This window comes from Carettochelys insculpta, chromosome 29 (genome assembly GCF_033958435.1).
Source record: "Carettochelys insculpta isolate YL-2023 chromosome 29, ASM3395843v1, whole genome shotgun sequence".
Classification (NCBI taxonomy): Eukaryota; Metazoa; Chordata; order Testudines; family Carettochelyidae; genus Carettochelys; species Carettochelys insculpta.
The window spans coordinates 3,876,197-4,017,591 of NC_134165.1; the positions used below are offsets into that span (position 1 = coordinate 3,876,197).

General features: G+C 49.2%; 2 protein-coding genes across 2 annotated transcripts; both read right to left on the reverse strand.

The window, feature by feature from the left end:
* Positions 1-1,100: 1,100 nt before the first annotated feature.
* LOC142003402 (A.superbus venom factor 1-like) lies at positions 1,101-71,579 on the reverse strand. Its single transcript, XM_074980325.1, has 40 exons — positions 71,509-71,579; positions 67,811-68,000; positions 64,183-64,345; positions 63,530-63,600; positions 61,558-61,652; positions 58,596-58,678; positions 58,359-58,449; positions 57,771-57,873; positions 57,564-57,684; positions 54,571-54,686; positions 52,761-52,907; positions 51,844-52,056; positions 50,691-50,885; positions 49,073-49,234; positions 47,749-47,878; positions 45,741-45,812; positions 44,716-44,916; positions 43,156-43,267; positions 40,694-40,779; positions 40,373-40,512; positions 39,177-39,389; positions 38,320-38,386; positions 37,249-37,335; positions 35,862-36,065; positions 33,190-33,265; positions 26,613-26,772; positions 25,988-26,083; positions 23,275-23,425; positions 21,765-21,928; positions 18,159-18,317; positions 17,154-17,304; positions 15,704-15,755; positions 15,518-15,605; positions 11,373-11,462; positions 10,946-11,051; positions 8,515-8,604; positions 5,927-6,013; positions 4,759-4,842; positions 2,381-2,516; positions 1,101-1,460 (listed from the first exon to the last, which is right to left on the reverse strand). Exons 1-40 carry the CDS (start codon positions 71,577-71,579, stop codon positions 1,319-1,321), a joined length of 4,965 nt encoding a protein of 1,654 aa, XP_074836426.1. The 3' UTR covers positions 1,101-1,318.
* A 22,944-nt stretch (positions 71,580-94,523) lies between these two features.
* Positions 94,524-141,052, reverse strand: LOC142003432 (uncharacterized). Its single transcript, XM_074980391.1, has 31 exons — positions 140,882-141,052; positions 139,525-139,633; positions 137,138-137,281; positions 136,775-136,918; positions 134,751-134,894; positions 134,388-134,531; positions 132,364-132,507; positions 132,001-132,144; positions 129,977-130,120; positions 129,614-129,757; positions 127,590-127,733; positions 127,227-127,370; positions 125,203-125,346; positions 124,840-124,983; positions 122,816-122,959; positions 122,453-122,596; positions 120,349-120,492; positions 118,154-118,309; positions 116,344-116,405; positions 114,136-114,294; positions 112,373-112,532; positions 111,776-111,889; positions 110,582-110,772; positions 108,185-108,349; positions 107,458-107,655; positions 105,200-105,435; positions 103,615-103,681; positions 101,737-101,828; positions 99,735-99,897; positions 97,233-97,337; positions 94,524-95,423 (listed from the first exon to the last, which is right to left on the reverse strand). Exons 1-31 carry the CDS (start codon positions 141,050-141,052, stop codon positions 95,403-95,405), a joined length of 4,329 nt encoding a protein of 1,442 aa, XP_074836492.1. The 3' UTR covers positions 94,524-95,402.
* Positions 141,053-141,395: the final 343 nt, after the last annotated feature.

Genomic DNA, 141,395 nt, shown 5'->3' on the forward strand with positions numbered 1-141,395 from the left:
ACTGCTTCCTCTAATCCTAACTTAAAGCAAGGTCAGGGTTTGGCTGCGCTAGGAACATGATATGTGCCTGGAATATGGTTGTTTCTTATAACACAGAAAGGGAGAACTTTGCAAGCTGGGACAGTTATAATGCATAGTGACCACAGGGGGCAACAATGGGCCAAAGATGGGGACCAGAACAGCAATAAACCCACTGGGACAGCCGGGGGCAGGGGAGGGGAAAGGTACAGCTATCTACGACATATTTTAGAGAGTTTCTGTTTATGTGTCTGTTTCCCTGGGTGGCTGTTTATCCCCATGTACCCCTCCCTCATCTGTGTCCACTGCAGCTGCAGCATTTATGGAGAGAAGCTTTTCAGAGGGATTGATTATACTCTCTGCCCAGAGCAGCCTGTATAATGAACCCCTCATCCCAGAACCACCACACAGCAATGATTTAAATGAAAAAACAAACAAACAAAACTTATTCAAATATGCAATGTCTGGTAAATCTTCCAGTCTCTCTCTACATTTTAGAGTCCAACTGTCTGTCTGTGAGTCCATTTGTTTAAAAGCTCCTCCTAAACCACAAGAGCTAGGACCACCAAATCTGGTATACTGCTTCCTCTAATCCTAACTTAAAGCAAGGTCAGGGTTTGATTGTGCTGGGAAAATGGGACATGCTGGAAATGGGACTATTTTCCATAACATGGGAAGGGAGGGGCACAGAGAGGAGGGGCGCGATACTGACTGTGGCCACTGGAGGCAGCCACACCATCAAGACAGTGGCCAGCAGGGTTGGGGCTCCACCATCTTGCCTGGTACCTGACCAGGTAAGTAGCCGCTCTGACCCAAACCCTTCCCCCCAGATCCTGGTGGCTGAGGGAGTAGCGGCAGCTGAGGGGAGAGAGAAGGCCCCTGATGGCTGGGGGGAGAGAGAAGGGCCTCACCAGCCAGGAGGGCAGAGAAATCCCCACCAGCTGGGACTCTCCTGCCCTGAGTCCCTGAGCTTCCTTCCCTGCCCCTCGACATCTCCAAGACCCTGCCCTGACTCCTGCACCCTGCACACCACCAGCCTTGTAGTAAAGCTGTATTGCAGACATCGTAAGGATTGGTAAAAAGCCACACAGTGGCCAGGGTAAGAAATCAGCCTTTTATATATATATATATATATATATATATAGAAACAGTAAGAAGAGAGGGACCCCCCCGCAGAGGACAGGGCGAGAGACATGTCAGCAGCACTGGGACTCTGACTGGAGCTAAGTCGATCTAACTGTTGTGCTCTATCTCAGCTCAGACTGTCCTGTTGGGGCAGCGAGGAAAGCTGGACCCAGACTTAGGTTGGGCAGCCAAACATGGTCATGGCCTCAGAGAACTCAAGGAACTCCTGGCAGAGGTTCTGGAAATCCGGCTCCTGGCATTCATCCTCATTGGGCCACTTCTCAATCCAGGTGTCCTTGCCAATGATGTAGGATAGCCTGGGACAGACAGACAGAAGGGTGAGGAATGCAGTACAAAGTGTGTCCAATCAACTTGCCCAGCTTCTCAAGGGTGTCTGGGTTCACATAAGGGCATGAGCCAGGCATGAACCTGCCCCAAGCCCCTGCCTGCTTCCCACCTCTTCCCCTTGGCCACGGCCTCTGCAGGCTGTCTCTGGGGTTGGCACTAGGCATTTGGGCAGGCCAGCCAGTTTGGACTGGAGGTGGCGCAGCAGGGCTGGCAGCCACAGTGGCAGGCTTGTGGCTCCAGTGGGTGGGAGACTGGAAGGAGAAGAGATCTTAGGCAGAAGGGAAGGGCTGCAGACTTCCTCTCCCATACAGGTGGCTCATGTGCAATGCACGCCTAAGGGTCACACTGACTTATGTGGGAACATGGGTGGCCTCCCCTGTCAGGGGGCCAGCCTATACACAGACACTACAGATCCCAGCTTGTGATGCTCCATACATAGCATGAGGATGGAACTTTTGACCTCCATGAGCTACACCTTTGCCAGTGAAGCTCATTTTACCCTAATTAATTATAATTCCAGCCAGTTTAAACCCAAGTGGTTTAGGAACTCTGGCTGGGTCAGGGAGCTTGAAATTGCATTGGAAATGTGATGTGTGTTGGTAAAATAGTTGGGGAGTCCACGATTAAATGACTAGAAACTTCCACCCACTCCAGCAGTGTCCTTTTGCTACTTTGGAGAGGTCACCTAAGGCCAGTCAATGGGAGGACCTGGACAGTAGGCTGTCTGTGCCTGTTTTATCCATCAATTACATGACAGTCATAACCTCCCATAATGAAAATAAATGCATTAAAGTGTAGTAACAGGGGCCTGACAGGTACATAAAATTGCAACAGTAATTAAGTGAAGGGAGTGAAACTGACAAATGAACAACCACCACAGGTTACTTACTCGGCCTTCCTGGGCCACAAGTCTGTGCTGAGTCCCCAGATCAAGTAGTTTTTGTTAACTTCCAGCCTCAGAGACTCCCTGCATTTCACATGGCTGATGAACGTGCGGGTTTTTCCTAGAGGGTTTTCATCAGTCCCTGGGGTGAAGGGGTAAAAAATGTTACAGATAAGAGCAGTGCGAAGAGGAGACAGCATGAGGTGGAGAAGGACGAAGATGAAAGGAACAGAGGAAAAGAGAGTCCTAGGTGTTCTCTTGAGATTTCAGTAGAAATTCAGTTCCAGGGCAGCTCCTGGAGTAACCAATCACTGATGCGCCAGCTTCATTACAAAGAGGAAGTCCAGTCTTGTGACTGTGACACTGGGGTGGGACTCAAGTTTTCACAGGTAAGCTCATTTCTGCCACAGACTCATAGTGTGAGCTTGAGCAAGACACTCGATCTCTTTGTGACTCAGTTCTCCACCTGCGAAACGGGGCGAATAAATCTAGAGTGTAATCTCTTCAGGACAGAGGGTGTGTGTCTAACTCTCCAGTGCTTAGCACAAGAGGGCCCAAATCTCTTAGAACAGTCATATCAGGTCCCAGGGCATGAAGCTGCTTTGGGCTTCATTCGATCGCTGCTTACTTGGAGTTTATTACAGAAGTCAGCACTGAAGAAGCAAGATTCAGCCACACCGTTTGCAGCCTGAGCCAAAGGGCCATCAAGTCTGGTGTCTTCACCAGTCTTCCCTGGAAGCTGTGTGCTTGTGCGGCTGCTCAGGAGAGAGTCAAATGCTGCTCAGCTGATTAGCACAGCACTCACAGCCGGGGGGTAGGTATTGTTGTGGGTGGTGCATACTTGCCGTGTCTCAGTGCACATAACATGTTCTGCACATGGATGGAATAAATCCAGGGATGGAAAAGGTTAGAGGGAACATTGGTCTTGACCCCCACAATGACCAATACCGGCTGCTTCAGAGGAAGGTTGAAGAAGCCCACAAGCCTGGCCAATCAAACAATGCTGTAAGCAAAGAGAGGTCTCCCCTGCTGTTGTTTTGCCTGCCTCTCCATGGCACAGCTGCCTAGGTGGATTGAGCAAATTCCTTCTTGACCCCTTGTGGCACTAGGACAGATTGCTGGAGTGTGAGATGGCATTATCCTTGCTCTAGGAGAGCAGTCACTGTTGGGATCTATTGATAGATCCTGGACCCTCTGACAGGTGACTTAGGACAGAAGATCCCCAAGCACAGTTACAGGCTGGCTAAGTAGCAGACAAGGACCTGTGGATTACAGTGGCTGAGAGGATGGATAGGAATCAACAGTGTACCCTTGTAGCTAGCAAGGCTAATGGCATATTGGGTGCATTAGGAGGAGTATTTCCAGCAGATCTAGAGACGTTATTGTTCCCCTTTATTCAGCACTGGTGAGGCCACATCTGGAGTATTACATCCAGTTCTGGGACCCCCAGCATAGAAAGGATGTGGATGCATTGGACAGGGTCCAGCAGAGGGCAGAAAAAATGATTAGGGGGCTGGAGCTCATGACCTATGAGGAGAGACTGAGGGATTTGGGTTTATTTAGTTTGCAGAAGAGAAGTAAGGGGTGATTTGGTAGCAGCCTTCAACTTCCTGATGCAGGATTCCCAAGGGGATGGAGAGAGGCTGTTCTCCATAATGAACAAGGAGCAATGGTCTCAACTCACAGAGTGGTGGGTATAGGTTGGATATTAGGAAAAACTATTTCTCCAGGAGGGTGATGAAGCACTGAAATGTGTTACCTAGAGAGGTGGTGGAATCGCCAGCCCGAGAGGTTTTTAAGTCCCGGCTTGACAAAGCCCAGGCAGGGATGATTTAGTTAGGGTTGGTTCTGCTTTGGGCAAGGGCTGAGATTCAGTGACCTCCTGAGGTTTCTTCCAGCCCTGGGATTCTATGGTTTTATATCTGGTTTGGCCAGTGGGCTATCAAGTGCAGGCACTTCAACTGCCTCACCCCCTACACTGCAGTGCTGCTCCAGACCTCTGCCTTAGAGTGCCTCCTGAGAGCCTCCTACTTGCTGTGCAGAGTGGGGGTGGCAGAAGGTGGGGGGTGCTGATGTCAGGGTGACTCCCTCCCTGCTACCCTGTCCTCCGTCTTCACAGAGCAAGCAGGCTGGTGCCTTGGAGCAGGGGCAGGGAAGGAGGCGGGGCAAGGATACTTGGCTTTGAGGTAGATCCTGGACTGACTTACACTCAAAAAGTGATCTTGTGCTTAAGGAAGGTTAGAGGCCACTGCTCCAGCACCTCCTCTGTCTGAGAGACATTGCTCTTGTGCAGGCCTTTATACCAAAGGTCATGCCAAGAAACGGCACCCTGATTTTGCTGCTGGTGCTGCTTGTTTCTCAGGGACCAGAAGGGGAGCCCTTACCAGCTTTAATGATTTGCAAAATTTCCATGATGTAGTTGTCATAACCGTCCTCTTCAGTAACTCTAACCAGCCGGGTTTTATACACTTAAACAGAAAAGGAAGGCATACAGGTTACTTGCTGAAGGTCTGCAGTACTTCTCCCTAGAGAATTCAGTGTGTGGTTGACTTATAAAACTGGCTGTGAGGAAGAGGGCCCTGTGGCATGTGAAGGTGGCAGCTGGACACCTGGGTTCATTTCTCTGTCCCTTCACAGACTGGCTGTATGACCTTGGCCAAACCATTAGTTGCTTGGTGCCTCAGTTTCCCTTTTGTGCAATGGGGATAACAGCATGTCTCACATAAAGTTGTGAGGCTAACCGCGTTAAAGATAGTGAGGTGCGAGGTGCTCACATACATGGGAAACGTTGGGCAAGGGAGATAAATACTTATGGTTAAAACAATAAGGAATCCAGTGGTACCTTAAGGACTTGCCAGTCTTATTATGCCAGAAGCTTTCATGAGTTGCTACTCTGCCATCAGCCTCCCTTTCTCTTTGCAATATTGAGGAGTAGAGGGTTGACTGCTAACCCCAGAGAAATAGACTTTGTGCATCACTACCAGGCTCACAAAATCAAAGCTGGGAAGAGCGACCCTGACTGGGTCGATCTTCTGCATAGAATAGACGTATTCTGAAACGGTTCTTGTAATGAGAGAGCCGTTCCTAATCCATATTCTCCTCTATAGATATTCTCACCTTCTTATCCACATCCACCCTGATTGAATTAACTCTGATGTGCCACTCCCATCTCTGTAACCCTCCTGCCTGTTTCGTTTTCTTTCCCTTCATGCATCTGATGAAGTGAGTCGCAACTCAGAACTGTTTATGCCATAATAAAATTGTTCCTCTTTACGGTGCCACTGGACTCCTTGTTGTTTCTGCTGAAACAGATGAACACAGCTACCTCTGAAAGCTACTTAAGGGTAGATTGTATCTCAAACCATCATCTGCTCTTGTTAGTTTCCAGGACTTTGGGGCCCCAAATCTCATCAGGTTTCTTCCCCAGCAAATCCAGACCTGACCCCTGATTCAGCCTCAGACACAATCTGTACAATCTGGAGCGAATTCTGAACCCCGTCTCTGTGCTCTCCTCATGGAAAACCATTTGGCAGATCCAAATCACAGATTTACCATAGTCCACTCCAGGTTCGCAGGCTTCCTCTATTCGCTTGTTCAGGGTGATTGCACCTTCTATCTTCTGCTGCATGAAGCAGTTTTCTACAGGGAAGGAAGATGGTGTAGAGCATCATTAAGGGGGCCAGTCATCAGACTACAGATTCATCTCCATTATTACTAACCCACAGGTGCCCACCTATGCGATTCCTGGGCATGGTGAGCAGTGCTAACCTGAACTTCCTCACGTGAGGGAGCGTTCATGAAGCCCACCCCCTCCACACTGACGGACACAGTAAAAGAAGAACAAGCGATGGAGGTGTAGGTCACAGGGTCTAAATGAGGTGTTACCGAGCAGACAGAATCAGACAGCTCCGCAAAGGAATCAGTGGATGTTGCCCAGAGGAACTCTGCCTGGATACAGGCAGGACCGCCGACAAGTGGGGCAAGAGGGGCAGCTGCACCAGGTCCGGCAATTTAAAAGGACCCAGGGTTCCTTCCTGGCTGCCATTACCTCAGCAGCGGCTGATGCGCCCGGCCCTCTCACTCACCACCAGAGCTCCCGACGGCACACGCTCTGCAGCCCCAGTGGTGTAGAAGGGCTGGTGGGGAAGGCTCCAGCCCCACCCATTCTAGGGGCCCAGAGCCAGCTCCCCCCAGGGCTCAGTGACGACTCTTGTCATCCCTGGATACAGGAAATAACCAAGGAGCACAAACAGGGCTGCGAATCACAGGCAACTTCCCTCTCTGCGCTGATAGGTATTGAGTCAGCACCAGGCGCTGGCCGTGGGGCTCAGTGGAGCTGCAGGTGGGGAATTAAAGGTGCTGGCAGGACAGGCCTGGAGACTGACAGTCTCTCTGTATGGCCAGGAGACAGCCAGGCTGCAAAAAATCCCCACAGAACAACGGCCGGGTTGAAAAGGGACCGTGGCAGTTCCAGTCGGTACTGCTGGCTGGGCCATTAAAGGCTGGTCAGTGGCATAGTGGGGTGCCAGGGTAAGGCAGGCTCCTGACTGCTTTAGGGCGGTGCAGCTCCCAGAGGTGGCTGCCAGGTCCCTGAGGCCTCTTGGAACAAGCGCTCCCTCCACATGCTGCCCTCTCGCTCACAGGTGCTGTCCCCACAGCTCCCATTGGTCGTGGTTCTCAGCCAATGGAAGCTGTGAAGCCATCACTTGGAGGCAGGAACAATGTGTGGAGTGCCAGCTCTGCAGCACCCATTGGCTGGGAAGTGCAGCCAATGGGAGCTGCAGGGGCAGCACCTACAGGCATAAGGACAGTGTTCCTAGAGAGCCTCCCTGTACCTAGGAGCCTCAGGAACCTGGCACCTGCTTTCTTGTAGTGATGGTAAATGCCACTGGGCCTTGCACCCCTAACTCCCTCCCATACCCCAATCCCTTGCCCCAGCCGCAAGCCCTCTCCCTGCCCCTGGAACCCCTCATTTTTGGCCCCAGCTGGAGCCCTCAGCCCTTCCTCACACTCCAACTCCCTGTCCCAGCCCAGAGAAAATGGGGGCAATGGGGGAGGGCAGGAGACAGAGTGAGGGAGAATGGAAGAAGTGAGACACAGGGCCTCAGAGAAGGGATGGGGCAAGGTGGAGCTTCTGGACAGGGGGTGGGCCAAGGGTGAGCCATTAGAAAGTTGGCTGCCCTACTCCACCCTCATCTACAGCATCCCTGCCCAGTGGTCAGAGGAGGGGAGCTGCCCTGGCCCATTCCATACTTGCCCTCTGTGATGACACAAGCAGCAAGAGGGCTCCCACGTGCCAGCGGAGGGTGCTCAGGAATGAGAGCACCCAGATATTTTAACTGACATCATATCACCACCCACCCAGGCCAGATTCTGACCCTGGAAACCCCAGGTATGTTTCCATGTTTCATAGGAGCACCCCCACAGCAATGGCTGGAAACCCAAAAACTCCCACTGCATCCCAGACTGCCCTGCTTCAGTGTGTGCAGCCTCACTGCACAGATCAGCTGGCCTGGCCCAGCCCCCAAGACCCTGGTGGGCAGAGACGAGGAACTGACTTTCCACACCTGCTCCATCCTGGTCACCCAGCTGCCAGCTCTCCTGTGATTGGCAGGTGAGGAGGCCATTGGAGAAGGGGGGGCAGGATCACAGGTGAGGGCAGGTGGTGAGGGAGGATGGAAGTGCTCTGGGAATGCAGACACTGCAGGGATGAGGGGCTGGCTTCAGGCTAGGGAGGTGGGTCCCTGGGGTTCCCACTTGCTTCATGGCCCATTCCAGACCCTCTGGATTCTGCTCCCTGCTGGGTCCTCTCTTGCCTCCCTTCCCCAGGAGCGCATGTTTTTATGTGGGGTATCTCCACCCCATATTTCCATGGAGGGCGCCCTCCCTCCAGCTGCGGTTCTGCCACTCCTGTGCTGGAGCTGGAGCAGGGACACAGCCAGCCAAGGGTCAGAGCTCTAGGCTGGGGGACAGACCCAGGGACCTTCCTGCCTGTGGCTGCTCTGAGCCTATATCTGGAATCAGCCAGAGCCCTCAGGAAGGAGGCTGATGCTGGGGGGACCCTGGGACTGCATGTTTGCTGCTAAAGCTGACCGGGGACCCCCCACCAGAGATGTAAGTAGAGACAGGACTTTCCTTACCTTCTGCACACCGGCAGACGTCCCCGTGACAGATCTTACTGAGGAGCCCACTTTTCTTAGACGGGTGGTAGAACTTGGTGCACCGGTCATCTAGGAAAAGTTCAAGGACACACATTATTCCCCGTGTGGCAGAACAACAGCCGCAGTGTACATGGCCAAGGAATCAACGCTGAAGCTGTTACTCAGGCAGAAATCTCACTGGGTGCTCCTGGGGAGGGAGCAGCTGTTCGTGGGACCCGCTTTATTAGCTCTATGAAACCATCAACTTGAAACCATGGACGGGGGTTGAGACACCTTCTTAACCATGCGAGCAGCAATGTCACCTCTGGAGGGAAAAGTGGGGAAGGCGGCATGTACAGTATTTACCGCTAGTAGTCACAGATGCTCCTCATTATTGGTCTACCTTTGCATGGGTGTATTAAGGCAATGAGGGCATTGTTAGATCAGAGGGAAGTGGGAGGTGGACAGGAAGTCAGAGCAGATGATTGTGGTGGTCCTGTCTGGCCTTAAAGTCCATGAAAATGTCTCCTTGACAGCCAGCTCTCTTTCAGTTCATACTGTACAGGCTCCTGCTCTAAGCTCCTGAGGGCCCAGGTTTGAGTCGGGCTGTGGGTGGTTACACCAGCAGCAAGACAGAAGAAAGGGTAGCAATACCATACCATGCCACCCTTCCTTCTGTGCTGCTGCTAGAAGTGGCACTGCCTTGGGAGCCAGGAACCCAGCCAGCCCCCCACCACTCACTGAATGACAAGGCTCACAAATGAAAAACTGGGTCAAATCTCCCACCATTGATATACTTTATAATTATTTTGTAATAATCAGAAAGTTGGCAAATTTTCAGTCTCAGTGTCCTGGGACACATTTGTATTGTTATGTCTGGTTTTGTAAGCAAAGAGTTTTTAAGAGAGGTGAAACTAGGGGTTACACAAGACAAATGCAACTCGTGAAAGGGATGCAGTCATCCGGAAGGGCGGAGAAGGGATTGTGAGCTGGTCAGCAGTGGTTCCCAACCTCTCCACGAGTGCGGACCCCCAAGCCATTCCTGGCCCCCATCAAAGCCAATTCCAGCCGCTATGTACACTTCATTAAACGAAAAGGGAAACCACAACTTGTGTTTTCAGACAGTGATTCATAACATTCACAGAACCACAGAACACTAGAACTGGAAGGGACCTTGAGAGGTCATCCAGTCCAGTCCCCTGCCCTTCCGGCAGGACCCAGCGCTGTCTAGACCAGGGGTCTGCAACTGTAATAGTGAAAGGAGCCAGGTTTGTCAAATTCAGCAACAAAATCAACACTTCAACAGCAGCAGTGAGTGTGAGTGCGAGACCATCCTTCATAAACAACATCAAACTGCACTTCTCGTCACCCCATTTTAAGGGCAGTGCACACGCAAGGATTTGTATCAGTTAGAAAGTTAAGTTACCCCCATCTCCAGGCTTTACCAGCCCCAGGTTTAACCCTTTCAGCCCCAAACTGCCATCCTGACCCAAGTTTAACCCCTTCAGCCCCAAACCCACCGCCTCAGCCAATGAGTTCCATGCGCTGCTTCCATGGCTGCCGCCTCCTCCCCCTCCCGCTGCTCCGCCCTTGCTGCTGCCTCCTCAGTGCAGCTACACAGCAACAAAAGGGGCAGGCTCGGCCGCCCCTCTCCCCAGCTTTCCTGTAGGCTGACTTCCCCCATGTGGCACACAGGGGCAGCTCCCTGCCCTGCCAGCTTCCCTCCCGCCACAGCTGACTGCTCAGTGGCTCTGGAGACTGCTGCTGCTTAAACAAAAAAACCTAAATTCCGTTTAATGGCGGGCACTGATTTAACCGCAGCAGTGCTCAGAGCTGCACGTGGAGTCTGCGGCAGCAGCGCTCGGAGGTGCACGTGGCTCCTTAAAGGGGAACTGCAGGTTGCTGACCCCGGTCTAGACCCTCCCAGATTGATGTCTGTCTAACCTGCTCTTTGATACTTCCATTGATGGAGATTCTACAACCTCCCTAGACGATTTATTCCCATGTTTCCATTACTGGAAGATATTTAATTTAAAATAATAATGGACTGTAACATTGTGATTTATTTAAAACTTATATTTTATGCTCATTTTATTTATCTTTTATTGTTACTGGACCTCCTGCAATACTGGACCCCAGGCTGAGAACCACTCAGCTAGTGCAGAGCAGAAAACTGGGGATCAGGACTCCTGGGTTCTGTTTCCAATGGCAGGGGAGGAACGCACATGGGGAGGCTGTACTTAGAGCTAAGAACTGGCAACTGGTTCCCAGCTGTGCTACTCTCTGTCTCAGTCTGACCAGAGGGCAAGTCTCTGCTACAAGGCAAAAATGATACTTAAGCCCTTCAGCAAAAGACTGCAAGGAGCACTGCTACCAGTGTACCTCAGACCCACGATGCCTTTAATGGTGAGGAGAGCTGAGGTTGCGTTACCTATGGAGTAATAGTCGTAGACAGTGACGGACGCCGGCTGGATAAGGCCAACTTCGAAATACTGGTGAGCTTTAAACTGCAGGCACTCATCCTCTTGATGTGAAACCTGGGTGGGGCAAATAACAGGACTGCTTAGGTTGAAGGGTGGCTGGATGGACGTGAGAGAATGGAAAAGAATAAAACAAAGGACATGGTGGAGAAGTCAATGGACCTACATCCATATACAGCAGCCAAGGATTGGGTCCCTTCCATTGCTTGTAATGGAAAGCCTGAATTTGGGCCAGTGAATCAACCTTGGCTACAGGCTGCAGTTTGACAAGCGGCTGAGGTCTGCAGGGTGCTGGGGTGTATCTGGGAATGCAGTCTGGCTCAGCAGGACCCCTTGAAATGAACACCGGCTCAGAGGAAGCGCTGGTGGAGTTTTTACCTTGTCCAAGTAGATGATGAGGTTGCCTCTGTCGGACGGGGCTTTGTCGATTTCAAACTTGGAGATGTATCTGTCGACCCCGCTGGAAAGCTAAATGTGAACAAGGAAAAGCAAGAAGCATCACAGGTCCTGCAGCATTTCTGTGAAATCCAGCAGCTGCTGCAGGAGGGGCGAAAGAAACCCCCATCTCACTGTGCAACACAGTGGCATCGCGGTTACAATAGCATGTTACTCCACAGCTAGGGTTGTCAGGCCTCTGGTTTTGGAGTGGAACACCTGGAGAAAAAGGACCCTGGGGCTCCAGGCTGCACTGCTGACGAGGCTACTACAAGTTTGATGGGTAGCACACCGGGACTATGGCAGGCCCCCTCCCTGCCCTGGCTCCCCACAGCTCGTGGCAGTAGCTGGCATGTCTGGCTCCTAAGCATGGGGGTAACCACAGCAGGCCCATAGGCAGGAATTTCTAGGAATGGGGGGAGCTTTTTGCAAATATGGACCACCCCCACCCCACAGAGGGCCCTGCCCTTCTCCTCCCCATCTTTCCAGCTGGCTCTACCCCCTCAAGTCCCCAACAACTGGCCCTGCCCCCTGTCTCTCCTCCAGCCACCCCTGGTTTGTTCCCCCTGCCCCCTGAACAGCCCCCCACCCCACCCCTGCTGGACCCAAACAGCCCCCCACTCACCTCTCAGGCCAAACACCCCACCCACTGCTCAGCCCAAGGACTACCCCCACCCCTGCTCAGACTGACCTCTCCCCCACAAGGCCCCATCACCTTTCCCCCAAGCCCCCCACCCACTCAACCTGAACACCCCACCCTACAGCCCCCACTCAGACTGACACTCCCACACAAGGCCCTAACTTCCATCCGCTCCCTGAACACAGTCCCCCCTCAGCTCAACTCCCCCACCGCCTGCTCAGCCCAGACACCCAACCTCCACTCAGCCCAAGGGCCCCGCCAATCTCCCGCTCTGTCTAACAGCCCCCCACCCTACCCCAACTCATCCCACAAATTGCCCCTTGCTCAGCTCAGGAGTGGGAGGATTGCTGGGGCAGGGGGCAGCCGCAGGGGATCATCTTCCTGTGGGGGCAGGTGGGAGAGGAGGGGAAGGGAGGCCATGGGGAGGGGATTTCCTGAAGCCACTGCTGCCACCCGCCCAGCCCCTGTCCCAGGTACTCCCCAGTCAAACTCGGCATGGAGGGGGTCAGACATCAGGGTGTAGGCAGGGCAGGGCAGCCCATGGGGGTGGTACTGCTGCTGAAATGGCTCCGCTTCTCATGCAAAAGGTCTCATGTCCAGTGACCCTGGTGTACATATGTACAGGGCTTCATTTGTAATGGAAATGCTGACAGGGCTTAAGCACTTTTCTCTCACTTTCATAACTGATGCAGGAAGGCCAGAGGTGCCAGAGCTCTGAACTGCCAGGCCAACAGGTGCTGACCACTGAACTACCAAGCCCAGAGGTACCAAGGCGCAGTCTGGCACATATGAACCACTTCCCAAAATCCACAAACCTGGGAACCCTGGATGGCCTATCATGTCAGGTATTGGCACCCTTTCCACCGGACTATCCAGTTATGTGGACTCCCTCCTCAAACCCGATGCCACCAACACTCCAGCTATCTCTGAGATACTACTGATTTCCTGAGGAAAATACAAAACATTGGAAAGGTTCCTGACAACACCATCCTTGCCACCATGGATGTAGAGGCTTTGTACACTAATATTCCACACAAAGAGGGATTACAAGCAATCAGGAATACCATCCCTGATGTCACCACAGCCAATCTGGTGTCTGACCTCTCTAACTTTGTTCTCACCCACAATCATTTCCAATTTGGGGACAATTTATAGCCCCAGATTAGTGGAACTACTATGGGTACCACAATGGCCCTAGAATATGCTAATATATTTGTGGCTGACCTGGAACAACAGTTCCTCAGCTCTTGTCCCCTATTACCCCTCCTCTACTTAAGATACATTGATGACATCTTTATGATTTGGACCCATGGTTTAGAGACTCTGGAAGAATTCCACAGAGACTTTAACAATCTACACCCCCACCATCAACTTATGCCTTGATTACTCCACGCGAGAGATACATTTCTTGGACACTACAGTACAAATCAAGGATGGCCTGATCAGTACCACCCTCTACTGGAAACCCACTGATCGCTATACTTACTTACACCCTTCTAGCTTCCATGCTGCACACATAACTAGATCCATTGTTTACAGTCAAGCCCTTAGGTACAATCGCATTTGCTCTGATCCTACTGACAGAGACCGAAAACTACAAGATCTTTACCAAATATTCATAAATCTGAATTACTCACCAGGAGAAATAAAAAACAAATTGACAAGGCCAGATGAATACCCAGAGACCAGCTACTCCAAGATAAACCCAAAAAAGGTAAGAACAGAACACCACTGGTCATCACCTACAACTCCCAAGTCAAACCACTGCAATGCATTATTTAAGACCTACAACCTAACCTTAATCAGGATGCCACACTCCAGCAGGCCCTAAGTGACAGGCCTGTTCTCTCCTACAGACAACCTTCCAACCTTATGAGGATTCTCACCCACAACCACAGTCTATACTGCAGGAACACCAGTCCTGGAACTTTCCTCACAACAAAGCCCACTGCCAGCTTTGTCCACATATCTGTTCTGGAGATACCATCACTGGAACTAACCAGGTTATTCACAGAATCACGGGCACATTCTCATGTTCCTCAACTAACATCACCTATGCCATCATGTGCCAACAATGCCCAGCTGCTTGTATATTGGACAGAATTCAAACTCTCTTAGACAAAGAGTTAATGGCCACAAAACAGACATAAAAATACTCCTGATCCACAAACCTGTTAGCCGGCATTTTAATGAAGTGGGCCATTCTATTAATGACTAAAAAGTCTGCGTTTTACTGAAGAGGAATTTTCACAACAATCTTGAAAGAGAGGCTGCTAAGCTCTCTTTTATATTCAAATTCGATACATTAGCATGTGGTTTGAACCGCGATGTGAATTTTCTGGATCATTATAGGGGCTCTTCTGCATACTTGGCTGAATCTTATTCTTGACTCCCCACCCCCCTTCTACCCTCTACTCTCTGATTTGCTCACCTTGATAATTTCTTTCTGATTTGTCAACCTTGATTACTATTTTTGGTTCTCTGTGCCTTAAATATTGAGTCTGTTCTGGTATGGCTATGGTCTGAAGAAGTGGGTCTGTCCCACAAAAGCTCACCTAATACATTATTTTGTTAGTCTTTAAAGTGCTACTTGACTGCTTTTTTGTTTTGATAGTATATAGACTAGCTTGGCTTTCTCTCTGTTACTATATGAACCAGTGTGTGCAGCCAGAGATAACCTCTTTTTCTGTATCCATGGCTCTCCAGGCCAAAGTAACTGCACCAGGCAGGTCAGGTGATCTAAAGGGAAGCGAGTTTTGTAAAATTCTGGCCCCACTGAGCAAGAAACTGTAGCAAAGACACTCTTGGGCTAGTCGGCACAATAAAGCAGGATTGACTTGCATGATTTTCAAAGCAGCCTGGGCAACAGTGTTCCCTGTGAGCTGAGTGCTTGGGAGGCTGCCCAGGAGAGACTTAGGTGTTCCCCAGCTGAACAGCAGAGTGCCCACAGTGGGCAGCGTGTGTGTCTATTGGTGGTGCCCATCTGCACATGTCATAGTGCACAGAACAAATTTTATTCCACCCGTGGATGGAAATAATGAGAGGGAGCCCTGCTGGAGAACCTGCGAAATTTGACCAGGCTGCTGTTCGCATGTGAGAACTAGAAAGTGAAGCCCATGATATTTTCTTCCCCTGGTATCTCCTCTCTGAATGCCAGTGAAGGGCTCACATCATGCTAATCATGGTGCTGGTAACAAAGCTGCATCCACACATCCCAAGGGAATGGAGCTGAGACCCAAACACGGCTCGATGGAGATGACATTCCTTCACCGACCTAGGGAGAATTGTCCTGAATTTATTACCAATCTTAGAGCTGTCCAGTCTCCCTCCAGATTTAACTCTGAAGCCTTCCTCTTCACCTGCTGCACTGGGTCTTCCCATGTGAAAGCCCCAGCCGAGCCACTGCACAGTTTATGAGATTTCCTGTGCTCAGATTACACTGACTTACTCTCTTAAGATCGTCCACATCTGGTGAGAAGCCAGTCAGCATGGAGACATCGATGATGGACATTGTGGCATCAACTTGGCCCAGGAACCTAACGAGAAGAGAAAACACCCCTTTGATCAGAATATGTCACTTAAATGTTGATTTTGCTTGAGCTCTGCCAGTTCCTGTTGCTTTATAACTCCATACCTGATGCAGATTTTAATACTGACAGAACGCTTTGCTCCTTCTGGCTTCTTAGCTAGAAACATTGCAGAAGAGAAAAGAAATTAATATCTCCATGTAAATTTCATACAAGATAAGGCCTAATTTGCCCTGCTATTTCAGGTGTACTTTTATGGCTTAGGAATAAAACAGATCCGACAGTAGGTGCGAAAAATTCCTCAACAAGACTCCCCCACAGCCCACAAATAATTCTGCCTATCTCCCCCATGCAAGCTAAGAAATCAGCAGGGTGGTGCAAATGAAATACAGTCTATGGTTATCAGAAAGATAAGACTGAAACAGAGAGACCCATAAGTGTGAACTCCATGAATAGCTGGAAAGGCTACGAACTGGGGCCAAAATTCATGGCTGGCTCCTGTTTCCGTAAGAAGCAGAGCCAAAATCCTGGATCCATATAAGGGTTCCTGCTAACATTTACCATCCATGGGTGTGAAAAATTTTGTTATGTGCACAAGGCATATGGGGATGGGCACCACAAGCAGAAACAGCTCTTGCCAGCTGTGGGTACTGTGAGCACTCTCCTAATCATCTATGTAGCACCTGCATCTCTCCTGGGCAGCTGCTCAAACCCTCAGCTTACAGGGAACACTGATCCTATGCTGGTCCAATGTGTGGTTTTGTGGCCAGCCATAGCTACTGTAACAATCAGCTACTTTACAGCTAAAGGAAAACTCCTTTTCCCAAGCAGCAGAGGCTTGTGCTTCAGGCTCCGAAGATTCTGAAATCAGTCCCAGGCTGAATTCACATCCACACTGTCTGGAAATGTGTTCACTGGAAGTTTGGGTCTGTAACTAGACTTCCTGGCATAGACTCATCTCTACTTCAGAGGGAGAGACTACCCAGAGTAGCTGGCCTGTCTTCCCTTCCACAGCTGATGCTTCAACTCTGCTGTGAATAAGGGCCATAATGAGACAAGGCAGCACCTGCTCCCTCTGATCGGCAATGACCTGCACTAGTTACAACTTAGAACATGTGATGCCTGGACATACCATGTTGTCTCTGCCCTATGGGTATAATTTTGTAGGACTTGGGAACTTGGAGAGTGTGAAGAAACTTCACAAAAGACTTCCCAAAGTTGAAAATGTAGAATCACAGAATCCTAGGCCTGGAAGAGACCTCAGGAGGTCATCGAGTCAAGACCCCTGCTCAAGGCAGGATCAACCCCAACGAACTCATCCCAGCCAGGACTTTGCCAAGTCAGGACTTACAAACCTCTAGGGATGGGGATTCCACCACCTTTCTAGGTAACACATTCCAGCTCTTCACCGCTCCACTCTGATTACAGAGATATTGTTTCATTTACCTGTTGCTGTCAATAGTTACTGTGCATTTTAAAGGGTGTATCTGAGTCCCTGTGACCAACCATGAGCATCGACAGCAAGTTTCAGAAGAGAAAAGACAGGAGGTTACTTACCACCTCGGGCTTCTTCCACAGATACACTCAGGCCAAACTTCTTACACTGAGCTGCATCTTCCCGGAGCTTTGCGTTATAAATCGTCATTACAGTCAAGGTCCCTTGCCCTTTTCCTTGTGCCTTCACAGTGAAGTCTTCATTCCATTTGGTCTGGAAAGTTGGGCCAAGTTTAATTGTCTTTTGTGTTTTTGTTGTTATTGTTATTGTTATTGTTATTGTTATTATTATTATTATTATTATTCAGGGGAAATGAATCTATAGTCATTCACCCAGAGGGGCTGGGGGACTCTGCAGAGACATGAATGAGATAAAGGTTACCTTTCCAGGCAGTAACTCTTTGATCTCCACACACATTGTTTCTCCAGATCCTTCTACTTCTGGATTTAGCTCCAAACCACACAGTCTGGGTCACGGACCCTAGAATAACTAACTCGAGTTGTGAGAGGTAAGCCCACAGCCAGCCCAAGGCTGCTCACTCCGCTGCTGTGACTCTCCCCTCAACAGCCTCTTCCTGGGCAGGGCCTGAGGTATATAGCCCCCAGGCACAGGTTTTTCGCTGTCCTCTAGACTTGACTTCGGTCCTGATTCGACATGTCTATTCTGACCTATGGCCTGTCCCTGGACCCAGATTTCAGCATTGCCCTTGACCCTGTCCTGACTCTATAGGAAGCTCCCACCACCAGGCCTGACTACCTCAAACCCAGAGCCTCACCAGATGCGATGGAGTCTCCATCGCTTTGACTCTTTAAATCAAGACTGAGCATTGAAGAAACATCTCACAGCTCAGCTAGACGTTACCCAAAGCTCATGCCAAAGATCAGAATAGATTATCATAATGGTTCCTTCCTTCTGGTCTTAAAAATCAGAGTAAAAAGTGTGGATGTGTTTGGACCTGATGCCAGGAATATGAATTCCCCTCTTCACCTCCCCACCAAATGGTTTGGAGAGGTGGGTCTAGCCCACTAATCAGTGGTCTGTATTAATTACACAGAGAAGCACGATACCTCTGCTGATCTGGACACCAGAGCGTTCTGATTTATGATTCTGTACTTTATCGGACTAGCCCGACGCGGTAGGTGAATAGCAACATCCAAACTCAGGTCTTTCTCCTGTGGCATGTCTATCTGGTACTGAGCAAGCGCCTGGAACACCATGATGGTAGCCTAGGACACAGGGGAGAAGACAAAAGGGTAACAGCTTCTTGCAATGAGCATCTGATGACTTCGAAATAGACTCTTTAATGAAGAGGAATCAAAAATACAATGAAGAAAGCACCATGTTTATGTGGGGTGTCACACAGGCAAGGGTTAAATCATGGGAACTGACTGGCTAATCAGCAGTTCTGCAGAAAAAGCCCTGGATTTGAAAAAGCCATTACAGTGGATGAGAAGCGGGACATGAATCAACAATGTTTCTTTTTGCCAAGGAGGCTAGTGGCATATTGGGCTGCATTTGTAGGAGCACTGACAGTAATTAAGGAAATCATCTGCAAACACTTGGAAGGTGGTAAGGTGTTAGGGAACAGCCAGCATGGATTTGTAAAGAACACATGTCAAACCAATCTGATAGCTTTTTTTTGATCGGATAACGAGCCTTGTGGATAGTGGATGTGGTACACCTAGACTTTGGTAAAGCATTTGATATGGTCTCACATGATATTCTTATCAATAAACTAGGCAAATACAACTTAAGGTGGGTGCAAAACTGGCTGGATAACCATACTCCGAGAGTAGTTATTAAGGGTTCTCAATCCTGCTGGAAAGGTATAACAAGTGGGGTTCCTCAGGGGTCTGTGTTGGGACCGGTTCTGTTCAATATCTTCATCAAAGATTTAGATATTGGCATAGAAAGTACACTTATTAAGTCTGCAGGTGATACGAAGGTGAGAGGGGTTGCAACTGCTTTGGAGGATAGAGTAATAATTCAAAGTCGTCTGGACAAATTGGAGAAATGGTCTGAGGTAAACAGGATGAAGTTTAATAAAGACAAATGCAAAGTGCTCCACTTAGGAAGGAACAATCAGTTTCACACATACAGAATGTGAAGCGACTGTCGAGGAAGGAGTATGGCAGAAAGGGATCTAGGGGTTATAGTGGACCACAAGTTAAATATGAGGCAACAGTGTGATGCTGTTGCAAAAAAAAAGCAAACATGATTCTGGGATGCATTAACAGGTGTGTTGTGAGCAAGACACAAGAAGTTATTCTTCCTCTCTACTCTGCACTGGTTAGGCTTCAGTTGGAGTATTGTGTCCAGTTCTGGGCACCGCATTTCAATAAAGATGTGGAGAAAGTGGAGCGGGTCCAGAAAAGAGCAACAAGAATGATCAAAGGTCTAGAGAACATGATCTATGAAGGAAGGCTGAAAGAATTGGGCTTGTTTAGTTTGGAAAAGAGAAGATTGAGGGGGGAACATGATAGCAGTGTTCAGGTATCTAAAAGGGTGTCGTAAGAATGAGGGAGAAAACTTGTTCTTCTTGGCCTCTGAGGATAGAAAAAGAAGCAATGGGCTTAAACTGCAGCAAGGGAGGTTTAGGCTGGACATTAGGAAAAAGTTCCTAAGTGTCAGGGTGGTCAAACACTGGAATAAATTGCATAGGGAGGTTGTGGAATCTCCATTTCTGGAGATATTTAAGAACAAGTTAGATAAATGTCTATCAGGGATGGTCTAGACAGTACTTAATCCTGCCATGAGGGCAGGGGGCTGGACTCGATGACCTCTCGAGGTCTCTTCGGCTGCGTCTACACGTGCACGCTACTTCGAAGTAGCGGCGCCAACTTCGAAATAGCGCCCGTCACGGCTACACGTGTTGGGCGCTATTTTGAAGTTGAAATTGCCGTTAGGCGGCGAGATGTCGAAGTCGCTAACCCCATGAGGGGATGGGAATAGCGCCCTACTTCGACGTTCAACATCGAAGTAGGGAACGTGTAGACGATCCGCGTCCCGCAACATCGAAATAGCGGGGTCCTCCATGGTGGCCATCAGCTGGGGGGTTGAGAGATACTCTCTCTCCAGCCCTTGCGGGGCTCTGTGGTCACCGTGTGCAGCAGCCCTTAGCCCAGGGCTTCTGGCTGCTGCTGCGGCAGCTGGGGACCCATGCTGCATGCCCAGGGTCTGCAACTAGTTGTCGGCTCTGTGTATCTTGCACTGTTTAATGAAAGTGTGTCTGGGAGGGGCCCTTTAAGGGAGCGACTTGCTGTTGAGTCTGCCCTGTGACCCTGTCTGCAGCTGTGCCTGGCACCCTTATTTCGATGTGTGCTACTTTGGCATGTAGACATTCCCTCGCTGTGCCTATTTCGATGTTGGGCTGCGCAACGTCGAAGTTGAACATCGACGTTGCCGGCCCTGGAGGACGTGTAGACGCTATTCATCGAAATAGCCTATTTCGATGTCGCTACTTCGAAATTAGCTACTTCGATGTAGCGTGCACGTGTAGACGTAGCCTTCTAGTCCTAGCATTCTATGATTCTCTGATTCTATGACCTCCTGAGATCTCTTCCAACCCTGTGGTTCTGATTCTGTACCAGTATTACCTCGCTCCACTATAGTGTGTTTCATCAGTAGATCTCAAAGCATTTTACAAAGCTGTATAATATCTTTAGCCCCATTTTACAGATGGGGAAATGGTGGCATAGCGCAGGGAAGTAACCTTCCCAGGGTCTTTCAGGATGCAAGCGGCTAAGCCAGGAATAGAGCTCATGGTCAATTAGCTTCCAATCTCCCCTAGCCAATAACTGGGGCCAGTTGACAAGTGGACAGAGTGCAACAAGACAGTGAATCCTTCTATGTGTGGATAGATATCTGTGGCACACACAGAATGGTGTTAGAGACTGAAGACATGGCCCATAACACCACAAACAGACCATTCAGACCTGAGCTTGAACCCTTCTTTTAGATAGAGAAAAAAGACAAGACGCGGCAGCAAGGAATGTAAAGGGGATTCTGTGTAGAGATTGCTGGACACAGACCATCCCTGTAGTTGCTAGTGGCCCCTGTAGATCAGGAAGGGAGTGATACCTGAGGACAATCCATAGTAATCTGTAGTTAGCTGTCAGTAGTAGTAGGACTTTTATCTTCTCCAGTGCCTTGTGTAAGCACAATTTAAAATAAAAAATCATAAACTTACAGTTTTACTTAGAGATGTATTAAAGCCAAATGTATTCAGATTAGTCATGATCCACCACGGCTTTGTCATATGGACTCAGACCATTGGTTCAACACGTCTGGCACCCCATCTCCAGACCAATGGACAAAACCGAAACAAACATTAGAAACAGTCCAAATGCACGTGTGTTTCTGCTCACAGGAAGAGAAGGGCCCAGTGACTGCTGGGGGACAACTTAACACCTCAAAGTGAAACATGAGCTTGCACCCATCATCTTGGCGGGATGGAGCCTCTAGTGAGGCAATTCAGATATGCTCTTAGGCTGGCCTCTGCCTTAGGGCAAAGACCTGATGGGTCACTTCGCTCATCTTCCTGACAATGCAGGATTGTTCTCTACCATGCATTCTCCAGGACTTTGTACAATGCCAGACTCCCTTCCAGCGAGAGACCTTCCTACAAAACGTGACCTTAGATGGATGCACTGGATTATAAGGATGAAACTTACTTGGGTAGATCCATATCCCCCTCCGTAATAGTTCTGCTGTCTCAGCCATCTGACTATGCGATTGGTCAACTCATACTTCTCCATCTTCAGCAAGGCCAGCAAGCCATACGATGTGCCCTCAATGTTGAAGGTGCGGGCATTCCGCTCTTCCCAGCTACTTCCACCTAGACAGTAACAAAGAAGGCCAGCTAAAGGAACCATCCCAAGGACATCCACACCTTCTGACTGCACAATACCTTGTCCTGGCTCCTTCCACAGCTTTCTGTGAGGAGGATCAGTAACTCTAACAAACCCATGGCTCCTGATTGCTACCCCTTGCAGGTTGCACAGCTAACCAATATTGGGATCTCAAAGGCTTGTTTCAGTTAGGATAGGAATTGGTGATGGGCCACAGGGATGTTCCTTGGTGTTAACCTCACTACTTACAAAAATGCACATAGCAGCATTATTTCAAAATAAGCCGTTCTGGAATAGCTATTCTGAGATGTCTTATTTTGAAAAAACACAGCTACATACAAGAATGCATTTTGAAACAGCACCTAGCTATTTTGAACCAGCATGTCCAGATATATGGTGCCTATTTCGAAACAGTGCCATTGGACACCATTATGGCTTATTTCAAAATACAGTAGACCCCCTGACTTACACGGAGGTTGTGTTCTCGCAACCCCTGTATAAGGCAAATTTCCCACACAACTTGGGGGAGCCAGGAAACTGCTGAGGGCACCAGCCTTGATCAGTTTCCAGGTCCCGTGAGTGGAGGGGAGTCAGGGACCAGGTGGCAGCCTGACTCCCAGCTCCTCTCCACTTGCACAGCCAGGAAACTGATCAGGGCTGGAGCCTTCACCAGTTTCCCCGCTCCTGTCAGGGGCAGCAGCTGAGGGCCTGATTCTTGGCTGCTGCCACTGACAGGAGCAGCTGCCACCCCTGACAGGAGCAGTTCCCCCACTCCTGTCAGGGGCGGCAGTCATGTTAATCCGAGACATGTGCAACTTGGTTGCACATATCTCAGGGATTTACTGTAGCGGTTTTTCATGTCTTAACAGCACCTATTTTGAAATAGCTATTTTAAAATAGGCATTATTCCTCCTGCAATGAAGTTTGCAAAATTCTAAATAACATGCTTGTTATTTTGAATTTACTTCAAAACAGTGTGTGTGCGGTGTAGATGCTCGCAAAGTTATTTTGAAATAATGGCTGTTATTTTGAAATAACTTTGCTGTGTAGATGTAGCCTCAGATTCCTTATGAGGTCAAGTAATACCATAATCTCTGCTACATCCAGATTGCAGACACAAGGGTGTAAATCTGGAGTAACTCCACTCAAGTCAGGAGAGTTATTGTAGATTTACATACACTCCGATAAAGCTCAAATCTGGGCTAAAGAGACAAACTTATGCCTGTTATGCCTCATAAATTAAATCCCTTTACAGCCACCATTGCTTCTCCTCTCTGAACCCCATTGTGACTTGGCCACATTTTTGCAGTTGTTGATAAGATGCCTGATTTACCTTGCGAAACTTTCATGAGTGCCTTCTCGGTCTTCAATTTCCCGACCATTGCTAAGGCATATGACGCAAGAGCCACTGTGTAAGGTCTTTGGAGATCCTGGTACTTTTGGGCTAAGAATTCAGCAGCTTTGTTGATGCTGCCTTCCAGACTCTTGGAGGCAACACAGAAAGAAAAAGAAAATCAAACTCAGCAGTTAGGCTGGGGTTTTGTGGGGTGTTAAGATGTTATCCATTCCCCTGGCTTCCAGCTTCACCGTGAATGTTATGCTGTTTAAAGACAGAGGAGGCTTAAAGGCCTGGAAATGAGATATTTGAGGCAGAGAAAGGACATATATCTGGACTACATACAGAATGTCACCAGAAGCACATCCAAAATCTGTGTCTGAGCCGACCCAAGCCCAAATAGCACCGTAGACGAGGAACGTTTTTGGTACTCTCTTTCTATTGGTTAAATTTTGAATATCTTATTTTTTTATTGCTTCTGTTGCCCATTTCACAACTTTGATCCTTGATTCCCATGCATGATTCATCCCCATTGTATAAGACAATATGTTTGCATGCTCGGAGCTTTCAACCTACACTTATTCATGCCATACATAAGCACATAAACATGTTTCCTCAAAGCTTATAGAAACAAAGCTTAAAGGTTCAGAATATTCAGGGACATTAGTGAGATGTGAAGACACAAAAAGAATGCTGGAAACATTATTGTAATACTGATGGGTGAAGGGTGACTTTGAGGGAAGGCGGGAGCAGGGACGGGAAGAGGTGGAGCCTCAGGGGAAGAGGTGGAGCAGGGATAGGAAGAGATGGGGTAAGGGCAGGACCTGAGGGAGGTGGGACAGAAAGATAAGAAGCAAGGGCAGGTGTTTGTGGAAGGGGCAGAGCAGAGAGTGGAGTGTCAGTGGGGCATGGAGCAGCCACTGGGCAAAATAAAAGGCAGCACCTGTGAAGGCAATTGTGTTAGGGAGGCATTTGAGAGTAACGTTTACAGGCAGAAAACAGAGGACAGCCAACAAAATAGTGTCCAGACAGTGTCCAGTAGGGTGCAGAGCATAGGGAACAAATGTAGGACTGGCAAGAAAAATGGAGACAATTCTGAAGGAAGATGTCCTCTCTGTAGTCCCAGAAAGGATACAATGGCCAAACAAGCTTCTCCAGGATGAGAGAGGGTTGTGATTGTCTTCAGATCCCACTCAGTCTTTTGTCTCTCTTGCAAGGCTGCCAGGTGCATTAGTAGAAATGGAATAAGACCCCCGTACAAAGCTCATTGCAGGGTGGCTAATGAACACCCACAAAGTGGTCATGTTGTCAGTCTCTACACAGGTTGCAGTGACCAAAGCATGGGATCTAATAACACCCAGTTCTTATATCAGATGTTTCAGCAGCAGATCTCCAGGCACTTTTCCAAGGAGGTTGGTCTTGTTATTTGGCATAATGGATGGTTCAAATAGAAGAGGCAGACCCCACAGAGAATGGATAGATGATGTAGTAGATTGGTGCAGAGCTAGTCTACAGAAACTAAGCCACTCTGCACTGGATAGGAAAAGATGGAAGGAAATAGTGAGAGAGGCATCAGACTCCAACGGGTGCTGAGCCCACGGTTATTGATGATGAATGATGATCGGTCTTGCTAGACCTGTAGTATGAGGCACAGAGCAGAAAAGTTATTTGGCTGAGATCCTCCAGCAAATGTGGGATTAGGAGCAGAGGTTCCTGAAACGTAGTGTAGTTTGCTACACACTAGGCCATGCTGCCTTCACCCTACAGATGATTGCCTCTTTTCTCATGCCATGCAGCTGCCAGTGTTCTCTAAAAGAGCTCCAAGACTCTGGAAGTTGTTCCTCACTCTGGTCAGAAATACCTCGAATGTGGTGACCTGAGTGTATGGCAAAAGGACACCTGTTTTCAACTGTTGTGGGAAAGGGCTGAGGGTTTATTCTGCTCACAAGGAGTGGGTAGAAAGGCAGTTCTGCTGTTATCTAGCTGCCTGAGTTCTTACTGAAATGATCTCTTTAACACTGTGGGGACGTGACTGTATCACATGGTTAATGATGTGGCAGATGCTAGAGAATTTCATAAGCCTCTTTTTCCAAGTATTTTAAATCTCAATCTATCAATTAATCTAGCTACTAATCCCCTGATCCTCCCAGTGTCTCTGAATAGTCTTTGGGCTCAGACTGCAAACTCTCTGGGGTAGGGAGAGTTCTAATTTTGTGTTTGTACTGTGTCTGGCACAATGGGATCCCTGGTTCCTGACTACAGCTCCAAGGAGCTCTCTCAATATAAATAATAATAATAATAACAACTTGAAACTTAAATCAGCTCATCTTGTAATTTTGAAAGCCTTGGATTTTGAAATCCCCCACTCCTGGCAATGGAGAGGCTGTTAAACTATAGCAAAAAAGCCAAGGTCAAATAAGGAATCACTGCTTCTTTCCAATGTGTGAAGGTGGCCTCTGGTTATTTTAATTTTTTTTTTCTGTTTGGCTATTTTTGGAGGACTATGGAAGCTGTCCCCCAGTGGCCAGTGAGACTTGAGCACCTCAACGGGTGTGTAAGGAAGAGACAAATATCTGGCAACACCAGAAGCTCCTTCCCCAGCAAATCCTACGTGTCGCATGCTCACAAGCCACAGGTGTGGTTTGTAAGGATGCATAGATGGAAAACCCTGGGTGTGAATGTAGAAGAGAAGAACAGCAGAGATACTTACGTTGACTTGCTCCTTGCAGATTTCCTTGGCCTCTTGAAGTGCAATCAGAACAAAAGCTGTTAAAGATACTTCAGGCTCAGCGCCTTTGTACCCTCCCTAAAGGGGAAGAAAAAGATTTGGGATTAGAAAGCCCCCTGAGTTCAGTGAGAAGAAAGAATTAATCCCAGGCACACAGCATATGAAATTATATCAGAAAACAAGAAAGCTGCCCAAGAATGGACTCTCAGCCATGGTCCAACCTATCACTGAACCTCGCATTGGCTAATGAGTACCTGTTGTGGATTGAGCCAGGTTCTTCTTTGTCAATGTGGAGGAGCTCTAGCCAAGTCAATGGAGATGCTTCATATTAAATTAACATGAGTGTGGTTCACCAGGCCTGTGCTCAGCTCCCACCATTAGCTCTCCATCAGCTTCTCTTGCAGTTCACTGATCAAACCCCAGCAACATTAAAGACCACATTTTGCCCTGTGAACCACCAACACAGCTGTACTCCTCCAGGACAATGCAAATCACCAAAGCTGGGATGGAGCGCATGAGAGGTAGGGACAAGGCATTCTCAGCCCCAAGGATCTGCCTGGGAAACCAATGTCATGATTGGTGTGTAGAAGACAAAGGAAACACATACAACCATCTCGCCGTGGATCACAGGAGCATCTTCCTGGAAGACCCCATCCGGTTTCTGCTTTTCCAGGATCAGCCACTTCACTGCTCCACAGATAACTTGGTTGTCAATGGGCACCAGTTTCTTAGACATGGCAAAGACCTTCACCACATACGCCGTCAGCCTGAGGGCAGAATCAGGCATATCACGGTCACGGCTGCTTTCCTGATTTTGCTCTCAGGGTGCAAACGGGACTGTCTGTGCTCAGGCACGAGCTGAGAAATTCTGCATCAGCAAATGGAGCGACGCGACTGTGGGCCAGTTTGTGGTAACCAGAGACAGGATGAAGCTCGGGGAGATATCTGGGAAAGTGCCTCCAGAGCACGGCTTCCCATTGCGTGGGGTTTTCTGGTGAGATTCCCATCCGAAGCCTACCACAGCTGACGCTGCTTGAGAGATGCCAAGCTCTCACCACCTGTACTGGTCTGACTGGCACGGTGAGGGGCACTGTCATCTAACTCACTTCACACACACCAATGAACAGCCATCAAGATGGCGACAGTGAGTCTGAGCCAGCTACCAACGAGCCACCTAACACAGTGATTCCTGACATTTTCCCTAGTGCGGGCCCCCAATCACCCCCCAAGCCATTTGCAGACCCCATCAAAGCCATTACGGACGCTTCATTGAATGAAAAAGGAAACCACAGAATAGATTTTTGGAGAGCAATTATTAACATTACTGGGAGATATTTAATTTAAAAACAATAATAGATTGTAACTTGGCAATTTATTTAAAATGTTTTCTATGACCATTTTTATTTATCTTTTATTTTTTTCACAGACCCCATGCAACAGCCTTGTGGACACCAGGTTGGGAACCACTGACCTAACAGGACCTGATGTTCATCACTAAGGCTGCGAGTCTGGCACAGAGGTCATGGAAGTCATGGATTCCATGACATGAGCAGCTGCAGTGGCTGGCCCAGGGGACCGCCAAGAATTAGTCCAGGGAACACCCCCAGGGAGCACCTGAGCAGTATTGCTCCTGGGGGCATGAGCAGCAGCTAGAGCAGCAGGCCTGGATGTCATGAAACAGCTGTCCCAGGAAGCTCAGAACAGTGGGCAGACAGACAAGAGAGCCCTTCACTGCCAGAACAGGAGCCAGCTGTCAGTGCCCCAAGGACCCTGAGAGCTCTGGCACCCTGGGGATCCCCACAGCAGCAGGACCTTAGAAGCAGATAAGAATTAGTGTAGGGTGTTTACAGCAGAATTCTTGGACAGGTCCCAAGCCATGAATGTTTGTTTATTGCGCATGCCCTGTCCAGGAATTTTACTAAAATTGCCCATGACAAAATCTTTGCTTTATTCACTACTAATCACTCAGCCACCAGCTTGCCCACACTGACCAATCACTGAAACAACTGGGAGGCCAGATTGACAAAGTATTTAGACACCTAGCAAAGCAAATACGCACCCAGCAGGATACGCTGAGTTGCCTTAGTGACTTAGGTACCTGACTCTGATGGACTTTTGAAGGGAACTAGGCCTCTACTCTGCTTAGGTGCTTTTGGGGCATCTTCCCATTGCTGGCTGTGGGAGTTGGAGTGGGCACTTTTTTTCCTGCAGTGTGTGTTAAATTTTCCCTTTTGGTCATGGGCTGGAGAGTGAGGATACATCTGTCCGTCCGGCGTCCATCTTCGGGGGTTCGATTTTGTGTGCCTAGTGGGGACACATGAAATTGAACTCTCAGGGGTGAACAGCCGACCTCTGCACTCCTCAATCTGGCCAGGAGTAAGGACGGTCAATGGGAGAAACTCTCCCGTTGACCTCCCTGAGTGAGAAAGGCCAGATAAGTCGATCTTGGATACATAGATTCCAGCTACACATGCGCCTTCGCTGGAACTGCATATCTATGATTGACTTTAAGGTCCAGTGTAGACCTGCCCTGACTTGCTCACATCCTGCACATGCAGGTATAAGTACCTAATAAGGAGAATCTCTTTAAGAGACCCCTGGAGGGGAGTAGGAGTGAGCGTCTGGGTCATTGTTGCTGGACAGATTTAGCACTCCACACCCAAAAGCTTCTGCAGTTGGTTATGGTGGTTGTGGGTCTGCTCAGTAGGCTCTGTGTCTGGTCCTGGAGTCAGACTCCAGGAGGGACAGGAGTCAGAGCCACTGCTTGCTTCAGGCCATGTGTTCTGGGTGAACTGGAAGCAGCTGAGACAGCAGCGGACAGCAGGCTGGTCTTCCTCCTTGTGATTGAAGCACTTTGCAGCAGTTTTTGTATTTTCTCGTAAAAGGGTTTTCTTTACATCTGCATACTTGTACATAAGAGCATAAGAATGGCCATACTGGGTCAGACCAAAGGTCCATCCAGCCCACTATCCTGTGTGCCGACAGTGGCCAGTGCCAGGCCCCAGGGAGTGGTGGGGAGACCAAAGACAATGATCAAGCGATTTGTCTCCTGCCATCCATCTACAGCCTCTGACAATCAGAGGCCAAAGACACCTTTCCCACCCTTGGCTAATAGCCTTTTGTGGACCTAACCTCCATGAATTATCTAGCTCTTTCTTAAATTCTGTTACAGTCCTAGCCCTCACAGTCTCCTCTGGCAAGGTGTTCCACAGGTTAACTATGCGCTGAGTGAAGAAGAACTTTCTTTTATTAATTTTAAACCTGCTACCCATTAATTTCATTTGGTGTCCTCTAGTTCTTGTAGTATGGGAACAAGTAAATCACTTCTCCTTATTCACCCTCTCAACACCTGCCATAATTTTATATACCTCTATCATGTCCCCCCTCAGCCTCCTGTTTTCTAAACTGAAAAGTCCCAATCTTTTTAGCCTCTCCTCATACAGGACCTGTTCCAAGCCCTTAATCATTCTAGTTGCCCTTTTCTGAACCTTTTCCAGTGCCAGGATATCTTTTTTTAGGTGAGGAGACCACATCTGTACACAGTATTCAAGATGTGGGCACACCATAGATTTATATAGGAGCAGTAAGATACTCCTTGTCTTGTTTTCTATCCCTTTTTTAAAAATACCTAACATCCTATTTGCCTTTTTGACTGCCTTTGCACACTGTGTGGATGTTTTCAAAGAACCATCCATGATAACTTCAAGATCTCTTTCCTGATTAGTTATAGCTAAATTAGCCCCCATCATATTGTAAGTATAGTCGGGGTTATTTTTTCCAATGTGCATTACCTTACACTTATCTACATTAAATTTCATTTGCTATTTTGTTGCCCAAACACTCAGTTTGATGAGATCTTTTTGAAGTTCTTCACAGTTTGCCTTGGTCTTGACTATCTTGAACAGTTTCGTGTCATCTGCAGACTTTGCCACCTCACTGCTCATCCCCTTCTCCAAATCATTCATGAATAAATTGAACAGGATTGGTCCTAGGACTGACCCTTGGGGTCACCACTAGTTACCCCTCTCTATTCGGAAAATTTACCATTTATGCCTACCCTCTGTTTCCTCTCTTTTAACCAGTTCTCAATCCATGAAAGGACCTTCCCTCTTATCCCATGATAACTTAATTTACATTAGAGCCTTTGATGAGGTACCTTGTCAAAGGCTTTCTGGAAATCTAAGTATACTATATACACTGGATCTCCCGTCTGAATGTTTGTTAACCCCTTCAAAAAACTCTAACAGATTAGTAAAACATGATTTCCCTCTGCAGAAACCATGTTGACTTTTGCCTATCAAACTATGTTCTTCCACGTGCCTGACAATTTTATTCTTTACTATTGTTTCAACTAGTTTGCCTGGAATGGACATTAAACTTACTGGTTTGTAATTGCCAGGGTCACCTCTAGAGCCTTTTTAAATATTGGTGTCACATTAGCTATCTTCCAGTCATTAGGTACAGAAGCTGTGGGAAGGTTACAAGCTAGTGTTAATAGCTCTGCAATTTCCCATTTGAGTTCTTTCTGACCCCTTGGATGAATGCCATCTGGTCCCGATGATTTGTTAACATTAAGTTTATCTATTTGTTCCAAAACCTCCTCTGATGACACTTCAATCTGGTACAGTTCCTCGGTTTCATTTCCCACAAATTTGACTAACCCATCACTCAGTTCAATCTGATAGAGGTGCTGGCTGTCTAGAAGTGATCCTCAGTGAAAGAAAATTTGTGTGGACTCCCACTGAGGATTCCTACAAGCAAGTGCAGGGAAGATGGTTCAGACTCAGCCAATTTTGCAGGTTTGGTGAGCCAAGACCCTGATTAAGACAGGTGAACTCAACCTAAGCTTTGGGGATCTCTCTGTTTCTTCTTACTGGCCACGTCTCCACTACAGCGATCCTTTGAAAGAAGTTCTTCTGGAAGATCTCTTCCAAAAAACTTCTGAAAGATTGCGTCCGCACAACAAAAGGCAGATCGAAAGATCAATCTGCTGTTTAGATAGCATCCACACAGCCTCCACTCTTTTGAAAGGACAGGCCAGGGATAAAAAAATTCAGTGCCATGAGGACTTCTCTTTCAAAAGAAGGGCCTCTGGAGCATCTACACAAGCTTTTATCCTAAAGACTCTTTTGGAAGAAGGTGCCTTTCCTGATCTGGCGTGGAAGAGGGCCTCCGAAAGGCAATTATAGACCAATAAGTTTAACATCAGTACCAGGCAAATTAGTAGAAACACTAGTAAAGAATAAAATTGCAAGGCACGTAGAAGAGCACGAATTGTTGGGCAAAAGTCAGCATGGTTTCTGCAGAGGGAAGTCGTGTCTAACTAATCTATTAGAATTCTTTGAAGGGGTTAATAAACATGCGGACAAGGGGCACCCAGTGGACATAATATACCTAGATTTCCAGAAAGCCTTTGACACGGTCCCACACCAAAGGCTTTTATGTAAATTAGGTGGTCATGGGATAGGAGGAAAGATCCTTTCATGGATCGGGAATTGGTTAAAAGACAGAAAACAAAGGGTGGGAATAAATGGTAAATTTTCACAATGGAGGAGGGTAACTAGTGGTGTTCCCCAGGGGTCAGTCCTGGGACCGATCCTGTTCAACTTGTTCATCAATGATCTAGAAAATGAGATAAGCAGTGAGGTGGCAAAGTTTGCAGATGACACCAAGTTGTTCAGGACAGTCAAAACCAAAACAGATTGTGAAGAACTACAAAAAGATCTCAGCAAACTGAGTGATTGGGCAGCAAAATGGCAAATGAAATTTAATGTGGGTAAGTGTAAGGTAATGCATGTAGGAAAAAATAACCCAAATTACACGTACTACATGATGGGGTCAAATTTAGCTACGACAGATCAGGAAAGGGATGTTGGAGTTATAGTGGATAGTTCTCTGAAGACATCCACGCAGTGTGCAGCGGCAGTTAGTAAGGCAAATAGGATGTTAGGAATTATTAAAAAAGGGATCGATAATAAGACAAAAGATATCATACTTCCCCTATATAAAACTATGGTACGCCCACATCTTGAGTACTGCGTGCAGATGTGGTCTCCTCACCTCAAAAAAGATATATTGGCATTAGAAAGGTTCAGAAAAGGGTGACTAAGATGATTAGGGGCTTGGAACGGGTCCCATATGGGGAGAGGCTAGAGAGACTGGGACTTTTCAGTTTGGAAAAGAGGCGATTGAAGGGCGATATGATAGAGGTATATAAAATCGTGAATGGTGTGGAGAAAGTGAATATAGAAAAATTATTTACCTTTTCCATTAATACAAGAACTAGGGGACACCAAATGAAATTGATGGGTAGTAGGTTCAAAACTAATAAAAGGAAATTTTTCTTCACACAGCGCACAGTCAACCTGTGGAACTCCTTGCCTGAGGAGGCTGTGAAGGCCAGGACTCTATTAGGGTTTAAAAAAGAGCTTGATAAATTTTTGCAGGTTAGGTCCATAAATGGCTATTAGCCAGGGATAAAGTATGGTGCCCTAGCCTTCAGAACAAGGGCAGGAGATGGATGGCAGGAGATAAATCACTTGATCATTGTCTTCTGTTCCCCTTCTCTGGGGCACCTGGCATTGGCCACCGTCGGCAGATGGGATGCTGGGCTGGATGGACCTTTGGTCTGACCCAGTATGGCCATTCTTATGTTCTTATGAGTGCCCCGTTCTTTCAATTTAATTTCAAAAAACCCACTTTGTGTGTAGATGCTCCCAAGATCTTTCAAAAGAGCCCTGGCCTCCGTAGATGTGGAGGGTAGATGTGGCCTCTGTGTTTTATGTGGCCTGAGTGGTTCAGGGTTTACTTTTGTTTCCCCTTTATGTTTATTGTAACTGTGAAGATAATGTCTGTGGGTTTATAAAATACTTATGCTGTAAAAATGTGATTATTGTTTGTTTCTTCATCTTAAGATTTTATAAAATTATTTGATTAAATTAATATCCTTAGTTCCTTTTAAGACTTGAAGGTGAGCAGTCTGACCCTGTGTAATCCTTGCTGAAAATCCTTAGAGACTGAACTCTGGGTCTCCAGCTACTTTTCTATGGGAATTGGGGATTGGTTTTTTAAGTACTGCAGAAGGGCAATGAAGTGCCCATCCAAAGTAAAATAGGCTCAGGCTAAAGCTGATCAAGAGGGTGCATTAGAAAACCCGCCCCCTCATCTTCTCGCTCCATCCTTACCAAGTGCTTGATGGCCGGCCTGTGAAAGCGGCATATGAGAAGTCGGATTTTTTGTAAGCCAGCTGCTGTGTGTAACCTGAGACAGGGAGAACAGGAAAGAGCTGTGACAAGTCTGATGCGCTTCTAAGGAGGCAAAAAAGACAGAGCTGTGGCACCCTTCCCCTCCCCACCCCCAGCTTCTGTGCGAGTTGTGGGGCTCTCCCTTTTTCTGCAGGTCTCTCTCCAGAGGGACACAGCACAGTTACTCAAGGAAAGCAAAGGCAGAAGGATGTCTGGCAGGATAGCATGAAGGGGACAGGGGAGAATGATCCAGGGGCCGGGGGGGGTGGGGGTTGATTAGAGTTTGGGAATGCCTGGGTTATATGCCAGGATCCGAGAGGGAAGCGTGGGTTAGTGGTTGGAACAAGGGCAGGGATGGGCAATGAGGGGCTGGCTGTGGTTCACCATGGTTAGACACTGTTGGGCTGCCAGACCTTTTATTTACCTTTGCATCTGCAGCTGCAGCTGCTGACTGCTCCCATCAGCCACTGTTTGCCATTCATGGCCAATGGGAGCTTCAGGAAGTGGCGCAGACCGGGACACTGTTTCCCACAGCTTCTATTGGCCAGGAACAGAGATCCATGGCCAATGGGAACTACAAGCAGCTGTACATGTGGATGTGCAGGTAAATAAAGGGTCCAGTGGCCCGCCAGGGGCTAACCCTGGCAAACCCTGTCTGGCCCACAGGCCACCTAGGTTCCACCCTGGAGCCAGGGTCCACAAATCAGGACTCCTGGGTTCTTTTCCCATTTCTGTCACTCACCAAATACTTTTCTGTTGGGCAAGTCACTCCCTGCCTCAGTTTCCCCAACCAGAAAAAATTTTTTCATTTATTCGCTCATTAAAGCGTAACAGGTGGGATGTTTGTAGTTCAGACCCTATGACTAATTAGCTGCTCCACAAGGGGGCACATGGTGTGGTGAGAAGGACACCATCTATTCCTCCTTGAGTGAGGTTGAAACTTACCAAGTTTTCTCTATAGTTATGAGTCTTCCTCCTTCCTCGCTACCAAGTGTGAACCCCTTGCCTCAGGTCACAACCCCCTTCTTCACCTAAACTCCCTCTCGGACTCCACCCCCCCACTCTCCTGCACCCCAGTCCCTACCCCAAGCTCCCTGCTGTACCCAGCCTCCATCCCAGACCCAGCACCCCCTGACCCTGGACTACTTACCAAAATTTTGGGAGTGGCTCCCCATCAAAAATTATTTCCAATCCCTTCTCTAAAAGGAATAGGAGATCTAATATGGGAGGCAGATTCCCTATTTTAGGCGCTTATCTAGCCCCTGTTCTCATAGAATCATACAGTCCTAGGGCTCGGAGGGACGTTAGGAAGTCATCTAGTCCAGCCCCTTGTCTAAAGCAGGATCAACCCCAACTAAATCATCCCAGCCAGGACTTTGTTGAGCCAAGACTTAAAAGTCTCTAGGATGGAGAGTCCACCACCTCTCTAGGTAACACATTCCAGTGCTTCACCACCCTTCTGGTGAGATAGTTTTTCCTAATATCCAAACTACACCTCTCCCTGTGTAATGTGTGACCCTTGCTCCTTGTTCTGCCATCTATCACTATTGAGAACAGCCTCTCTCCATCCCTTTAGAGCCCCCCTTCAGGAAGCTGAAGGCTGCTATTAAATCTCTCCTCGCTCTTCTCTTCTGCAAACTAAATAAGCCCAAGTCCCTCACCCTCTCCTCAGAGATCATGTGCTCCAGCCCCCTAATCATTTTCGTTGCCCTCTGCTGAACCCGCTCCAATGCATCCACATCTTTTCTATACTGGGGGCCCCAGAACTGGACACAATACTCCAGATGAGGCCTCACCAGGGCTGAATAGTACCTGAGTGCCTCACCATTGTCCATGTCTCAACCAGAGGTTCCAAAATAGGGGAGTCAGGGAGGAACCAGGGCCCATCCCATTTTTTTTCCTGCCTTATGGGTGAGTGAGAGGGGGAGGAAGGGGCAGAGAGGAGTGAGCAGTAGTCAGGGCCTCAGGCAGAGCCTTGGAACGGATCCTGGGAAGAACAGAACATGGGGAAAGGTGGAGCGGTTGGCGGGGCCACAGTCTGGGTGCCAGTGGCCCCTCCCACTTCCAGGGAGCTTCTGGCATTCCTGTTATCTAACCTCACAACCTCCCTGTGCAGGTTCCCTCTAATTGTTTTCCATCCATGTGTGGTATAAATTTAATGTGCACCACCCGTTGCAACACGTGCTGCTGGCTGCAGGTGTCCTGCTAATCAGCTGGGCAGCACTTGAGTCTCTCCTGGCTGGCCCCCCAAGCACTCAGTTTACAGGGAACACTGGTCCCGGTGCAGTCGGACACTGCTACTCTCCCAGTCTGCAGAGTGGGAAATGGAGTCCCAGAGAGATTAAGTGACAAGCCCAACATCACCAACATCACACCTAGAGCCTGTGGCAGAGCAGGGAACTGAACTGGCACCCTTGAGGCTAGCAGCCTGATCCCTGGACTCGCTATTAGCCAATCTGCATAATGTGAGATTTCTGAAGATTTGGTTCCATTTGCTCTCCAAGACAGAAGACTGGACTAGATGGGCCTCAGGGCCAGTCCTGTGGGGCTGTTCTCATGTCCATAATGCGAGCCTGATGAGGGATTGGTTGTCTGACATGAGAAGCGCTTACCTTGCATGATGAGTTTAATGGCTTCTGCCCTGCGGTCCAACCCCATCCTGTCCCATTGCTCAGTGCTGTCCAGGAAGTGGGTGGCGATGACTGGGGGGGTCATGCTGATCATGTTCTGTTCGCCGCAGCCAGAAGGTGTCACGATGAGGTGCTTCAGGTTGGCCCCGTCGATGGACTTTTCGATAATCATTGTCATGGGGTTTCCTAGCCGAGGAAACAACGCAGCGTGAATTCAAGGTGCTGGTGGGGGCAGAGAGACAGACAGACCTCTCTGTAGGCAATGGCTGATTGAGAGCTCACACTTGTCTGGTGCTGAGCACCCCCACGCCCCCAAGAAGGATGGATCCTCACCTAGCAACAATTGGTCCGGCCCCGTGTGCTGGCAGAGTCCCCTGCTACGCTCCAAGCATTTCTCTTCCTGGGCTGTTTCACCCCAGCCCTGCCAGCATGATGGGCTAGTGATTTCTTGTGGGGTTCTATATAAGCTGCAATAAATCCATGGCCAACCAGGTGTTCAGAGGTGCTTGAGAGCATGGCCACATGGACCATGAGAGATGTGGTGTGGATAGTCTCTGGTCACGCCCACTCTTAAAGCACCAGGCCCTGTTAGTAGAACTGAACAGGGACAAAGGGGCTATGGCTACACTACTGAGGTATTTCAAAATAAGATATTTTAAAATAGCTGTTTCAGAGTATCTGATTTCAGAACACCACAGCTACACACGAAATGCATTTCAAAATAGCACTTCCGGATGACACACAGCGCCATTTCAAAATAGTGCCATCGGACGCCATTATGGCTTAATAGCGCTATTTTGTGGGTTAATAGCGCCTGTTTTGAAACAGGCATTATTCCTCCTGAAAAGAGGGTTACCGATTTCAAAAAAGTGCACCTTCTAGTTCAAATTTATTTGAACAGACACTGGCAAAGCTCTCTTGAAATAACTGTACCCAGTTAATAATAAATAATAAAATAAATGCACCAGGAAAAGCTACTATTCCTGCTTAACTGCTGGGGCACTAAAGCACCACTGTGCTAAGGCAGCTGCCCCAGGTTACCAGGAGCAGTTGTATCAGAACAAAGTCTTGTGCTCAGGTGTCCCAAATACTAGACTAGGGCTTCAACTCCTAGTGCATCCCATCTAAAGGTCTAATCTGTCCCCTGGGATGCTCGTTATTTTTGTGCACCCATTTCCCCGGGGAGCCCCTTGTTGAGCCGCACACCAACAATGACTTCGCTGTCTGTGGCCATTACTGCTCGATCGCACGCGTCACAATCAGCCACCAATCGTGTCACCTCCAGTGAATGTGGCTACCAGAGCAGAGTCCATTGCTCCCTTCCCTCCGTTTCAAAAGCATAAACCACTTTCCAGTCAGCAGCTCTTGCCTTGGATGTTGACTTTGGTCTCTGATTCTGTGTCTGGAACCATGTCATCTATATCCGCCGCCTTCACCTCCTCCTCCTGGACGCCATCTGAAAGGGAAGGATGAGGAAGAGGTAACGAAATGCCGGCTGTCCAGCTGTCTGAACGCTGTTGAACTCTATCTCAGCCAAACTAAACCAATTCCTTGGAAATCTGCCAAGCACTATCTGATGCCAGGGTAGAGTTTTTCAGGACAGTTTGCTGCAGATTCGATTACGGGTTTGGGTTAGATACAAGGTTTCCAAAAACAGAGATACAGTCACTTAGATATGGGGGCGCCAGGTTTGTACAAACTTTGGTGGTGCCCAGAACGGGGCAGGGGTGCAGGCTCTGGGAGGGAGTTTGGATGTGGGAGATGGTTTGGAGTCAGGACTCTGGGCTGGGGCAGGGGGTTGGGATGCAAGAGGGGGTGCAGAGTGTTGTAGTGGGCCTAGGAGGAGGAGATTGGGGTGGGTGGGCTGATCTGGGGTTGGGGCCCAGAGAGGAGGACTCCCCCCAGCCCTCTCCATTACAGCAGCAGCAAGCTCTGGGGGAGGGGGACTTTCTTCCTTCTCTCCCCAGGTACGGCACTTCCCTCTAAATACCCCTTTCCTTCCCCATAGCACAACACCCCAGCTCCCTTCTCATCTTCCACCAGCATGACACTCACCAAGTGCCCCAGGCTGCTGCTCAAGGCCTAGCCAGGATAAGTCCCACCCCATTGGAAGGGGGCTGCCAGGCGTCTTCTCCCCCGCCTAAGCTTTTCCTCATCCTTGTCCGTTGTAGCTCGCTGCCAGTGAGGGAGCACAGCGTAGGGAGCAGCTCCCCACAGTGTAGGGAGTTGGGGAAGAAGTGTATGGTAGGAGACAGGGCAAGGGAAGAGACTCAGCCCCAAATATTGGTGGAGCTGTGCCCCCGAGCCTGGAATATTCCTGGAGCCCAGGCACTACTGGCAAGTAGGACTCGTTGCCCCTGCTCAGCTATAGTTTGTGGAATTCTTTGAGACCTTCATGAGGAAAGTTGCCATGTAAAGGCAAAGCAGCCTGGCTACTCACTATGTCCCTTTGTAGCTGGATCCAGTACGACAGACTTAACGGTTTTGGTCATCCTCATCCCTTCAGGCTAGAAAAGAAGGACGAGCACATCGTAACCACGGTAACAGTCAGAGATGGTGTGGAGCAGCAGGACAAGGTGAGCCACTCACTCATCTCCTTTTCCCTAGCACCAATCAGGAGTGACTCCACTGGAAGTCAGTGTCAAGTGAACCTGAGATCAGGCAATGCCCCAATGGATCTGGAATTGGACCTCAACCTCAGTTTGTGTCCCTTTTCCTTTTGGATCCCGTTTAGGGGGCTCCCAGGAGACGTCCCAAAGCCAAATTATTTCACACTGCACAATCAAGCCTATGGTGTTTGGCAGGACGAGAAGCTGAGAAGCACAATGTTGGTATTATTCTGTGCCCTCCATGAAGGACTCTTCTACTCCCTGATCCTCCTCTCACCCTGCATTGCAGTGGTCTCCTGGAGGAGACCAATGGGACACCCTTCACCACCCACCAGTTCCGCTCCTTTGCTCTTCTAGCCCTACCAGCTGATATGAGATGCTCCAATAGTTCGCTGCAGTCTGGACTGATTCCAGCACCCACTGGTCCAGGGAGCAAGAACCTGCATTCGATGAACTGAAGCCAGATCTCCCCTATGACAACTCAGAGGATCAAGTGCACAATAACCAGGCCAGCCCCGATCCTGCTGTGGTTGCCAGAGCGGTGGGAGAGGGGAAGTGGAATGAAGCTGAATGGAGATGCAGGGTGTTCATTTAGCAGATTAATGAACAGCACCGAATCCAGAAGCCAGTCTGGCCTCCAGCCTCTCGCCCTACAGTGGACATCATGCTCCCATCACATGATACCTACCACAACCTTCAGTTTCTTCTTCACGCCATCAGACACAAAAGTGTTCCACACAGCGGCTTTGACCTCAATGTCGTGAGCGCCCAGCTGCAATGGGACAATCACAAATGGCACAGCCCAGGACGACTTCGGTTTGATATCAAGAATTTGCCGGTATTTAGCCTTGGAAGTGGATGCGCTGCAGAAGGCTGGGTTGTGGAGCAGCTCCATCCGGACCTGAGAAGAGAACAGAGACTCGTGAGCGGAGAGTCTGCACATCATTATATGACTGGGCATTGTTCCAAAACACACACCCCTCCCTGACTGGAGTTCACCTCTCATCTTAATAAATAACAAACGCAGGATTGTACTTACAATGCACATGACTACACCCTGACCTCCTTCCTTAGAAGCCCTCCGGGACCTGCTCTTGTTCTGATCTGGCTCATAGAGACCCTCAACCTGTGGTATTTCTGAGTGGAATAATGAGACCCACCTGCTCTGGCTACAAGTGTGAGTCAGCAGAAAGCCCTGAACCTGGTACCCACTCACAGATTGGATGCCCAGCCAGAGAAGAATGGCAGCCAGAGGAAGATTTATTTAAATCTAGTGCAGTCTCGCCAGGAGCTGGGAATGGGCGACAGGGTATGGATCACTTGATGGCTGCCTGTTCTGTTCCGTCCCTGTGAAGTGCCTGTTATTGTCCACTGTCAGAAGACAGGATACCAGGCTAGATGGACTGTTGAGCTGACTCAATACAACCATTCATAGAATCATAGAATCTTAGGGTTGGAAGAGACCTCAGGAAGTCATTGAGTCCAGTCCCCTGCCCAAAGCAGGATCAACCCCAACTAAATCATCCCGGACAGGAATTTGTCAAGCCGGGACTTAAAAATCTCTAGGTTTTAAAAACCTCCTCTACCTCTCTAGATAACCAATTCCAACGCCTCACCACCCTCCTAGTGAAACAGTTTTCCCTAATATCCAACCAAATAGCTGACCTTTCTTTTCTTCCTATGTTCTAAACTGGGTAGATTCCATAGCTCTGACCCTGCAAGGTGCTGAGCACCCAGCAAGGACAGCCATAGACAAGGGTGTCCAGCCACAAAGCAAACACGCTCGAGAAGAATAAACCTTTCACCATTTTGGTTTGAGATAGCTCTTAGCCAGAGCACTGACCCTCAGGTGAGCTGCAGAGCCCCAGGAGGAAGGGAGCTTACCTTAATATTTTGGCTCCCGTAGTTGTAGAGGATGGCCCGGATCTCCACCTGTTCATTCCTCACTACAGAGTAGGGCAGCCGGAGGTCGATGAAAAACTCTTTGAATACTGTTATCTCATAGGGGTCAGCCACACAGATCCCTGCAATGGGGAGAGACCCAGGGTCAGAGACAAGAGGGGCTGATATTTTAGTCCTGAAACGTGCCCACTGACTCTTCGATGGCTGCATCTCTGTGATGTGTCCAGGGCCCAAATGCACCCTGCAGTCTCTTCTCCATTAGCATTTTGGCCTGTTGCCTGGTGAGCTTGTGGTGTTCCTTACCTTTGGTTTCAGAGAGGCTCACAGCCAACACTTCCCAGGTCGTGATGGAATCCTTCAGGAAAACAGGCAACGTCTTGGATGAAATTCTACATGTAAAGAGAAAGACAGAATCTTTTACAGAAGAAAGGAGCTAGGATTCATGGATATTCCCCAGCTAAGGGTCTAAATCTGTCATCTTAGGGCTGAGGTCCATTGTAAAGCCCCTATGGTGTCTCACCCACCCATTGAAACATAGAGCCATCTCTGGGGAGGAATTTAGCAACCCCCGGACAAAACGTGTTTTAAAGGTCTTCAGAGTAGTGTTATTAACTCTAGAGTCTGGCTTAATTGCAAGCAGAAGAATTCTATTCCATTTCAGTGATGAGGAGCCTGTATCAGCATCTCATTTTTCATTGGTTTTAAAAGGAAATTTCAGCCATCCAATTACAAAGAACCGTCAATATCATGTGACTCAGTAAGCCAATACCATACCCTGAATAACAAGGAGAAATGAGAAATGGTTCCCAAACTGGATAAGAAGTAGGTGCTAAAAAGCCAGTCACTGGTGCCCATATTCTAGCACAGTGTTTCTCAACCTCTATTTTTAATAAAACACTCCTTTTTTTAAAAAAAAATTGGAAGTACCCTCAGACTTCTCTCATGTATCCCTAAAGCACGTGTACCACAGGTTAAGAAACATGGTCCAGAGGTAATCTGAGGTCATGAAACAAGTGTCAGTCAACCTTTCCAGATTACTGTACCCTTTGCACAAGTCCAATTTGTTTTGCAAAGCACCAAGTTACACCTCACTTAAAAACTACTTACTTATAAAAACAGGCAAAAATATCCTAGAAGATGACTACTGAAAACTTTGCTGACTTTCTACCATCTTATTGGCCATGTCTACACTAGCTCAAAACTTCGAAATGGCCAAATGGCCATTTGGAAGTTTACTAATGAAGCGCTGAAATACATATTCAGCGCTTCATTAGCATGCGGGCCGCCACGGCACTTCGAAATTGACGCGGCTCGTCCAGACGGGGCTTCTTTTCGAAAGGACCCCGCCTACTTCGAAGTCCCCTTATTCCCATCTGCTCATAGGAATAAGGGGACTTCGAAGTAAGTGGGGTCCTTTTGAAAAGGAGCCCCATCAGGACGAGCCGCACGGCGCCGAGCGGCGTCAATTTCGAAGTGCCACGGCCGCCCGCATGCTAATGAAGCGCTGACTATGTATTTCAGTGCTTCATTAGTAAACTTCCAAATGGCCATTTGCATGGCCATTTCGAAGTTTTGGGCTAGTGTAGACATGGCCGTTATCAGACAAATGAACTGGAATAGAAATATTGTACTTACAGTTCTGTATAAGGCATGTGATGCAGTAGAAACAAGTCTGTCTGAATGAATTTTTACAATGTACTGATTTTACTTGTGTTTTTATATAGCTTGTTGTAAAGTCAGACAAATATGTACACAAGTTGATACACCTCCTGGAAGACCCTGGTGTACCCCCAAGGGTACATATACCTCTGGCTGAGAAACACTCTTCTAGCACCTACGTCAGTAGCCTGATGTGTCTCTTGGGCTGAAGCCAAGGGGTAGGCCTAGCTACTCAGCAACTCTGGATGGCGTAGTGGTGAGTGAGCCAGCACCAGGAGTCAGTGTGTTTTGGTTGAAGTTTTTCCCCCACTGACTGTGCGGCTGAAGCTACAGTCATGATTAGCGCCTGGGGCCGGAGCTCACTGGAGAGCAAAGGCCTGGACCCTCCTGCTGGGGAGGAGGTGACCTCCCATTTCCTCCTTCTAACCAGGGAGCCATATGGCCCTGTGGAGTAGGGGCAAGTTTACGGACACTGCATTTACTGACTCTGGCCATTAGACCACACTGCCCTGCAGAGTAAGGTATGTTTATAGATTTCAATCAGCAGGCTGAACAACCACACACCTGTGAGTGTCCTTATATACACAGGTTGTCGGAGAACAGACAAGGAAATTACATGCATGTTTGGTAAGGGAAGTGGGTGCACACACACTACACTGGGAGTGGCCTTCCCCAGCCACGTCAGAGGTACTTAAATATGGGCTCTAAACTGGAGTAACTGATTGAAATTCTCTGGCTTCTCTTCTACAGAAGATCAGACTCAATGATCTCGTGGCTCCTTCTGGCCTTAAATTCTAGGAGTGACACTATGAATATGAGAACAACAAGAAGTCTTGTGGCACCTTATAGACTAACAGATATTTTGGAGCATAAGCTTTTGTTATGCTCCAAAATATCTTCTAGTCTATAAGGTGCCACAAGACTTCTTGTAGTTCTCGAAGCTACAGACTAACATGGCTCCCTCTCTGATACTGCGAATATGGATCAAATGCTTTATTCGCAGGATCTTGCTGGTGGAGAAACATTGATTTCAGTGAGAGCTGCTCCATAGCATGCCTGAATGTGGCCCTATGAGGAATGGGAGTGGCATGACCACCTGCTCTTACCCCAGGGCATTTGGTTGGTTAGTCAGGTGCTCCACTTGCCACAGCCAGCTCTCTGGAAACTGACTCCTGGAGGTGATATCTTCATCTGACAAGAAATCTTCATCCAGGTCACCTGGGAATTCAAATCACAGACCATTTGGTTCTGCTGTGACATTGATTAGGAAGAGGCAAAGCTGAAAGGAGCCATGGATTGGCTTGCTCTAGAACCCACCTGAAAGCCTCAGTGATTTAATCTATACCAGGGGTTGTCAACCAAAATAGCAAGAACCACCATTTTCCCCAATCTGGTAAAAAACTCAGTTCAAGAGGCACAATGTATGTGCATACAAATCAGTCCAACATCAGACCATGCTTTTTGTAACCCCAATTTTAAGAACAGTGCAGACACAATGATTTGTAATGGGAAACATGTTTACTGCAGGATGTTCGGAAACTTTTCACATATTCCATTTCGTCACACTTTACATGTGTGTTTATACTACTGTCTTCCTGACTTTCATTCCCAAACTTTCTCTCTTGCTGGAGGACACTCAGGGGAGTTATCCAGTGTTTTGAGATTACATAACGTTTTCTATTTAGATATGAGTTATTCATTTTGGGGCTTTTAGATGTTCACTGTTTATTGAAAATAACCAGGAGGTTTTTTTTTTTTTTTTTTACTTTGCAATTATAGCATTGGGAGCCACAAAGAAGCTCTTAAAGAGCCGCAAGCGGCACCAGAGCTGCAGGTTGCAGATCCCTGACCAAGGTTGCCAAGCATTGGTGTTGCCAGCCCAGATGATCATGAATTGGAGTGGCTGGAGGGGAAGCCATAGGCATCTTCTCCCCTCCACACCTGCTTCAGTTAACTTTCTGGGCTGCTAGAATAAAGATGTGCAAAGTGGGGCATGTGCTCCCTTAGGGTGCGTGTGAAATTTCATAAGGAGGACACAGCACATTTAGCTACTGGGTCTCAGGCTCATCCATCTCATTAAAAATGTAGAATTATGTTACTGTTTTTATGTCTGTATATTCACATTTATATACCCACTAATGAAGGTTTTACATTCTGCAGACTTACTTACACCTGGCAAAAGGGGTTTTTCTTGTATGAACATAACTGAAATTTGCATCAGTTTGGATTACATTAGACAGGTTGGGGGAGAGTGCTGCTAACTACAGGGGTTAAAAGGGGGCCCAACGTAAAACGTGTGCTCACCTCAGCGCTAGAACACTGGTATGAGTCAATGGCTTTTGCTACTTGTATGCCCCCTAGCAGATTGTCTACAAAAGTGAAAAGCCTACTACTATTCCTAGCTAGTGGCGTTACCCTGTTAGCTCAAACAGCAGAGGACTGTGCTTTAGAAACAAAGCTTAAAAGGTTAACCCTCAGTGGCAACCTATGAAGAGGTTATTGCCTTGAGTCACCATATCATCACTAACAAACTTGCCACCACCGTCTGTGTGCCCATCTCATGGGATCTGTCAACATGAGCCAGGTTGGTTCATGTGGCAGGATCTGATTTCCCTTGTAACTCCCCCATACTTGCTCCGGAGTGATACTGAAACCCAGGTACTTGCTTCTTGCGAGCTGGAGGTGGAGCTCCCTCTGCAGCTTGTCCCTTACGTTCTTGATAAAATTGCAGCAGTCGAGGAAGGCCTTCTTGCACTCATTTGTATCTAAGATGTATCCAGCCCGCTTCTCACAGCTGTGCCCCATGGGGTTCTCATGCATCCCATCCTCACAGCATTTCTTCAGCGTCCGGTCCTGGTAATCTGCAGCTGAAACATACAAACCAGAAGGTCACTCCTAGCAAGCTTCTTCTGTTCCTCACCCTCTCTCATTAAATTATGACTGGATATGGCCAAAGAACATAGGAACCAGTGCTCTTTCTCCCTAGTCAAGTATTTTGTCTTTAACAGTGATTACCAACAGCCGCTTCAGAGGAAGGCACAAGAATCCCCAGAGCAGAATAATCCACTCCCAGAGAAGTTTCTTCCTGACCTCAGTTAGAGGTGAGCTCATGTCCTGAAGCATGAGGATGGCTCTTCTTAAAAAATCCTTTCTTATGGAGTGGTGAACATCCTCATTTTCCATGTAAATATCTCATCCTTTTTGGAATCCCTGTTATGCTCTTGGCCTCAATACAGTGCAGTGCTGAGTACTATGCTTTCTGTATGAAAATAGTTCATTTGATAAATTCTTGTTTAGAAACCATTGAGTTTGGTTGAATGTCTCCTTGTGCTTATGTGGGCAATTTAACAATTTGCCTGTTATTTAAATTGTGGAAAGACTTTGGGTCTCCAGTCACAGACCAGAACCCTGCTGTGCTGTACCAACACAGAACACAGACAAGGCCTGTGTCCCAAAGAACAATTTACTATTAATTATTTTCTATATCTATCACATCCCCTCTGGAAACTGACCAGTTCCAAACTCTCCTTGTGTGTAAGACTATCCATACTCCCATCACCTGCTACAGAGAATACAACTGGCAGGAGGCTGTCAGAGGGTGAAACTGATCACACTAGGGAATCTCATTCCTGCTTTGCACGATTGCTTTGACCAAGGAGAGCAAACCCCTATCCCATTCTGTAGAACCTACTTTTGTTTGCCTTATAGTCAATGAGCTGAACAGAGCGACGCTGGCGTTTTGCTGGTTGGGGACACGCTGGATCTGCAGAAGGAAGTGAGAAACAGGGAATAAAAATCAGACCTCCCTCTTTCGCCCCTCACCACCAAGTGAAGTCCTACATTCAAGCTGATGGCGTATTTCTGTTTGGCTGTAGCAGAATAACTTTTGGCTGCTGTATCTGGTCAGTTCCCCAGATTTCAAAGACTGGTTTCAGACTTACGAGCTTTGATTTAAGGAGAAAATCAGAAATCCAGAAAAGCCACATTTGTATTTCACATATTGCTCTTTGCTGTTCCAGCTAGGAATCATCAGATGTTTGGCTGCGTGTTTGTTCTCCCTGTAGACCTCAAGTGAACTGCCCAGTTTAAGACCACAAGACTAGGTTTAATAGGAAAGACGCCCAGCCAGGTTTACTGTTGTTGAAGCACAGTACTTGTATCCTACAGACTCGATTGAACCATTCATATACATATGTCTGTGACAATGGACACAGCTATTGGTAGTGGGATTTTCCAGTGCCCTCTGGGCGAGATAAAGACACTCCCTTTGGCATGCATCCTTATACACCAATACAAACAAGCTACATTTTGGAGAGAGAGAGCTCAGTGGTTTGAGCATTCGCCTACTAAACCCCTACTTGTGAGCTTATTCCTGTAGGGGGCCATTCAGGGATCTGAGATAAATACATTTTTAAAAAATCTGCCAGGGATGGTAATAAATCCTGCTGTGAGGGCAGGGGACTGACCTCAATAACCTCTCAAGGTCCCTTCCAGCTCTGTAAGATAGCTATATCTCCATAAATTTACGTATCACTCCTGATGTATCTAGCTGCCACCTTCTGCTGTATCAGAGTGTCACACATTGATGTTTCCAGGAGCTGCCAGTCACCTTGTGCACATTTGCTCTATCAAAATATCACTATCTATCATGCTGTCCCTCCTGACCTCACCTCTAGGCTGGGTCAGTGCGTTCCTGCTATCAGTAAGGAATGTGCTGGTATCAGGGTGTTCTGGTGCCACCCCTCTGGAATATGTTGGTGAGAGTGCTCCGGGCCGAGCAGTATCAGTCCTGTGCTGGCCATATTCTGTGAGCAGGGCCTGCCTCTTGCTCACAGCTTCATGTGGCTTTAGATCTGTGTCATCCAACCAGTTCTGAAGCAGTAGCCACTATAGCGAACTAACCACGTTATTCTGTAAATATATTTATTGTTCAAGCCAACTAGCCACACTCAACTCACTCCCTAGTCCAGTATTTTGTCTTTAACAGTGATTAGCAACAGCCGCTTCAGAGGAAGGTGCAAGAAACCCCAGAGCGGAATAACCCAATCCCAGAGAAGTTTCTTCCTGACCTCACTTGGAGGTGAGCTCATGCCCTGAAGCATGAGGATGGCTCGTCTTAAAAAATCCTTTCTAATGGAGTGGTGAACATCATTTGGTTAGCATGTTGGACACCACAACTTTAGATCATCAAAGTTTTGAGCACTTTAGCCCAGGCCTCTGGCCTCACACTAGGCCTCTGGAACATATACTTATGTTTCAGGCCCTCTTCCTGCTACAGGAGCTGCGTAAGAGCTGTCAGGCAGATACTCAGTCAGCCAGCACAAACAGAAAGACATGAGAGTGAAGGAGGCTTCCTCTCTCTGAGCATGCTGCCCCCAGAAGCTAGGGGTCAAGAGAGAATCAGAGAGAAGGCACCAGCCACTTGCACATCTCTTCCAGGCCAGGAGATGCAAAGTGGGAGAAACCAAGTGACAAAGATGAGAAAGCCTCATGAGAACCCTCCCATTCTTTAAATTAATCCCTCTTTCAATAGGTGGGAGGCCAGGGGCTGTATGCTCAGCCCCACTGTAATGCCAGCATTTCCATTCCTTGGCCGTTCCAGTGGGGCTTCTCCTGCCAGACCCCCATGGAGGTACCATCAACTTTTTCTTCCCTTCCCCCATCCTTTGTGGCCACTGTTCAGCTCTATAGAGTGATACCTGTTCTCTGCGGGGTGGAAAACTTATTGCTCATCTGCACGGCCAGACCAGCATCTTTAAATACCCCCATATTGTTCTTTCCACTGCCAGGTGTGCAGCCAATGTCACTCTTCTCCACGGAGTCCCAAATCTGTGAGGTGCAAGCACAGTGGTTGAGCGCTTATTGTTACTATGGATAATGCCCATCTCTGCGGTGTCATCCAGCAGGATCCCAAAGCTCTACACAGGCTGAGAGCCAGATTCTGTCTCTGATAAAGCCGTACACTCTGCAGGGACTCCACTGGCCTTGCTCTGTGCCTGAAGAGGTGTACATGAAAGCAAAATCTGACTCATAAGTAAGGGATTTGTTATAACTTGGTCCCCACTGAAATCTGCCCACCTCTGGGCTGCAGCACAACAGGCTTTCTGTCCCACAACACAGCTGACTATAGGCAGAGAAAGAAAAGTATGCAGACAGTTGACTGCAGAGAGAAGAGGATGTGAGACAAAGGGAAATCAAAGAATCAAGTCAGAATTCAGCCAGAGCACCTGGGCCTTGATCCTTGTGGGAAGGGTGACAGGACAGGCAATTACCAGAACAGCTGTTTGATATGTCAGATGAGAAATGGCACTTTCAGCAGCATTGCATCCCCTAGAGCCCAGCTAGGGCCTGAGGACTCATGCTGACTCGAAAGGAAGTACAGCTGTCACTGAGTCAGTAGCACTTTCCCAAGGAGCACAGCACACCCTGGGGTCGGCACTACCTCTGAGGTGAGAGAGCCCACTAGTGACTCACCCCCTGCCACTCCCTGTAGCACAACGCCCACCTCACGCTGCACTGGGACTGACTGGGAAGGGACAGAGGCCCCTGTGGAGCCCCGCCCATTCCACTTACGGCAGCACAGCGCCTCCTGGTGCCACATTGGGGCACCAGATTCAGCTCTGACTGGAAAGGGAGAGCGCCCCCCACTGAGCACTCCCCCACTCCCTGGCATATAGCACCACTATGGGCACTGGATGAGAACTGCCTCCGAAGGAAGAGCGCCCCCTGCTGGGTCACACACACAGTTCCCTGCAACACCACCTGGGCCAGTGCTGGCCAAAGGGCAGGGGAATGCATCAAGAACAGTGCACCCTGCAAGCCCCTGGGTTTCACTGAGTAGTCTCCCATCTGAGCTCTGATCTGGCTCAGCCCTGCCCAGTTAAATTCCAGGGGAGCTCACACACAAAGCACGCTCGCGGTCTCCAAACAAAACCTCCTGAGAGACAATGCCAGGACAAGAATGGAGCCGGGTTTCTGGCTCTGAAGCACCACAGATGACAGCCAATATCATTCATACCGCACCTTGGATTGTGTAATTTTGTGTTTTTTGTTCAGCACGTAGACTCCTTTGTCCACAGCCACCAGGCCAACATAAGCTTTGTGGTCTCCTTCCAGCTTGAGATTCATCAGAGTTCCAGGCATATGGACTCCTCTGTCTTCCTCAGTGGCTCCTTTCACCACTAGCTGTAGGAAAGTGAAGGGAGAGGTTTTGTTTTAAAGCAGACCGAACAGCTAAGAACTCGTCCTTTGCAAAACACAGGAGAAAAACGGGTTAGACCTCCAACTCCTGGAGCATCTAATGGCCAGATTCTGATCTCAAGAGCAGCTGTGTAAATCTAAAGTAGCTCTACTGACATTGGTGCTGTTACACCCTATTCATGACAGCGTAAACTGAGAGCAGACTCTGTCCCAAGGCCCAGGAAGAGACGTTCTTTCAGACCCTTTGCTCCAGCCATGATGGAAAGAGTTGGGCTTTGTCTCTCAGGCAGCCCTGAGAAATGGACAAAGAAGTTTCAACAGCAATGGACCTGTTCCACAGGCCTGATTCTGATCTCACACTGGTGGAAATCAGACATAGGCTGTGTCTACACGTGCCCCAAACTTCGAAATGGCCATGCAAATGGCCATTTCGAAGTTTACTAATGAAGCGCTGAAATGCATATTCAGCGCTTCATTAGCATGCGGGCGGCAGCGGCGCTTCGAAATTGACGAGCCTTGCCGCCGCGCGGCGCGTCCAGACGGGGCTCCTTTTCGAAAGGACGCCACCTTCTTCGAAGTCCCCTTATTCCCATGAGCTCATGGGAATAAGGGGACTTCGAGGTAGGCGGGGCCCTTTCGAAAAGGAGCCCCGTCTGGACGCGCCGCGTGGCGGCAAGGCTCGTCAATTTCGAAGCGCCGCTGCCGCCCGCATGCTAATGAAGCGCTGAATATGCATTTCAGCGCTTCATTAGTAAACTTCGAAATGGCCATTTGCATGGCCATTTCGAAGTTTGGGGCACGTGTAGACACAGCCATAGTTAGCTGGAGTTACAGTAGCGGAGCATTGGGGTTGCATCACAGTCCGGTGCCCTATAGCTATGTGGAGTCACAACTGCTGAATTCACCAGCCAAAAATAAGCTGTGTACTTGTCAGCCCAGCAGAGCTAGCGCAGCGCTGGAACTGGAATCTCTTCTGATCACCACATCATCAACAAATAGCAAATTATAGTAGAGCCGCAAAGCCAGCGACTCAGTCGGTACAAGTCAGCTCCATCCACTTCAAGCCACGACCCAGTGAGGCTTTGTTGTTGAGCTAGAGGAGACCTCAGCTTGACTCTCAAATCCTAGAGTGGGTTGACAGCATTGGTTTGAGGGGGGCAGGGGGTATCTTTGGAAGTGTGAATTGACAGATCTCCTCCAGAATGTGCTGGACGACCTTGAATGTGAAGCCACACAGTGCCACTTCTCAAGTCCCTTTTGAGAATGTTAATAGGCTCTTTCAAGCTAAGAAAAACTCTCTCATAATGACACCTTCATAGGAATTAACAAAGCCCTGGTTGGGATGATTTAGTTGGGGTTGGTCCTGCTTCAAGTAGGGGGTTGGACTAGATGACCTCCTGAGTTCTCTTCCTACCCAAGGACATCTAGAATATCAACCTACCGTTCCCATGCAAGTGTCCTGGATATCTACCCAGACCGAGTCTGCTACAATCTCTGAATATCCTAGTTGGTAGTAAGCCACGATGCGGAAAGACGGGATGAGGTCTGGAGTGATGGGTAGGGACATGGTCACCAGATTTTGTCCAGGCTTCCTCTCCTGTCTTCCTGCATAAATGATCTTCCCTTTATTCAGGATCTAACAGGGAATCATATGAGATGCATTGTTAATGGCCACAACAGGTAACACAACAGGTGATTCAGAGTCCATGAATCTTCCCAGCCACCTCTTTTCTATTAGGAAGAAATAGTTGCTTGTACCTTTTCAGATGGACATTTATATCTGAGAGGAGAGAGGAAAATAAGCTAAAATCCAGGTGTTGCAGCAATAGGATCGAGACGTGCTGAAACTAATATTCTCCTAAGCTCATTCCTAGATCTGAGTATTATGTTTCACCAATAGAGACGGCATGTCCTTTCCCCCATCCCCCCTCCAAATATACTTCATATCAGTGCACTATGGCAACTTTATATTCTGATTTGTCAAGCTCTAAAAATAGCAGAGATGACCTGCTACTCTGCTTTGAAAAAGTAGCAGTGAAGTCCAGTGTTCCCTCTAATCTCTTCCATTTGTGTGCAGATTTTTCCACCCAGACATGGAATAAATTTTGTTATGTGCACCGAGGTATGTGCGAGTGTGCACCACCAGGAAAAACACAAACCTCACTGTGGGCGCTCTGCTGATCAGCGGGACAGCATTAGAATCTCTCTTGAGCAGCCACACAAGCACACAGATTACTCAGAGCGGAGAACCGAGAGCTAGGACTCCTGAGTGCCATCTGAAGCTTGAAGAGGAAATTTCGGGTTAGTAGTAAGTGTGTAGGGATGGTTGTTAGAACTCCTAGGTCCTGCTTCCAGCTCCTGGAGGAAGTGCGCTCTACTGATTATCCGGGGCCTGGAGCCATAACCAGAAGTAGGTAAGGATGGATCCCCATGACTGATTTGATTTTATTCACACCATCACTATACTGCCTGAGTGGGAAGAAACCTCTGCTGCATGTTCTCCTTACATGCAGTGGGAACATGAAAGGACAGGTGGAAATTCAGAAATTGACAAAGTTTGAGGAAATGCCGGGGCCCAGGAATGCAGCACTTACTATGTAGGTGAAATACTTGATCTGGTCAAGATGACCTGGATTGTTGCTCTTCAGGTGGAAATTCACAGGTAAGTTGCCTCCAGGTTTGAGCTCAGAAGCTGTCACTGCCAGATGCAGAAAATTTTGAGATCCTCCCTGGGTCTGATAGGCTTCAGCAGTCATGGTTTTCTTGGCCTGGCGGTTCTCCGGGAGCTGGGGACTAGCAGTTTTTACCTGCAGGGGAGGTGGAGATAAAATCTTAGCTGAATCTGGGAGTGAAACTAGAGTCTGCAACCTCATCACATGACAAGCAAAAAAAAGGAAGATCCTCTGAGATGCCATTGTCATGAATGCTGCTGCTAAAAGCCTTTCTAGGTATGGCACTTCCGAGAAACACCAAGAGACACTTTTAATTGGCCCATATCTTCAGCAGAGCCCTGGTGGGATTACAGATTTCTGGCCTGTCAGAGAACACATCCCTGAATGGAGGAGACTGTCTTGCAGGTGGAGCAAGAAATGAAGGTAAAGAGAGACTCTCTCCTGCAGCGGCCTGACACAGATGGATCCCATACTCAGTCTCTGACTTTATAGCCTGAGGTTGGTATCACTTAACAGGGTCTTCAGGCTGAGCAGCTATGTGCTATGTTCAGGCCTATTTTGCTGCAGGGTTGGTGGCTTCCATGTGGCATGGGGACTAATCTGGGCCTGCTTATGCCCATGCTGATGTTGTCTGAGAGCAATTCTGGCACCATGATGGAGCATTGGTTACATGGTGAAGGGAGCATCAAAAAAACTAAATGACGTACATGAAACAGACCCCCAGTGCAGACGGAATGCACAGAGTTCAGTTACCCTTCTGCTTAGTGCATGGGAGGGAAGTGAATGCCACTGGATGTATGCAGTACGTAACTCAGCCTCGGCCTTCGAAGGTTACTCACTGTGATGTGAACCTGCTGCTCATTCCCGGGCATGTTTATAATCAGTTTGGCAGTTCCATCTGCCTGGGTTGACCCCGCTGACTGGTATCCTTCAGCCTGTACTGGGACACGGGGGGCTGGAGAACCATCAGGATTTGTGACGTAGACCTGTGGAGAAAGGTTAAAGGGAATGCATCAAAAGAGATGTACAGAACTCCCTGCATCCTAACTTCAATCAAATCACACGTATAGCATCCCTCATCCATATCTCAAATGTATTCAGAGGGCTAGCTTCCATGGATTTCAGTGGGAGTTAAGCACTTAAATAACTTTGAGGAATGGAGCCTTAATGATCGGCTGCATAAACCCACAACATGAAAAACTACAAGCATATTAAAACATAAAATCTCAATGTCAGTCCTTTTCCTAAATTCTGTTTACATGTTTGTAACACCCAACAAAACGATATACAAAAATTAAGAATAAACTGGTTCCATATGCAGGCCACAGAGGAAATTAATTTCATGCCAGTCTTTTTTCGTTCTGGGCCCTGGGCAAATCAAATAGTTGCCCATCTAACTAAAACATGATCACTGCCTCAGAAATATTCTGCTTTGTGCGCTAATGAGGCAGAAGGCTTCTGAGCCAAGACTGGAGATAGTCATTTATCTCTCAAGTGGAAATTAACACAAAAAAGGCAGATGGGAGTAGAGTTGATTGGAGCTAGTCAAGAATCTTGAATCTATGGATGCTGTTTAAATAGGGGAGCCAGAGAGACATTTTGATTGCACTAACAGCCCTCAAATCCAGTTGCTTACAAATATCTTCAACTCTGAACTTAAAGCTTTCACACTCGGACTTGGTGTAGGTCTGGGCTGCAGTTGTAACCTGTAATTCCTGCGTTTGCCACATCATCCCCCTCTCATGGCACAAAGACCATTTAGCAATTAATGGGTCTGCTACAGAAGGGTGACCAAATGGGGGGCAGGCCCCCTGGGGCGTGAAATTTCATAAGGGCTGGAGAGCAACGTGATCAGCTGCTGGGTCTCAGGCTCATCCAGATCATTAAAAATGTTGAACTCTGTTTCTGTTTTAAGGTCTGTATATTCACATGTATATACCAATTAATAACATTTTCACTTTCGCCAAAAGAGTGGGGTGAGTGAAGAGTGAAAAGTGGGGCCTGATACAAAATGTTTGCTCACCCCTGTGCTATAGCCTTAACTCAGTTCTATGGAAGTTTTAGCTCATGCAGTAGAGAACCTTGCATATAGCTGCTGAAGCCTCAGTTCAATCCTGCCTGCCAATGACCCTGGTCTGTTGCATTACACAGTCACAGGGTCAGGGCATTGAAGGAGTGGGGCAGCTACCCTGGGGCCCAAAGTTTTCAGAGGTGGGGCAGGGCCAGAAATGGAGTGTAGTGTGGGGGAGCTGAACACCCTCCCTGAGAAATCAGAAAGTCAGCACCTCTGGACCTTTCCAGCCCCCAATTTCCACACTGTACAATTTGAGTACCACAGCCCCACAAGAGCATCCCACCACCCACAAGTGACTTGGGCCACCACACCTGTAGTGAGGTAGCATTCCGCTCCTCGTATGCACTGGCAGCTTTGGGCCAGCCTCTGCTCCTGTTACACCAGTGAAAATCCAGAGCGATTCCACTGTACTGAGTTGACTCCCACAGGAATTCAGGTGTCTGAGATCAGAACGTGGCCCCGTGTCTCTGGTTTAGGCCAAGTTCTTCCACCACCCACCTCTCCTTCATGGCCATCATTCTCCCCTGTTTATACACCTCAGGCAAAAGCGGGCGTAACCCAGAAGACGGTATTACCATGAGTTCAAAGGGCATCCCCGGTTTGAAGTACTTGGGTGTTTTCGTGAAGTGGATCTGATAGGGGGATGTTACAATGTTAATTCCGGTTCGCTCCGCTTCCACCATGTCGCTGCCTGCAGAGAGAAGCGAGGGGTCAATCCAAACTGAGGGAATAGAGATTTTGCCCCTTAGGTCCAGGGTAAAATATAAGCCAGGAGAGAGGCTCAGATGCTGATTCAGAGCTGCTGGTTCTGGTGCTTTTATTGTGAATCTCCTGTTTTAATCCTTGTATTCAAGCCCCTCCTGCTAGATTCACCATACAGCAGGGGTGGGCTACCTGAGGCCCATGGGCCACAGACAGTCCACTGGGGCTCCCCGGCAGTCTGCAGGCCATCTATCTGTCCCCCTCCACCATGCACCTCTCATGCAGTAGGGCCACCGGAGTTCTGCACTTTCTTCTCCTCCCCTTCCTCCCAGCACTTTTGGAGCATCACAAATCCATGGATTTGCGCTTCTCCCACTTCCTCCCAGCCCTGGAACAGCCACACACAGCTGCTTCACGGCACTCCAAAAGTGCTGGGAGGGTGGGGCAGAAGTAGGAAGTGCAGGGCTCTGGTGCCCCAGTGCACAAGAGGCAAGTGGGAACAGCACCGACAGGGGGTTTGTGGGGCTGCAGGTGGAACCCCAGTGGGCTGTAGGCTGCTTCAGCCAACTGAGGCGAAGCCCCACTTCCTGGTTTTGGTTGCCTGTTGCTTCCATATAACACAAGAATCTCAGCTATCATTTGAAAGAAGTAAGTTTCTAACCCTCCTGGTTGCAGAAAAATCCTTGAAAACATATCCCAGGTATGACCTTGTGCCTCAAAAGCCAGGAGGGAAAGAAAAAATACCCACATTTTCTTAATCTCATGATATTTAATATGATGTAATGATTTTGCAAGAAGGGGGAAGGAATTGTGATTTTTGCATGTTTAGGTTTGGTGTGACTGCAGTTTGTTGAGTCTTATTCCACTCTTATACCAGTACAAATCAGGAAACGCCCTGTCAGCAGTGACAATATAGCAAGGAAAACAGAATCAGACCTTTCCATGATAAAACGCCTATTTTTACTTCGAAAGAAGCAACAAGAAAGAACAAAAACAAAGTCTCTGGGTGAGAGAGAGAGCACAGCATGCATGTTTGGGCCTGGGGGCGGAGGGTGAGGCAAGGGACGTATCTGTATAATAAGAGTCCTGGCTTGTCACTGTGTCTGTGTTCCACACTGAAGCCTAGAATATGTCTGTTACCAACCAAATTTTAAGTTCATAGCTTTTCTAAATTTACCTGGCAAGTGTACCGCTTCAGGAAAGCATGTGCCATACAAAGAGTCATTGTGATAGCAAACACAACTCAACCAGCCAATCACCACTTTTACTCTATAGCTAATTTGCATGCAATAATGTCATTGGTTGCATGGGGAAGATTGCACAGAATTCTTGGCCCAGCTGCTACACTCATGCAATGGCTAGCTTCATGTATATAGGGTCAGCAAACCCTGGCACGAGTGCCAAGAGAGGCACACGAGCTGATTTTCATTGGCACTTGAGGTGGGAGCTCAGCCTCACCCTTCCTCCTCCATGCAGCTGGGAGCTCACTCAAAGTCATGCTGCCCATGAATTAACAAAAGACCAGCTAATGCTATCAACCACCACCTAAATGGTAAAGCTCTGCATCCTTATTTATTAATGAAGCTGTTGTAAGTAGGACTATTAGTGATTTTAAAAAGTGTCATCAGCACTCAGACCCTATATAGAGGACAAAAGGTCAAATTTCAACACACTGCCTTGGAAAGGTTGCTGACCCCTGATCAATAACAAGCTACAGCTGCTGGGAACAGAATGACTGCTCCCTCTACAAGGAGAGTTTAGAAACTGTAGCTATATAGAGCTGGACGGGCCCTCAAAAAGCCATCTAGCTCATCCCCCACCATGAAGCAGCGTTAAGTATGCCTAGACGTCCCTGTGAGCTGACCCACAGTGGGTGACACTACGCTCAGAAAGAGCTATATGCATGGGAGTGTAGGCATAGTGAACCCTAGACAAACTGGAGGTTTGGGCCAAAAAAATCTGTTGAGGTTCGACAAAAACAAGTGCAGAGACTTGTATGGGGGACAGAGGAATCCCAAGCACTGCTACAGGCTGGGGACCAACTGGTTAAGCAGCAGCGCAGCAGAAAAGGACCTGGGAATTACAGTGGATGAGAGGCTGGATATGAGTCAACAGTGTGTCCTTGTTGCCAAAAAGGCTGTAGACTTATTGGGCTGCATTAGTAGGAGCACTGAGGGAAGTGAACAAATTGGAGAGAGACCAGTGGAGGACAATGAAAATGAACTGGAGGCTCAGGGAACTGGGCTTTTTTAGCCTGAAAAAAAGAATGAGCGGGAATTTCACAGTAGCCTTCAACTACCTGAAGCAGGGGCTCCAAAGAGGTGGTAGCAGATGACAGAACAAGGGGCAATGGTCTCAAGTTGCAGTGGGGGAGGTCTAAGTTGGATATGGGGAAAAACCTATTTCTCTAGCAGGGTGGAGAAGCACTGAAATGGGTTGCCCAGGGAAGTGGTGGACTCTCCATCCTCAGAAGGTTTTAAGTCCCTGCTTGAAAAAGCCATGGCTGTGATCATTTAGTTGGGGTTGGTCCTGCTTCAAGTACGGGGCTTGATCTATTTGACCTCCTGACATCTTTTCTAACCCCAATCTCCTGTGCTTCTGTGATGCTTAGAAATGTAAAGGTGCAATGCACAGAAATCAAAAGTGTAACAGCTTCAAGCTACTTATGCTGCTGTAAATCTGGAGTTATTCCAGGTCAGATTGTGGACTGCAGCCTATAAAATCAGCAGAACCCCAAGCACATAGGGTTTTATGGATCTAAATGAATCCTTTGAACTGCTCACGGTGCCAACGTGCCAAATGGAGCACCAGTTTGGAATGCCCTGTGAACAAAGCACTTAGCTTTGCACCCATCACTGATGCTCACCAGATTCTGTCAAAACCGTAACGGAGACATAAAGTGAGTGGCCAATCAGTTCATTCAGGTTGCGGAACCGACCCTGCAGAGTCTTTTTGCTCAGTTTCGCCTCCCCCTCTCCATCACTTATCTAGAAAAGAGAGAGAGAGTTTCATGATCTCATCCACACAGTCCTCCAGGAGGCATGAGTCTTCCCCTCATGAAAACAGGAATTACCGGGATTCTCTGGAGAGACTGTGGGATGCTCCTCTTCTCATCATCTAGCTGCACCCCAAAGAGGGCAAAGGCAGTGCCATCTAGTTTTTTCCCATATAGATACCTGGAGGAGATAAGGAAGGGTAAAAGAAGCCATAAAGAAACCTACTGCTGAATATTGATGGTCTTATGCTACCATTTTCCTTCACAGTTGGAGCCCATTAGTCAGTCTACATCTCCCATGATCCTAAGGAGAAGAGGACCATCCTGGCAGTCACTTGGCTATGGTGCAATATAAAAGTTTAAGCCCAGCTAGCAAGCCCAGCCAATGGAGAAGAATGAGAGAAGGAAACATCCAAGTAACAACTCCCAGGAAGTACCACACCAGCATTTTTGAACCACAAGGTTTTCAGCTCATTTGCATTTACTGGCATTGATTATTGGATGAAAAAATTGAGAATGTTCCACAGGAAAATGGACAGTCTTCAGGGGAAAAAAAGGCAAGGGAAAACATTCCCAAAGTGATGCAAGACTTTGGTGTCTTTCTGCACTAAAAGTTGTAGTCGTCACTTCAGTCAAATGATCCCTTCCAATTGCTCACAGACCCACCTTGCAGTGATAAAAACCGTGAAGTCTTCCTCACCATCGATGTATAAAAACTTCTCAGATGGTTCCAATGTGACTTCGAAACTCGGCAGAACTAGACAAAGAGAAGATTGAGCTGTTAGGACAGAGTGGGTTGCTGGCAAAGCCAAGCAAAATGGAAAATTTGCTCCAATACGATGTCAGGAGAGTAGAGACAGGACCACTCTCCAACTCTTCATTCAGTGAATGCTGAATTCTTACCATACTCCTTAACATCAAACTGTGCACTGAAGTTCTGCTGAGGGGAGTCTTCATACCTGGCTGTGATCTTCCAGGTCCCCAGACTGGAGGAAGGAAATAAGAAGGAACACTGAATGCAACTGACACACACATTTCACAAGGTCCACCTGGCTCACTTGTTTCTCCAGGTAAGATAACTTAAATCTGAGTCACAGATGGAACTCAAGCCTTCTTCAGGGCAGCCAAGGTAACCACAGGGAAATTACTGTGAGTCATTTTTCCCCCACACCTTGTTGTTTTCATAAACCAGAACTGCAGGGGAACGGGGGGACTCAGAACAAACCATTTGATCCACAACAGCCTTAAACTTTGGCCAAAAGTTGGATCTAAACTTTGTGGCTGGTACTAGTGTCTACGTCTGCACAGACCAAAACCCTAATCCAAACATCCTCAAATGTAAGGAAGCTCAGACCCATGCCAAAATTAAGCCCATCACTCACTGGATGTTAACCCCAAGTTTTAATGTTTACTAGAAGCTGGGAATGGGCAATAGGGGATGGATCATTTGTTGATTGCCTGTTCTGTTCATTCTGACATCTGGCATTGACTACTGTCAGAAGGAAAAACAGTGGTCTAGGTGGACCTTTGATCTGACCCAGAAGGGCCCTTCTCATGCTCCTTATTCATGAAATGAAGGAGGGAGGAGCTGAATCTTTTCATATAAACATGATTTTCAGAATAGTTGAGCATTTATAAGTCCCACTGGAAGGATAGGATGCTCAGCACCCTTGAAAAACAGGCTAGCAAGGCCCAATCCTGCCTTTACATACACTGAAATAAATCAGGAGTCACGGCCAGGAAGTAAACAGAGCTTCCCTCTGGAGTCTGTGTAGACTTGGGAAGATTCATGTTTTATCAATAAACATCATTGATCTCACCATGTATCCATAAGCCAACTAAAAATATTTCCCTCAATCCTCTCAAAATTTGCAAACTCAGAAAAATGCTGCTTGAAAACTTATGACGCTTTGATTTAAGGCTTTATACTTTGTATATTGTGTTTTAATGGCAACTGAACACTCGCTTTTTTAAAGCTCAGTCTCTACCATCATGAAATAATTATTGCCAGACCCCATTGCTGTTGTCTGACCCCCATGTTTTCTCCACACCTGCTAAAATGTAAATTGATAACAATCAGAATGGAGCGACACTGAAACCCCATAATTTTTGCAAAAATAAACACTGGAAGTGACAATAAAATTAACAAAAATACTTACAAATGAATCTGATTATCCACTAAAACTATAAAATATAAAAATCAAATCATGCCATGATTGGGTATGTGGCAGGAGAGCTTGTTTTTTCTGTGTCTGTCATGAATGACTGCAAGGACAGGCTTAACCCCTACAGAGACAGCTCAGGGCAGGGGGTGGTCAGGTGACCAATGGGAGGAGGAAACTTTTTTGAACTAAGAACAACTGCAGTGTGAGGGGTCTTTTGTCTGTGTGGCTGCAGCCCAGACAGAAAGACAAATGCTTGGTCCCAAGCATTTGGAATAAATCCAGTAAATGTCCTGACCATCTCAAAATCAGCCATAGATATGTAAGTAGAAGGGAAATGTGTCGTCAGACCGGATTAAGTTATGATTATTTTGAATTTGGTGTGGACTAACCCTTTCTTTTAGTTACTCTGGTGAATGACTTGATTTTTCCCCTGCAACTGTTAAGCTGACTCCCAGGGAAGTAATTCTCTGTGCTGCAACCAGTATGATTGTTATTTTCTCTTGTGTCGTGAATAATTTTTTTTTAAGCAAATGATTTGTTCCCTGTGTCCTGAGAAGAGTCTGTGTATATTCAGGCATTAGGCTGAAAGGCTAGCTACCAGATTACAGTCATTTGTGTCAAAGCTCTCTTCTAAGATTGGGTAAGAGCTAGGGGTACCCCACAGGGAGATGTCCCAAGTTTGTCTTCCTGGGTTAAAAGATTTTTTCCCACTTGGGTGGTGGCAGCACTCCCCAGGGTCAGGGAATCTGTGACCTTGAGGAGTGTTTTTGTTTTTTGTTTTTTTTTTAAAAAGCAGTTTTTTATAGTCACGGTGGTTAAGCTTTTGCAGGATCTCACCTCTGCAGTCAGAGTGTGGAGTGGGGAACAGCCCTGACAGTGTCACTTGGAAATGCCTGAAGAAGATGATCTAGCTGATGTGTGTAGGTCAGGGGTGGGCAATAGTTTTTGATGTGGGGCCACTCCAAGATTTTAGTAAGTGGTCAAGGGCCATACTTGTATGGGTGTGTGTGTGCAGGATCTGGGACAGAGGTTGGGTGCAGAAGGGAGCTTGGGGTAGGGCACTGGGGTGCAGGAGAGATTGGGGGGTCTGAGAAGGAGAGGATTATGATGTGGGGCAGAAGATTGCGGTACAGGGTCCAGAAGGGGATGGGTGCAGGAGAGGATTTTGGCCTGGGGGAGAAGTATAGGAGGGGGTAGGGGAGAAGTGTGTAGCGGGAAACCAGCCAATGGGAGCTGCGAGATTTTGCTGGGGGGTAGGGGCAGTGTGCGAAGCCTCTCTCAGAAACACCACCACCACCCCACCCCGGCACTGCAGAGAGTAAAATTGAGCAGGCAGCCACTTTGAGTAGCACTGATCCATGTGCCAGGGCAGGCCATGGGCCAGATTAAATGGCTTGGTGGGCTGTATCTGGCCCATGGGCCATATCTTGCCACCCCTGGTCTAAGGCGACCACGTGTCCCATTTTGACTGGGACAGCCCACTTTTTTAGCTGGGTCCTGGCCAACCCAACTTTTTGGGTAAAATTGGGCTGCAGAGGAACAAACCAGTGTGAGGGGGAGGTGTTGGACCAGCCATGGTAGCCCCGTGCAGGCAGGAGGCAGGGCTGGAGTGAACAGCAGTGCCAGCCCCACCTTCTTGTGCCCATCTTCTGCAGAGCTCTGTTATAGCCGGGCAGAGAAGTAACAGAAAGGCAATTCACCTGATAATCTCCGGCAGGTCGTGGCTCAGGGAGAAGATGCCTGTTTTTAAGGGGGCCGAGACAGGAAGCTGTTTGACAGTAATCCCCTCAGGGGTCTGGAAAGAAAAAGAGCAATGGGTGTAGGGAGAATGATGCAGACAACTGCCATTAACTCCATCATGTGCCACACTGACATTCCTCGGCCAGGGAAGGGTTCTCTGTTCTTACAATAGTGGGTAACAATCTGAACTCCTTTGATCGGTTTCAATATCTAAACTAACCAGAGGCACTGGAAGAACCTGCACATCTCTCTTGACCTTCTGAGAGGGCTCAGTGAGGCCACCCAAAATCTCTATGGAGCAGCTCAGAAGATTTAAGAGCCTCCGCCACAGAATCTTGCTGACTCAAGGCTAACTCCTGAGCTACCAGCAAATGGTCACTCTTCCAGAACGGCTGTACTATTCTGTCAACTACAGCTGCTCCACATCGCCAGGTCCCTGCTGGTTAGGACTTGCAGATTTTTGGGGAGGATTTGTGGGACAGACAGCCCCAGCCATGGGACCCCCAGCTTCGGGAGTGGGGAGGAACCAGCAGCCCTGAGGCTGGGAGGCTATTGCCATGCTGGGGCACCCCACTTCCCAGCTAGCTCCTAGATGCAGGGCTGCCGGGGTTCCCCTCAGGGCTGGTGTTCCCACTGCTCCGGCTGCTGGCAGGGTCCACCAGCCAGGATTCTGTGGCTGGGAGCTATCTGGGGCGCAGATCCCCACTGGCAGCCCCAGCTGCAGAAAACCTGGCTTGGGTCAGGAATTTCCATGACAAGTCCTGCAGTCCTGCATATATGCAAAAATGCAACCGCGGGACATTTTTTGTGTAAAAACGTGGGATGCTGGACTTTTCATGGAAATTCAGAACTGTCCTGCACATTGCAGGAAATCTGGCAACCCTGCTGCTGGTTATGCAGCTGATCAGGGCAGGTTGCCAAAGGAAGGGGAAACTAAGTCAAAGAGAACAACAAGAAGTCATGTGCCACCTTACAGACTAACAGATATTTTGGAGTATAAGCTTTCATGGGCAGAGACCCACTTCATCAGATGCATCAAAGAGGAACTGTAGGGACAGATGTGCTCTCTCTCCTCGCAGCTGGCTGAGATGAGAAAAAACCCTGGGGATTAGTGTCCAGGATTTTGGAGCAGATTTACTTTCTCTGGCAGATCATAAGGCCCCTTGGAAAGGGTTTTCAGAGGACTATTGCCCTAATCTGCCCTTGCTGGCTGGTAAAACCACTCACAAGTTGACGCATCCTTCAAAGGGCTCCTTGCAGTGGCACCTTGGGTCCAGCCTTCCCAGAGAGCTATGTGGTCTGGCTCTTCCTGAAGCACTAACACCCTGACTAAGCTGTGGGACCTCCCCAAGGAAGCTGCCTGGTTCTTGTCCAGGCAAACTTTGCAACTTCCCTAGTGACTGGAGGATAATTAGCACACAAGAGGTTTGTAAGGATGGCCCTCAGGCAGCCATTTGGTTTTCTCCAAGACATACCATGTTGCTTTTACAGACCAGGGATCCACGCAGCATACTCTGTCATTCTCTGTCACAATAATTGCTACATGTTACCCAGCTAAGTGGCTAAACCCCAGGACCACCGACAGGGGGTGCAAAAGGAGCAGTTGCTCCAGGTCCTGACGTTTCAAAGGGGCCTAGAACTCCAGCCACCACCACTACTACTTTGGCAGCAGTGGTGTCTGGAACTCGGGGCCTCTCTGAAGTGCTGCAGCAGTGCTGCTCCATGGGCGGTGGGGAGGGGGAAGCGCTGTGGTCTGGTTGGTACTAAGGGCTGACTGCCCTTGGCCTGACCTTGCCACCCTTGGCCCTGCCCCTTCTAGGGGCTGCAGACCCAAGCCCCCCTCCCACTTTGCCCCAGGGCCTGCAATGGCTGTTGGATCCAATGTTAAACCCACATATCCCCACCCAGGCACACTCAGAACAGTGACCCCACCTCAAACTCCACAATCACTGTCTTAGACAACGGTTCCAGTTTGTGACCCAGAGTGAAGATCCGGTAGAGGACTGTGAAAATAAAGAGAGAAGAGGGGGACATCATTAGACACCTCGGTCCAGATGGTCAATGTGATTTAGGTGCTTGAGTACAGAGTCTATTTCTCACAGGCCTTGGGATGGCCATCAGAGGGGACATGTATCTCAGCTCAACATGGAGTAGAACCAGGCACAGTGACTTGGAAAGTTCCATCGCCCAGTCTCAATCCCATGTCCCAACTGGTCTTTCTGGGTCTAACACACAATGGGACAGCCCAGCTAGGACAATGGTGAAGGGTGAAATATTGCAAATTACTGATGGGAGAGTTTCAACTCCAACTCTCCTCTGTCTTCAGCCAGACAACAGGCCAAGCACTATGTACAGCTGTGGCATCCAACAGGTCAGAAGTAGTTAAAAAGCAAACTACCCACATTATTCTGAAAATATATTTATTGTTCAAGCCAACTAGCCACATTCAACTAGCCAAATAGCCACTTGTGGCTAGCATGCTGCACACCACAGAACAGAGCCTGAAGCCCTTTTGTAGATGTGGCATGACCTCAGCAGCTCCCAACCCCTTCCCACTCCCTTGAAAGACTAGGGGAAGGCTGTACCTGTGGACCCAGGTGTATAGATGGTTTTATCTGTCTGGATAAAGATATATCCACTGTGGAAATGGACCAGAACCTCTTTTTCCAGGTGTTGCGTACCGAAACTGGCTTGGACCAGCACATACTGGTTTGTTTTGGAGTCCTTCTTTATGTCTTTGGTGGGAACCTGCATGAGAAGAAAAGCGTGAAGGAATTCTTCCTGGGTTTCCTCACCACCACAAGGGATGCTGTACATATAAGACCTTTACAGGGTTCACTACACTTAAGTTATACATGGGGAGAATCCATAAGAAACCACAGCCTTTTACTAAGTAGTTCCTCCATCAGCTTACACAGGTGCTATAAAATCTCTGGGTGGAGACAGATTTCCAGGATGGCACCCTCAGTGACGGTCACTACCAGCGTGTCAGGCCATACCATTTGGACAAAACACTAGACAGCAAAAGTGCATCCGCACTGCACTGATTTGCTCCTGATAACTCCTGCTATGCTCCTTTCAAATTGCCATATCTTGGATACGAGCCCCTGCTCTCCTTTCCAACCCACTCTGCACTCCAGGCCAGGACTTTGGGTTAACCCAACACGGGATTCCTGCTCCAGCAGAAAACCCTGCCCAGGAATGATGCAGTGGCCCAGGCAGATTAGGTACAGGACCTGGAGGGTATAAACTGTTCTGAACAAGTTTCCTGTGCTGAGCAAGTTTCCCCAAGTCATGCGTGTGGGTTTGTACCTGACCATAGACAGTGCATTGGAAGAATCTCCCAAGCCAGTTGAGACACAAACAATTGGCTTTGACATGCAAACAGGATTTAAGACCAAGATCTTATCACAGAATCATAGAATTCGAGGGCTGGAAGGGACCTTAGGAGGTCATCAAGTCCAGCCCTTGGCCTAAAGCAAGATCAACCCTAACTAAATCATCCCAGCCATGACTATGTCAAGCCCAGACATAAAAACCTCGAGGGATGGAACAACAAGAAGTCTTGTGTCACCTTATAGACTAACAGATATTTTGGAGCACAAGCTTTCGTGGGCGAAGACCCACTTCATCAGATGCATCACCACCTCTCTATGTAATGCATTCCAGTGCTTCACCACCCTCCTGGTGAAATAGTTTTTTCCTAGTATCCAACCTAGACCTCCCCCTCTGCAACTTCAGGCCTTGTTCTCTCATCTGTCACCACTGAGAACAGCTTCTCTCCTTCCTCTTTAGAGCCCCCTTTCAGGAAGCTGAAGGCTGCTAACAAATCACCCCCGAGTCTTCTCTTCTGCAAACTAAATAAGCCCAAATCTCTCAGCCTCTCCTCACAGGTCTTGTGCTCCAGTCCTTTCATCATTTTCCTTGCCCTCTGCTGAACTCACTCCAATGCATTCACATCCTTCCTGTACTTGGGGGTGGGTGGTCCAGAACTGGATGCAGTACTCCAGATGTGGCCTCACCAGTGCCAAGTAGAGGGGAATAGTAACTTCTCTAGATCTGCTGGAAATGCTTCTCCTAATGCACCCCAATATGCTGTTAACCTTCTTGGCTACGAGGGCACACTGTTGACTCATATCCAGCCTCTCATCCACTGCAGTCCCCAGGTCCTTTTTAGCTGCACTGTTTCTTCAGCCAGTCGGTTGCCAGCCTGTAACAATGCTTGGGATTCTTCTGTCCCAAGTGCAGGACTCTGCACTTGTCCTTGTTAAATCTCATCAGATTTTCTTTTTTTTTTTGCCCAATCCTTCAATTTGTCTAGGTCACTCTGAACCCTTTCCCTACCCTCCAACATATCTACTTGTCCCCCTAGCATAGTGTCATCTGCAAACTTACTGAAGGTGCAGTCCATCCCCTCATCTTCACTAAAACGCTTGTGATTCTAACCATTTCATTGAGTCATGATTGGTTGGTTTTTAATTTGCAGTAGAATATGACAACAAATGAACAAAATCACATCAGTGGCATGTTCTGATAAGTGCAGATTCTTGTACCACCCTCAATGACTGAGTATCTTCCAGTTGTGCAGGAAGCAATGGAATAACATCTGTCATATGTGGTTTGATGTTACATCTGATAATCACCACTCTGATTCAGTTTATCTATTTAAGTTGCTTATATGGCCCCCGTTACCATGTAAGTATATTATTACCCAATTCCCTGAATCTTTAACACAGTTATCCTCAGAGCACACACATCCCTACCCTGACAAGATGAAGAGGTGCTAGTGCCTATAAATCACAAATGAGGCACTAAGTAACTTGCCAAAGTCCTCTCGGGGAGTCAGTGGCAGAGCTGGAACTCAAACCCAGATTTCCTTAGCCTCAGGCTATTAGTCTAACCACTGGACCAAGGTGGGCAAACTACACCTTCTAAGCTGTATCCATCCCATCAGACATTTTACTCTACCTCAAGCTTGCACCAGGCAGCAGGTTCTGGGGCATGGCCCACTCTGCATGTGCTATGGCTCCATGAAACTGCTGGAAGCAGCAGCAGATCCCCACTCCAGCTGCTTATGCATAGGGGCAGATGGGGGCTCTGCATGCTGTCCCCACCACCAACACTCCAGTTCTGCAGCTCCCATTGGCTGGGGACCTCAACCCCTCTTCCCAGTCCCGATCCCTCTCCTGCACCTCAGCCCCCTACCTCAGCCCTAAACACCCTCCTCCACCCTAACTCTCTCTTCTCTGGCTCCACCCCAGAGCCCACACCCCCCAGCCAGAGCCCTCACCCTTCCTACATCCCAAACCCCTTCCCCAGGCCATAGTCCCCACCCTGCACCCTGAACTCCTCATTTCTGGCCCCATCCCAGAGCCCACACCCCCAGCCAGTGCCTTACCCCTCCTGCATCCCAACACCCAATTTCATGAGCGTTCAAGGCCCACCATATGATTTCCATACCAATAAATGGCCCTCAAGGCCAAAATATTTGCCCACTCTTGCACTAAACCAGCTTTCATCTCAACATTTTCTACCATCTCTTAATTTGGAGCCCCTCCATTTTCTGGTCCCATCTAGTGACCCTTGCTTATCTGTCTAGTTACCTATACTCCCTCCCTCACCCCACACAGATAGCACTGTAGATGTTAAGGCCAGAAGAGACCAACATGGTCGTCTCGTCTGACATCATGTGTAAGACAGAGGCTAGACTTTGACTCCGCTCTTCCAGCTCAGAACTTCATGTTCGGCTAGAGTGTCTCCGAGAAAGACGTCCAAGATTGATAGGATCTGAGCGTCTTGGTGTTGCTGGGGAACCAAAACATGGGAGGCTTCTAAAATTAGTGGGCCTGCTGAAGGGGGGATGTGAAAGGGGACAGTTGGCCCAGTGCCCAAGTGATTTAAAAGGGCGTGGGGCTCCCAGCACTTCCAGTGCAGCTGGAGCCCTGAGCCCTTTAAGTTACAGCTGGAGCGCCACATGCTCCTCTCCAGGCAGCTCTCAGGGCTGGGCGTCAGGCACATACAGTCTGTCCAGTGCTAAGGGCTGGATGCCTCACCTCTTCTGCTCAAGGCCCTGCCCCTTCCAGGAGCATGGAGCCAGCGCCCCCTCCCCCATGCCTTGACCAAGAGCCTGCTGAAGCTGTCCGCTCCCCAGGCCACTGTTGAAAATGTTGCCCTTTGTTTCACCGGCTGACCTGAGGCTGGGGTTTCACTCACCTTAATTACAGCTGTCCCAACCCCATTGTTAGGAGCCAGGTTGACTGCATTCTGGTACAAGATGTGTCTTTTCAGCGGGTAGTCCTGCACGGTGACTGTAACCGGGACTGGGCCAGTGAGGCCATGGGCTTCCACCACAACGTTCTCGTCACTCTCCACCCGCAGGACGTTGGGGGTGATCAGGGTGTAACTGTGAATTGTAAAATGGTTGAGGTGATTCATTGTGTTAGTGCTTAAAACATCCCTGGCTGCAATTCCCAGAGCCCTAAGGAACCTCCTGGTCTGGTTTTCTACCAAGCTTCTTCCCCTGCTTTATAGTGTATTTTTATTTGCCTTACAGATTCCTGTCCAAATCCCAGCAGTGCTGGAGGCACAGTACAAACACAGAGAAAGACACAGTAACAGTTCCCATCTCCCTGGGATACATCTACACAGCCCCCAAATCAAGAAGTGTCTAAACTGAGGCCAAGGCCAGATACTCCTCCTGCTCCCCCTCTGCCTCGATTGGCCCTGGACATAGGACATGTCTACACCATGGGTGTGGCAGTGGCCTAACAGCACAAACAGGGCCATCCTGGGGTCGGGGCAAGGCAATCCCCCTGCACCACAGGCTCCGCCCCCTCATGCCCTACCCCCACCCTGTCCCCTTGCCCCCTCCCTGACCCAGGTTGGGGATTGCCTGGGGTAGCGAATGGCAATGGCAGCAGTATGGGGTCACCTTCCCTCTGACCCCCCTGCAACCCATGAGTATTCCCTGGAAGCTGAGTGCTTGGGCAGCCCTCCAGAAGAGAATCAGCTGCCACCCAGCTGATTAGCAGAGTGCACACAGTGGGCAACGTGTGTTTCTATTGGTGGCGCACATGCACATGATAAAATCTATTCCACTCTCTGCCCTCACCACGCAAGCGGCAGCCTGCTCTGCTCTGCTCCGCCACATCCTCTTGGTGTGCTGACTCCCACTTCTCCATGTGTGGCAGGGAGTGGAGGCTACTTCCCACTGCCGCAGAGAACCATGGCTCATTGGGCCAGGAGGGTGTGGCAGAAGGAAGCAGAGAAGGCTGCTGTTGGGGCGGCTCATGTGGTGAGTCGGGTTGAGCCAGAGGAAGGCGACCCCCTGCTGCTGCCACCTCTGCCACTCCATGCCCAGGTAACCCTTCCCCATCCCATCCACAGGACAGCTGGGGCAGCTGCAGCAGGGCCTCCTGCAGTGTGGGGACTGAGCCAGGCATCCCACTTTGTCCTTTGGACAGGACAGCTCTGAGCACAGCAGCTTCCTACATCAAGGGAAGGGATTTCTCTCAGCACAGGTCACCCAGCATCCAATCCTCTGGCCAGGTCTACAGTAGGCTGAAAAATCTACTGAAGCGATGCAATCCCAGCTATGACAATTGCGTAGCTGGAATCAACATATCATAGATCGACTTATCTGGCTGTCCACACAGCCGGTGGTCAATGGGAGAAGCTCTCCCCTCCAACTCCCTTACTCCTCATGACAATGAAGAGGATCAGGGCCGACTGCCTAGCTGGATGGCTCAATTTAGTGCATCCCTTACTAGGCACGCTAAATCAAACCCCAGAAAATCAACCTTGAACAAGTTGAACTTTTGGCAAGTGTAGCCTTCCCCTCCGTCAAGCTGTGCATGTTAGCTCCAGTAAGTGAAGTGGTGTAACTGCACCCCTGAGCAATGAAACTGGTTTGAGCTACATGGTAGGTGTAGACTAGGCCATGCACATGCTAACTGGAGCCTAAAAACAGCTGCAGAGCTTTGACAGCGCAGGCTGTCTTGGACCGGCCACTTGAGAATAAGCTCAACAGACTGGTTACAGACTCAGGCACCACCTGGCCCACTGCAGCCACTAGCCCCAGATGTGGGGGGGTGCAAGTTTACCAGAGCTGGGCACCACACCTGTCATCAGCTGTGCAGACATAGCGTAGGAGCTTAGAAACAACTGGGGGGCAGGTTTCCAGTGGAGCTGTATTCCATCAAATCAAAGGGTCCTGCAGGGAGATGGCGATTTGGTCAAATTTGCTGACAAATAAAAGTGGTTGGTTTTTGATAAGATGGAAGCACTTTGGTTTGACATGTAAAGCCGATAGACCAGGGTCATTGGAAGGTGGGATCGAACCTGAAACCTTAGGGGCTAAAACCACATGCCTCTATTGCAGGAGCGAAAAGTCAAGGGCTTCACCAGTAAGGCTGTTGGGGCAGTGGGGGCAGTAACCGTGCCACGCAGCCAGTCACTCAGATGGGTAATAGAAGCTTAACCGCTCAAAGCATGCGCCAAACATAGATCCTGTAGCACTTAACAGTGGTTGGTAAGTGTCATGATCAGAGCCGTCTGTCCATATGATGAATCAGGACAGCTGCCCCAGGCACTGTGGTTTTGGGGGTCCCATGGCAGCTGCTCCAACTGGCCTATAGATAGGCGAGACCCAGGACATTGCAGGGACCTGGCATGAGGCAAGAGCAGGCCACCTTGCCTGGAAGAGGGAGTGAGGGGGTGGAGCTTGTGGAAGGGGTGGAGTGGGGTTGCCCCAGGCCCTTCGCCACCCTTAAAACAGCCCTGGTCATAATCCTCTTTTTACAGATGAGGGAGAGGCTGGCAGAGAAAATGGGCGTGGGACAAGCTTCTTGAAGGTCACGCAGCCAGTCAGTGACTCTCCTGGGAATGCAACCTAGTAGTTTTTAGTCAAATCACACCACCCTAGCCAGCTCTAACCACCATACTTCATTCCCTTCCTATAATCTGCACTAGAACTCAGGTGCCTCTTGGCTATCTGCCTTGCGAGAACATCAGATAGAACCAAGGAGCACTGTACTACTTTTTTCACCTTTCTAGCCTTGTAGGCACATTTCCTCTAAGGAGGAAACAGAACCCAGGGGTCCTCACTCCCAGCCCAGTGCCCAAACTATGAACGACTGTACTTTGAAGACCCATCAGGCCCTGATGTGTCTCATGCATCATAAGCAACACCCTTAGCCAATGGAGTTACTCTAGTTTGCTCCAGGATACACTGAGAATGGAATTTAGCCCCACTGGTGTCATGGCGCTGCAGAAACTGAGCAAGAAGCTGTGGAACTGAACCGCATAGGACCTGATTCTGGTCTCTTTTAGGGCCTGATCCAAAGTCCACTGACGCCAAGAAAAAGATCACCCTCTGATTTCAGGGCATTTCAGCCAGGTGAGTAAGCCTGTTGTTGCTGAAGGAGTTCCTCCTGCTTTATGGCTGGTTAGCTTGCATCAAGTGCAGGGTTCCCTCTAATTTTTTCCATCAACCGATGGAATAAATTTTGTTGTGTGCACCAGAATATACACATGTGCACCACCAATAGAAACACATGCTGCCAACTGAGGATAGCTGTGGGTGCTCTGCTAATCAGCTGGGCAGCACCTGAATCTCTGATGGGCATCCACTTACATACTCAGCTTCCAGGGAGCACTGAAAGTGAGTTTCAAAATTCAGTTTGTTCTGTACAAAAAAAAAAAAATCCCATCTCCCAAACCCCAAAAATCGGTCTCTGAACTGAGCAAGGGAGCAGTAAGGTTGGACTGGGTGGGGGAGAGAATTTCTACAGCCTGTCACCATGCAGTATATAGCGGTAGAGAAGAGAGGGTAATTTAGCTTTGCTTCTACTGAGAGACACAAACTCAGTTTCACACCCTCAGCACTGAGACAGAAGCACAGGGGTACTTACAGTTGGCTGTGCGAAACAGTCGTGAAGCAGAAAGCAAACACAGCCACCAGGTAGAGAGCAGAACCCCCCATGGTGATAACAGGAGGGTCAGGAGTGGAAATTGCTCCTCCTGGACTATTTATCCTGAGAGTTGTGTGTAAGGTGAGCCCTTGAGTAAACAGCTGGGCAGGCTAGTCAGGGATGGGGAGGAGCCCAGAAAACTTGGGAAGATCAGAACAAAAGATATTTCTTTCTGTCCTGGTGCCACAAGAGCCTATTGATTTTTTAAAGGGGTGGGACTGGATTTTGGGATATTGTGGTGTTTATGACACACTAAGGTGCTAGCCACAGAACAGAATGATGAGCTGTGATATCCTGCAATGCTGGCCTACAGAGCATATGGGAGGGCTGGAGCAGGGTTCCTTCTAATTTTTTCCATCTATTGGTGGAATAAATTTTGCCATATGCATGGGGGGACGTGCGCCACAAAGAGAAACATGCTGCCGGCTTTGGGCACTCTGCTAATCAGTTGGGCGGCACTGAATCTCTCCTGACCAGCTGCCCAAGCACTCAGTTTAAAGGGAACACCGACTGAGAGCAAGGACTCTTGGATTATATTCCTAACGCCCTGAGGAGAGTGGGATCTAGTAGGTTAGAAAGGGGAGGGGGCTGAGATATCTGGGCTCTGGCCCTGGATCTGTCTTTAACTCAGTGTTCTACTTTGGGCAAGTCCTGAGACAGTTCAGTAGAGAATGTGGTCATAGTCCTGAAGGCAGCTCCATAAAACTCCCTCTGTCTCTGCCACTCGTTTGGACTGTAAAACCTTTGGAGCAGAAACTCATAGGCCAGAAGTATGCTACGCTCTATTAGGGAATCTACTTTGCTAATGGTGGAGTCATGCATCATAGAACACTAGAACTGAAAGGGACATCAAGAAGTCATCAAGTCCAGATGCCATGGCAGTACCTAGCACCGTCTATATCATCCCTGTTAGACATTTATCCAACCTGTTCTTAAATATCTCCAGTGATGGAGATTCTACAACCAACCCAGGCAATTTAGACTTAACCACCCTGACAGTTAGTATATTTTTTTCTAATGTCCAAACTAAAGCTCTGTTGCTGCAGTTTAAGCCCAGTGGTTCTTTTCTTATCATCAGAGGCCAAGGACAATAATTTTTCTCCCTCCTCCTTGTAACACCTTTTTCGGTACTTGTAATCTGCTAACATCTCCCCTCTTAGACTTCACTTTTCCAAACTAGACAAACTCAATTATTTAATCTTCTCTCACAGGTCATATTTCCAGACCTTCAATCATTTTAGTTGCTCTTCTCTGGACCCTCTCCAATTTGTCCACATCTTTCCTTGTCTTGTAGCAGGTGGCTTCTGGGTACACGTCTGGCTCTGTCAATCTGTTTCTTCACCTTTACCAAGCTTTCCTGAAACTACAATACCCACCTAAGAAAGTGAAGAAACAGATTGACAGAGCCAGACGTGTACCCAGAAGCCACCTGCTACAAGACAGGCCCAACAAGGAAAACCAGAGAACACTGGGCATCACATACAGCCCCCAACTAAAGCCTCTCCAGCGCATCATCAGTGATCTGCAACCCATCCGGAGCAATGATCCTTTTGGCCTTGTGAGGCAGGCCTGTCCTTGCCTGCAGACAGCCTGCCAACCTTGAACAAATTCTCACCAGCAACTATAAACCACAACAAAGTAGCTCTAAGCTTGGAACCAATCCCTGCAACAAACCTCACTGCTAACTCTGCTCATGTATCTACACCAGCAATATCACAGGACCTAACATCAACCGCACCATCGGGGCTCTTTCAGCTGCACATCTACTAATATAATATACGCCATCATGTGCCAGCAATGCCCTAGTGCAATTTACATTGGCCAAACAACATTAATCAGACATCAGGAACAGTAACATACAAAAACCTGTAGGAGAACACTTCAATCTCCCTCGACACTCAGTAACAGATTTAAAAGTAGCAGTCCCACAACAAAAAAATTTCAGAAATAAATGCAAAGAGAAATTTCAGAGCTGCAATTCGTTTGCAAATTTGAATTCATCAACCAAGGATTTAACAGAGACTAGGAGTGGTTGTCCCATTACAAAATCAGTTTCTCCACTCTTGATGTTCACATCTCCACATTAGCAACTGACAATAGGCCACATCCTCCAACTGAACTGACTTGATTTCTTCTTTCTTGATGTCACAACTCCACATTAACTGCTGATAATGGCCACATCCACCCTGACTGATAGCCCTTGTCAGCTCTGGTCCTCCCTTTTACTGAGCCTCCCGCTTTAAATCTTCCTCTGAAACTCCCCCGACTTATGCAGCTGACGAAGCGATACTTTGCCCATGAAAGTTTATGCTCCAAAATATCTGTTAGTCTATAAGGTGCCAGAGGACTTCTTGTTGTTCTTGTATCTTGCTCGCAACACTCCTGTTAATACTGCCCAGAATTGTTTGCTTTTTTTGTAACAATGTCACACTGTTGATTCATATTTAGCTTGTGAGAAACAACAAGAAGTCCCATGGCATCTTATAGACTAACATATTTTGCAGCATAAGCTTTTGTGGGCAAAGACCCGCTTTGTCAGATGCAACAGGTCTTTGCCCACGAAAGCTTATGCTCCAAAATATCTGTTAATCTATAAGGTGCCACAGGACTTCTTGTTTTTGAAGATTCAGACTAACTCGGCTACCCCTCTGATATTTAGCCTGTGGTCCACTATGACCCCTCGATCCCTTTCTGTGGTACTCCTTCCTAGACAGTTGCTTCCCATTCTGTAAGTGTGAGGTACTAATATAGACAGGGCACCAGCGTGTTCAATGGCCACATCGTCTATGCCTGCTCTGTAAGTTGGCAGAGCACCCAGTGCACAGCAAGCCTTTGGGTGCTGCTGCCATAAAATAGATCAAAATGAATAATAATATGGGATGAGTCTGTGGAACTGCTTGCCTCATGACATCCCTGCTTCAGGGCACAAGGCAGCAGGTGCTAAGAGGTAATGTCCCCTGTGGACAGGCAATAGTTGTCCAAACCAAGGTTTATTGCACTTGGCTCTAACGCGTCTGGTAAAGACTGTTCTTACAGATGACCAGCATTCCCTAAGCACTTGGGTGGCTGCCCAGGAGAGATCCAGGTGCTGCCCAGTTGGTTGTCAGAGCACCCACAGCTGGCAGCATGTTTCTGTTGGTGGTGCACGTCCACACATGCCTTGATGCACATAAAATTTATTCCACAAATACATGGAAAAAATTAGAGGCAACCCTTTAGCTGACATTCTGATCTGCTCTTTTGCAGCAATTCCTGCGCCCTAAGCAATACCTCCCAGCTGGCCTCCTTGAAGCCATAGAAGATTCAGATACATTTCATGCCAAGCAGACGTCAAAATCCCTGAGGTGGCGTTGAAGCACAACACGGGTCACTAGCGATTTACGGGCATGTCAGTTAATCTATTGCTCTTCAACTGCAGGAATCTTGTAACCCAAAACCTGGCATTTTAGAGGTAACCTCCTTGATAAACCAGACCTTCAGATGTCTGGGCCAGGTCCTCAGCCGCTATGAACCAGTCAAGCCCCACCAGAACCCTCTCTCTGTTTTCACCTTCCTCTGGATAAAAGCAAACCACTCCAAACCAGGGAAGGGTTAATGGCGGAGGGCTGCTTATCAGTGGTTTCCAGTAACAGGTTCCTTTTTCTGCCAGTGGTATTTAAACAGGGCTTCAGTCTGGACCATATCCAAAGACATCCAATTGCAACATATTTACTTATGGCTAAACAGCCCACTGGGCTTTCTGAACAACAAATAACATAAGTCTGAGATGGCTGGTGGGACCAGCTCAGCAGAATGAGGAACTGTGGGGAAAAACACCCCATGTAGTGTTGGAGCTAAGGCAGTGGCCTGGCTCCCCAAAGATCTGAATGCCATTCCAGGCTCTGTCATTGATCTGTGGCATGATCTCCACGCGCCCATTACTTCTGGCAAATGAGCTCTGTGGGACAGGACCTCTGCATCTTATAACCACTGCTGAGCACTTTGAGGTGCCAGTATCAAAAGAATAACAACTCCAGAGTTGTTAGTCAGCTCCACTTAAAACCACCTTAGCTGGTGTAAATGATCCTAGTTCCATTGACTTTTGTCGGGCTATGCTGGTTGGCACCAGCTGAGGGTCTGGCCCCAAATCTGTGTGGCATCAGACTTGACTCTGACTTAATAAGCCCTTTGGTGTACAAGGATGATTGTAAATTTTTCTACCCATCCCCATCCAAGAGGGAGAGGAATAAGTCGTGTTTGTGGCATGGTATTACTGTGACACCTGGGGCAGCTGAGATTGGAGGATCCCAGTCCTAGGCAGTCCCCCATAGCAAGATGCAGTCCTGACCCCAAAGGGCCCTGGAGCTGCATGAAGAATTCAAGGGGGGGATTTCTGTTCATCAGGGTCAGATCACAGGCAGGCCTTGGTGGAGTTACCCTTGATTCATATGGGGGTGCATGAGGAAAGAATGAGATCCCATCACTTGTCTTTATGGAATGGACCCGTTATCCATATGTCCACATGTTGCTCAGTTATCTCCATTCACATCAGTGGAACTATGCCAGTTTACACCAGCAGAAGCCATATCTGGTGCAAAACGCAGCTTTTCAAGAGACCATTCTATCATCTGGTCTGACCTCCTACAAAGCAGTCTGTTGTATTTTGCTTGGTTACTCCTCTGTTGAACCCAATAACTTGGCACCGACTAAAACATGTAATTTTCAGAACAGTCTCCTGTCTTGGTCAGATAGTGAGCATGCAATATATATATATATATAAGCTGAACACCAGCCTTGCAAATTTCTTTTAAGGTAAGATGCCCTTAGTTTTCCCATTATCAACTGGCAAATCAATTTTGTATCAACATCAATGAATGTTGGTTACTTTTTATTTGTATCATAGCAGCACCTAGAAGCCCCAGCTGAGATCAGGGCCCCATTGTGCCAGGCGCTGCATGGAAACAGCAAGAGATAGACCCTACCACAGCTGAAATCATGGCCTCATTGTGCCAGGATGGCCCAGGGATGGCGCAGGTGGAGAGCCCTGTCCTGGGCAACAGCATTGATGGGTGGCCACTCTCCCCTTGTGTCTCCACAGCATCGTCCTCTGAGGGCAAGACCACACCCGTGCCACCCTTGGACAGAGCCAGAGAGCTTTCCTCTCCATTGCCCCGGGTGCTACCTGCCAAGACCCAGATGGCCCGACGCCAGTGGCACTACGAGCCCCGGGCATGTAGCGCTCCTGCTTGCCCTCCATCACAATGTGCAGCACGCAACAGGCTGCAACAACCCTGGGGACTTTGTGCAGGCTGACGTCCAGCCGCGCGTTGAGGCATCAAAAACGCCCCTTGAGGCGTCCGAAGGCCCGCTTGACAGTGTTGCATGCCTGGTTCAAGCGGGCACTAAAAACGTCCTGGCTGGTGATGGTGTGCCCAGTGTAGGGGCACATCAGCCACGGCTTTAATGGGTACGCCCCATCGGCCACTACACAGGGTGGCATTGTTGTGTCCTCCACGGGGAGCTCCCGGGCAGGGATGTAGGTGCCCTCCTCCATGTGCTGCCCCAGCCAGGAGTTGCAGAATACCCGCACATCGTGGGCTCGACCGGACCAGCCAATGCATATGTAACCCTTCTGTTAACGCCAGATGCCTGCCAGAAGGGCCGGGTTCAACTCTTGTGGGGTTTTCCTATCAAGGATACAATCAACCGGCTCGAGCCCCCACCCAGTGGCCTGGGACAATTTCACCCCCGTGCTGGGTGCCTGTAAGGCGGTTCTCCCCCCCCTCGCAAGCACAGAGTCTGAGATAGAAATGGCTTGTTTAATGACCGTAACCTACCCCAAGGTTACAGCGACAGATGCAGTATATCTCAGCACAGAAGAGACAAAACCCCTTTTACCCAGATACCATCCCCATATGCAGTAGAACCCAGTCTCTTGCTGGGGCTCTGGGCCCTTTTCCACACACACACAGTTACAGGGTGTACCCTCTGCGGTGCAGTCCCAAACTCAAAGCCCACAGATACATCACCAGGGCAATACTAGCTGTCCACTTGTCTGTAGCCTCCCCTTGCTGTCACCAGCCGCCCGCCAGTCGCCGTCGTCTACTGCCGCCGCCACCGCCGCTCCTACCGGCCGCCCGCCGGTCGCCGTCGTCTACCGCCGCCGCCACTCCTACCGGCCGCCCGCTGGTCCTGCTGTTGTCCGCCAGTCCTAACCCCACTGCTTGGGACTGCCCTAAGGCAGAACCCAGTGATTTCAGCTCTGTGTGGCCTCAGCTGCCACTCTGTGATTTCAGCTCTTGGTATCTCTAGTGGGGGGTTTCACAAACACCCTAGTACCCAGCTCTATCTTTTAACAGGTGGGGAGGGTTAGTCAAGCCAGGCTTATAGCTATATGGCCAAGGCATAGGCAGGGCCAAGGCACTCAGCAAGCTGGCTCAACCCATACCCTCCCCTTGCTCTCTCACAATGTTTTAAACCAGGGAGCCCTGTGTAATCAATGTCTTATACAGCTAAGGCGACTGCCCTGTCCCCCCACAACAACCCAGAGCATTGGTGAGATCTCACAACTCCCACCTTAAGTGTCAGCTTAAATTGTGATTTTACAATTACATGTTTACAATAGACCAAATCTCATGGCTTACTTGCTACCCATTAGGGTTTGCCTGAAAAGGTATCACACATGCACACCTTTTGCATTCTCATGCAGATGACCTCTGGGAGACTCATTCCTCCCAGCCTTCAGCAGCACTGCATTCCTTCTGCCACATTCCCTACACATATGTCAGTAAACCAGCCCCAGGCATCAACGAGCGCTTGGAGCAGAACCGAATGGTACTCTTTGCGGTTGATATAGCATCCTGTACTATGGTCTGGGGTGCGGATAGCAATGTGCATGCCATTGAGCGCTCCGAAGCAGTTTGGGAATCCGAAGGCTGCGAATCCTACCATGGTGTCGTCCAGGTTGCTGAGATGGATGACCCTCCGCAGGAGGAGGCGGTTGATGGCCTGGACCACCTGTAGAGAGGCACCGACATGTGGGCCTGTGCATCGGGGGGCCCCTCCACCTTTACAGGCCCCTCACCTGGGGGCTCCTGCCCCTTCCTGGGGAGGGTGTGGGGCCCTTGTCTGACATACCTCCAGGAGGATGGCTCCCACAGTGGCCTTGCCCACCCCAAATATTGGTGCCTCACTGACCGATGGCTGTCTGGGGTGGCCAGCTTCCACAGGGCAATCGCCACATGGTTCTCGACTGGGAATGCGGGCCGCATGCAGGTGTCCACATGCTGCAGGGCGGGTGAGAGCCACTGACAGCTCCATAAATGTCTGCCTCATCATTCTAAAGTTTGTGAGCCACCTTTCATCATCCCACTGGCCCAGGACCAGCCTGTCCCACCAGTCCCCACTACTGGGATGGCTCCAGAGGTGCCGTGGGGGACGGAGGATGGGGAGCAGCGGTTGCCCCCTTGGCAGGGCCTGCAGGACACATGTGGGTGGGAAGGTGGGCCCCAGGGTATCTACCACGCCCAGGATGGCGATGACCACCTGGGTCCCGGTGATGGTGCCAACATTGGGCTCTGGCAGCTGCTGCTGCTCTATTCTCTTGGTTCTGGGTACACAGTCCACGGAGTGCTGTGTAATGCTCTGCTGGGCTGTGTGTGTGCAGGGTGGATGTGTTTGGGAGGGGCCTTTTAAGGGCTCTGCTGGCTGTGTGACCCGGAAGGGCTTGTCAGCCATGTGACCCCGTGCATGATGTTTCCCAGCTTCTTATTTCGAAATAGCCCGTTTTCCTGTGTGGACGCTCTCTTTTGAAAAATGGAGGGTGTTCTTTCGAAATAGCAGATCGGTACAGCTATCCGTTTTGTGTGTGTAGCCGTGCTATTTCAAAATCTCTTATTTTGATTTTGTTTTTCGATGTTCCCCCTTTTGAAATTTCTTTGTAGTGTAGACACACCCCAAGTGGTGTAATCTCGCATGAAAGCTTAATCCTCTAATTGTCTTCGTTGCCCTTTTCTGTACGTATTCCATTTCTAACATACCTTTTTTGAGATGGGGTTAACCAAGCTGCCAGCAGAATTCAAGGGGATGGGGAGTCTTTCAATTTATGAAATTAGATGTAGATATAATTGGAGAGACACATCTCCTAGAACCAGAAGGGACCTTGGGAGGTCATCTAGTCCAGACCTTGGCCTTCTTGGCAGGAGCCAAGCACCATCCCTAACATCTATTTGCCCTAATCCCTAAATGGCCTCCTCAAGGATTGAGCTCGCAATGCAGGGTTGAGCAGCCTAATGCTCAAACCACTGAGCTGCCCCTCCCCCATATGAAGAATTTGATTCCCTTTGGCACATATCCCTGAAAGTATAAACAAGGAACTCCTGAAACATTTAATTGGAAGGAAGAGACTAAGGCAGGAGAGGGAGTATAGGCATTTCCCAGAAAGTATTTCAGGGCCCTCTTTCATAAAGCCTAAATTGCTGCTCTGCATTCAAATGCACCCTAAAACACTACTCTGTAACACATCTAAACATGCACTCAGAGCCGTGAAAATTGAAACAAGCCAAAGAGCGCAACTGAGAAATAAATGTAAAAACGTTTAGACTGAGGCGGCCCCCGCCAGCTTCCAGGTTAGAACTCCACTTTATACCATTTGCCACAAGAACGTAAAAGAAATTCAATGTGCCCAAGAAGTGCGATTTGCTGGGTCTGCAAGTCACTATGTAGGAGCCACATGATACATCTCAGGAGTGCATGTTTCTGGGTGTCCATACTGAATTTTGGACACAGGCTTCTGGAAAATTCCGCCTTGTGCATTGAATCATTTAATATTAGATAAACATGTCCCTGACCCTTCAATGCATCCATAATCTGCACGTTACTGAACAAACACGCGCTGGACTGTGACCTTAGCTGGGTAAAGAGCTTGGTTCAATACTTGGCAGAAGAAAGATTTAATGGGCAACAAATCCCCCTTTGCCTCCAGTGTAAGAAGCTGCTATTAATTGTGGTAAAAATTAAAGAAGAGCCCCATTAGCTTTGCTGCAATATGCTGATTTTCCTACTTTTTTTTTTTTGCATCTCTGTTTCTTTGCCTTGCATATCACTGTATTTAATTGCATACTACATTATTTGCAGATCATATTTTTGCATGTCAGTTGTTAGCATCTGGAGTGCTTTACAGCTATTTTGGCTGTGCCAGCCTGGAAACACGTACATTCTTGTGTACGTCATAGAATCATATAATCCTAGATCTGGAAGAGACCTCAGAAGGGCATCAAGTCCAACACTCTGACCAAAGCAGAATCAACCCTCAGTAAATCATCCCAGCCAGGGCTTTGTCAAGACAGGACTTAAATACCTCTTGGGATGGAGATTCCACCACCTCTCTAGGTAACACATTCCAGTGCTTCACCACCTTCTTAGTGAAATAGTTTTTCCTAATATCCAACCTACACCTCCCCCACTGTAACTTGCTCCTTATTCTGCCATGCTCACTACTGAGAACAGCCTCTCTCCATCCTCTTTAAATCCCCACCCCTCCCCCCCACACTTCAGGAAGTTGAAGGCTGCTAACAAAAGTGTGTCTTAAGTCTGCTTTGCTGAGGAAAGGCTGTGAGATTCCCCTCCCCTCGCTGTATTTATCCTTCACCCTTTGGATCCAGTCCTGTCAGGTGCTGAGTGCCATTGCACCTGGTGAGATTCCAACATGGGGCCTGAGAGCCAATCTAACCTTAGCAAGGAGTAATGAGTGAGCTACTTTGGTAGTTGCTGATGTCAGACACTAGAGACTGATATCACCACACCCCCTATCTGTATTACATCCTTGTTTGTGAGCATGTAATGGACTGAGATGAGAACTGACAGCCATGACTTCCCCTGATCCTATCTTCATCTGGTTAGTGTCTTACAGGCTAGAAACAGTCCAGTCAAGATGCAGGAATAGGACCCAGGATTCATGAGTTTATTTCCCTGTTCTACCCACTAGACATCACTGTCTTCCTAAGGGCAGGGATTGAACCCAGGAGTCCTGCTTCCTAGGTTACTCACCAGTCTAACCAGTAAAAATTATATCAGAGGGGTAGCCGAGTTAGTCTGTATCTTCAAGAACAACAAGAAATCCTATGGCACCTTAAGACTAACATATTTTGGAGCATAAGCTTTCATGGGCAAAGACCTGCTTCATCGGCTGTATGAGTCATGCATCTGACAAAGTTGTTCTTTGCCCATGAAAGCTTATGCTCCAAAATATCTGTCAGTAGAACTTACTATCTTCTCACCACTGAGGATGGAACCCAGGAATCCTGAGTTCCAGTGTAAAGACTAATTTGACCATTAAGCCCAACTCCCCTACCAGAGCCAGAGCCTTGCCACTTGCCTCTAACCTATCCTGTTCCCTACCTCTTAACAACCTGAAGAGCCTTTGTTTTGTTGCTCTTTGCCAGGTAACTGCTCAGTTTTCTTTTCCTGGGATTGTCTTAGGAGACCAGCATGTCGTGCACATCCTATCCACAGAGATCACAAGGAAATTCCAACATGTTGCTGCACTAGAAGGTACAAAGCACCTCCCCCACTCCACTCCGCCCACCTCATATCCTCAGGTTGCTGAACCCATGTCAGGTGTATTGCCAGCGCCTGTCAGCCCTGTACAGTCCTGGATTTCTTCACTGTTTACCCAAGATCAAGGGGAAATAGAGGAATTTTAACTATCAAACATATTCAGCAATTTCTTTGCTGATGAGGATTCTGGAAAGCAGGGAACAGAGGGCACGCCCAGCCTGTTTTCCAAAGATACAGTATACAGCCAGTTTCGCACTCTTCCTGGAAACTGGCTTTGTTAGCAAACTAATAACTAGCCTGTTTTCCAAAGATACAGTATACAGCCAGTTTCGCGCTCTTCCTGGAAACTGGCTTTGTTAGCAAACTAATAACTAGATTCCAGGCTAGATTCTTTTCCCCGTGCTGGGATGTCTCAGGTTCTCCCATACGATCTCCGTGTCCTGGGCTGTACTGATAATCAGCTCTGGGGATGCTGAGCCCCTGTGAAACTCAGGCCTTTGTGTCTCACAATGAGCACCAAAGTTCCCTCTGTTTTTTCTGTTTGTGCAGAATAAATGTTATCTGCATTGAGGTATGTGTGGATGTGCACTACCAGTAGAAACACATGCTGCCAGCTGTGGGTACCGTGGACACTCTACTATGGGTACTGTGGGCACTCACCTGGGTGGCTGTCCACACACTCATCTTACAGGGAACACTGCTGGGCACTCCCAACACCAGAGGCTCTACAAGTTAAACACTGCTTATAGAGTTTTGGCTAATATCACACAGCAGGCCACTGAGGAGACCAGAATCAGGTACCTTGCCCTCCCCATTATGTTAGCTCTCCTTTTCTCAGAGTAGAACCCCAGAGCCCTGACCACCAAGTCCTCTTTAATTCATAGATCATCATCCCCTCCTACAACTAGGAATAAACCACAGGCCAATTCTAGCCACGTGATCAGAGCCAGAGATAGAACCCAGGAGTCCTGGCACCTTAGGTTTCTGTCTACACCATAAGGCTGTCTTTCTTCCTGTGACACTCTCCCCCTCCATGCTTCATGGAAAATGGATTAGGAATATAAATATTTACAACTAAGAAATACTTTGGACAAAAGGTGGCTTGTGAACTACAATTTTTAATGTTATAACCTCCTATTTTTGTACATGTATAATTTTTGTCACTGAAGTTAAGAGCAGTGTCTACATATTCGCATTCCCGAATGCTGGTCTCTTTGAAGATCTTAATAGCAGATGTGGTTACCCTATTGTGAGAGAATGGCTTGAGAGGGTATAGCAGTACTTAGAAAACTTAATGGGTGTCAATCCACACCTGAGGAACTTGTTTGAGAACATGCAATCCAGCAGATAGACAACGGCAGATTGCCTAGAAAGGATTTGGGCATGTGACAAGGAGTCCTGTAGCACCTTAAAGACTAACCGTTTTATTTATTAGGTAATGAGCTTTAGTGAATAAGATCCACTTCAGATCTGGAGCAAAAATAAGAATCCAGGATTCATACAGTGGGGTCGAGGGAGGAAGTAAGAGAAGAGAGAAAAAGGGGGAGTCACCTGTCAGTACCTACCCACCTTTAGTGAACAAAAGACCTAGTTCATGACATTTGACACAATGCTGCTAAGTTACCAGCTCTACAGCATAATGTATCGTTCTATGAATTTTACAGCCATAGCAGCAACATTGCCTTACTTCCCCTTATCAGCCTCTCGGATTATATACCTTATGTACCTCTCAGGTACATCCCAAGTATAATTGTAGTATAATCAAAACAACTGATATTTTAGAGTGAAGTGCCATGAATTGCTCACACAGGCTATGTCTACACAGCAGAGCTATTTTGGGATACCTCAGTATCCCAAAATAGCTTCTCCATGTCTTTGAAATGCACCCGTTATTTCAAAATATTTTGGCATCCCGGTATTCCCGGTTGCAGGAGAAGTAAGGGATGCTTCAAACTAGTGCATTTTTTCAACATGTGGTGCTGTTTAGATAGCACCAAATGCTGAAATAGCCTATTTTGAAATAAATTCAAAATAGTGCCAATTTCATACCTTATATCGAGTTTAGGGTGCTGTGTAGATGTCGCTACAGTGCACTACTTTCAAGAGTGAAAATTAAAGTGGGTGATATTAGGTGTATAGGTGATAGGTTTTATATAAAGATGTAAGGAATGTGCCAGCAGGAGCTCAATACTGCTGAAAGAGTTGGGGAATGTGTTCTGCAGAGATTATTTGCATGAAAATACAAAGGTGTGCTGAAGGAGTTGGGGAATATGTCCTGCAGAGATCATGTGCATGAAAATACAAAGGTGTGCATATGTAATGCGTTATGAACAAAGCCCCGTGGGAGCAGGCAAAGCAAGGGGTTTTGTCTATTATAAACAACATGTTGTTGTAAAGTCACAATTTATGCTATCACCCACTGTAAGAATTGTGGAGTCTCAGCAATGCTTGAAGTTGCGGGGGGTACAGGGCAGTCATCACTACTGCGTAAGATATGGATTACAGAGGGCTCCCTCACCCCAACAAAGCATTGCAGGAGTAAAAATGGGGAGGCATAGTGGTTGAACCAGCTGGCTGGAAGCCTTTTAGCTATACAGCTGTAAGATTGGTTTGATTTACCCGACTGTTTTACCCCCACTGTTCACAGGTAGATCTAAAGATGCATCTATAGTTTTTCCTGTGAGAACCCACCTTGGTGGATACTGGGGTGCTGTGGCTAGGCAAAAAGCTGAATGCTACTATGGGTTGAAATCAGTGAGAGCTGGGATGACAGGGTTGTGCCTATTGCAAAACCCACAAGACAGCAGTGGACAGATGGACGTCACGACCGGTGGTCAGTAGGAGGAGCAGCAGACAGATTGGCGGCATGACCAGTGGCCAGCCAGCAGGAGGAGCAGTGGACGGACGGATGGCGAGACCGGCGGACAGCTGGTAGGAGGATCAGCGGGCGGATGGCAGCCATGACCAGTGGACAGACGGTGGGGCGGTTGGCATGGAGCAAGTGGAATTCTGGACCAGCATAAAGGGGACATTGCCTCAGGTTCAGTGAGGGAATGCATCAGGGTGATGTGTCAGGGCCTGCATGGACTAGACCAAGGTGTAGGTGAGGCATTTGAAAGAGGCGGGGTACGAAGAAAGTTTGGGTGTGTGGATTGGCTGCTTATAGTATTGCACTGGTGAGCCTGAGAGGCAAGGGACACTGCTCAATCCATTTGAGCTGGAACAGTTACTTGAGGATTGGTTATGAACTCTGGGTGTGCTATTTTCCCAAGCTTATGCTATAGGACTTTTCTGCCTTTTTTCATTAAAAGTTTCTTTTCTACACTCAGACTCTGTGCTTGTGAGTGGGGAAGCATTGCCTCTCCAAGGTGCCCAGGGGGTGTGTGAATTTCCCAGGCTACCGGGTGGGGCCTCAAGCCAGTTCTAAGTAAGATGGATGAAAAGGAACCCCTAGATATTGAACCCGGCCCTGGTTGCTGCCGACTCCTTCCAGCAGAAGGGTTACAGATATATAGGGGAGAAATGCCCTAATTTAAAGGTCTACAATTATGAGAGTGCCTAGGGCCTAAAAAGACCTTCATCCAGCCCTGGGTGCAGGTGGGAACTCTGGGTTGAGGCAGGGTATTGGGGAGCAGAAGGGGGTTCAGGGGTGGACTACAGGCAATACCCACCTCAGGTGGCTACAGGGAATACAGGCTGGTTCATGAGCTCCTTGACTGGTGTTCCCTGTAAGTTTTTCCATCCACGGGCAGAATAAATTTTGTTGTGTGCACCAAGCTGTGTGCAGATGTACACCATCAATAGAAAAACATGCTGCTGACTGTGACAACTATGGGGACTGTGCTAATCAGCTGGGCAGCATCTGAATCTTTCCTGGGTGGCTGCCATGTAGCTCATCTTACTGGGAACATAACTTCCCAGATCTGTGTTCCTTTTATTGCTAGTCACGCCCTGAGGGGTGGTGCCTCTGCCAGTTCCCCCCTGCAACCAATGGGAGTGAAGACTGCCACTCAGCTATCACTCAACACCTCACAGGCAATGGTCTCTATTCATATGAGGCCATGGGGTCTGCAGCGTTGTACTGGACCTACGTTAACCCATCCTTGGGACCTGCCTGCACTGCAGCTAAATTCACAGCAAGGGCAGACACATGCTGGGAGCTACAAAGTAGCATGGTCACTGTGCGGCTCCACCTGCTGTCCCAGCGCATGCCTAGGAGCTGAGAAAGGGTGGCACTAGGGCTCTGGTCCATCCGCTACCACGCTCCTTTGAGTGCCCAGTGGAGCTAGGGTGTGTACGCCTGCTTGAGCTCAGACACATGCCTTCCAGCTGTAGAACAGACATCCGCTGTGTCACATATCTGTAGTAACACACCTAGATGCTGGACCGAAGGGCCTGGTCCCTGCAGAGAGGTTTTTAGTCTGATGGTACTTCCCAATAAAAGACTTGGCCCTTTAGCTCAGGCAACAAGGAAAGTGTGACAAAGGTTTTGATGCTCTCAGATCATCAATAATTCAGTGGCCAAACAACCCATTCCAATGAAATCCCTTTGGCTGCAGAGATAATGCCCACAGCTCTAGAGACAGTTGAAACCTCTCACACCCAGAGTCCCATACACAGAACCAGTGTGCACACTTACCCGTGAAGCCTAAAGGGATGCCACACTGGCTGTGGAGGTCACCTGGGAAGTATGTGCAGGTTGCATTGCCCAGCATGTTGCAGATAGAGCTGAGGCAGCAGGGTGATGGGTCCCGGGAACATTCATCCATGTCTAGCAGAGAGAATCCAGGTCAGACATTCAGTGTGCACAGATTAACTTAGGGCTGCCATCTTTCTAATAGCAAAAGCCCAAACACCCTTGCCATGCCCCCTGCCATGACCATTCCCCAATCCCTGCTCTCTGCTCACTCCACGCCCCTCATCCTCCCTTCACTTTCAGCTGGCTGAGGAAGCAGGGGTGGGAGGAGTGTGCACTAGGCTGCAACTGCAGATTCTCAGGTGGGGGCAGAAATGAGGGGTTTGGGTTGCAGGAGGCAGCTCTGGGCTGGGCAGGCCCACTAATGGGGGAGGGAGGGGCAAAAGGGGGAGTTGCCCCCAGGCCTGGTGTTTCAAAGGGCACAGAGGTATTTTCAGAGGCAGCAGCAGCGGCCAGAGCTCCAGGCCTCTTTGAAATACCAAGGCACACTGTGCCACCTTGCCTCCCCCTCCATCCTTTTGGGGACAGGGAGCCAGGCCCTCCCCCCACTTTGCTCCCAGACCTGCGGTGTCTGTCAGTGCTGTTAGAGCTGGGGCCAGGACTTGGGGTGCAGGAGAGGGTTCAAGGGATGGACTCCAATCAACACTTACCTCAGGTGGCTCCAGGGAAGGCAGGAAGCAATATGTCCCTTGACTCATAGATGGAGGAGGGAGGCCGGGAGCTCTGTGTGCTGCCCCACCGCCCCACACACACACCCACACAGTTGCCACTGTCCATATTTCCCAGCAAATGGGAACTGTGGAGCTGGTACTTTGGGCAGGGGCAGTGCGTGGAACCCTCCTAAATAACACTGCCCACTGAGGGGGGAGGGATAGCTCAATGGTTTGAGCATTGCCCTGCTAAACCTAGGATTGTGAGCCCAATCCTTGAGGCCAATAGATTTAAAAAAAAAAAATCTGTGAGCGATGGTGATAGGTCCTGCTGGGAGTGCAGGGGACTGGACTCAATGATCTCTGAAGGTCCTTTCTAGTACTACGAGATAGGTAGGAATATGCTGGCTTCTTCCTGCCTTCCCAAGAACAAAGTGGAGCCAGGTGGGGAGCCTGCCTTAGCCCCACTGAGCTGCTAACTACACTATTAATGGACTGGTCAACGGTGCTGACCATACCTGCTGGGGTCCAGGCATTCTGCTCTGAAACCAAACACCTGGCAACCCAAGATCAACCCTACACTGCTGCTCTCCAGTTTCATTTGTTGTCCCCAGCTTCGCTGAGGAGCAGATTAACAGGCAGCCAAATGATTAAATCCGACATTTCAAGTTAGTGCCAGTGATGTCAGAATGAGGAGCCGGGGGAGCCTTCACACTGAATGGGTCTGGCACATCCATTTTCTGCCAGGGCTAGTCACACCAGCTTCCTTTCCTACCCCATACTCTACCGCACCGCAAAGCCAGTGGGGAGCCCATCCCATTTGCAGAATCCACTCATACCCCACGCACCAGCCTGTGCTGCAGAAGGCACAAGAGTTGACCTTGACCTACGTCCCCACGGCTCCCCACTTGGCCTCAGGCAAGTGTACTGTCACTCACCGCACAATGTCTCCATGTTGATGATCAGGAAGGACTGGATGGCAGCAGGTGGTCAGGCAGGATCCTATCTAAATACCCACCTGACCCCATTGCGTCACCGTGTGTGGACGTGAACCCTATCTAATAAAATTACTTGTGACTGCAGGTCACTGCTTCCCGTGGATGATGAACCTTCCAATGTTACCTAGTGAGATCAGTCGACTGTCAGTTCAAGCTAGTGACCAGCCTTCTGAGAGAGCCTGTCGCTCGGGAGAGCAGCACTCCCTGCACCCTCCCAGTGAACAGGGGAAAGAAAGGGAGCCCCCAGTTCTGTAAGCGCTCTCTATTTATGGACTCTGGTTGCCTAGCAACAATTTCCCGCTCTTCCTCTGTTTTTCCTACCTTTTCTCTTGGACAAGGAAGAAGAAACCCCACTTCAAAACGGAGGTTGCCCAGATGTTAGAACAAACAAGAGGGCGGACCCACACCTGAATAACCAAACAGTTCAGCTGTTTACAGAAGTTTTTACAGCTTCACATTGACACTGCCATTTCTGGACACTAAAAAAATCATTCCAACCCCTCTGCCACGTGCTGTGAAAAGCTCCCCCCCGCCACACAGTAGCTCATTTAGAGCCCCTTGAACAGACACTTGTGCGGTGAGAGGGATTCTCTTCCTCCACGGCTCTGACAAGCAGTGAAACGGCTAACGGTATCGCCATGCCAGTGCGGGCACTGGAGTTAGCAGCTGGAGCAGTTGTTGCCCTGGAGCCACTTGCTGTGCCAGTTACGCTTACACCGGTGCTGCCCTCTCAGCTATTGTTTCAGGCTCTTTGCAGCTATTTGGGACCACCTTTGCCCCTCAGTACGGCTCCCCCTCCCCACCACTTAGGGCTCCCTGTGTCCCCTCAGCACCACTCCCCTGGCTCCTCGGGACTGCCTGCGCCCCACGGCTGCTGCCTCCTCAGAACTGTGTGCTCCCCTGGTAGCTGTTCCCTTCCCCAGCAGTAGTTCTGTCCCTCAGGCCCATGCTCCTGCCTCCCCCAGCCAGGACTACGGGCTCCCCTCCACACAGCGCCGCGCCGCCAGAGGTGCTGTCCTGGGCCTCCTCAACAAGCTTTGTCAAGCCTTGCTGAGACTCGACGCCCCATAGGCTGAGACCAGCTGCCCGTCTCCTGTGCTGTGCCAATCAGGGTCTGCCCACAGCTTGCTGGGGTGGATTCACTTCAAAGTTCCATGCTGGAGGGGAGGGGCAGGGCTGCAAAGGGTAGCTGCTGCCTGTTATGGCCATTGGTCACCCACCTGCCACTCCAACTCCACCCTGCACTGCATAGGTGACTCTGGTTGTCAATCACCTTTGCTCAGTTAGTCTATTGGAAGCCCTTCAGAAGGGGTGGGTTTATAGGCCCTGCCACTACACCATCCTCCCTTTGGCTTCCTCTTTGTTCATGGAGGGCATGCTCACCTGGCCCTGTTAGTGGTTCATTAGGAATATATAAGTGTGTTGCCTGTTTATGATGATGTGTTAATGATTTTAATGATCAAACTGATTTTCTGTAAAACAAAATGGAGTCTGGGCTCCATCTTGGGTTTTGCCCTCTCCCACAGGAACATTCAGAGGCCCTTGGAGAACTGGTTCTAACCAGATTTTCCCGCCTTGATGAGAGTTCCACTCACCTCAGGTTTCCTGCCAAGAAGCCTATACAAGACTGTGAGCAACACCAGCAAGAACGCAGGTCTTCTTTCCAGCTCATTGAGGATCGTCACCGGTGCCTGTGAGGAGAAAATGGACGAGACCTCCCAATCATTAGCCATCACCACACATCATCTACTCACCTGCATCCTTGGATGATCCAAATGACACCAAGGGACTCCTCAGCTGTTGAACCCAAAGGCTCCATGGAGCCCACGGGTTGAAGGTTTTGAGCACCTTTCAAGCAGCAGCCACCATCAGTCACCAGACCAGATCTGTGTATAGGGGTCTGCTCACCCTGACTTACCTGACATGGCCAGGGTTTGCCAAGCTGGGGCTCGGCTTTGAGCCCAACGAATAAGTCACCGTGTCATTATGCTCTTTGTTGTTTTAGTTGCTTGCGCATTCCCTCTCTACTCCAAATTCCCTGAATTTGTAGCATTTCCTAATACCTTTTGCCTTGATTTACTTTGTAGACAATCCCTTCTTTATTCAGGGAAGGGAAGGGGGCTTAAGAACACTGAGGCAAATGACAGGTGACAGACCCTGAGTCAGAGGAATGGGACTGCAATCTTCAGCTCAGAAAAACCAGTCAGGCATTCTACATCCATACGCCTTATTAATATTCCTACATTTTCTCTTTAAAATTCTGTGTGCTAACAGCCCCCAGTTCATTTGAACAGAGAGAGCCCCTGACAGCCAGTACCTCCTGGGCTACAAATTGCCCCACAGGGACACTGCAAGGTCCACACCCCCCCATCACGTCATCAGCATGCCTTCCCCTACCGGACACTCCATGGGTTGTGACCCCTATCCATTTCCCACTTTCTTCTAGCCATGATCCTTCCTATGATTAGTGGGCAAGGCTCATCAAAGTGACAGAGAGGGGTGGACATTTTATTCTTGCCAATCCCATAGGCCAACCCTGCTGTCACTCCACCTGCCTGTCAATAAAGGTTAACTCATCACTGGCTGAAAAGGTGGGATTTATCAGCCTGCTCTTCCCCAACCCTACCTGGGGCCTTTGCTGGTGCCCAGGCTCCTGCAGCTTCACAAACTGATTGCATCCAGATCAAACTTCCCCACCTTTCCCCAGCTAGGAGTGCAGAGATGGGTTCAATAGATTCCAGGTCCAGAAGGTTCCATATTTTCTTTTTCATATTTTCTTTGTTAAGATCTTCTCTTTGTTAAGATTAACTCAAAGAGTGCACTGTATTTGTGACTGTAAAGCCTGTTTTGCAAGCCTTTAATAGTTGCCATGGCTCTTCTCTGACCTCTCTCCCATTTATCAACATCTCTCTTGACGTCTGGGCAACAACGTTGCACAAAGGATTTCAGCACTGATCCCAGGGTCAAATTCACAGAGAAAATAACTTCTCTGGCACTGAACTACAGCTCTGAGAGGATGTTCTAGGGCTCATCAGCACCAGGAAACCAACCCCAAAATGGGACCAAAACCCTTCAAAGAGCTGTCTTTCTCTGCAAGTTTATACAGGGAAAGCTCAGACATTAACCCCCTTTTCCAATGAAAGAGAGATATGCACAGTGGTTGCTCCTCCCACGTAACAATTATTTACACTGCGCCTGATAGTAAACAAAAGGATTTTTATTAAGTACTCAGAGCAGGACTTCAGTGGTTGCATGTGAAAACAGACAGGTCAAAGTTGCTTACTAAATTAAAATGAATAGAATAGAAAACACATAGCTAGTTCTAATCCACTAAGACATTTGGTACATACAAATTCTTACCCTGAACAGCTGTTTGTATTTTAGTTGAAAAGCTTCAAATTAGAGTAAAAATCTGTTACTCTGACTTGGGTCTCCAGCGCTTCAGAGTGCTTTCTATACTTTTACGTTGCGCTAGGCAGTTTCAAAAGCCAGCTGAAGACAAAGGATGATAGCTTCGCATTGCTTAAATAGACTCTCTCCCAGAGCAAGAATCTTCTGTTTGGCATTCCCCCTTTCCATGGAAAAGCACAAAGGATTCCAGGATTCCACTCTGACTATTTTTGTGGCAGCTGCAAACTGTATGAGTGACTTTTAATTTTTTCCTTTCTGGTCAACGATTCAGATATTAAATAATGTCAGGCCAAGAGCTGATCCCTGCAGGCTCCACTGGAAAGAGATGTCAAGTACCGGAGGGGTAGCCATGTTAGTCTGGATCTGTAACAGCAACGAAGGGTCCTGTGGCACCTTATAGACTAACAGAAAAGTTTTGAGCATGAGCTTTCGTGAGCACAGTGCATCTGATGAAGTGAGTCTGTGCTCACGAAAGCTCACGCTCAAAACTTTTCTGTTAGTCTATAAGGTGCCACAGGACCCTTCGTTGCTGGAAAGAGATGGTGATTCCATATGTACATTTACATTTTCAGACCTATCAGTCAATCATTTTCTGATCTTGTGGCACCTGACACAACACATCTGATGAAGTGGGGATTTGCCCATGAAAGCTTATGCCAAAATAAAACTGTTAGTCTTTAAGATGCCTCAGGACTCCTTATTGTTATCACCCATAGTATATCCCACACATAAGGCTAAGCAGAAATCTCTGCTGACCTGTCTGAGGGACATGAACCTGCACTCTCCTCACTCCTCCACGGCGTGCCAGAACTACACCTATGGTAGATCCTTCCCATAACCAAACCCACACTCTTACTTAACACTTATCGGACAGCCCTGTCCAGCAACACCCCCATTCCTACAGCTGCCCCTCATGGTACACAGTACCCCAGTGCTCCACACCTCGCCACAAACTTCATGACCCCCTGCATATCTCCACTCCCCAACCTACAACCCTCATATTGCCTGTGACTGAGTTCCAACAGAGCACATTGAGCTCACTCAATCAAGGCAAACCGCAAAAAAAGGTGTGGACAATCCCCCAAAACTGGTGTTTTTTAATTAATGTTTAGATTCACCAAGTCAGCAACAAAATATTTCAGTACTTTACTAGTATTACTGGTTAACCAAAAGCCAAAACACATTACCCACCAGGTTAAGGAATATTTCAGCTCTTATCCAAATACACATTTGCAGCCAATTATTATGAACTAAACTAAGATTTTTTGAATCAAAAAAGAGGGTGAGTATTGGTCATACCAGTACGAATACAGTTCATAGGTCAGTTCACAACAGAGATGGTGAGCTTCAGAGTTGCAAAAAGCTCTTCCAGAAATAGTTCCAGAAGTTATAGTCCAATATAAGGGACCCAGTCTGCAGCTGGGGATTTTGGTCATCTGAGTCAGACTTCCCCGATGATGCTTAAGCAGGTCTGAGATAACAGACTCAGGACCCAAAGAGTTCTTTTTACATTTCTCTTGCAGCCTCTTGATAGCAGGTGAACACCAGGTGAAGAATTGTGACTTTGAAGGAGTCTCCTATATCCTGAACATCACAGATAATTTGTTACATGGATTGGCATCTCCTCCTACATTTAGGGAGTTTGTTACATATTTCAAAGAGGAGTGAAGGCAAAGATATTACCACATTCACAGTTCATCTTAAAATTAATATTACCTTTTAATCTTTAAATCAATAGATTGAAGTGACAGATACGAAATATCTAGTTACATTTTAACCTCTAACAAGATACAGGTAAACAGACTATTACAATTAGTAGACGCCTACATTTCAAAGCTCTAGTCTATCTAACATGGCTTTGCTAGTTATTTATAAGAAATGGCCCTAACTATGCACTTTCCTAAAATGTCTTTGAAAATAGAACTTGGGTCATTTACCCTGCAAGTTGCTTACCCCTTTTTTGTCTCAATATCACTGTCGCTCTGATCTCATTTACTTCAACATCTGTATAACCCTCCACAGCTTTCCTCTCCTGCAATACATCCCTGCTCCCAATGCAGTTCCCACACAGCACGCCCTCAACACTCTTGTGGAATTTCCCTCCCACACAACCCGATTTCCCCCAAACTGTATTAATTGACATGCAATATAAATGGATCAAAAGTGTTAACATGGGTAATATGGTATATGCTGTCATGTGCTAGCAATGCCCCTCTGCCATGTACATTGGATAAACTGCACATGGATGAATGGACATAAATCCGAAAACAAACAAGCCTACAAGGGAACATTTTAATTTTCCTGGACATTCAATAATGGAGTTAAGAGCAGCCGTTCTTCTACAAAAGTATTTACCACAAGATTACAGAGGGAGACATCTGAATTGGAATTCATGTGAAAATTTGACACATTTAACCTAGGCCTGGACTAGGCCTCAACTATCTTATGCATTAAACAGGCAATTTCTCCACCTTTGAGATTCACAAGGATGAGATGCATCCTACTTAATTTGCTTCATCAACTGGTCCTATAAGTGACAGGTAACTCCCTCTTCCGCCTCCCTCCCCCCGAATTCCTTGCTACATACACCCTGGTTTCCATTTTCTACTCCATTTTCATCTGAAGAAGTGGGTCTTACCCACGAAAGCTCATGACCTCATGAATTTGTTAGTCTCTAAACTATGTCTAGATTAGAGTGATCTGTCAATAGAAGGTTTTATCAGAAGATATCTTCTGACAAAAATTCTGTCTACAGATTGCAGCCAAACTGCCAAATGGATCACCCAGCTGCTCTGTTGGCAAAACAGCCAGCCGGAAGAACAGCAGGCAAGCCACAGGGTTTCCCTGGAATGTCCAGACCAGCTTTCTCTGGACAGCTCTGTTGACAGAGGCATTATTCCTCATGGGGGGCAGGATAAGGCTGTCAACAGAACACCTTGGTGATCTGGACACTCCTCGGGTTTTGTCAACAAAATGCCAGTTTTGTCCATAAAAACCTCTGGTGTAGGCATGGTCTAAGGTGCTACAGAACTGTTTCTTATTTGTGAAGCTACAGATTAACAGGGCTACCCCTCTGAGGCTATTTATACATAGCACAGTCACTGTTCAACACAAAACAGTTTTAAGCCAGGTTTAGTATCTAGAGACTTCAGCCAACTTCATCCCAACGGCAAACACGCCATTGACAATCCTTTTTAACATTGTATTAGAGACACAGGGAAAAGGAAAAATGTTTAAAGTATCTGAAATAAAAAGCACTGAATAAGGTTTGCATTCTAAGAGCCTCCCTTCCCTTTGCACTGCAGAATCAGGCCCTCATTCAAGATTTTGGCATGGAGATTACAGCCACAAGAGTGAAGTCAATAATAAAACACATGAGACACTAACTTCCGCTGTCCCATACAAGCATAAGCCAGAAAGTAGCAGCTATCAGGATGGTTAAAATTGGCAGCTTCTTCTTCCAGGTAAAGGAGGGGACTGGTGGTGCTTGCAATGGAGCAAGACTTTATTTTCACCCCACATATAGGAGCTGTCTCCGGTTTCTCAGGATGACTTTTCCCATTCCTGGAAAGAAAGCAAAGATGTGATGACATAGTCAAGGCCACCCAAGTGTTTAATCTTGCACAGGATGACTCTTTCTGGAAGGCAATAGACAGAGTTCCTGGATTCTTTCCCTCTCTGGGGTAAAAGACCCAAGAGAAATTCCTTGCCAAGGTGACCTGTCACTGATGGAGCCAGCCATCTGAACTAATGAAGCTTCAATCCTAAACTTGCTCAGAAAACTATTCTGATCCAGTAGTTTCAGTGATGATGTTTCAAGAGCCAGTGTTGGCCAACTCCATGCTGAGAGAACTGCAGAGCTCATGCGAGAACCCAGGGAAGGGAATGGGGAGGGAGGTCACTGTAGAAAACAAAAAAACTATTTTTTTCTGCTAGTTAGGACACGTAGCCAAGGCACATGGAATTGCCCAAGGTCTGAATATAGCTAGCATCCAGTAGCTAATACTCCCAGTGCTACTCTCAACTGGGCTCAACCAGGCACTAGTTGCTTGGGGGACAAAGCAAACTACATACTAGGATGACAAAGCCACTAGAAAAGTGTTGTTGGAAAAAGTAGAAACAGGTTATTAGTAGACAGAGCTAGATATTTAACAGCAGACAGTGTTGGCAAGTGAATAGTGCCCTGGCTCTGGACTCGAGGCCTAGGTCTGTTCGATTCCCCCAATTTACCAGTTAGAGCAGTGAACTTCATCAAGTCATGCCTCCTCAGTGGCTTAGTTTCCCCCGCATATAATGGAAATAATTACACTGACCAACTTTGAAATCTACAGATAAAACTGCTCTGTGAGAGCTGAGAATTAATTTTATAATTATTCTGATTTATACTAAATAAATGAACACCCATTCTACTTTCAAGGTGCCTTAACATCACTAAGTACAATCCAGTAGTATAAACTCAGGAGCCTAAAGATAACCAGACAGAAGGAAAATGAAAAATAACCCAGCTTTTCCACAGCACCAGCTTTGGTCTCTCAGCTCTGCTACTCCACTGCCATATAGTTAAGCCAAGAGGTACAGAAGATACATCAGGCATCAAATCAAGAAAAGAAAGTAGGAATGATCAGGCCACACTCTCAGAAAGCCATCATCCAGCAGAGTCTGTCAAGCTCTCACATGGAACCTGCAAGGAACCACAAAAGTGGAAGACCTGGGACAATGTAGAGAGGAACTACTGAGACTGAAAGACAACAGCTGGGGTACTACTGGGGTCAGCTAGAAGTTTTGTCCCAAGACAGTGTGAAATGGAGACTTGTAGATGACCTATGCACTACGTGGAGTACAAGGGGTTAAGTCTGTCTAATAGCGCTAGAGTAGATGGGCGTAGATATTCTTATGTTGAGCAATAACAATTTTGGCCATTCGATACAGAAATCAGTGGGCCCCCAACTGCCGCCACACATGTCTTGCCCTCCACAAACCTTACCCTGCCCTGTCAGAAGAGCTCTATGCAGGCCAAGCCCTATCCACCACCTTCTGGGATGAGCTCCAGGGCAGCCACACATACCCTTCCCTCCCTTCCCCAGACCCAACCTGCTTTTAGGGGAAAAAGCCACTGCTGAGTCTCTTGATTCAAAAATTATTTTGATATACCCTAAGCAGGTGCCGAGGCCCCATCATTCAGTCCCAGAACCTGCATGGAAAATATCAATTGTTTCTTTGAATCGAGTGATGCTTCTTGGTAGACTTATTGCAGCAGCAGCTGGGCCCATGTTGACGGGCCTAGATACCCAGCAGCAAGTCTGCTAAAACGAGACCCTCTTTGACGGAGGTGTGTCACGTGGGGGTGTTGTAAAACTGGGCTGTGCCACTTACAACTCCAGTTCTAACGTTGGCAACTGATGTCGACAGCTCGAAAGTTGTTGTTTTGACACTGGGTTTTTCAGTCCCTCTGAACCATCTCTTGTACTCCTCTCTCACCTAGAAAAACAAGAAGCATGCTCATTCATCATCATCATCAATAACCGTGGGCTCAGCGCCCATTGGTGTCTGATGCCTCTCACAATTCCTTCCATATGCTCATTGGTGCATGTAATTAATGACCCAGCAGAAGATTGGACAGTTTTACAACCCTCATTTTGACCTCTGAACAAAGCCAAAGAACTGGAATTCTTCTGATCACCTTCCCCACCATGAATTCCCACATATGAAGGGATGAGGAAGGAGAAGCCTCCACTCCACCCACTGCAATGAACCCAATTCTGCCTTCAACCATGCCCGGGCAATATCACTGACTTCATCAGGTTGCAGAGTCCAGATTACCAAATGAAATTTGATGCAGCTACCTCTAAACTATGTATTTGTGGGTCTGCTGGAATTTACGTGGGGAAAGTTGATAACCTCATTCATTATACCAGTCTATACTTCCACTTACGTTGGCAAAACTTACATCAGTCAGGGGTATGGGAAAAAACCCATCTATGGCATAAGTGGTAGTTTGCATGGCACTATGTCAGTGGAAGGGCTTTTCCAACCAACCATACTTGTTGGAGGTGGGTTTAATTACATTGACAGATCTCTCTCCAATCAACATAAAGAGACTCGACTGAGATCTTAAAGAAGTGCAGCTGAATAGCTACAGCAGCTGTTAGGTCTTTAATGAAGATGTAACACACATGGCTTGGTATGGTACTTAGTCCTCACCCTAATTGCATCTAGCTCAGCTCAAGGTTAAAGAGTCTGCTATAGCCTTAGCTAAGAATCATATGGCTTTTAGCTCATCAACTATATATTTTAGAAATTTTGTGCATCTGTGTCTGCCCATGAGTCTGTGTGTTCAGGAAATCCTGAATGGCAAGAGCTAGGACCACCAAATTTGCTATGCAGCTTCCTCTTATCATAATTTAAAGCGAGGTCAGGGTTTGGCCGGGCCAGGACACTGAGATGTGCCTGGAATTCAATTCCATTTATAACAAACAAAGGGAGAGGGTTGGTAGGAGGGACAGTTATAAGGCAGAATGACCAGAGGGAGCAGTAAGAGGCCAGAGATGGGAACCAGGACAGCTGTAACCCCACTGAGTCAGCAGGAGACAAGGGTGGGGAAAAAACCCACTATTTACTATGTATTTCAGAGAGTTTTTCTGTCTGTCCCCCAGCAGTGGCAATGGAGAGGTATATCTCATCAGGCCCCAAGCTGCTGAATGAGAGAGGGCTGGGATTGTCCTCTCTCCTGGGGCAGCCCGCATAATGAACCCCTCAACCCCAGCCCCACCTAAGAATAATTATTTAAATGACAAAAAATAAAAGTTATTTGATTTAAAGACCCAAGCAATCCTAGGTACATCTTTTAGTAGGATCAGAAAATATTAGAACTGGCAGAGATTGAGAAGTGAATAAGTCCAGTGTCTTGCAGTCACAGAAGATCCAGCACCATCCAGGTCAGCCCCAACCTGCTCTTAACCTGCTCTTAAAAATGTCTGAGGAAGGAGATTCTACAACCTTCCTAGGCAGCTTACTCCATTGCTTAACGACCCTGACAGTTAGGGAGCTTTTTAAGAACATAAGAACATAAGAATGGCCATACTGGGTCAGACCAAAGGTCCATCCAGCCCAGCATCCCATCTGCCGACGGTGGCCAATGCCAGGTGCCCCAGAGAAGGAGAACAGAAGACAATGATCAAGTGATTTATCTCCTGCCATCCATCTCCTGCCCTTGTTCTGAAGGCTAGGGCACCATACTTTATCCCTGGCTAATAGCCATTTATGGACCTGACCTGCAAAAATTTATCAAGCTCTTTTTTAAACCCTAATAGAGTCCTGGCCTTCACAGCCTCCTCGGGCAAGGAGTTCCACAGGTTGACTGTGCGCTGTGTGAAGAAAAATTTCCTTTTATTAGTTTTGAACCTACTACCCATCAATTTCATTTGGTGTCCCCTAATTTCCTAGTGTTCAACCTAAAGCTCCCATACTGCAATTTAAGCTCCATTGCTTTTTGTCCTATCATCAGAGTTAAGTAGGATAATTTTCCTCACTCCTCCCTGTAACACTCTTTTAGGTACTTGCTGTAGAGGCTCATGCATTTAACTCTCAAAGTCCCAGGTTTGATCCTGCCTGCTGCGGACCAAATTATGTTGGTGTTACAAAGACCTGGTCCCTTCTGACCCTCAAGAAAAGAAAAAAAAAAAAAGAAAAGGAGTTGTGATTTTACCAAGACTATACAGTCTAAGCTACAGGAGGAAAAAAAAAGAAGTTGGAGGAGAAAGTCTGAATCTCAAAACAGGGAATGGGGCAAATCCAAGAGTTTCAGGTGCATATGATCTGAAGAGAGTAAAACCAAGATAAACGTGAATTTTGCTAGCTGAAGGCCATTAGCTTTACCTGGCGATTGAGAAGACAGTGCACGAGGAAGATGAAGGCTCCCTGAAGACTGTTGATGATGACAAATAAATATGCCATGGCTGCCGAACCCTTCTGCAACAGACCGAGACTCCAAGTGCAGCCCAGGATGAAGAGCTGGGCAACTGCTTTAAATGTCAGTAACCTGGATGAAAGCAGATGAAGAGATCCCATTACAACCCACACAAAGTGATCCAAATAGTGGGTCTGGACAAGAGAGCTTGAAATAGTGAATGTCCTCCAAGTAGCAGCTATGAAAAAATTCTCCTAGCAACATGCTGGGTAGTGCTTCTAGATAGGTCCTGCTGGCAGAATCACTATACAAACCATGTTAGAAGGGTTTACTCCATCCCTTACTCTCTATGGCCCTACTCCAAAGCCCATGGAAGCCAAGAGAGACTTGCATTGACTTCACTGAGCTTCCGTTGGGGCCCTACTTCTGCCACTGCTTCTGCATCTTGTTCATTTCCTGTTTTTGCAGCAAGCAGAGCCTGTCCATCAGCACCACGCTTTTGGGGGATGTGGTCATTTCAGTGAGCTGGGCCAATGTTGGCTTTATCTTGTCTCTAGTTCTATAAAAATAGCTTAAACAGTTCGTGTAAGTGCAAGATCTTACAGCCTATGTAGAAGTACTAGATCAATACATTAGCATAAACAAGTAAACTGTAAATCGTAAGTCACAAAATGGCACAAGTCATGTTTATTGTTTTGTAAAATTCACAAATGTTGCAAATTGCTGATAGGCAACTGAAAAAAGACAAGCCATCCTGTGGCACCTTGGAGACTAAAATTTATTATGTTGTGACCTTTCATGGGTGCAACCCACTTTCTCAGATAGTTTGTCCCAGTTTAAACTATTTTTAAAGGGGACATCAGCAGGTACCTAACCACAGGAACCTGTACCAATCCAGTTAACATACATTAATGATCTTAACTTGATTAATATAATAACCTATTGAATCAGAATATCCTAACATTATTAAGGTAAAAACCAGAAAATATGGTTTAAGAAAGCTAGGCATACATATACATGCAAAACACCAACACCTAGAAAACATCTAATTTCAGACACAGCTGTTAAAATTCTTCATCAGCATACCAAAGACAAATTAAACTCTCTCTCAGTCCTTAACGGTCTCCCTGCAAATAAAGTCAGAGCATGTGTGTGTGTGTGTGTGTGTTAGCCTTACATTAGTCATACCCTGATCATAAAAATTTGACAGTTACAGAAAGTCTTCCCTGAGTGCAAGTGTTTTTATTACTGTGTCCTCTGGTGCGCCCACAACAGTAACTCTAAAGTCAGGCTGAATCTTCAAACAAAAATCTATTACAGAGTGTTAATTGAGCAAATTGAATCAAAAACCTAATCAACAAGTCAGGAAAGACATTGTCACTATTCACCATTTTGATTGTAAACTCCTCGGTAGAGGGACTGATTCCTCTTCCCAAGCTGTAATTGCAAGACCATCTTTCTATGGAAAGAGTAGGTCCAATTTTTTCCCTCACATCACTTCATACGGCCTTATTGAAATCAGTAAAATTGCCTGGTTATTAATGCAAGCAAAATTTGTTCCCAGCACGTCAAGCTTATAAGTCCTCAAATCAGGTCTTCTTGCCATTGTCAGTTATAAGTCCCAGTTACCATGGCCATACGTCCAGCTCTTCCAGAAAATACAGATTTAGAAATTAGATACCAGAAAATCACTGTACATTATTCCTCATGCTATCTTAATTGTGCGTAGCAAAAGTCAAACTAGACTGAACAAAACACTAGCAATGTGTCTTTCCAGGGGGAGAGGATCCTGCACTGAATGAGGAGAGTGGGAGTGGACGATCTAACACATCTTGTCCATTACTGGTATCTCTAATGCTCTGGTTGACTGAAAGGACAAAGAGTCGTTACACCAGCCAAAAAAAAAAAAAAAAGAGAGAGAGAAAATGCAAGAGGATCTACCAGGAACCTGCAGGTTTACTACTTTCATACCTTGTGTTTTTGAGGGTGGAGATCTCGGTATTGAGGGAGGAGATTTTGTCTCTCAGGATCCAGAGGGTTGTGATAAAAAATGTACAGTTCATCTGTGGAAACAACACAACTTGAATGGATCAGACCCTTGGTCCACTCAGTCTACAGTGGTCAGTGCCAGAAGCTCAGGAGGGGATAAAAATCAGCCCCCTATATAACCCCAAAGCCTGGCATTTAATATCCCATCCAGAACTTTTATTAGCCCCTATTAAAACAACTCTGGACATTGTTCTTGCTTCCCACATAAACACCCAATTTCTTTTTAAACTTTGATAAAATTCTTCATGTGTTCACACTGCCTTGTGGATTGGTAGTTCGATTTCAAATCGGAGCAGCCAGGTGTCATGGTCATCTGAATTCATCCCGCAATGCTGACATGATTTATGGTACAAATATGGCTCCACCCTCCCTCTGGGTCCTCAGCTGCTGTCTCTGCCCCCTGCGTTGTTAAGGGCCATAGATTGCCACTTTTCCTCTCTAAGTACTATTGGATCATGGAAGGATTCTTTCAGCTGGCCTCTTGTACATGTTTGTCTGGGAGCCCAGTTTCACAATGGCCATAGCCAAAGCTCTGGCTTCATTCTTAACACATAGCCCAGCTATTTACATAATCTCTTCTGGTTAACTTTGTAGCTATGGAGCTGCTGAATTCTGACAAATCCCAGCATTTGGTATAAATCCATTCCATTCAATCGTAAATAAATCATGTAAGATTTATTCATTATTTGTGCATTTACTGTAATACAAATTAATCAGATAAGGTGACATTTTTATCTAGTCCGGTGGTTCCCAATCTAGGGTCCGTGGACCGAGGGTTTGCAAGGTGTCCGTGACAACAAATAGAAGATAAATAAAAATGATCATGGAAAATAAGTTTTAAATAAATTTCAACATTACAATCATTTATTATATTTAAATTAAATATCTTCCAATAATGTTTTGAATTGCTGTCTGAAAAGCAATACTGTGTTTTCCTTTTTCATATAGGGTGCGTCTACACTAGCCGGCTACTTCAAAGTAGCCAGCACAACATCGAAATAGCACGTTAGGCGGCAAGACGTCAAAATCGCTATTCGCATCCGGAGATGGGAATAGCACCCTACTTCGACATTCAGCGTCAAAGTAGGGTGTGTGTAGATGATCCGCGTCCCGCTACTTCGAAATAGCGGGGTCCTCCGTGGCGGCCATCAGCTGAGGGGTTGAGAGATGCTCTGTGCAGCCCCTGCAGGGCTCTATGGTCACCGCGTGCAGCATCCCTTAGGCCAGGGCTTGTGGCTGCTGCTGCAGCTGGGGGTTCCATGCTGCGTGCACAGGGTCTGCAACTGGTTGTCGGCTCTATGGTTCTTGGGCTGTGCAGGCGGAGTGTGTCTGGGAGCGGCCCTTTAAGGGAGCGGCTTGGGGCTTTGCTGGCCCCTTATTTCGACGGGGAGCACTTGTGTGTGTGGCCGCTCCGCATTTCCTGCCAGGGCGGCTCCTTTTGACGTTCTCTGTCGCCCTGGAGGACGTGTAGACAATACGCTTCGAAGTAGCCTATTTCGATGTCCTTACTTCGAAATAGGCTACTTCGACGTAGTGTGCTAGTGTACACGTAGCCATAATGAAGTGTACATTGCAGCTAGACTTGGCTTTGAAGGGGGTCCAAGAATGGTTTGGGGGATGATTGGGTGTCTGCACTAGTGAAAAGGTTGGAAGCCAATGACCTTGTCACATTCCAAGGAGTGAATCCAGAGTAGCTAGGCCACAACTCACTCCTTCAGCAACATCCCTGTATCTGACCGTATGGCATAGCCACAATTCATCCTCCCTCATTAGCCGTCCAAGAAGAAAAGTAATACCCACCGCAATAATAAGGCAGACCGGTCCAAGAAAACTCCAGATAAATCCTTTTTCTAATGTGAGCCAGCAACTAAAAGGTAGGAAGGAAAAAAAGGTAACAATGCCTGGGATTAAAAGGAAGTAAATTCTCCTCTTTTGGTTACCAGAGTTGACATCTGAGTGAAGTGGTAACAATAAAACCAAGGTCTTAATTCAAAAGGGCATTGAAACAGATGCTTAAGTGTCTTCCTTAACTGGGGCCCGGGAGAAGAATGAAATATCAGGTATCCAGGGCCTCCCTGACCATTCATTCCACCCCTCAGAGGGGAAGGATGATCCTTGGGGTACAGCAGCAGAACAGGATTCAAGGGCTTGTGAATCAGTCATAAAATCCTGGGGCTGGAAGAGACCTCAGGAGGTCATCGAGCCCACTCCTCTGCCCAAAACAGGGACAACCCCAACTAAATCATCCCACCCAGGACTTTTTCAAGCTGGGACTTAAAAATGTCTGGGGATGGAGATTCTACCACCTCTCTAGGTACCCCATTCCAGTGCTTCATCACCCTACTAGTGAAATAGTTGTTCCTAATATCCAACCTGCACCTCCACTACCGTAACTTGAGACCATTACTCCTTGTTCTGTTTAGGGAGAATAACTGCGCTTTCCCAACAGCCCCAGGGCCTGCAGACTGTCAGCTAGCTAGACATTTGAAAGCAGAATACACTAACAGGAATTCAAACTAGTTTTATTTTCCCTGCGAAGGAATGCTGCAGAGTGAATGCTGCCTGCTCTCCTGTATGACAGTCTCATAAACCTAGCTTGGAGAAACTACAGGTTGCACCTCCCTGGTCCAGCACACTTGGCACCCAAGTGGTTCCAAACGAGGGAATGTGCTGGACCAGGGGATGTCAGGCCTCCAGGCTCACCTGGGGGCCACCCCTCCTGGCTGCCAGCAGCTCCCTGCCCCCAGGCTGCTACAGGGATGCTGCTGGAGATCACCAGCGCCAGCCAGGCTCCCCACAGTAGGGCTCCCTCAAGGGCTCCCTGCTGCCACGGGAGCATCCTGAGAGCCAGCCCGTCTCTGGGCAGCTGGAGCTCTCTCGTCTACATGCTCTCTGGTCCAGCAAGAGAGTGCCAGACGAGAGAGTTTCAACTGGACGAGATTGTTTCAAGAGCGTTTCTATCACAAGAATGGTCACAATGGGTCAGGTCAAAGATTTATATAGCCCAGTATCCTGTCTTCTCACAGTGGTAAATGCCAGGTACCCCAGAGGGAATGAACAGAACAAGTAATCATCAAGGGATTCATCCCATTCACCCATTACCAACTTCCAACCCACAGAGGCTAGGGACTCCATCCCTGCCCGTCCTGGTTAATAGCCATTCATGGGCCTATCTTCCTTGTGCTTTTCTAGTTCTCTTTTGAACCCCACTATAAGCCTGAGTCTTCACAATATTCGCTGGCAAAGAGCTCCACAGGTTTACCGGTCATTGGTTAAAACACATGAAGACAGAGCTATTGTCCAATGTGCTTTTTATAATTAGCGGATTAGTTCAGAGGGTAATGAGACACCCGCTCTCCCTCCCATGGATGGACGCTGCACTTACTGTTGGGAAGTTCCGTAGCCACCTGGCTTGACTGCTGCAGAAATAGCCACTATCAGGGCTGGGAATCCGTAGCCAAACGGGTACATGTATCTCTTCTTGAACCGGCTGGCGCTGGTGTAATTCACCACCTTCAGGTTCCTGACGGTGAGGAAGAGGTGCAGCCCCTCCAGGAACATCCAGGTGAAGCAGGCCAGGAAGAGGAAGTGCAGGAGGCCAGCAATGACCTTACAGGCCACCTGGGGGAGACAGAGAGCTCAGGGACTCCGGCACCTAGCTCACCATGATAGGGGGAACATCAGTTTTTTGATGTGCCCTCAAGCTAGGGAAAATTAGTATCTAAGAACTGTGACCTATTTAACAAACCCATCAGCCGTGTAGGATGGAGTTCAGTTCCCAGCCATACCACACACTTCATGCATGACCTTTAACAAGTCAATTCATCTCCCTCTGCCTCAGCTCCCCTTCTGTACAATGGGGATAATACTCTGTCCCCCACTGTTTGCCTCAACTGCTTAGACCAGCTGCTCGTCGGGGTAGCAATTGTCTCTTGCTACGCATGCAGTGCCCAGCACAATGGTGCCCTTATCTCAGTTGGGTCTGGTCAACAACTATGATAACGCAAATAAATGATGATAACGGTTGGGGTAATTCTGACCCCACCCAGTAGAGGGCAGCAGTGTGTCTCACGCACCAGATACCAAGTCACTTTTTTTTTGCCCTGGTAGTGACTCAGGACACAAAGTGTTTTGCATAAACCAAGGCCACACACACTTTAACATGTGCACTCTCCTCCCCTGTGAGCCAGTGCCTGTCGATGGGTATGTGGATTCCTCACATGGGCCAAGGGCATTTTTAACTTGTGCATCGGCCCAAATGTGCATCTTCTGCTCTTTGAGGTTGCAGAACTTATTTCCTAAGTTGCTCAGTCCAGGGTCCCCCCTGTGGCTGGGGAGCTGAAACCCAGGGACAATTAAACTCTGGAGCCAGATTCTGATGGTTACTGTTGCTGGTGCAGACCTGGGATATCTCCTCTGAGGCCAGTGGTGTCAAACCAGTGTGAGCAAAATCAGAATCTGGACCACTGAGTTTATTCTGAGTATTACTGTACCAGGCATGTGATGAGTCCCAAGGGTAAAATTAACCCACGTAGCTGCAGTTTGCACTCTGAATGCACTGTCTACAGCAGCAGTTCCTTGTGCTCCTCTAAACCCCACCTACTTGATCTCATGCCAGTGTCTGAATCCCACCCTGCTGAGTCTCACCCCATATCATTGTTCAGGGGCATCAACTCTTTACTTCTCTGGGAGTTATTAAATGAACATATGGAGATATACCTATCTCATAGAGCTGGAAGGGGCTGTCAGAGGTCATTGAGTCCAGGCCCTGCACTCAGGGCAGGACATAATCACTGTCCCTGACAGATTTCTCTCTTCCCACTTAGTATTTGCCCCTCGATCAATGAATGGCCCCCTCAAGGATTGAGCTCACAACCCTGGGCTTAGCAGGTGAATGCTCAAACCACTGTTCTGCCAGAGGAACCCCCCTTCTTCACCCCTTCCACAAAGGCCCCACTCATGTCCCTGCTCATCCACTTCCTGCCACATCTCCCCCTGCCCCCCAAATGCCACTGAACAGCTGATATCTGGTGGCAGAGGTGCTGGGGGCCTGCCAGTGGATGGTGAAGGGTGGAAGCAGGACAGTGAATAAAGTTCAGTGGCATAAATGCCAAAGCCATAGGGCTGGAGTACCCACAGATCAAGCGAAAAAGCCACAGTGGGTGCTCAACATCCATTGGCAGGCCCCCAGCACCTCTGCCACCAGATATTAGCTGTTCACCAGGATACACACTCAGGCTGGTGGCCCATGCCCCTACGGCCACATTTGGATTGGGCTGGTGTAACCACTCACAGGTAGTGCTGAACCTGGGATCTCTGGAGTTTAGTGCAGAAGCCTCTACAGTTTGACCTAAAGAACTAGCTGGCTGTCAGCTAAGGCTGTAGAGAAGACGTGCTTTTTCTTTCTGTAAGTGGTCTAGGTGCCACTGCATGGGTCAGTGAACCACACCGAGGCGTGTAGGTTACATAGGTCGAACAGCACGAACATGTGTCTGTGGGCCCATTCTGCACAGTTACCCGCCTCCCCAGCTACAGCATAGACATATCTTTGAAAAGAGACCCTGCCCTGCAGAATGTACAATCTAAATAGGCAAGATTTATAGCCCTCCCTGCCTTTGGGTTGGGTTGGGTTGATTTCTCCACCACACTGTCGAGGCTCTTCATGGCAATGAGGAAGAGCAGGTCGGCCATGAAGAGGCAGACGCAGAGCTGTAGGTGGAGGGAGGTGCTGACATTCCAGATGGAGCGGCACAGGAGGAAGGTGAAGATGGCGAGAAGGAGGCACACCAGGGAGATGGTTAGACCCACATAGGTGATGACAGTCAGGCCCATGCTTTGCTGCTAGGGGAAAAATTAAAGCAAGAGAAGATCTTCAAGCCACACAGGAGAAACAGGGGCTTTGAAATAACCAGATAACTTCCCATGGCAAACAGATCTCCAGCTCCGTTGTTGGTGAACATGGGGGACCCAGCTGTACCCTGACCCTTCCATTAAGAAACTCAGGAGGAGCAAATGTCACATGTAACGAATTTGCAGCCCCCAGATGACTATTTGGCTCCCCTCTCTGGACCTCGTAAACACAGTAAACAAATCAGATCAAATACTAGGCTGATTTGCACCCCATGCAACGTCTTTTATGTCTAAAATGCCGGCCAACTGCATGTTGGCATGACTCTAATGGCTGGCTCCAGCCACTGTAACTATATTTGCAGCACAAGGTATCTCTGCTTTCCTTTAGGGGTTGGAGGTCTGCAGCTTGGGTTTCGAAGGGCTTCAGGCATGTTCTCACAAACCCCTGCAGTTTCTCTGTGCAAATGCAACCCCAACTTTCTACATGTGGACTGTGAACTTCAGCAGATTCTTGAAATACCTCAGGAGCATGCAAGGCCATCAGAACGCCAAAGCTGGACAGGTGGTTACAGGTACAGGTGGTGTGTGTGCTGTTTGCACTCAGTAGCCTGCAGCCATCAGTAAACCAGCTGCCTTTCTTGCCAGTGAAGTTCCAGAAGACACAGACAGTCTTCTCTGCTGTTTCCTTTTGGGGGGAAACAGAAGTTACAGCAGCAACATCGGTTTTGTCTTTTAAAGAGCCATGGAGTAGTTTAGCCCACCCTCGAGCAAAGACAAGCCTGCGTTTGACAGGGCTCTGGCTTGGGACCAGTGTGCTCTCCAATTGTACGTCCATGCGCATCGTAAGTTCTGTTAGATGCATCAAGGAGGAGATGAGGAACCACACATCACCTCCGTATTGGTGCACATAACAAAATCCAGTCTGAACACAGACGATGTGGGGCAGGGGTGGGACCAAGGAGCATTTGGGCTGTGGGAGGGGAGACTCAGGGTAGAGGGGGATGAGACTCTGGCTGGAGATGGGGATGAGGCTGGGGATGAGGGGTTTTGGGTACAGGCTCCCCCAGGAGAGTGGGCTCTCCCCCAGCCCCAGTCTTCTGTCACTGCAGCAGCTCTGGGCTTGGTCAAAGGCACTTCTCTGGCCTTGGCAGCTCCAGTAAGGCTGCGCTAGGGGAAGGATACCTCTCTCCCAGCTGTGGCATGTCCGTGCTGCTGGGGATGGTGGGGCAGAACTTTGAAAGGCAGCTCTGTGCTGAAGTCTGGGGGAAAAGGGGCACTCCTCCCACCCCATCAGGGAACTGCCACCTCCGGAGAGAAGCACATCCTTCTCCTCCATCCCCAGAAGTCTTGGCACCTTTCTATGCCTCTTTTGACCCTTCCACCTTTTCTCTCTCATGCATTTTGACTGGGCCCCATCCTGAAGGAGCTCATGTCTGTGTTTGTGCAGTGCCTGGTGGAATGAATGGGCCCCTGCTCTCAAGGGGTCTCTATGCACCACTGTAATAACTGACACTGGTTTCACAGCAGTGTAAGTCCACTGACCTGCACTGGGGCAGACGAGAGTAGTCAATATCGCACTGGCAAAAGCACCTCACCTGGGAATTTCCATGCTTTTGGGAGGCTGTAGGGCGTATACTGGAGAAAACTTGGCATTTGGCCATTTTCAATTTTAAGTTGAATTGCCTCTTTATTCAAACTTTATGCAGTGGAGCTATTCAAATTGTAGGAGATCTGTGGGACTCCTGGGCAAAGTAGATCATTTTAACAGGCCTGAAGGGCAGTGTTCCCTATAAGCTGAGCACTTGGGACAGCCACCCAAAAGAGATTCAGATGTCACCAGCAGCGCTGGAACGAGGAGTATCAGAATCACAGGGTTGGAAGAGACCTCAGGAGGTCACCAAGTCCAGTCACCTGCTCAAAGCAGGATACAGGCTGTGTCTACACTAGCCTGGAACATCGACCCACTGAGGGTCGATCTTCTGGGGTTCAGTTTTGCGCATCCGGTAGGGACACGTGAAATCAGCCTCTCGGGGTCACAGTCAACCCCTGCACTCCTCATGAGATGCGAAGAGTAAAGGAGGTCAGTGGGAGGTTTTTAAGTTCCAGGTGGACAAGGTCCTGGCTGGGATGACTTAGTAGGGGTTGATCCTGCTTGAAGCAGGGGGCTGGACTAGATGACCTCCTGAGGTCCCTTCCAGCCCTGTGATTCTGTGGGAGAAACTCTCCTCCAGGCTTTCTTCAGTAAAGACGGCCAAGTAAGCCAGGCACAGATACATCGATTCTACCTACCATCGATTGCCCTAGCTAGAATTGCATCTCTGCAGTTGACCGACTTTGCCTCGCATAGACATAGCCACAACATACAGGGGGTGCTGCAGCAGCCCCTGACTTGAAGAGGTTTCCATTATGTGCAGGGTTTCCAGTTTGCTTAAACAACTCTCAGCACCTCCATTATAATTTTTTTTCCAGACCCCATGAATGCCACCCCGATGATTAGCAGAGCACCCACATCCAGCAGCAAGTGTCTCTACTGTTTGTGCACATCGACACATACCTCAGTGCCCATAACAATTTATTCCATACATGGGTGGGAAAAAAATTAGAGGGAACATTGCTGGAGGAGGACCTGACAGGTGCTGTGGGACCCAGAGATGATGCTATGGTAGAAAGATGGAAGGTGACCAGGACCACAGTGAGGGCAAAGAGGAAACACCATATTTTTGTGGGACAAAGCAGCATCAAGATTTGGACTTGCCTTGGAGTAGGGGAGGTGGGGGAAGGAGTTGAACAGGACTTTTAGCAGTGAGGCAAACTGGAAGAGGACAGCAGTGTTGTCCTTGAAAGGACAGTGGGAGAAAAATCCCTGGCCACCATAGGGTTCTCTTCTATTTCAAGCAGGGATGTAACTGCTATTCACCTGTTTGTGCTGCAAAGTGAAACTGAAATTTTCGGGCTGGCATCCGGATTGCCCAACGGTCACACTCACTACCTTGGAATTCAGCATCATGTTACCCAGTTGGTCACCACTTGTCAGGTTTTGCTCATCAGAGTTCTGGTCCGGGACCAAGTTAAGATCAGTATATGATATGAAGGCGATGGCTCCAATGTCTGCAGAAGCAAAGATGCAAGAGGTGATTTCTGAACAGCCTGTGTCCTACATTCTTCATGCCACAAGGAGCTGGGAGACTCTTGGCTGATGGCTGCCCCAAACCGAAGATGAGAAGGATGCAGACAGAGAGAGACGGAATGGCTCCCCTAAGAGTGCATAGAGTGTCAATGGCCATCCTGCGCTAGCAGCAAACAACACTTCCTACGAGGGGTCTAGCAACCAACCAACCAGGATACAGCAGAGCATGTTGCACTCCATCTCTGCTGCTTCTAGTCCTGGAAAATCCCCCTCTAACCTGGTCTGTCTGAACCCTCCAGCCCTCATATGCCCTGTGCACCAGGGAAGTCACAAGAGCAGGTCTTAATATATGCCAAGCCTGAACCCTGGCATGTCTGGGCCTAGCCATCCACAGTCCCAGCACCTCTAGGCTTGGTCCTTGCTGCAACAGTTATGAAAGTAGGGTTGCCAGACATCCCTCAATGTGTGGGACAGTCCTGGACAGGGATCACACGTCTGGGGCTCCCGGCAGGGTCACCACCACCCCAGCCGGCTCCGAGCTGCAGTGCTGTGGGATCTCCAGCTTCCAGGTTCCCTGCTCCCAGCTTCGGGGCTGCAGGGTCCCTCCACACTCCTGGCAGGGGACCCCAGTTCCCAGCTGCAGGGCTACGGGGTGCAGCCATGGAGCCTCCACTCCTCCCCATTTTTGGAAAACTTATGCAGGACAGGCAGCCATGCTGGGGATCCCATGGCTGTGGTTGTCTGTCCAGCAAAAGTCTTCCAAAAATCTGGCAACCCTATATGAAAGTGAAACCATCGCTTGAACCCTTGGACCTCTTATATTACAAATTAAGCCCTGCACCCCAGGCTGGTATAAAGCAACCCAAGATCCCTCGGGGAGTCCCTCTGCAGCCCTGGAAGATCTGGCTTCACAGCAGATCTGTGGAATGTACTGAAGTGGTTTGATTCCTGCTGCAGACCATCCACACAGCTCCCAGATGGTACCTTGAGCAAAGGCGTTCATGACCGTAGTGCAGGCAATGCTCATCAACTCGTTTTGGGAGGTCAGACTGATCTCTGCCTGTCTGCAATTATCCTTAATCAGCTGGGTCACAATGGCTGTGGGAAGAAGGAGAAGTGCTTCATTGCCGTGCTTTGAAAACAACCCTCCCTTTAGCACAGAGCTGAATTCTCCTCCAGGGAGACACGCCATTGGCTCTAAAGGGGCGACATTGTGTTAAAACCAGCCAAGGTCAGGAAAGAATCAGAAGACAGGACTATCCTTGTGCAGCATCCAGCCCAAAGAACCAGGGCTCATAGGCACTAGCACAATGCTCCTACTTACTGAGACCAGAGCCCCATTGTGCTGGGGAACAGAGGCACACGCAGCAAGAGATTGTTCCTACCCCTATATTTCACAGACAGGGAAACAAGCACCATGCAAGCAAATGATTTGCCAAAGTCGCTCGAGGAGGCAGAGATGGCACCTGTCTTTCTTATGCTTTAGCCCACTGCCCTAGCCATGAGGCCGCCTTGAGCGCAAAGAGCAGCTAGTGTGGTGCTCAGCTGTTTGCCGGGGGAGAGTGGGTTGCTTTTTCTTACTCATCTTCGCCGTGCTCGCATTCTGCGGCTTGTTCGTGGAGCTATTCAGAGCAGCTGCCCAGGCGTACGATTCTATGCGCCGCAGGACCTCGGTAACCAATGTGCCATTCGGCAACTGGTCAATTTCACTGACAAGCGAATCAAAAGAAGTGGCGATTTCCTGAGGTGTAAAAAGACAACTCGTGTCAAGCAGGGGTTGTTAAACAATGGCCCACTGGTTAACAGAGAGAGGGTCCCATGGCTCCCTAGGAACATAAGAATGGACAGACTGGGTCAGACCAAAGGTCCATTAGCCCAGGCTCCTGTCTTCTGACAGTGGCCAATGCCAGATGTCCCAGAGGGAGTGAACAGAGCAAGTGTTCTTCAAGTGATCTATCCCCTGTCCCCCCCTTCCCAGCTTTTGGCAAATAGAGGCTTTAGACACCACCTGTGCCCATCCTGGCTAAGAGCCGTTGAGGGACCTGCCCTCCATGAATTCATCTGGCTTTTTTTTTTTTTTTTAAATCCTGTCATAGTCCCGACTTCACGACACCCTCTGGAAAGGAGTTCCACTAGTGGGTTGTGTGAAGAAATACTTCCTTTTGTTTGTTTTAAAACTGCGGCCTATTAGTTTCATTTGGCGACCTTCTCATTCGCGTGATCCACCCCATTAGAATCATAGGGATGGAAGAGACCCCCAGAGGTGATCAAATCCAACCCCCTGCTCAAAGCAGGACCACTCCCAATAAATCATCCCAGGCAGGGTTTTGTCAAGCTTACGCTTAAATCCGCTAGGGGTGAAGATTCCACCTCCTCTCTAGGTAACTCGTTCCAGTGCTTCACCACCCTCCAAGTGAAATAGCTTTTCCTAATATCCAACCCAGACCTTCCCCACTGCAACTTCAGACTATTGCTTCTCATCCCGTCCTCTGTCACCACGCTGAACAGACTCTCTCCATCCTCTGTGGAACTCCCCTTCAGGTAGCTGAAGGCTGCTGTCAAATCCACTCCCCTCAGCCTCTTCTCTTCTGAAGACTAAATAAGCCTAATCCCTCAGCCTAGTCTCATAAGTCATGTGCTCCAGCCCCCTAACCATTTTCAATGCCCTCTGCTGGACTCTCTCCAACGCATACACCTCCTTTTTGTAATGGACACCCAGAACTGGATACAATATTCCACGTGGCCTTTCCAGTGCTTAACAAAGGGGAATAATCACTTCCCTAGATCTGCTGGCAATGCTCCTACTAATGCAATCCAACATACCATTAGCCTTCTTGGCTACAAGGCCACATTGTTGACTCAAGTCCAGCTTTTCAACCACTGTAATGCCCAGGTCCTTTTCTGCAGAGACTGATTCACCATCACAGAACATTGCAGGGCAGCTGCAACTGCTTATGTGGATGAGCAAGCAGGTTTTCGGGTCCCCCTGCCCTCCATGCACTTCTTATTGCCTGGCTCTCCATTCCACATGGTTCCCATGCTACCAAACCAGGTACCTGCCCCCATGAAAAAACTGCCTTGTTCCCCTCATCCCAAGACATTCACCACGCATTCCTGGCTGGCAGCTGAAACACCACGTGCTGGTCACTCCAGTTGACTCTTCTACAATAAAGGCAATTAAGCCTTGTTTTCAGTGACTTTTACAGACTCCGCCCAGGTTCACCTTTGCAAGAAAGAGTCTGGAGACCGTTCAATGCAGGTGGGAATAAAGACAGGGGACCTTGCCTCAATGGCGAGGGAGGGGGAAGGCAGGGAATGGCAAATACAGGCACTGAGCCGCTGACCTGCAGTGACTTTGACACGCTTCCATTCCCACATGCAGATGCTTGTGTCTCTGACATCTGTTTCAGGATGGAGCAAAACGAGCTGTTTTTCTGGTTTCCGTGAAGCTGAATGATGGAAAAAGGAGTGAGTTCTGTACCATACATACCCACCTGTCCTACCTAGGTGGCAGGGGAAAGACTGGTGGCTATCTCCAGACACCTGTTCTGTCCCTCTTCACCTCCTGTATGCTTCTCTCCATTCTTTCTCGGGAGCTCTGGCTATTTCTCCATCCAGCAAGGGTCCCCAGGTGTCTGACCAAGCAAAACTAAACACCGATGTCCCATCTCCTCTCGAAGGTTTCGTCCCCCTTACTCTCCTCCTGCCTTCATTTACTCGCTTATTCTAAGCCTATTGGATTTTGTGGACCCTCCTAGGCTCTGGGGCTGGTGTGTGAGGGGAATTTGTTTTGTTTTTCAGTGGGGGACCACTTCATGAGCTTGCTGTTTTTGTTCACTTCCCACTTGTATGGCCCCTGACTGATTTTTCTGTGCATCAGTGTCCCATTACCCAAAACCAATTCCCTTCCTCCACATCCAGATCAGTCACACTGAAATAAGGCAATCTGGGGCTGTTAGAAAGGCTATCCAGTCGATCCCTGACAGGTAAAAGGAAGAGCCCAAAAGATTTAATGAAAAATTAGGTTGATCACTTTGCTTGCCAGGACTCACTTGTCAATAGTTGCGGCTGTGAAATCCTCATTTCTTTATTGTTTTGTTTTTAAGCTCCCTACTTGCATTGTTTATCTGTGTGGCCTTTGTCTGGTTCTTTGTTTGTTTGCTGTCCGTTTAATTAAAGTGGTGTGAAATAATCAGTTTGATAGTCATGTTACACTGTGGTCGAGTAGGTTAGTCAAATTTCAGTAAAATGACTGGTGAAGGTATAGCTGAAAATATTGCTATAAAAATTGGGGACAACAAACACCACGCTGGGGAGAAAGGAAACTGGACTCGTGCTTGCCAGGAGCTAACCCCAGTAAACATTTAATTGTTTGCATCTCCAAACATCACGTATCGCTGATCTTTGTTCAAGTTAGAATGATCAGGTGGTGGGTGAATGAAGGGATAAGCCCAGGTTCGCCAGCCAGGCCATCCCGGATGGAGGATGGGGAGGTGGAACCTGGCACAGGGCCCTGGACAACCCCAGCCGTGCCCTCCCACCTCCACCCCTTCCCCTCCCCCACTCCCAGCAGCGGGGCCTGGGGATTATGTGGGGCAGCAGCTACAGTGGGCACCTCCCTTCACCCTCCCCACTCTCACCACATGGCACCAGCGGCAGTCTGCTCTGCTGAGCCCTCTTGGCCTGCTGAGATCTGCTGGTCCATGGACAGTGGAGAGCTGCCTGGGGCCTGGTCATGCTGCCTCAGAGAATCAGGGCTGAACAGGCGGAGCTATACTGGGAGCAGGCTGCTGCTGGTGCTTCATGGTAAGTAGGGGGGAAGCTCAGGGGAGGTGCCCCTCTGTTGCCGCTTTTCCCTGCCCCACTTAATCCTCCCCCCTCCCATCTGTAGGATGGCTGGAGTCACCACTGTGGCACCCCCAAAAGCGCAGGGCACCTGGCAGCCACTGCACCTCATTGTATGGATGGAACAGCTCTGCCATCAATGTGGGGAACAAAGGAGGCCACTGCCCTGGGGAATGCTAATACGAAAAAGTCTGGAGCACCCAACCATCACCACTGCAATTGCAGTGGTAGCAGTAGCTGGAGCCCCTGGCCCTTTATATTTCTGTGGGAGCACTGCATGGAATGTCCCACCGGCCTCTAAGGACTGGCTGGAGAGAGGGAGGACTGGGCTCTCGGTCCAGGTGACACCAAGGGCTGGCTGCCTTAGCCTTGCCCCTTCCACCCAAGGCCCTGCCCGTTCCACAGACATGGACCTGAGCCCCTCCCAGCCCTGCAATTCTGTCAGTCCCCCTAGATGAGCCCTTTAACATAACCCTCTCCACCTCCATCCACGCATTTTTCTCCACCCTCCTCTATGTACCAGATGTAGTTCATTTATCCTTCCTCTCCTTCTCTGTCCGTCCATACGGCCCCATCTAGGCACAACACACATGCTGCCTTAGTGCATTACAGACACTCTGCATGCCCATACACGTATCCATCCTATCCCTTTTCCCCTTCTGTCTTGCCCACAAAGATGACCCCATGTCAAATCACTCAACACATACCTGCTGAGGGGTCATGCACTGGTTGTTGTAATCCACTCCCAGCTGTTGGCTGAGATTGCTTTCTAGGAAAGGAAGCAGGAATCCAGAAGTTGGAGCCTCTCTGACAAGGACTGAATCTTTACACTAGGATCAAAATATCATTGCACTTCCAGGCACAGAAATGAAACCTGACAAAGTCCAACCAACAGCAGAGCTGGCACTAAAAGCTAAAGGAATTGTTTTATGAGGTCCAAGAAGGAAGCCTCACTCCAGAGGCAACTCTCCCCATAAGATAAGGAAATCACATGGGCATAGTTGGCTCCTCTGTAATAGGACCTAGCCAGCATCCACAAGCTATGCACATGCTGGTTGGTCGGAAAGAGAGCCCCACCACTATCACAGCCTTTCAGATGGTCAGGGCCTGATGTATATTCCATGTGTTAAGGCTGAGCGCCATTCTGATCCTTTAAGTGCAGAAGGTGGGGATGGGGGTCTACAAGAACTTTACAATTCCCTACCACTAAAGGTTAGTGCTTTAAAAAAACTCAAGGTCACCCTCACATAGGGTAATTTGCCACCACCACTGAGTGCAAAAACCTGTTTTGAGGACCCAGGAAGACACACTTGGATGTCTCCCCGTGAGTTAACCCCAAGCTCTTAACCCTCCTTCAGGAGAGAGCTTGGGAACAAAATGAACGGCAGTTTCCTCTTAGCTGACCTTCCAGTCGCAAGCACATGCGCACAGAGCTCCTACCTTCTAGCACACAGGAATGAGATCAGAGTCTAAAAAGAGGTGATTTATTATCAAAACAAAGACATACTTGGTAAGTATACTTGGTTGCAAGGTAAATAGTCTCAGACGGGTAGCCATGTTAGCGTATCTTCACAAAATAAAGCAAGCTGTCCTGTACTACCCAATTTCTCAGTTCTACTCCATAAATCTGATGAAGTGGCTCTTACTTATGAAATCTCATTAACTAATAAGTAAATTTCTTAGTCTTTAAGGTACTACAGGATTGCTTGCTTGGTTGCTGGGTGTTACAGAGCAAATGAAAAGGTAAATTGAAACACAAAGAATTGCTTCCAGGGGATTCAGTTGAAAAGTTACAGTGCACAGGGGGACACATCAGCCTGAGAAGTCCTACACCAAACCCGAAATAAAAATAATAACCTGATCGCATCTGACTAAATGTCCCCTTTCTAAATTTGAGATCTGGTTCCTCGTTCATTTCATCCTAGCATCTCTCTTCTGTCCGCACCAGAGGTCAGCAACCTTTCCCAGATGGAGTGCCAAAATTTGACCTTTTGACCTCTATGTATGGTCCCAGGGCTGGTGATACTTTTTAAAGTCACTAACAGCCCTGCTTACAACAGCTTCATTAACAAATAAATCCAGATGCGGGGCTCTAATGTTTCAGTGGCGGTTGGTAGCATTAGCTGGTCTTTTGTTATTCCACAGGTGGCCCGGTTTTGAGCAAGCTCCTGGCCGCATGGGGGAGGAGGGGCGGGGCTGAGCTCTCGCCTCACATGCCAGTGAAAATCAGCTCATGTACCACTTTTTGCATCCGTGCCGGGGATTGCTGCCCCCTAGTCTACACAAACAATTGCAACAGACAAATTATTGCTTCAATTCAAAAAATACACTCTCTCTTCCCATTGGCTCCCTTGGCTCCTTGCTAACACTTTCTGGAGGGTTTCAAGGACCCACTATCTCCGGGTTTACCCTTTACTTGCAATTCAGTTAACTGAATAGTGGGATGCCCAGGAAACAGGTAGAACCCTCCCATCTATCACCCCTTGAATTTGCCAAGGCAGTTGCAGTGACTGGTACCTGTGCAGTTCAAGGTGTCATGGTTGCCAGTTTGCCACATGGTCCTCCCAGGAGGGGAATATCCTGGACAGCACTGGCAGGTGAAATTCCCTGGGGTGTTAATGCAGATGCTGCGATGGCCACACAAGGAAGGGTTCCAAGAGCATTCATCAATGTCTAAACAGAAGAGCATGGAATTAGTTACTCAAAGTGACACTTACCAGCTCAAACCAAGATCAGAGGCCAGTTGTGCAGGCGCTGAGACCACAGAGGGCATGTCTGTCTAAACTGCCTGTTAAGCCCAGATCCTGAATCAGATTTTTAGCCTTAGGGCCCCCTTGCCCTCGCATCTGATCACACCCATGTCACTCTGATTCAGGTCAGCAAGTACTTAGGTCTTGGGTCCTAGCACATATCTAGAGGGGTGGGTCCGAGCCGGCGACCTGCTGGAGATCCTGGGCTGTGGGGACTTAGGTGGGCCATTTCACAGTGTGAATGCAGCTCAAACTGCAGGCTGAAGTCAGAATGTTTACATGACACACATGTGTTAGCGCAGCTACAAGACCTGGGTCCAGCACTTGTAAACTCAGGTTAACAATGCAGCTTGGATGTGTAATCCACACACCTGGGTGTGGTTCACTGTCCCTTGCGGAGGCACCTAGACCACTTACACAGAGAACGAATGAGTTTCCCCTACAGCCTGAGCCAAAAACCAGCGGGCTTTTAGTTCAAACTGTAGAGGCATTGAATTCCAGAGATGCCAGGTTCAAATCTACATGTGGGCGGTTACAAGCGTGGCCTTGAAATCACTGAGTTCACCACAGTCCCTCACACAAATAGCTTTACAACTAAACCATGAGCCACATAAAGGAAATATTGCGATCCACATCATGCGGAGGAGGAGCTGAGGCAGATTGCTTGGGATGCTCAGGACCTAACACAGGAAGCACCTCCCTTCTTGTCCAGCAACTCCCATTAGGGCACTCACAGAAATTGTTACCAGTGCAAGTCAGGTGAGAGAAATCAGGTCTCTCGGAGCCATCAGTGGAAGAATTATACCCTGTTAAGCGTTTGCAGATGAAAGATCTATTGATGATTTTGCAGACGGCATTAGCTGCGCAGACCGGGGGCTCTTGTACCCGTTCATTAACATCCACACTGAAACGCCCCTCCCCACCCAGAATCTATCACTGCAATCACCCGGGGAAGCACATGGGTAAACAGTGTTATGTTTGCTATGGCCCAGTAATTATAGTTACACCCTTTGATAGTCCCTTGATTCTGCTCTGGAGAGACCTTGTGTTTCTGAATGATGAGCTTGAATCCAACCAAGTTTGGGGACTTAAGGTGGGAGTGGCTGGGTGGAGTACTCTAGCCTCCGAAATACAGCACATCAGATCACAACTGCCTCTGTGCACACGCATATGTTAACACTAACACAGCACAGCTGGAGCAGCCTGATCTAAGGGGCTTGGTACTATAGGGGCAACCAGGGCCATCTTTACGCCCCGCGCAGCCAAACTAACTACACCCTCCCTCCCCACCGAGGAGCCAAACAGTAACTCGGCAGGGTGAGGGGCTGTGCTCAGGGCTATGGGGGCAGGAGAAGGACAGAGAGGCTGGTGGGGGAACAGGTGGAAGGGGGGTACAGTGCAATGCATCAATGATATGGGCCAGGAGGTGGAGAAGGGGGCTTGGGGGGTCAGGGCCACCGAAATCAGGGCAGGGGGTGCATCTGAGCTGGGTGTGGGGGGGCTGAGGGATTCAGCCGCTGGGGCTGGGAGGCTGAGGAGTGGGATGAGGGGCTGGGGGACTGGACTGTGGGGCCAGGAGGGGGAGCAGAGGTCCAGAGGAATGGGGCCACTTGAGGCAGTGCTGGCCTTCGGCTGTCATGCAGGTGTGGAATCGGGCACGACTTAATTTGAGGCAAAGTGGTTCTGCAAATTTAGTGGTGCCCTCGCCGCTGCATATACTGCATAGGGCCAGAGGAGGCCCTTGGGGCACTTAGCCCATCCCACCACTCACACCTCTCTGGCTACTCTCTATTGATCTTCATGGTCACAGCATCTGCTCCGTCAGTCGGTAAAGTTCCCTGATGAAAACCTTTTCTGACAAGAGTAAGAGCCGCTCCCAACGTCATTAGAGCAACTGCCACTACTGTCTCCCCATTACACAGCTCCTGTTCACTCAGTGGGGGCTCCACAGCTGATACTCACCCACACACCGCACACTTGAGTCGGTGAAGGGCTCCTTCCCAAAACTGGGCACAAACCCGTCTCTGCACCTGCACTGGTGGCCCCCAACGATGTTTTCACAACTTGCAAAATCAGGACAGAGGGAGGAGCTCGCACACACGTTAGCTGTGAAAGGAAGATGGAGCCCTGTCATTTAAGGTATGTAACCGAGAACCCTTCGCACCTTGTCTTTGACCTCCTCAGTGTGGTTCACATTCGTTCATCAACCTATTACTCGTGCAGTAACGAGAAAAGGGTGGACCCGAGCAGGGGAGGTGGCTGGGATGGGAGGATCAAGCCAGCTGGGTGCTTCTTCTGAAGGCACCAGGGTAAGGAACAAATCCCATCTCCTGAAGCTACAAAAGGAAAAGCAGGAGGAGCTGAGGAAGGTGGAGGTGGAGGACTGGTCCAGGGGACAGGGAAGAATGGAGCTGGCTCCAACTCATTTCCTTCCAGAACTTAATCAACCCACACACGCGTTTCTCAGTCTGCACCAATGAGTCCCACAGATTATCATCGCACTGTGTCAAACTAAAACTTTCCCTTCTACCCATTTGACTGTGGCTGGCCCCGATACGGCCCACAGAAGGAGGGGAATACACAGAAACCTTCCAAATTACATCTTCGGGATGAGGTTCCTTGCCTCGTCCTGACAGATAACAGCGCCACAAAGGGAGTGGCGGAAAGGGGCGGGGCCACCATATGCTCCTCCCCTCTCCACTTCTCAAAGACCCTGCCAATCACACGGAGGAGGGAAAGGCACTGAATCCGCGGAAGGCTGTAAGGGTGGGGTTGGGGGCTCCTATACCGTGGAGAATTCATAGAAACTTTCTGTCCCAAGAGCTATGCTGCTTTGCCACCCAAGGACCTGTGCAGTTCACACAGTTTACCCCAGGACTGCCAAACTTCTGACAGGAGAAAACTGAATACCATCACCACGCCACACACCATGCTCTGTGCCATTACCCCTCCTTTCCTCCCTCACAAACTCACTCGCTTTCTCCAGGCTGAGGAAAGGGGCTGCAGATCATGGGCTGTGAGGACTGAGGTGGGCCAGAAATGAGGGGGTTGGAGTGCAGGAGGGGGTTCCGGGCTGAGGCAGAGGGTTGGGTGCAGTAGGGGGTTCAGGGGGTGGGTTCCAGGCAGTGTGTGCCTCGGGCGGCTCCAAGGAACACAGGAAGCGGCAACGTGTCCCTCAGCTCCAAGGTGGAGGAGGGGGCCAGGAGCGTGCTGCCCCCACTGGCAGAGGCAATGGGCGGGAGCAGCAGGATCAAGCCAACGGCTGCTGCTAAGGCGGTACTTGCAGTGGGGCAGCAAATTGACCTCTCCTAAACCTGCCTCCACCCACACAAGGTGGCAGCAACCGCCTGGGAGCCATGCACAGCCGGGGGCGCAGGTGGGGGCCTGCCTTAGCCCCACAGTGCCGCCAACCACGCTTTTAATGGCCAGGCGTGCAGTGCTTTTCTGCCAGGCGTTCTGGTCAGAATCCGAACACCTGACAACACGAGTTGAACCCAGCGTTGGTTGAGCCTCCTCTACCCTGCGCTGCTTAGAGATGGATTCAGCCCCAGAAGGACTATACATCTCCATGCTGCCACTCACCCAGGGCTGCGTGCTGAGTGTACAGTCTATTGTTATCCTGCTTTTTTCACTCTCACTGGATGATCTCTCATTCATGGAGAGAGGAGAGGACAGATTAATAGATGGCTCCGGAGTGTTGTAATAATCCCTTTGGCAGGTCGTAGCTGGACTTTGACCTGAGGGCATAATTCCCATTCTTGAAGGGAAATCCTCGCACCGACTCCCACCAAGCCAACGTGCTAACAAGAGAGTTGAGCTACAGCAGCATAATCTAAGGTGCTGGGAACTCTCAGGGGCAGCTAGCCCATCCCACCACTTCCACCAGCCTGGCTACTCTCTATCGGCAGCATGCTACCTCCATTGCATCTGCTCGATCCGTTGGCTAATGAATAGTATATCTGAGAAGTACAAGAGCTGCTGCCAACGGCATTAGAGCAAGTGTCACTACAGTCACCCCATCACACAGCTCCTGCTCACTGAGTGGAGCTCTGCAGCTGATACTCACAAACACACTTCACAGCTGGATCGGTGAAGGGCTCCTTCCCAAAACTGGGCACAAACCCATGCCTACAGCTGCAGCGGTGGCCCCCAACAATGTTTTCACAAGTGGCAGAATCAGGACAGACGGAGGAATTCGCACACACGTTAACTGTGAAAGGAAGATGGAGCCCTGTCATTTAAGGCATGCAACAGAGAACCCTTCACACCTTGTCTTTGACCTTCTCAGAGAGTCGGCTGGGAACCCTGACATATAACTCTTCTGTCAAGAGCAAGACTTGTTCCCAATGGCATTTCTGAAAGTGACGCTTCAGTCACCCCATTACACAGCTCCTGCTCACTCAGGGGGGGATCCGCAGCTGATACTCACCCACACACTGCACTCTTGGGTTGGTGAAGGGCTGCTCACCAAAAGTAGGCACCAAACTATCCTTACACGTGCAGCGGTAGCCCCCGAAGATGTTTTCACAAGCTGCATTCTGAGGACAGATGGAGGAATTCGCACACCGGTTAACTGTGAAAGGAAAACGGAGCTCTGTTGTTTATGGCATGTTACAGAGAACCCATTCCACCTTTTCTTTGACCTCCTTAGTGTCCTACACATTCTTTTGTTCACCTGTTATTTGTGTGGTGAGGAGAAAAGGGTGGACCTAGCAGGGCAGGTGGCTGGGGTGTCAGGATCAAGCCAGTTAGAGGACTCCTCTGAAGGTACCAGGGCAAGGAACTAACCCCATCTCCTGAAGCCACAAAAGGAAAAGCAGGAGTTGCTGAGGAAGGTGGAGGACTGGTATAGGGGACGGGGAGGAACTGAGCTGGCTCCGACTGGTTTTACGCCAGAACACAACCAACCCACGTACACATTTCCCAGTCTGCACATATGAGTCCCACAGTTTAACACCGCACCGTGTCAAACTAAAACTTCCCTTTTCATCCATTTGCTTGTGGCCGGCCCCAGTATGGCCCATAGAAGGAGGGGAGTGCCCAAATCCTCCACGCTACATCTTCTCAGTGAGGCTTCTGCCCGAGAGATAACAGCGCCCCAAAGGGAGTGGTGGAAAGGGGAGGGGCCACCTTACGCTCCTCCCCTCTCCACTTCTCAAAGATCCTGCCAATCACGTGGAGGAGGGAAAGGTGCTGAAGCCATGGAAGGCTGTAAGGGTGGACTTGACGGCTCCTATAGCCTGGATATCTCCCAGGAACTTTCTGCCCCAAGAGCCATCCTGCTCCGTCACCCGAAGCCCTGTGCATTTCTTACACTTTACCCCAGGGCTCTCATATTTCTGACAGGAGAAAACTGAGTTCTGTCACCACACCCCCACCATGCTCTGTGCTATGGCCCTTCCATCGCTGTCGCCATTACTCCTCCTTTCCTCTCCCCCTAACTCACTCGCTTTCTCCAGGCTGAGGAAAGGGGCTGGAGATCTTGGGCTGTGGGGACTGAGGTGGGCCAGAAATGAGGGGGTTGGAGTGATCCGAGGGACACAGGAAGCGGCAACGTGTCCCTCAGCTCCAAGGTGGAGGAGGGGGCCAGGAGCGTGCTGCCCCCACTGGCAGAGGCAATGGGCGGGAGCAGCAGGATCAAGCCAACGGCTGCTGCTAAGGCGGTACTTGCAGTGGGGCAGCAAATTGACCTCTCCTAAACCTGCCTCCACCCACACAAGATGGCAGCAACCGCCTGGGAGCCATGCACAGCCGGGGGCGCAGGTGGGGGCCTGCCTTAGCCCCACAGTGCCGCCAACCACGCTTTTAATGGCCAGGCGTGCAGTGCTTTTCTGCCAGGCGTTCTGGTCAGAATCCGAACACCTGACAACACGAGTTGAACCCAGCGTTGGTTGAGCCTCCTCTACCCTGCGCTGCTTAGAGATGGATTCAGCCCCAGAAGGACTATACATCTCCATGCTGCCACTCACCCAGGGCTGCGTGCTGAGTGTACAGTCTATTGTTATCCTGCTTTTTTCACTCTCACTGGATGATCTCTCATTCATGGAGAGAGGAGAGGACAGATTAATAGATGGCTCCGGAGTGTTGTAATAATCCCTTTGGCAGGTCGTAGCTGGACTTTGACCTGAGGGCATAATTCCCATTCTTGAAGGGAAATCCTCGCACCGACTCCCACCAAGCCAACGTGCTAACAAGAGAGTTGAGCTACAGCAGCGTAATCTAAGGTGCTGGGAACTCTCAGGGGCAGCTAGCCCATCCCACCACTTCCACCAGCCTGGCTACTCTCTATCGGCAGCATGCTACCTCCATTGCATCTGCTCGATCCGTTGGCTAATGAATAGTTTATCTGAGAAGTACAAGAGCTGCTGCCAACGGCATTAGAGCAAGTGTCACTACAGTCACCCCATCACACAGCTCCTGCTCACTGAGTGGAGCTCTGCAGCTGATACTCACAAACACACTTCACAGCTGGATCGGTGAAGGGCTCCTTCCCAAAACTGGGCACAAACCCATGCCTACAGCTGCAGTGGTGGCCCCCAACAATGTTTTCACAAGTGGCAGAATCAGGACAGACGGAGGAATTCGCACACACGTTAACTGTGAAAGGAAGATGGAGCCCTGTCATTTAAGGCATGCAACAGAGAACCCTTCACACCTTGTCTTTGACCTTCTCAGAGAGTCGGCTGGGAACCCTGACATATAACTCTTCTGTCAAGAGCAAGACTTGTTCCCAATGGCATTTCTGAAAGTGACGCTTCAGTCACCCCATTACACAGCTCCTGCTCACTCAGGGGGGGATCCGCAGCTGATACTCACCCACACACTGCACTCTTGGGTTGGTGAAGGGCTGCTCACCAAAAGTAGGCACTAAACTATCCTTACACGTGCAGCGGTAGCCCCCGAAGATGTTTTCACAAGCTGCATTCTGAGGACAGATGGAGGAATTCGCACACCGGTTAACTGTGAAAGGAAAACGGAGCTCTGTTGTTTATGGCATGTTACAGAGAACCCATTCCACCTTTTCTTTGACCTCCTTAGTGTCCTACACATTCTTTTGTTCACCTGTTATTTGTGTGGTGAGGAGAAAAGGGTGGACCTAGCAGGGCAGGTGGCTGGGGTGTCAGGATCAAGCCAGTTAGAGGACTCCTCTGAAGGTACCAGGGCAAGGAACTAACCCCATCTCCTGAAGCCACAAAAGGAAAAGCAGGAGTTGCTGAGGAAGGTGGAGGACTGGTATAGGGGACGGGGAGGAACTGAGCTGGCTCCGACTGGTTTTACGCCAGAACACAACCAACCCACGTACACATTTCCCAGTCTGCACATATGAGTCCCACAGTTTAACACCGCACCGTGTCAAACTAAAACTTCCCTTTTCATCCATTTGCTTGTGGCCGGCCCCAGAATGGCCCATAGAAGGAGGGGAGTGCCCAAATCCTCCACGCTACATCTTCTCAGTGAGGCTTCTGCCCGAGAGATAACAGCGCCCCAAAGGGAGTGGTGGAAAGGGGAGGGGCCACCTTACGCTCCTCCCCTCTCCACTTCTCAAAGATCCTGCCAATCACGTGGAGGAGGGAAAGGTGCTGAAGCCATGGAAGGCTGTAAGGGTGGACTTGACGGCTCCTATAGCCTGGATATCTCCCAGGAACTTTCTGCCCCAAGAGCCATCCTGCTCCGTCACCCGAAGCCCTGTGCATTTCTTACACTTTACCCCAGGGCTCTCATATTTCTGACAGGAGAAAACTGAGTTCTGTCACCACACCCCCACCATGCTCTGTGCTATGGCCCTTCCATCGCTGTCGCCATTACTCCTCCTTTCCTCTCCCCCTAACTCACTCGCTTTCTCCAGGCTGAGGAAAGGGGCTGGAGATCTTGGGCTGTGGGGACTGAGGTGGGCCAGAAATGAGGGGGTTGGAGTGATCCGAGGAACACAGGAAGCGGCAACGTGTCCCTCAGCTCCAAGGTGGAGGAGGGGGCCAGGAGCGTGCTGCCCCCACTGGCAGAGGCAATGGGCGGGAGCAGCAGGATCAAGCCAACGGCTGCTGCTAAGGCGGTACTTGCAGTGGGGCAGCAAATTGACCTCTCCTAAACCTGCCTCCACCCACACAAGGTGGCAGCAACCGCCTGGGAGCCATGCACAGCCGGGGGCGCAGGTGGGGGCCTGCCTTAGCCCCACAGTGCCGCCAACCACGCTTTTAATGGCCAGGCGTGCAGTGCTTTTCTGCCAGGCGTTCTGGTCAGAATCCGAACACCTGACAACACGAGTTGAACCCAGCGTTGGTTGAGCCTCCTCTACCCTGCGCTGCTTAGAGATGGATTCAGCCCCAGAAGGACTATACATCTCCATGCTGCCACTCACCCAGGGCTGCGTGCTGAGTGTACAGTCTATTGTTATCCTGCTTTTTTCACTCTCACTGGATGATCTCTCATTCATGGAGAGAGGAGAGGACAGATTAATAGATGGCTCCGGAGTGTTGTAATAATCCCTTTGGCAGGTCGTAGCTGGACTTTGACCTGAGGGCATAATTCCCATTCTTGAAGGGAAATCCTCGCACCGACTCCCACCAAGCCAACGTGCTAACAAGAGAGTTGAGCTACAGCAGCGTAATCTAAGGTGCTGGGAACTCTCAGGGGCAGCTAGCCCATCCCACCACTTCCACCAGCCTGGCTACTCTCTATCGGCAGCATGCTACCTCCATTGCATCTGCTCGATCCGTTGGCTAATGAATAGTTTATCTGAGAAGTACAAGAGCTGCTGCCAACGGCATTAGAGCAAGTGTCACTACAGTCACCCCATCACACAGCTCCTGCTCACTGAGTGGAGCTCTGCAGCTGATACTCACAAACACACTTCACAGCTGGATCGGTGAAGGGCTCCTTCCCAAAACTGGGCACAAACCCATGCCTACAGCTGCAGCGGTGGCCCCCAACAATGTTTTCACAAGTGGCAGAATCAGGACAGACGGAGGAATTCGCACACACGTTAACTGTGAAAGGAAGATGGAGCCCTGTCATTTAAGGCATGCAACAGAGAACCCTTCACACCTTGTCTTTGACCTTCTCAGAGAGTCGGCTGGGAACCCTGACATATAACTCTTCTGTCAAGAGCAAGACTTGTTCCCAATGGCATTTCTGAAAGTGACGCTTCAGTCACCCCATTACACAGCTCCTGCTCACTCAGGGGGGGATCCGCAGCTGATACTCACCCACACACTGCACTCTTGGGTTGGTGAAGGGCTGCTCACCAAAAGTAGGCACCAAACTATCCTTACACGTGCAGCGGTAGCCCCCGAAGATGTTTTCACAAGCTGCATTCTGAGGACAGATGGAGGAATTCGCACACCGGTTAACTGTGAAAGGAAAACGGAGCTCTGTTGTTTATGGCATGTTACAGAGAACCCATTCCACCTTTTCTTTGACCTCCATAGTGTCCTACACATTCTTTTGTTCACCTGTTATTTGTGTGGTGAGGAGAAAAGGGTGGACCTAGCAGGGCAGGTGGCTGGGGTGTCAGGATCAAGCCAGTTAGAGGACTCCTCTGAAGGTACCAGGGCAAGGAACTAACCCCATCTCCTGAAGCCACAAAAGGAAAAGCAGGAGTTGCTGAGGAAGGTGGAGGACTGGTATAGGGGACGGGGAGGAACTGAGCTGGCTCCGACTGGTTTTACGCCAGAACACAACCAACCCACGTACACATTTCCCAGTCTGCACATATGAGTCCCACAGTTTAACACCGCACCGTGTCAAACTAAAACTTCCCTTTTCATCCATTTGCTTGTGGCCGGCCCCAGTATGGCCCATAGAAGGAGGGGAGTGCCCAAATCCTCCACGCTACATCTTCTCAGTGAGGCTTCTGCCCGAGAGATAACAGCGCCCCAAAGGGAGTGGTGGAAAGGGGAGGGGCCACCTTACGCTCCTCCCCTCTCCACTTCTCAAAGATCCTGCCAATCACGTGGAGGAGGGAAAGGTGCTGAAGCCATGGAAGGCTGTAAGGGTGGACTTGACGGCTCCTACAGCCTGGATATCTCCCAGGAACTTTCTGCCCCAAGAGCCATCCTGCTCCGTCACCCGAAGCCCTGTGCATTTCTTACACTTTACCCCAGGGCTCTCATATTTCTGACAGGAGAAAACTGAGTTCTGTCACCACACCCCCACCATGCTCTGTGCTATGGCCCTTCCATCGCTGTCGCCATTACTCCTCCTTTCCTCTCCCCCTAACTCACTCGCTTTCTCCAGGCTGAGGAAAGGGGCTGGAGATCTTGGGCTGTGGGGACTGAGGTGGGCCAGAAATGAGGGGGTTGGAGTGATCCGAGGAACACAGGAAGCGGCAACGTGTCCCTCAGCTCCAAGGTGGAGGAGGGGGCCAGGAGCGTGCTGCCCCCACTGGCAGAGGCAATGGGCGGGAGCAGCAGGATCAAGCCAACGGCTGCTGCTAAGGCGGTACTTGCAGTGGGGCAGCAAATTGACCTCTCCTAAACCTGCCTCCACCCACACAAGGTGGCAGCAACCGCCTGGGAGCCATGCACAGCCGGGGGCGCAGGTGGGGGCCTGCCTTAGCCCCACAGTGCCGCCAACCACGCTTTTAATGGCCAGGCGTGCAGTGCTTTTCTGCCAGGCGTTCTGGTCAGAATCCGAACACCTGACAACACGAGTTGAACCCAGCGTTGGTTGAGCCTCCTCTACCCTGCGCTGCTTAGAGATGGATTCAGCCCCAGAAGGACTATACATCTCCATGCTGCCACTCACCCAGGGCTGCGTGCTGAGTGTACAGTCTATTGTTATCCTGCTTTTTTCACTCTCACTGGATGATCTCTCATTCATGGAGAGAGGAGAGGACAGATTAATAGATGGCTCCGGAGTGTTGTAATAATCCCTTTGGCAGGTCGTAGCTGGACTTTGACCTGAGGGCATAATTCCCATTCTTGAAGGGAAATCCTCGCACCGACTCCCACCAAGCCAACGTGCTAACAAGAGAGTTGAGCTACAGCAGCGTAATCTAAGGTGCTGGGAACTCTCAGGGGCAGCTAGCCCATCCCACCACTTCCACCAGCCTGGCTACTCTCTATCGGCAGCATGCTACCTCCATTGCATCTGCTCGATCCGTTGGCTAATGAATAGTTTATCTGAGAAGTACAAGAGCTGCTGCCAACGGCATTAGAGCAAGTGTCACTACAGTCACCCCATCACACAGCTCCTGCTCACTGAGTGGAGCTCTGCAGCTGATACTCACAAACACACTTCACAGCTGGATCGGTGAAGGGCTCCTTCCCAAAACTGGGCACAAACCCATGCCTACAGCTGCAGCGGTGGCCCCCAACAATGTTTTCACAAGTGGCAGAATCAGGACAGACGGAGGAATTCGCACACACGTTAACTGTGAAAGGAAGATGGAGCCCTGTCATTTAAGGCATGCAACAGAGAACCCTTCACACCTTGTCTTTGACCTTCTCAGAGAGTCGGCTGGGAACCCTGACATATAACTCTTCTGTCAAGAGCAAGACTTGTTCCCAATGGCATTTCTGAAAGTGACGCTTCAGTCACCCCATTACACAGCTCCTGCTCACTCAGGGGGGGATCCGCAGCTGATACTCACCCACACACTGCACTCTTGGGTTGGTGAAGGGCTGCTCACCAAAAGTAGGCACTAAACTATCCTTACACGTGCAGCGGTAGCCCCCGAAGATGTTTTCACAAGCTGCATTCTGAGGACAGATGGAGGAATTCGCACACCGGTTAACTGTGAAAGGAAAACGGAGCTCTGTTGTTTATGGCATGTTACAGAGAACCCATTCCACCTTTTCTTTGACCTCCTTAGTGTCCTACACATTCTTTTGTTCACCTGTTATTTGTGTGGTGAGGAGAAAAGGGTGGACCTAGCAGGGCAGGTGGCTGGGGTGTCAGGATCAAGCCAGTTAGAGGACTCCTCTGAAGGTACCAGGGCAAGGAACTAACCCCATCTCCTGAAGCCACAAAAGGAAAAGCAGGAGTTGCTGAGGAAGGTGGAGGACTGGTATAGGGGACGGGGAGGAACTGAGCTGGCTCCGACTGGTTTTACGCCAGAACACAACCAACCCACGTACACATTTCCCAGTCTGCACATATGAGTCCCACAGTTTAACACCGCACCGTGTCAAACTAAAACTTCCCTTTTCATCCATTTGCTTGTGGCCGGCCCCAGAATGGCCCATAGAAGGAGGGGAGTGCCCAAATCCTCCACGCTACATCTTCTCAGTGAGGCTTCTGCCCGAGAGATAACAGCGCCCCAAAGGGAGTGGTGGAAAGGGGAGGGGCCACCTTACGCTCCTCCCCTCTCCACTTCTCAAAGATCCTGCCAATCACGTGGAGGAGGGAAAGGTGCTGAAGCCATGGAAGGCTGTAAGGGTGGACTTGACGGCTCCTACAGCCTGGATATCTCCCAGGAACTTTCTGCCCCAAGAGCCATCCTGCTCCGTCACCCGAAGCCCTGTGCATTTCTTACACTTTACCCCAGGGCTCTCATATTTCTGACAGGAGAAAACTGAGTTCTGTCACCACACCCCCACCATGCTCTGTGCTATGGCCCTTCCATCGCTGTCGCCATTACTCCTCCTTTCCTCTCCCCCTAACTCACTCGCTTTCTCCAGGCTGAGGAAAGGGGCTGGAGATCTTGGGCTGTGGGGACTGAGGTGGGCCAGAAATGAGGGGGTTGGAGTGATCCGAGGAACACAGGAAGCGGCAACGTGTCCCTCAGCTCCAAGGTGGAGGAGGGGGCCAGGAGCGTGCTGCCCCCACTGGCAGAGGCAATGGGCGGGAGCAGCAGGATCAAGCCAACGGCTGCTGCTAAGGCGGTACTTGCAGTGGGGCAGCAAATTGACCTCTCCTAAACCTGCCTCCACCCACACAAGGTGGCAGCAACCGCCTGGGAGCCATGCACAGCCGGGGGCGCAGGTGGGGGCCTGCCTTAGCCCCACAGTGCCGCCAACCACGCTTTTAATGGCCAGGCGTGCAGTGCTTTTCTGCCAGGCGTTCTGGTCAGAATCCGAACACCTGACAACACGAGTTGAACCCAGCGTTGGTTGAGCCTCCTCTACCCTGCGCTGCTTAGAGATGGATTCAGCCCCAGAAGGACTATACATCTCCATGCTGCCACTCACCCAGGGCTGCGTGCTGAGTGTACAGTCTATTGTTATCCTGCTTTTTTCACTCTCACTGGATGATCTCTCATTCATGGAGAGAGGAGAGGACAGATTAATAGATGGCTCCGGAGTGTTGTAATAATCCCTTTGGCAGGTCGTAGCTGGACTTTGACCTGAGGGCATAATTCCCATTCTTGAAGGGAAATCCTCGCACCGACTCCCACCAAGCCAACGTGCTAACAAGAGAGTTGAGCTACAGCAGCGTAATCTAAGGTGCTGGGAACTCTCAGGGGCAGCTAGCCCATCCCACCACTTCCACCAGCCTGGCTACTCTCTATCGGCAGCATGCTACCTCCATTGCATCTGCTCGATCCGTTGGCTAATGAATAGTTTATCTGAGAAGTACAAGAGCTGCTGCCAACGGCATTAGAGCAAGTGTCACTACAGTCACCCCATCACACAGCTCCTGCTCACTGAGTGGAGCTCTGCAGCTGATACTCACAAACACACTTCACAGCTGGATCGGTGAAGGGCTCCTTCCCAAAACTGGGCACAAACCCATGCCTACAGCTGCAGCGGTGGCCCCCAACAATGTTTTCACAAGTGGCAGAATCAGGACAGACGGAGGAATTCGCACACACGTTAACTGTGAAAGGAAGATGGAGCCCTGTCATTTAAGGCATGCAACAGAGAACCCTTCACACCTTGTCTTTGACCTTCTCAGAGAGTCGGCTGGGAACCCTGACATATAACTCTTCTGTCAAGAGCAAGACTTGTTCCCAATGGCATTTCTGAAAGTGACGCTTCAGTCACCCCATTACACAGCTCCTGCTCACTCAGGGGGGGATCCGCAGCTGATACTCACCCACACACTGCACTCTTGGGTTGGTGAAGGGCTGCTCACCAAAAGTAGGCACCAAACTATCCTTACACGTGCAGCGGTAGCCCCCGAAGATGTTTTCACAAGCTGCATTCTGAGGACAGATGGAGGAATTCGCACACCGGTTAACTGTGAAAGGAAAACGGAGCTCTGTTGTTTATGGCATGTTACAGAGAACCCATTCCACCTTTTCTTTGACCTCCTTAGTGTCCTACACATTCTTTTGTTCACCTGTTATTTGTGTGGTGAGGAGAAAAGGGTGGACCTAGCAGGGCAGGTGGCTGGGGTGTCAGGATCAAGCCAGTTAGAGGACTCCTCTGAAGGTACCAGGGCAAGGAACTAACCCCATCTCCTGAAGCCACAAAAGGAAAAGCAGGAGTTGCTGAGGAAGGTGGAGGACTGGTATAGGGGACGGGGAGGAACTGAGCTGGCTCCGACTGGTTTTACGCCAGAACACAACCAACCCACGTACACATTTCCCAGTCTGCACATATGAGTCCCACAGTTTAACACCGCACCGTGTCAAACTAAAACTTCCCTTTTCATCCATTTGCTTGTGGCCGGCCCCAGTATGGCCCATAGAAGGAGGGGAGTGCCCAAATCCTCCACGCTACATCTTCTCAGTGAGGCTTCTGCCCGAGAGATAACAGCGCCCCAAAGGGAGTGGTGGAAAGGGGAGGGGCCACCTTACGCTCCTCCCCTCTCCACTTCTCAAAGATCCTGCCAATCACGTGGAGGAGGGAAAGGTGCTGAAGCCATGGAAGGCTGTAAGGGTGGACTTGACGGCTCCTATAGCCTGGATATCTCCCAGGAACTTTCTGCCCCAAGAGCCATCCTGCTCCGTCACCCGAAGCCCTGTGCATTTCTTACACTTTACCCCAGGGCTCTCATATTTCTGACAGGAGAAAACTGAGTTCTGTCACCACACCCCCACCATGCTCTGTGCTATGGCCCTTCCATCGCTGTCGCCATTACTCCTCCTTTCCTCTCCCCCTAACTCACTCGCTTTCTCCAGGCTGAGGAAAGGGGCTGGAGATCTTGGGCTGTGGGGACTGAGGTGGGCCAGAAATGAGGGGGTTGGAGTGATCCGAGGAACACAGGAAGCGGCAACGTGTCCCTCAGCTCCAAGGTGGAGGAGGGGGCCAGGAGCGTGCTGCCCCCACTGGCAGAGGCAATGGGCGGGAGCAGCAGGATCAAGCCAACGGCTGCTGCTAAGGCGGTACTTGCAGTGGGGCAGCAAATTGACCTCTCCTAAACCTGCCTCCACCCACACAAGGTGGCAGCAACCGCCTGGGAGCCATGCACAGCCGGGGGCGCAGGTGGGGGCCTGCCTTAGCCCCACAGTGCCGCCAACCACGCTTTTAATGGCCAGGCGTGCAGTGCTTTTCTGCCAGGCGTTCTGGTCAGAATCCGAACACCTGACAACACGAGTTGAACCCAGCGTTGGTTGAGCCTCCTCTACCCTGCGCTGCTTAGAGATGGATTCAGCCCCAGAAGGACTATACATCTCCATGCTGCCACTCACCCAGGGCTGCGTGCTGAGTGTACAGTCTATTGTTATCCTGCTTTTTTCACTCTCACTGGATGATCTCTCATTCATGGAGAGAGGAGAGGACAGATTAATAGATGGCTCCGGAGTGTTGTAATAATCCCTTTGGCAGGTCGTAGCTGGACTTTGACCTGAGGGCATAATTCCCATTCTTGAAGGGAAATCCTCGCACCGACTCCCACCAAGCCAACGTGCTAACAAGAGAGTTGAGCTACAGCAGCGTAATCTAAGGTGCTGGGAACTCTCAGGGGCAGCTAGCCCATCCCACCACTTCCACCAGCCTGGCTACTCTCTATCGGCAGCATGCTACCTCCATTGCATCTGCTCGATCCGTTGGCTAATGAATAGTTTATCTGAGAAGTACAAGAGCTGCTGCCAACGGCATTAGAGCAAGTGTCACTACAGTCACCCCATCACACAGCTCCTGCTCACTGAGTGGAGCTCTGCAGCTGATACTCACAAACACACTTCACAGCTGGATCGGTGAAGGGCTCCTTCCCAAAACTGGGCACAAACCCATGCCTACAGCTGCAGCGGTGGCCCCCAACAATGTTTTCACAAGTGGCAGAATCAGGACAGACGGAGGAATTCGCACACACGTTAACTGTGAAAGGAAGATGGAGCCCTGTCATTTAAGGCATGCAACAGAGAACCCTTCACACCTTGTCTTTGACCTTCTCAGAGAGTCGGCTGGGAACCCTGACATATAACTCTTCTGTCAAGAGCAAGACTTGTTCCCAATGGCATTTCTGAAAGTGACGCTTCAGTCACCCCATTACACAGCTCCTGCTCACTCAGGGGGGGATCCGCAGCTGATACTCACCCACACACTGCACTCTTGGGTTGGTGAAGGGCTGCTCACCAAAAGTAGGCACCAAACTATCCTTACACGTGCAGCGGTAGCCCCCGAAGATGTTTTCACAAGCTGCATTCTGAGGACAGATGGAGGAATTCGCACACCGGTTAACTGTGAAAGGAAAACGGAGCTCTGTTGTTTATGGCATGTTACAGAGAACCCATTCCACCTTTTCTTTGACCTCCTTAGTGTCCTACACATTCTTTTGTTCACCTGTTATTTGTGTGGTGAGGAGAAAAGGGTGGACCTAGCAGGGCAGGTGGCTGGGGTGTCAGGATCAAGCCAGTTAGAGGACTCCTCTGAAGGTACCAGGGCAAGGAACTAACCCCATCTCCTGAAGCCACAAAAGGAAAAGCAGGAGTTGCTGAGGAAGGTGGAGGACTGGTATAGGGGACGGGGAGGAACTGAGCTGGCTCCGACTGGTTTTACGCCAGAACACAACCAACCCACGTACACATTTCCCAGTCTGCACATATGAGTCCCACAGTTTAACACCGCACCGTGTCAAACTAAAACTTCCCTTTTCATCCATTTGCTTGTGGCCGGCCCCAGTATGGCCCATAGAAGGAGGGGAGTGCCCAAATCCTCCACGCTACATCTTCTCAGTGAGGCTTCTGCCCGAGAGATAACAGCGCCCCAAAGGGAGTGGTGGAAAGGGGAGGGGCCACCTTACGCTCCTCCCCTCTCCACTTCTCAAAGATCCTGCCAATCACGTGGAGGAGGGAAAGGTGCTGAAGCCATGGAAGGCTGTAAGGGTGGACTTGACGGCTCCTATAGCCTGGATATCTCCCAGGAACTTTCTGCCCCAAGAGCCATCCTGCTCCGTCACCCGAAGCCCTGTGCATTTCTTACACTTTACCCCAGGGCTCTCATATTTCTGACAGGAGAAAACTGAGTTCTGTCACCACACCCCCACCATGCTCTGTGCTATGGCCCTTCCATCGCTGTCGCCATTACTCCTCCTTTCCTCTCCCCCTAACTCACTCGCTTTCTCCAGGCTGAGGAAAGGGGCTGGAGATCTTGGGCTGTGGGGACTGAGGTGGGCCAGAAATGAGGGGGTTGGAGTGATCCGAGGAACACAGGAAGCGGCAACGTGTCCCTCAGCTCCAAGGTGGAGGAGGGGGCCAGGAGCGTGCTGCCCCCACTGGCAGAGGCAATGGGCGGGAGCAGCAGGATCAAGCCAACGGCTGCTGCTAAGGCGGTACTTGCAGTGGGGCAGCAAATTGACCTCTCCTAAACCTGCCTCCACCCACACAAGGTGGCAGCAACCGCCTGGGAGCCATGCACAGCCGGGGGCGCAGGTGGGGGCCTGCCTTAGCCCCACAGTGCCGCCAACCACGCTTTTAATGGCCAGGCGTGCAGTGCTTTTCTGCCAGGCGTTCTGGTCAGAATCCGAACACCTGACAACACGAGTTGAACCCAGCGTTGGTTGAGCCTCCTCTACCCTGCGCTGCTTAGAGATGGATTCAGCCCCAGAAGGACTATACATCTCCATGCTGCCACTCACCCAGGGCTGCGTGCTGAGTGTACAGTCTATTGTTATCCTGCTTTTTTCACTCTCACTGGATGATCTCTCATTCATGGAGAGAGGAGAGGACAGATTAATAGATGGCTCCGGAGTGTTGTAATAATCCCTTTGGCAGGTCGTAGCTGGACTTTGACCTGAGGGCATAATTCCCATTCTTGAAGGGAAATCCTCGCACCGACTCCCACCAAGCCAACGTGCTAACAAGAGAGTTGAGCTACAGCAGCGTAATCTAAGGTGCTGGGAACTCTCAGGGGCAGCTAGCCCATCCCACCACTTCCACCAGCCTGGCTACTCTCTATCGGCAGCATGCTACCTCCATTGCATCTGCTCGATCCGTTGGCTAATGAATAGTTTATCTGAGAAGTACAAGAGCTGCTGCCAACGGCATTAGAGCAAGTGTCACTACAGTCACCCCATCACACAGCTCCTGCTCACTGAGTGGAGCTCTGCAGCTGATACTCACAAACACACTTCACAGCTGGATCGGTGAAGGGCTCCTTCCCAAAACTGGGCACAAACCCATGCCTACAGCTGCAGCGGTGGCCCCCAACAATGTTTTCACAAGTGGCAGAATCAGGACAGACGGAGGAATTCGCACACACGTTAACTGTGAAAGGAAGATGGAGCCCTGTCATTTAAGGCATGCAACAGAGAACCCTTCACACCTTGTCTTTGACCTTCTCAGAGAGTCGGCTGGGAACCCTGACATATAACTCTTCTGTCAAGAGCAAGACTTGTTCCCAATGGCATTTCTGAAAGTGACGCTTCAGTCACCCCATTACACAGCTCCTGCTCACTCAGGGGGGGATCCGCAGCTGATACTCACCCACACACTGCACTCTTGGGTTGGTGAAGGGCTGCTCACCAAAAGTAGGCACTAAACTATCCTTACACGTGCAGCGGTAGCCCCCGAAGATGTTTTCACAAGCTGCATTCTGAGGACAGATGGAGGAATTCGCACACCGGTTAACTGTGAAAGGAAAACGGAGCTCTGTTGTTTATGGCATGTTACAGAGAACCCATTCCACCTTTTCTTTGACCTCCTTAGTGTCCTACACATTCTTTTGTTCACCTGTTATTTGTGTGGTGAGGAGAAAAGGGTGGACCTAGCAGGGCAGGTGGCTGGGGTGTCAGGATCAAGCCAGTTAGAGGACTCCTCTGAAGGTACCAGGGCAAGGAACTAACCCCATCTCCTGAAGCCACAAAAGGAAAAGCAGGAGTTGCTGAGGAAGGTGGAGGACTGGTATAGGGGACGGGGAGGAACTGAGCTGGCTCCGACTGGTTTTACGCCAGAACACAACCAACCCACGTACACATTTCCCAGTCTGCACATATGAGTCCCACAGTTTAACACCGCACCGTGTCAAACTAAAACTTCCCTTTTCATCCATTTGCTTGTGGCCGGCCCCAGAATGGCCCATAGAAGGAGGGGAGTGCCCAAATCCTCCACGCTACATCTTCTCAGTGAGGCTTCTGCCCGAGAGATAACAGCGCCCCAAAGGGAGTGGTGGAAAGGGGAGGGGCCACCTTACGCTCCTCCCCTCTCCACTTCTCAAAGATCCTGCCAATCACGTGGAGGAGGGAAAGGTGCTGAAGCCATGGAAGGCTGTAAGGGTGGACTTGACGGCTCCTATAGCCTGGATATCTCCCAGGAACTTTCTGCCCCAAGAGCCATCCTGCTCCGTCACCCGAAGCCCTGTGCATTTCTTACACTTTACCCCAGGGCTCTCATATTTCTGACAGGAGAAAACTGAGTTCTGTCACCACACCCCCACCATGCTCTGTGCTATGGCCCTTCCATCGCTGTCGCCATTACTCCTCCTTTCCTCTCCCCCTAACTCACTCGCTTTCTCCAGGCTGAGGAAAGGGGCTGGAGATCTTGGGCTGTGGGGACTGAGGTGGGCCAGAAATGAGGGGGTTGGAGTGATCCGAGGAACACAGGAAGCGGCAACGTGTCCCTCAGCTCCAAGGTGGAGGAGGGGGCCAGGAGCGTGCTGCCCCCACTGGCAGAGGCAATGGGCGGGAGCAGCAGGATCAAGCCAACGGCTGCTGCTAAGGCGGTACTTGCAGTGGGGCAGCAAATTGACCTCTCCTAAACCTGCCTCCACCCACACAAGGTGGCAGCAACCGCCTGGGAGCCATGCACAGCCGGGGGCGCAGGTGGGGGCCTGCCTTAGCCCCACAGTGCCGCCAACCACGCTTTTAATGGCCAGGCGTGCAGTGCTTTTCTGCCAGGCGTTCTGGTCAGAATCCGAACACCTGACAACACGAGTTGAACCCAGCGTTGGTTGAGCCTCCTCTACCCTGCGCTGCTTAGAGATGGATTCAGCCCCAGAAGGACTATACATCTCCATGCTGCCACTCACCCAGGGCTGCGTGCTGAGTGTACAGTCTATTGTTATCCTGCTTTTTTCACTCTCACTGGATGATCTCTCATTCATGGAGAGAGGAGAGGACAGATTAATAGATGGCTCCGGAGTGTTGTAATAATCCCTTTGGCAGGTCGTAGCTGGACTTTGACCTGAGGGCATAATTCCCATTCTTGAAGGGAAATCCTCGCACCGACTCCCACCAAGCCAACGTGCTAACAAGAGAGTTGAGCTACAGCAGCGTAATCTAAGGTGCTGGGAACTCTCAGGGGCAGCTAGCCCATCCCACCACTTCCACCAGCCTGGCTACTCTCTATCGGCAGCATGCTACCTCCATTGCATCTGCTCGATCCGTTGGCTAATGAATAGTTTATCTGAGAAGTACAAGAGCTGCTGCCAACGGCATTAGAGCAAGTGTCACTACAGTCACCCCATCACACAGCTCCTGCTCACTGAGTGGAGCTCTGCAGCTGATACTCACAAACACACTTCACAGCTGGATCGGTGAAGGGCTCCTTCCCAAAACTGGGCACAAACCCATGCCTACAGCTGCAGCGGTGGCCCCCAACAATGTTTTCACAACTGGCAGAATCAGGACAGACGGAGGAATTCGCACACACGTTAACTGTGAAAGGAAGATGGAGCCCTGTCATTTAAGGCATGCAACAGAGAACCCTTCACACCTTGTCTTTGACCTTCTCAGAGAGTCGGCTGGGAACCCTGACATATAACTCTTCTGTCAAGAGCAAGACTTGTTCCCAATGGCATTTCTGAAAGTGACGCTTCAGTCACCCCATTACACAGCTCCTGCTCACTCAGGGGGGGATCCGCAGCTGATACTCACCCACACACTGCACTCTTGGGTTGGTGAAGGGCTGCTCACCAAAAGTAGGCACCAAACTATCCTTACACGTGCAGCGGTAGCCCCCGAAGATGTTTTCACAAGCTGCATTCTGAGGACAGATGGAGGAATTCGCACACCGGTCAACTGTGAAAGGAAAACGGAGCTCTGTTGTTTATGGCATGTTACAGAGAACCCATTCCACCTTTTCTTTGACCTCCTTAGTGTCCTACACATTCTTTTGTTCACCTGTTATTTGTGTGGTGAGGAGAAAAGGGTGGACCTAGCAGGGCAGGTGGCTGGGGTGTCAGGATCAAGCCAGTTAGAGGACTCCTCTGAAGGTACCAGGGCAAGGAACTAACCCCATCTCCTGAAGCCACAAAAGGAAAAGCAGGAGTTGCTGAGGAAGGTGGAGGACTGGTATAGGGGACGGGGAGGAACTGAGCTGGCTCCGACTGGTTTTACGCCAGAACACAACCAACCCACGTACACATTTCCCAGTCTGCACATATGAGTCCCACAGTTTAACACCGCACCGTGTCAAACTAAAACTTCCCTTTTCATCCATTTGCTTGTGGCCGGCCCCAGAATGGCCCATAGAAGGAGGGGAGTGCCCAAATCCTCCACGCTACATCTTCTCAGTGAGGCTTCTGCCCGAGAGATAACAGCGCCCCAAAGGGAGTGGTGGAAAGGGGAGGGGCCACCTTACGCTCCTCCCCTCTCCACTTCTCAAAGATCCTGCCAATCACGTGGAGGAGGGAAAGGTGCTGAAGCCATGGAAGGCTGTAAGGGTGGACTTGACGGCTCCTATAGCCTGGATATCTCCCAGGAACTTTCTGCCCCAAGAGCCATCCTGCTCCGTCACCCGAAGCCCTGTGCATTTCTTACACTTTACCCCAGGGCTCTCATATTTCTGACAGGAGAAAACTGAGTTCTGTCACCACACCCCCACCATGCTCTGTGCTATGGCCCTTCCATCGCTGTCGCCATTACTCCTCCTTTCCTCTCCCCCTAACTCACTCGCTTTCTCCAGGCTGAGGAAAGGGGCTGGAGATCTTGGGCTGTGGGGACTGAGGTGGGCCAGAAATGAGGGGGTTGGAGTGATCCGAGGAACACAGGAAGCGGCAACGTGTCCCTCAGCTCCAAGGTGGAGGAGGGGGCCAGGAGCGTGCTGCCCCCACTGGCAGAGGCAATGGGCGGGAGCAGCAGGATCAAGCCAACGGCTGCTGCTAAGGCGGTACTTGCAGTGGGGCAGCAAATTGACCTCTCCTAAACCTGCCTCCACCCACACAAGGTGGCAGCAACCGCCTGGGAGCCATGCACAGCCGGGGGCGCAGGTGGGGGCCTGCCTTAGCCCCACAGTGCCGCCAACCACGCTTTTAATGGCCAGGCGTGCAGTGCTTTTCTGCCAGGCGTTCTGGTCAGAATCCGAACACCTGACAACACGAGTTGAACCCAGCGTTGGTTGAGCCTCCTCTACCCTGCGCTGCTTAGAGATGGATTCAGCCCCAGAAGGACTATACATCTCCATGCTGCCACTCACCCAGGGCTGCGTGCTGAGTGTACAGTCTATTGTTATCCTGCTTTTTTCACTCTCACTGGATGATCTCTCATTCATGGAGAGAGGAGAGGACAGATTAATAGATGGCTCCGGAGTGTTGTAATAATCCCTTTGGCAGGTCGTAGCTGGACTTTGACCTGAGGGCATAATTCCCATTCTTGAAGGGAAATCCTCGCACCGACTCCCACCAAGCCAACGTGCTAACAAGAGAGTTGAGCTACAGCAGCGTAATCTAAGGTGCTGGGAACTCTCAGGGGCAGCTAGCCCATCCCACCACTTCCACCAGCCTGGCTACTCTCTATCGGCAGCATGC

What these genes read in the sequence shown, in the direction of transcription:
- LOC142003402 (XM_074980325.1), bottom strand. Translation starts at nt 71,579, where the DNA reads ATGGGGGGTTCTGCTCTCTACCTGGTGGCTGTGTTTGCTTTCTGCTTC. An exon ending in CTATACACCTGGGTCCACAG is followed by an intron (nt 63,601 to 64,182) that starts GTACAGCCTTCC and finishes TTATTTTCACAG; the next exon opens with TCCTCTACCGGATCTTCACT. An exon ending in CTACGACTATTACTCCATAG is followed by an intron (nt 8,605 to 10,945) that starts GTAACGCAACCT and finishes AACTTTTCCTAG; the next exon opens with ATGACCGGTGCACCAAGTTC.
- LOC142003432 (XM_074980391.1), bottom strand. Translation starts at nt 141,052, where the DNA reads ATGGAGATGTATAGTCCTTCTGGGGCTGAATCCATCTCTAAGCAGCGC. An exon ending in CCCAAGAGTGCAGTGTGTGG is followed by an intron (nt 132,145 to 132,363) that starts GTGAGTATCAGC and finishes TTCCTTTCACAG; the next exon opens with TTAACGTGTGTGCGAATTCC. An exon ending in TCCAGCTGTGAAGTGTGTTT is followed by an intron (nt 120,493 to 122,452) that starts GTGAGTATCAGC and finishes TTCCTTTCACAG; the next exon opens with CTAACGTGTGTGCGAGCTCC.